Source organism: Telopea speciosissima, chromosome 4 (assembly GCF_018873765.1).
Source record: "Telopea speciosissima isolate NSW1024214 ecotype Mountain lineage chromosome 4, Tspe_v1, whole genome shotgun sequence".
Taxonomy (NCBI): Eukaryota; Viridiplantae; Streptophyta; class Magnoliopsida; order Proteales; family Proteaceae; genus Telopea; species Telopea speciosissima.
Window position 1 is genome coordinate 64337259 of NC_057919.1, and position 144179 is coordinate 64481437.

Consider the following 144179-nt stretch of genomic DNA (forward strand, 5'->3'; position numbering starts at 1 on the left):
AAAACTTTTTCAAATTTTCCGAGTTCAAGGTCTCGGTACTTCTTGCCCCGAGTCTGCAAGCGATATGTGCCAGGTCAATTTGCTTGGAGACTATATACGGCCTTCCCAATTTGGTGCTAATTTTCCTTGTTGCCTCGGCTGGGAGCTGAGTTTTCGAGAACAAGGTCCCTCGAAAATGCCGCTCTTTGACTCTTGAATCATAGTAGCTTGCCGTCTTCGTTGGTACGCGCTTTGAGTAGGGCATTTTCTCGGACTTCATCGAGGAAGTCCAGATTGGCTCTCAGCCCATCTTCATAGGTCTTCTCATCGAAGTTGAGCACTCGGTATGATGAAGCCATAACTTCAACCGGTGCGAGGGCTTCGGTCCCATAAGCGAGGCGAAATGGACTCTCCCCGGTTGGAGTTCTTACAGTCGTCCGATATGCCCATAGGACACTTGGGAGTTCTTCCACCCATCTCCCCTTGGCCTCATCCAACCTCCTCTTAATGCCGACAAGTAATGTTCGGTTGGACACTTCTACTTGTCCATTTGCTTGTGGATGAGCTACCGAGATGGGTCGGAAGTCAATGTGAAAGTGCTCGCAGAATTCTCGGAAGGCCGGGTTGTTGAATTGCGCGCCATTATCAGTGATGAGAACTTTCGGTAGCCCAAACCGGTAGATGACCTTATCTCGAAAAAATTTTTCCATGTTCTTCTCAGTGGTGGTGGCAAGGGGCTCGGCCTCGACCCACTTGGTGAAGTAATCGATCGCCACTACTACGTATTTTCTGTTTCCCGATGCCGGGGTGAAATCTCCGAGAATGTCCATTCCCCACATAGCGAATGGGATTGGGCTCAGCATTGAGGTTAATTTTGTTGCTGGTCAGCTTGGGATTGGCGCGAACAGTTGGCACTTCTCACACGTCTTCACGTATTTCATGGCCTCTTCTTGCATTCTTGGCCAATAGAATCCTTGCCGAAGTATCTTGTATGCAAGAGCTCGACCGCCCATGTGACTCCCGCATATTCCCTCATGTACCTCGGCTAATGCATACTCGGCCCCCTTCGGTCCCAGACATCAGAGAAGAGGGACCGAGATTGCCCTTTTGTAGAGTACTCCGTCGATCATCGAGTACTTGGAAGATCGGATCTTGACCTTCCTTGCTTCGTCTCGGTTCCCCGGGAGCAGGTCATTCTCCAAGTAGTTGACAATGGGGTCCAACCAGGTCGGCCCATCCTCTTCAATGTGCTTTATGCTTTCTTCTTGTAAGGATGGCTTCTCCAATATTTCTATGTATACTGATCGGCTCAGATATTGGAGGTCAGCCTCGGCCAATCTCGATAAGGAGTCCGCCGCGGCATTCTCTTTTCTCGGTATTCGAGTCATCTCAAAGTGTTCGAGCTCGGAGATCAGATCTCGGGCTCGACCCAGGTATGCTATCATCCTTTCGTCTTTTGCCTCGTAGTGTCCGTTGACCTGGTTGACCACGAGTTGGGAGTCTCCTCGCACCTTCAATCGTTTTATGCCCATAGCTTTGCTGACTCGAAGTCCAGCTAGAAGGGCTTCATACTCAGCCTCGTTGTTTGAGGCGGGAAACTTGAACCTTAGGGCATATTGGACCAGAAAGCCTTCGGGGCTTACAAGTATTAGGCCGGCCCCGCTTCCTCCGGAATTACTTGAGCCGTCAACATTCATAGTCCAAATCGGGTCGGCCGTAGCCCCGACCTCCTCGACTGTCTTTTCTTCTCCAACCTCATGTTCGGGCCCCGTGCATTCGGCGATGAAGTCGGCCAGGGCTTGTCCTTTTATTGCCGTCCTCGGTCGATAGCTTATATCGTATTCACTTAGCTCAACTGCCCAGGAAATCAGCCATCCCGAAACGTCGGGTTTGTGTAATATCTTTTTGAGTGGCTGGTCGGTCAGTACCACGATCGGATGAGCTTGGAAGTACGGCCTTAGTTTCCTTGCAGCCGTGATTAGAGCGAATGCTACTTTCTCGAACCCGGAGTACCTTGTCTCGGCATCAACAAGAACGTGGCTGATATAGTATATCGGCCTTTGAGTTCGACTCTCTTCCCTGATCAACACCGCACTGACCGCTACGGGAGTGGCGGCTAAGTAGACTTGAAGCTCCTCTTTTGGTTCAGGTCGGCTGAGAAGAGGCGGGTTCTCCAAATATTTCTTCAGCTCTTCAAAAGCTTCTTGGCATTCGGATGACCAGATAAAATCTTTTGGGTTCCGGATATTCTTTAGGGCCTTAAAGAACGGTAGGCACTTGTCGCCCGATCTCGACATGAATCGCGCCAACGCCGCCACACGTCCGTTTAGCCTTTGTACTTCTCGGATCGTCCTTGGGGGACTCATCTCTTGGATGGCTCTGATTTTTGCCGGATTGGCTTCGATGCCTCTGATAGAGACCATGAAGCCGAGGAACTTTCCTGAGGTTACGCCGAATGCACACTTGGCAGGATTCAACTTCATCTGGTTCTTCCTCAGTACGCCGAAGGCTTCTTCCAGGTCAGCCAAGTGGTGTTCGGCCTTCAAACTTTGCACCAACATGTCGTCCACGTAGACTTCCATGTTCTTTCCGATCTGCTCGTGGAATATATAGTTCACGAGGCGCTGGTATGTCGGTCCGGCGTTCTTCAATCCGAACGGCATGACCTTGTAGCAGAAATTCTCTTGGTCAGTTCGGAAGGCCGTGTACGACTCGTCCTCCTCATGCATCATGATTTGGTTGTAGCCGGAGTACGCGTCCATGAAACTCAGCATCTCGTGACCTGCCGTGGCGTCGATCCGAGGTAGTGGGTACTCATCTTTTGGGCAGGCCTTGTTGAGGTCGGTGTAGTCGACACACATTCTCCACTTTCCGTTCGGTTTAGGGACCATGACGACATTAGCCAACCAGGTCAGAAATTTCTCTTCTCGGATGAATCCTGATCGGCGAAGCCTCTCCACCTCTTCTTTGATTGCAGTTTGTCGATCAAGTGCGTAGTTCCTTCTCTTCTGCCGGATTGGTTTTCGACCCGGATCCACATGGAGTCGGTGCTCAGCTATATGTCTGGGTATGCCCGACATGTCCGCGGCCGACCAGGCGAAGACATCGGTGTTCACTTTTAAGAAAACTCCGAGCCGCCTCCTTTGATCTTCACTTAGTAGTGATCCGAGCTGGACCACCTTAGCTGGGTCATCTTCGCTGAGATGAAGTGGGGTCAGGTCTTCCACGGGTCGCCCTCTTCTCTCGATAAGCTCATCCCGCTGATCTTCGGGGAGATGTTCGACGCACATGGCCATTCCTCGAACATTACCCTTGTTTTGCTTGACGAAAGTAGCGTAGCACTCTCGTGCCTTCTTTTGGTCGCCTCGGACCTCGCCGACACCGTTCTCGGTGGGGAACTTCATCTTCAAGTGAGTCGGGGAGATGATGGCTTGGAGGGCGGTCAATGACGGACGGCCGAGTATGGCGTTGAAAGCCACTACCGACCGTACCACCATGAATTTGACTTGGATCGTCGCCTGGCATGGAGCTTGCCCAATTGTGACTAGTAGATCGATCGAGCCCTTGATGGTCGCGGCCGCTCCCGAGAACCCGTGAAGCGAGGTTCCTTCGGGCTTAAGCGCTTTGTCGTCGAAGCCAAATTGTCGGTACGCTTCCAGTGACATAAGGTCCACGGATGCGCCGGTATCGACCAATACACGGTGTACGGTCTGCTTCGCAATTTCTACCGCACCACTAAAGCATCGTCATGAGGTAAACTTATACCTTCGAGGTCGGCTTCCGTGAAGGAGATCGTCACCGCCGGCTTGAGTTTCTTGGCGGGCATCTCGGCTACTCCGACGAGCGAGCGCTTGCCTTAGCCTTTCGAGTACTCTCTTGCCGGGCCCCGAGGATAGTGTATATGGGGGCTCCCTTGTCATTGCTCGGCCCGATCCGTCCTCCTTCTTCTCGGCTCGGACCTTGTCATCATCTCTTTCAACTCGCCTATTTTCGGCCCTAGGCTCGGCTCTTCTTTGATCTCGGTCATCAGGCCGCCGACCTCCACGATCTTCTCGGCCTCCTTTGACATATCGCTTCAAGTGGCCCGCTTTTATCAGCTCTTCGATTTCTCTTTTCAGCTGATAACAATCTTCGGTGTCGTGACCGATGTCCTTGTGGAATTGGCAATATTTGTTGGGATTCCGAGATGACCCCGCTTGCATCGGTCGGGGTCGGCGGATGTACCCCCCATCTTGTATTTGCATCAGGATCTCCTTGCGAGATGCATTCAATGGCGTGTAGTCGGGGCTCCGAGCTCGATCCGACCTGTCAGCTCGGCGATCCGTCCTTGGCCTTTTGTCTTCTCTTCGGTCGTCTGTTGTCGGCCTTTTCTTGTCGGTACGACCTTCGTTGCCCTTCCGGGCTTGGAGGACCTCGGCCATATTTGCGAACTCGTTGCACCTCTCAAAGAGCTCGGCCAGGTTTCTTGTCGACTTCCGGGCCAAGTCCTTGATAAGGTCCATGTCGGCCAATCCGTTGCTCATAGCCGTATGGGCCGTGGCCTCATCCAAATCCTTGATATCTAAGGATTCCTTGTTGAAGCGGGAGACGAATGCTCGGATCGACTCGTCGGGCCTTTGTTTCACTCTGAGGAGGTTGACCGTGGTCTTCTTATGTTTCATACTACTCTGGAAGCGCGTGACAAAGGCTCGACAGAGTTGAGCGAAGCTTCTTATGGAATTCGGCGGCAACCAGGAAAACCATGAGGTCGCCGCGCCTTTGAGGGATGCAGGGAAGGCTCGGCAAGAAACGATCTCGGTTCCCCCGTACATGGTCATCATCGCATTAAAGTAGTTGATGTGATCTGTCGGGTCGGTCGTCCCGTCATACCGGTCGAACGGGGGAGGTTTGAAACCGTGTGGTAGCGGCGCGGTCATGATCTCGGGAGGATAAGGGTGACGCCCGACCAAAGAGTAGGCGTCCGGGGTCGCCTGTTTCTTCAACCCCTCCACCTGCTCGGCCAAGTCTCGTAGCCGCTTCTCCAGCTCGGTTTCAGGTGCTCGGCCAACCGGCTCCTCGGCCCGGGGCTGATAGGGTCGGTCATCCCGTTGTAGTCGGCCATTCTGGTCAGCTCGGTCCTCCCCACCCTCCCTTGTTCTTTTTTCTTCTTGGAAGTTGGACCCTCGGGGGCTCCCCTGTTGCTCTTCTCGGGGAGGTGAGCTCTGACCCCGGGGAGTATGACGCGATCCTTCTCCTTGTCTCGGCGCGCGCCTTTCAACCGGGTCTTTCTTTGTTCTCGGAATCTCCTCGGCGGTTCGTCCTCTCCGATCCGTCCAGAAAATACCGACCTCCTCGCTACCGAGCCGGTCGGTTCAATTTCCTGCCCTGTTCGCGGGCTTTGGCGATGTTCTTGTTCACCCCGCCGAGCGCCTCTACTGGGGCGCGGAGGTGGAGTCTTCTGACGAGACGGGTGCGAGGACGCAGCCCGACTCGGCTCGGCCCTACGCCGGCTGCCATTTTGCTGTAGGTTTCTTTCAGCGTGAACCGGAGCTGGAGGGGGCGCGGCCAGCGGCTGGCCCATCAGCCCGCCTCGGGCCATTTGGTTCATGAAGGCGCGCAGCATCTCGTTGGTGTGGAGCATCTGCAGCTGCAAATCCATAACCTGTCGATTATTTGCCGGGGCTTCTGGGTCCAAACTCTCCGGCAAGGGTGGTGGTGCAGGTAGGACATTCCCGTCCAAACTTGGCTCGGCCTGTACCCGGCTAGCCGCGGCCGTGGTTAGTGCACCTCCCCCATTCCCGCTCTCTGGAGGGGGAATGGTGCCCGTGATGGGCTGCGCACCACCTGCCCTAGGGGGTCTTCTGTTTATCCCCTGCCGAGAGGCTTCGGGGGGCGGTGATCGTCTCGTCGGCACAACGGGAAGTCGAGTCATGCTGCCCTGACCTCCTATGCACCATTATTATTGTTCTGGGAATTGGCAGAAACGACGATGCTTGCCGATGTCGTTCCCACAGACGACGCCAAATCTGTTGCGTGTGAAAACCTCCGGTACTTGGTTCGCCCGTGGATGAACCTGCAAAAACCAAGCAATGAGCGCAAGAGGGCCGGTGTGGCTCCGGCCTAGGACTCTCCGATGCTCAAGTCAGGTCTTCAACGAGACAGCGTAACTGTGTAGTAAAAAAGCCAGCTGAGGAATAGTGCTCCATACCTGGGTATTTATAGAGTAAGGAGGAGATGAGACGGTTGGAAGAGTCCTAGTATGGTAGGAGTCCTTCTTTCAGAAGGTTCTCTCGCGTGGAGCGGAGTGGAGAGTTATTTTCGGGGTCGGACTCTTATTAAGGTAAGAGTCCATGTAGAGTGTGATTCCGTGTTGCGCTGGGATCGTGGCTCGGTTCTTATCCCACGATTCTCGGGATGTGCTGACGTGGCCTGGAGATCCCCGGTGGGGTGCTATGAGAGCCTCAATGGAGGAGGGCTCGGCCTACGAGGTCGGCCCGTGGGGTCGGCAATGGAGGTCGGCCTGGGAGGAGGGCTCGGCCTGCGAGGTCGGCCCGTGGGGTCGGCAATGGAGGTCGGCCCGGGAGGAGGTCTCGGCCGCGAGTTTGGCTAGGAGTCTATGGCTGACCCGTATAATCTCGCCCAAACCAGGCTTTGTCAGGTGACTTATCGGAGATGGGGTCGGCCCAATTTCCTGCTCGGCCCAACTCGGTTCTCAGACTGAAGTCGGGTCGGCCACGTGGCAGCCTCTGATAGGTGGGGTGTTTTATGCCTCATCAGGTGGGTCTCTCCATGAACCATCTTGGTATAATAGGGAAATTACTTTCTGTTATCTGACTCTACCTGTTGCTTGAGTTAGAGGAATACCAATAGTTTCACTGAAAATAAAAGGGCCAAACCATGGATCTAACCAAAGGTAAGCATTGTTCCCGTTTCCTATCAAGAATTTGATGTGGTGAACAACTACCTCCCGGGTTTTTAATATGCCTAGCAGAGATGAAGAACAAGTATATGGAATCCGAATAGACCAAATAGCATCATGTTGAAAGTACCTTTGATATAACCAATCCACCCAAATGTTGCGCTTGTTTGAGCAAATATACCAGAATTGCTTCATTAAACCAGCAATATTCCATTCATGGATACGTCTCAACCCAAGGCCTCCCTCATTTTACGAAAGACAAACTATAGCCCATTTCACTTTGTGTTTCCCCTTGTCTGAACAACATTGCTAAAGAAATTTTGAAAATAGCCTTTCTATTGTTTTACAAACTGATTTTGGGAGAGAAATAACTCCAGCTCAAAAAATCACAACACCAGTCAAAACTGATTTTATCAAAAGAAGTCTACCAGCAAAAGATAAGGTGTGATTCCTCCAAGAGTTTATTCTAGAGTGAACAGCATGGATGAGAGGCTCACAAAGTTGTTTAGACATAGAAGCTGATGTAAGAGGAATTCCCAAGTATCTAATCGGCGGAAACTCAACACAAGATATGCCAAGAATATTAGATATATCGTTCTTGACCGGATCAGCCGAAACCAAGAAGAACGCTTGTGACTTAAGGTGATTCATGGAGAGCCCCGATAATGATTCAAAAGTGTCAAGACACCATTTGATAGAAGTGGTTGATTGAGTAGTAGCCTTAGAGAAAATAAAAATGTCGTCTGCAAAACAAATGTTAGTCATTAGCGAATTAGAGCAATTCTGATGAGGAGTTAGTCTGTTGACTTGGCCTTCAACATCCAATAAATCCGAAAGGAACTGCATAGTAATCATAAAAAGGTAAGGCGACATGGGGCATCCCTGTCTAAGGCATCGAGTACCTGCAATATAGCCAAATTGGACACCATTGATGATGAAAGAGAATCTAGTATTAGTAATGCCGGCAACCATCCAATTTATAACTTTTGCTGGGAAATGCATTTTGTTCAGAACTGAGAAGAGGAAACTCGATCCAACTGACTGTATCGTAAGCCTTTTGTATATCAATCTTGGCTGACCCCCTTTAAGGTTGTAATTGTGAACCAACTCTTGGCAAAGAAGAATATTCCAAGACTTTTAAAAAAATGTGCGTTAAATCCATCCGGCCCTGGAGCTTTGTCCCCCATCTGCACCAAACACCACATTTCTAATCTCAAAAGGAGTAATAGGAGGAATTAGAGATAGACCTTCTTTTTGGGTCAAAGCTCGGTGAATAGGGAGGTCGAAAGGAACACAAACATGTTGCCAAATAATAAACAATAGCTTCCTGTTCAATGGCTGTTTGTTGGGTCACCTGCTGCCTCTGAGAATTCAGAATGGAACTGATCCTGTTAGCACTCCTTCTAGCCTTAATACACCCATGGAAAAAACTGGAATTAGCATATCCATATTGAAGCCACTTAATTCGGGGCTCATGGCGAAGCTCTTTCTCTTCTCTAGCACTCAACAACTGAACCTTCGCAGACAAATCCTTTTCTTGATGTTGCAAGGTAGGATCAAGGGGGGGAGGTGATCAAACTGTCTTGGATTTGTGCAAGGGAATTCTTTGCTTGTTAGAGAAGGGGAGAAGTTTTCCCAAAGTGCAATTTACCCCATGCTTTGAGCCGCTGCTTAACCTCCTTGAGTTTAAAAGCAACAAGAAACTTACATCAGCGACACGAACCTTATTATGACCAGATAAAGGAAAATATTTGGAAAAAAAGGATGAGGAACATGTCATATGTTGGTTGCCCTTGAGTCAATTACCCAGGAATCGGGCATGACCGAGGTGCAGTTCCCACCAAATGAAATACCTGTGGAAGAGGGTATAACGGGATGGGTAGGCAGAGACAGAGCCAAGGCAGCCATGGAAGGAGAGACAGATGCCGAAGAAGATGTGTCCAAGCGATTCACCATATCTCGTAGATTTTGCAAATCAGCTTGAAGTTGGGAAATTGATTGATTAGGCTGTACTTCAATAGCTGCCTGATGAGCACGGGTGTTACTGGGCCAACTGGAACCACCCTTCCCTTGCCCGCGAGTATCAGCAGGGCGACCATGAAGCTTCCAATAGCGGTCCTTGGTATGCCATTCCTTCCCACAGTGATCACATTTAATGGGAGGGCGATCACCAGATGTTTGGATAGTGCTAGCTGAACGGGAAGAATTTCCACGGGAAGACTGGGAACCAGAAACAAGGGCCGATCGTTCCTGAGTAACAGGATGAACCAAGGCTGTACGCTGGCTGTCCTCAGTTGAAAGAATCTCATAGGTCTGTTCAAGAGTTGGGAGGGGAGCCCGATTCAAAATGTTGGCCCGTTTATGATCAAATTCAATATTCAGGCTGGCCAAGAAATCAAAGACTCTTAAACCATCCTGCCACTTGCAGTAGGCTGTGGCATCAATATCAGTGGTTGTAGTGAAGGTGCCCAGAAAATCTAACTGCTACCACATGGTACACATGGTATTGTAATACTGAGAAAGGGACAATTCCAACTGCTTGGTGAATGAATCTTCTGTCGCAATTCGTAACATTGGATGGCATTCCCAACCTAAGAATAAGTGTCCTTGGCGGTCTTCCAAATTTTTGCAGCCGAATCAAGAAGGAGATAACGCCCAGCAAGGTCTTGATTCATGGAATTAACCAAATAGGACATAACCAGGAAGTTGAAATTTGTCCATCGATTTTGTGCAGTACTAGCCTCAACAAGCCTAACCTAAGTTCTCATGATGTATCCAGAAAGACCACGGGAGCCAATCGCAAACAAGCAAGAGCGAGACCATAAAAGATAATTGCTGTCATTCAACTTGATAGGATTCAGCGGAAGCGGAATAAAGTCGTGTGGCGATGAACCATCAAAATCAGAGGAAGCAGAAGAGATCTCAGAAGGGTCAGGCATGGTGGCTGGTAGAGAAAAAAAAACTCGGAAATAAACCCCCAAAAAAAAATCAGAACAAATGGAGGATAGGTAAAAAACCCTCGGTGGGAGTCAACTCACCAACAAGGGGGTTTAGAAAAATGGCAGCAAGGTAGAAGGCTCTCGCGGGAGAGAAAAAGGAGGCGAGAGGCCTGTGGGACTGGTGGGAGGTGGCGGAAAAGGTAGAAGAGGGCTGTGGGGCCTGGTGGAGGTGGTGGAGAGGCTGTCGGAGCCTGGCGAAGGTGGCAGTAAGTGGTGGAGGGTCTGGCAGGACCTGGTGAAGGAGGCAGAAGGTGGTGGAGGCCTTGGCAGAGGCTGGCGGAGGTGGCGCTAGGTGGTGGAGGGGCTGGCGGTGCTCTTCCTTACGGCAGAATCTTTAACCGAGAAAGAAAGAAAGAAAAAAAGGAAAAATTAATTCCTATATTCCTAGAATATTTTTGACTCTGATACCATGTTGAATTCCGTGAATACTGGCTTGTCAATGAGACAATGGCCATGCAATTATTTATAATCTTATAATATTTCAGCTATGGAAGATTTTCTTAACACTCAACTAGCACATTTAACATGCGCATAATGAACCTAGACACTATAGGTACAAGGACGATATTACCCCTGAACCCATATTACAACATTAACATTATCATTCCCTCAGTTTAACAGATTCTACATTCAAATTCCCCCCAAACCCCATCCTAATATCTTGCACGCTTTATTTTCAATATAAACATGTACTGGACATTTCTATAAATACTTAGACTAGATTTACTTCAGTTATTCTTTGGTTGGACTGTACCAATAAGAGAAAAAGATGATAACAGAAATGTTCATCATGCACACCCCCCCCCCCTTCAGAAATTGTAGATAATTTTGAAAATAAGGAACCATAAATATGGGAGGTGCTGACACCAAAATATCCATTTCCATGATTAAGAGGTAAGAGGGACCTGAGAAAAGTATCCTTGAAATGCAGATCCGTATAAGGGAGTAAGGTCAACCCCATAATAATTTTGTTGTTGCCAAAACAGGGCCTAGCAAGAAACAGAAGTAGTGTTCACACTTGGGGCAAATTCAGCACAAATTGAACTGTGGCTAAATTTAAGAAATAAACTAAATTGTAACAAACTATCCATCACTGTTACAAAACAAGAGGGAAAAAGGCAATTGCATAAATAAAAAATATTCCAAAGCATGAAAGCCAAGGATAAGCATGGAAAAACTGCAACTTTCTGAGAACAGGCATGTGACCCAAAAAAAAAAAAAAAGATTTGGCATCCATTCTGCCAGTCTTGATCCAAAAATCACGTTAAATTCTTAAGCAAACATAAAGCGTTGCATCTTAATTAGGATATGGTCATTTTACCTTAATCAGGCTATGGATCTCAGTGACTGAAAGTTAGTCACAGTAGCTGCTGCTAGCCTGTGAATCTCAGTCTCTACAACTGTAACTGCAAACTGTAATTACATGTAACATACAGATTGTCCCTCTTTTCAATGTTGTCAGTGGAAAATCTAGAACAAACTACAGTAATATGTATTTTTAGAATATATGAACCTTAAAGCTTTCCTCACATGCTAAGACTGACAGGGAATAATTGTAAAGATAATTGGACACCAAAAAAAGGGCCCTATTGCCTTGTGAAGTTAAAGAGAGTTCCAATCATATTTCTAGAAAGAATATCTTATTGACAAGATGGGTGAAATTACTACCAAGATTAAATTTTGAAGGGGAACTGTTCTTGGAGTGAACAAAAGCATCAAAGTTTTTAATCAAATTATTGTGGAAGGAGACTCCGCTAATGTTATTCAGTGAGATGTGCTAACAATAATCCAATAAGACAATTGATGCAGGAGAATCCTGGACTGGGCCGACCCAACTGGTGCACTACTTGGACCAATCCAAACCCAGTTGCGTATCTAGACGGAGATGAACCAGGTCCAGTTTGAGTGTTTGGATCTAGTAGGATTTTAGGAATTTATGTTATTTGGGGAAATAATGTTTTTAGTTTATTTTATTCTTTCTTTATATTTAGAAGTTAGTTACTAGGATATTTAGTTTCCAATTGTTTTCAGCTTCCTCATTTGAATAAGTTTCCTAGTTAGATAGTGAGTCTTATTTTTAGGAGTCTTTTATTTCTCTTTATATATGATGTAATTCCCATCATTGGAGGATTATGAAGAATGAATTAAAGTTTGAGTTTGTCCATGTGCACTCCTCCTTCCCCTCCCCCCCCCCCCCTCCTTCTTATTCTATTATCCATGGTTTCTTCACCTGCAACTCTGATTTCTTCCAAGCTTCTCTCTTCTCTTTTCAAGTCCCCCATAAGCAATACTCTCATCTCATTAGATTTATTCCAACTCTTGCAGCCCAGCTAAATCGTCCATTCACTTGGATGCCAAGAATAGTGAATCACGAAGCTGATGACTTAGCCAAGCAAATGATAGTAAGACCTTTTATATTCTTTGGGGAAAGCCTTCCTTTGTAGATTGCTTCAGTCATAGTCTTATTGATTCTGTTGTAGGGGTGAATAAGTCAATCTTTCCCTCTTTGGAAGTTCTATTATTACTTTTTCTTATCAACAAAGCATTCATCAGTTAATATATATATATATATAAAGAAGCTTCATAATTTTTATTTGCCAAGACCTGATTTCTTTCAGTATGATTGCCCACTCTCCAATCACTGTAACACTGTTTCATCTGATAGTTTTCACACACTAAACTAATCCTTAATGATCTCAACCACTGCTAGCTTAACCCTGTGTTTTGTATGAGGATCAACATGCTGCCTGGCATTTGTTTGCCTTGTGTTGTGTCCTCCTCTGAGCACAATTGGAGTGCCACCAGTAACATTGAGCCTACCTCTAAAAATTGTCAATTATTACAACTGAGAACTAAATGAATCTACCACTCCCTATGTCCTTGTTTACTATGTTACCATGACAACTGCACATCTTTTCATTGTCACTTCCTTGAAATGGACATTTTTAGGAGGGTTTAAAAATCTACACCTGAACAAATTTTACAATACATGATTGTGCCCTATACTGCACATTTGGCTAAGCTTCTTGTGCCACTTCGGCTAGAGAAGCAGAGGGTCAGACATATACGTACCAGGTGTGAGGGGGAGAGACCTCCCAGAAGCTTGTGGAAAAGATTCTGAATGCCAACTTCTCATTGGATCTGCATTTAGCTGGCTTCTCAGAGTCTGATAAGCAGAAGCTCAGGAAGCTTAGTCAAACATGCACACCATTCTAATTATCCTTTTTCAATGCAGAAGAGTCAGCCAGTCAGGCAATTCTCTTTCCCCAGTCATTTAGAGCATGGATCAGTAAAATGCATCATACAACTTACGATCTGATTTCAGCTATAAAATGTTCCATCAACAGTTCAGATTTAGATTCGGATGCAAAATAATTTCTTAAATTAGTTGACCATTAACAACCATTACTACCAAAAACAATCTCAGCATTGAACGACGTGCATGTATGACAAATCATTTCAGAAAGTGCATAATCTCAAAGTATGTATTCAAAACATCTATACTACGATGGACTTAGCAATCATCCCTTGCAATACCTTATTTGCAACTTCAACATATAAATATTCATCGCTGAATGGTGCCATGTGTATCCTACAAAGAAAAAAATCAAGGTAAGTCACTATCAAGAAATCGAGAAAAGTACAAGTAGATATTTTACACATGGATATTATATATATATATATATAATTACATATGTGTGTGTGTGTGTGTGTCAAGCTGCAAAATAAAGCAACAAGACTATAACCACTGTAACAAATGCTGTGATTCAGAAGAATCCATGAGCGAGCCGGTACTGGGCCCACCTACAATTCTAAGCAGAATTATAAACAATTGAAGGAAAAAGATAAAGAGACACAGGAACAATCCACCATGAATAATAGTAGAGCCTCAAGAAAATTTGAATTTCGGTTTGGTGTCACTCATAGACCTTATTAGGGGTTTTGATTTGGGATTTAGGTTTTTTTACTCATGATTAACCCTCTGTTGGGCTGGGCCTATTTAAGATATAAGGATTATACATGGGCAATTGAGTCCACTTACCATGAACAGAAAATGGGCCAAATATGTAGGCTCGTATTTCCCTCTCAGTCGTGGGGCTTAATAATCGATTATTCAGTCTTGTGAAAAACTGATTAAGGACTGTTGAGAACCATAAGATTAGAATATGTTAGTACCTTACATTTTACATTAGGTTAAGTTAGGGTCTTGTATTATTTTCCCTTTTTACCTTTTTACCGCTCTTTGGGGTTTAACTCTATTATAAATAAAGAGGACTTCTGTCATTAATGACAAGTCACATCATTCTCATTCTCTGATTCCGAACTTGGTATCAGAGGCCAAAACCCAAGAAAATTTTCTCGTTCTTCGCACTTCTCTACCGCCACCGCCGCCGCCGCCGCCCATTGGAGGCAACTGCCTCCTCGTCTAGCAGAGTAGATGACTCCTGAACCATGCACCTCTAGTTCTACCTTCATTGTGCCTACCTCACCATGCGTCCTTCCACCACTGCGACCACCTTTTTATGTCGCCTCTAGCAGCACCACTCTCTCTTTATCGCGCCTCTCTCCGCCTTGATCTCTCTCTGTAGGGTCTCTCTCTTCGCCGTGATCTCTCGTAGTGCCCTTCCGCCTTGAGTCGTGACCTCCCTCATCGCCTCTCTCGGTGCTACCGCCGCGATCACCTGTCGGCACACCTCCTCCTCGTCACGCCGCCTATCCACTGGCTTTCTCACTGGTGCCACTGCGACCCACGTCGCCATGCCATACTCGCCAGCCTCCTTCGCTGGTGCAACCGCGACCCTAGTCGTCGTGACTCTTTGCCAATCTCCCTTGCCATGACTCTCATGGCTTGCTCCCCTTGCTTGCTCTTTCCGGTTGTAGAGTGATCCTCCCATCTTCTTGTTACCATAACTGATGAAACTGCAAGTGTTACCTCCACTGGCACCACTAAGGTGCACCCACTTGGACAATCAAGCAACTTCGGACATCACACTCTTCAATCTGGCCCTATCAAGCTCAACTGTTAGAATTATCTTACTTGATCCTGTGCATGTCTTCTCACACTCCAGGGACACAATTATTCTGGCCTCATTACGAGACACCCCCAAGCCGACGGATCCTACTACAGCCACCACATGATCATCTAATGATGTGTTGGTAATGTCCTTTCTACTCAACTCTATGGAGCCATCTGTCAGTCCCAACTTTGTTCTCTTTAATTCTGCTAAGGAACTATGGGATGCTCCTCGACAGACCTACTCGCAGGTAGGGAACTATGCTCAAATATATGAGATACGACGGCAGGTTTGTGGTACTACTCAGAAGGAGCTCTCTCTCACTGCCTTCTATTCTGCCTTGACTACTCTTTGGCAGCAATTCGAATTTTATCATCCCGTTCCCATGGTTCATCTCGTTCCCATGGTGCACCTCGAGGATGTTGGTACCTTTCAAAAGGAGAGGGAGATGGAACGTGTATGACTTTCTGACAGGCCTGAACCCTGAGTTTAACTAAGTTAGGGTCCAAATACTGGGACGTGATACACTCCCCATACTCCTTCAAGCATATAATTTGGTTCAGTCTGAAGAACACCGACAAACTGTCATGATGCCTACAACTGTTCCCATCCGATCTGCCTTGCTCACTACACCACCTGCATTGGTACCTACAGATCTCTCCATGACACCTACTTCTGCACGGGAATCCATGAAGTGTGATTATTGTGGTCGCCCTCATCAAACACGGGAAACTTGTTAGAAGCTCCATGGGTGTCCCAAGGGTGGGTGCAATTCTAAACAGGGCAGCAATCATTCCCAGGCTCATCTCTCAGAAGCTTCTGACACTGGCCCTGCTACTTCTACTATGGCACTCTTCTCCCAGGATCAGATGTCTGCCATCCAAAATTTGGTAACACAATCAACCACTAGTTCTACCTCTTCTCTTGTTTCCAACCTTACCCAGTCAAGTAATTTTCATGTCTCTTCTACCAGTTCCTTATGGTTAATTAACTCCAGTGCTACTAACCACATGACTAGTAACTCAGAGGTCTTCCATACCTATTCTCCTTGCTCTGGCTGGGATAAGATATTTCTTGCCGATGCGTCTATGTCCTCCATTTCGAGTAAAGGTTCATTTTCCTGTTCTTCCCATGTTTTTCTTTCCTCTGTTTTACATGTCCCAAAATAATGTGTAAATTTGTTATCCATTTACCGTTTAACCGATGAGTTGAAATGTTCTGTTCACTTTTTTTCCACTCATTGCTTGTTTCAAGATCTGGTGACGGGCGCAATGATTGGCCGATTGGGTATGGTCAGGTCTGTGATGGTCTCTACTACTTGGAATCTACACCAACCACTCCACTCCCATCTTCAGCTCACACTCTCTATTGCATTGACAAAGCTTCATAACTGGCACCGTCGTTTGGAAAACCCTTCTTTTCATATTATGTTCTATGTTTCCGGATTTAGTTAAAGTTTGTGGTTTGGAACAGTTGCATTGTGATGTGTGTGAATTTGCAAAACACACTAGAAACTCTTATCCTATTAGTGATGTTCCCTTTGTCATCATTCGTTCTGATATATGGGGTCCGTCTCGAACCGTTGATCGTAATGGTTTTTCGTTCGTTCATTACATTTATTGATAATTGCACACGTGTCACATGGGTTTACCTTCTCCACAATGAGTCCGATGTCTTCTCTTGCTTTCAATCTTTCCATGCTATGCTTAGTACTCAATTTAATGCTACTATTAGAGTCCTTCACAGTGATAATGGTACAAAATATATTGATAGTAGTTTCAGCAGTATCTTTCTTCCCATGGGATCCATTCTCCCAAACTTCGTGTGTTTGGACACCAGAACAAAAATGCATCCCTGAACCAAAAAATCCTCATCTCCTGGACATGACCCGTGACCCGTGCCCTGATGTTTACTACCGGTGTCTCTCCTATTGGAGAGATGTCGTCCTTACTTCTTCCTACCTTATTAATAGGGTTCCCTCTAGTGTCTTAAATTTTAAGACATCTCTTTCCTTTCTCACAGACCCCTTCCTCACAAAATATTTGGTTGTGTCTGCTTTGCTCATAATTCCTCTCGCACCCACTCTAAATTGGATCCCCGCACTCTTCAATGTATTTTCCTTGGTTACTCGGCTTCTCAAAAGGGTTACAAGTGTTATCACCCTCATTCTCGCCGCCTCTATGTTACCATGGGCATCACCTTCCATGAGTCAGAACCGTATTTTGCGACACCTCTTCAGGAAGAGAGTCTAGAGGAAGAGCTGTCCTTGCTTGTTATTCTTGTTATTCCTATGGTTGTTGATAATCTTCCAGCTCAGGAGCCTATGATTGACAATACCAGTGGTGAGGGGGAGACATTGGTTCACTCTGTTCCTGGTCAGGAAATGATAACCTACACTCGGAGTAGATTCAAGAACAAGGGAGCCACGAACGACCAACCATTACCCATTGTGGCACCTCCAACGGATTCACCCTCATAATTGGGTAATATTTCTCCTACTTCTGGTAATGTGCTTGATCCTACTGTACATAATGATAGTCTCATTGCTATTAGAAAAGGTGTCTGCTCCTACTCACATCATCTCATTTCCCACCATAGTTGTCACGACGTCTAGGCGACCTTAGGTGCTAGAGAGGGTCCAAAAAGCAAGGCGTCCAAGGCGCCCGCCAAGGCGACCAAGTCGACCAAGGCGGCTAGACGCCTAGGCAACGCCTTAACAACTATATTTCCCACTTTGTCTCTTATGAATCTTTATCACCCTCCTATTGGGCCTTTGTTTCTTCTTTGTCTTTTGTGTTTATTCCATAGTATTGGAAAGAAGCCATTAAAGATCCAAAATGGAAGGCTGCCAAGCTATAAGAAATCTAGTCCTTGGACAAAAATGATACCTGGGAACTTGTCCCTCGCCCTGAAGGGAAGAAGGTAGTTGGAAGCAAATGGGTGTCTACAATTAAGTAAAGGGCACATGGCACCACTGAGAGATACAAGGCACGCCTGGTTGCCAAGGGCTTTACCCAAACTTATGGGATAGATTACCAAGAAACCATTGCACTGGTTACAAAGATGAATTCGGTTAGGTCATTGTTGTAATGTGTTGCCAATCTGGGGTGGAACCTTCAGTAATTGGATGTTAAGAATGCTTTCTTGAATGGAGATCTTGAAGAAGAAGTGTACATGGACTTGCCTCCAGGTTTGGCCTTATATACTACTGGCCATGTTTGCAGATTGCGGAAGTCCCCCTACGGACTCAAACAATCAACTAGGACGTGGTTTGGTCACTTTCTGAAAGCTATGCAGAAGTTTGGATATCAACAAAGCCAAGCTGACCATACTTTGTTTGTGAAGAGGAGTGGACACCAAATTACAACCCTCATTGTGTATGTAGATGATATAGTGATCACTGGGAATGACGATACTGAAATCTCCCATCTGAAGTCTCTGATAGCAAAGAAATTTGACACGAAGGATCTAGAAACTCTCCGGTATTTTCTTGGGGTTAAAGTTGCACGATCAAAAAATAGCATTTTTATTTCCCAATGAAAGTACGTCTAGGACCTTCTTGGTGAAACAAGAATGTTTGGATGCAAGCCTACAGACTCCCCTATTGAGGTAAATCACCAGCTATGCAGTGCCATAGGTGATTCGGTTGACAGAGAAAAGTACTAGAGATTGGTAGGCCGGCTGATTTACTTGTCCCATACTAGACCTGATATTGCCTATGTTGAGGGCATTGTTAGTCGGTTTCTCCAAGATCCTAGAACATCTCAACTTGATGCAGTGTACCATAAATTGAGGTATTTGAAGTCTGCCCCCAGGAAAGGTATTCTCTTTTCTAACAATGGAAACCTAAGACTAGAAACGTTTACTAATGCTGATTGGATTGGGTCTTTGATGACCAGAGATCTACCTCTAGTTATTGTTCCTTCCATGGAGGTAACATTGTCACATGGCGGAGCAAGAAACAATCTATAGTATCTCGGTCTAGTGCTGAAGAAGAGTATCATGCCATGGCCCAAGGGATTTGTGAACTCATGTGGCTTAAGGGATTATTGAGTGATTTGGGGGCTACTTCTGAAGGTCCTATGCACCGCTACTACGACAATAAAGTTGCCATTAGCATTGCCCATAATCCAATTCAGCATGGCAGGAAGCCAGGAACATGGATTAGAACATCTGTTTTGATCAGACTATCAAATTGTTTGGGTTTGAACAGAACATGGATGAGCCATGTGTCTATATAAAGATGAGTGGGAGTGCAATTTGTTTTCTAGTCCTATATGTGGATGATATATTACTCATTGGAAATGATGTTGGTAAGTTGAGATCTGTAAGGATGTGGTTGTCTACTAATTTCTCGATGAAGCCAGTTACATCCTTGGGATAAAACTTGTGAGACATCGCAAGAATAGGATGTTAGGTTTGTCACAGTCCAACTACATTGATAAGATTCTGACCAAGTTTAACATGTAAGATTCCAAGCGAAGAAATGCTCCTTTTAGACATGGAGTAACATTATTTAAGTCTCAATGTCCTCAAATTACTGAAGATATTGAGGCTATGAGGAGAATTCCTTAAGCATCTACTGTAGGGAGTCTCCTGTACGCAATATTGTGTATCAGGTCAGCTATTTGTTATGTTGTAGGGATTGTGAGCCGATATTAGTCCAATCCTGGACAAGAATACTGGATAGCTATCAAAAATATCCTCAAATATTTGAAAAGAACTAAGGACAATTTTTTAGTCTATGGTTGTGACCAGTTGTCAGTTCTTGGTTATACAGACTCAAATTTTCAAACTGACAAAGATGACAAAAAATCCACATCAGGCATGGTTTTTATTTCGGGTAGTGAGGTAGTTACCTGGAAGAGTACCAAACAAAAGTCAACAGTTGATTCCACAACAGAAGCTGAGTACCTGGCAGCTTGTGAAGCAACCAAAGAGGGAGTTTTGTTGAGAAAATTATTGTAAAGCACCCCATACAGCTATACTGTGCTACTAGGGGAGCTATTACACAGGCAAAGAAACATAGAGCTTATCAACGCCACAAACATGTGGAGCGTAAGTATCATCTCATTAGAGAGATCATACAGCGTGGTGATGTAGCCATAGCTAAGGTTGACACTGTAAACAATTTATCAGATCCTATGACAAAGAGTTTGTCACAGAATGTATTTGAAAGGCATGTCGAAAACATGGGACTTAAATAATAGGTAGTTGAATTTGATGTCCAAGTGGGAGATTGTTGGAGATTTTAATTATGATTATGATTGCATGACGTCAACGGGTTGTGGTTGTCCATAGGTTTTCACCTTAAATATTTTCATGACTAGGGACAGAACTGGGCATTCTGTTCATATGGTCATCATATTGTGTGTGCTTATGAATGTTGATTCAAGGACACAAATGTGAGTGTGCATATTGTGTGTACATTTATTTTGATCACAAGAGAATCTTGAATGGAATACTATCAGTCGTTTGAGGAAAAGATTCTCATGGGTAGTTTCGATTGGTCTCTAGACCTAAGAGGTCCTTATCGTTGCAGCCAGACATTATGGGTTTTGGTGTACCAACGGTTGATGTCCCTCAGACTATATATCGGTGCACTGGATTCATGGTGCTTGATTGTGGACGAAAGAGATGCTCAACAAGGAATCCACTCCAATTTTGGGTGAATATCAAGAGAGAGTATCTGAACATGATTAGATGAAAATCCGGATCCGATGTTACATTTTGTAAAATGTTTACAAAGGTTTTCTAAATATTAATATTATCTTAATATTTATTTTACAATCTGTTTTAGAACATTTTAAGAAACCCAATCGGCAGTTCAAATTCTCTGTACGACATTCCGACAAACCTGGGTTGTGACAGTTATTATTTCTAAGCCTAGAGATTTGTCATGTGATATTGTTAAGTGGAGAGACCGAGTCGATACTTGACTACTACACCTTTAGGAGGAATAAGAGTTATATCTACACTTGATGTACAAATTGGTAAATGCTTTTAATTTAGAATTGTTGGCATTAGGCGATCGGCATCTGTAGTAGATTTCCCATTGGGATCATACTTTTCCCAATGCCTACGGCGTAAGATCGTACATACAACAAACGTATTAAATATAAAAGAGAGATTTAATAGCTAATAAATGTTATTAATTATTAAATTATAATTATATTAATTAATAGGATTAACTAATGATTATTTTATATATAATGAAAAGGAGATGAGAAGATAAGTTTTGAGAAACCATATATTTGCCTTATCTTTATCTCTTTTTCATATTATATATTATAATATATATTAAAGGATAATGATATAACAGTAAGAAAATCTAACTTCGATATATCCGTACGATACCGAGGACTTACTCGTTTTCTCTTATTGATGACTCAATTGCACGTGTCATCTAAAGAGTTTAAATTTTTTTTTAAAAATTGATAAAAGGAAGCACTAAGTACTTTCTTTTATATACTCTGGAAAGAGAAGTGTTGAACTATGGTTTGGCTTCAGCTTTACTTTTGGAAAACAGAAAATGAATTCTCTACTTCCTCTTTCTCTCTTTTGAGTTCAAGTATTGAACTAAAGTTTTTGGCAAGTGTTGTCATAGAAGTTGTCGTGTACCTTCGCCGCTGTGATAGAGAAAAGCTACAATTCCTAAGAGGTGTTGCACTTGTGACACTCAAGGTAATTGTTCTCCCATTTCATGTGATCAAAATTTTTAATTGAAATCTCTATCCCTGCAAATGGATTAAAACTTAATTTTCTAATCATATTAGAATTCAGGATCAATCCATTTGCAGGGATAGAGATTTCAATTAAATATTTTCATCACATGGAATGGGAGATCAGTTACCTTATGTATCACAAGTGCAATACCTACTTGGAATTCTAGCTTTTCTCCAACACAGCGGCGAAGATACACGACAACCACTAGTGACAACACTTACCAAAAGCCTAGTTCAACTCTTGAACTTAAAAGAGAGAAAATCAATTTCGTATCTAAGAGGCAAGAGAAGATTTTCATTCTAACTCTTAAAACACAAAACCGATACTGGATTAGTACATCCCTTTTACAGAGAGCCAAAAGCTTAAGCTTATATGGTTCTCAATCAATTGATATTTTTTTTTATTACTATAACTCTTAAGATGACACATGCAAGTGAGTCATCAAATGAGAAAACAATAAGTCCTTGGTTTCGGACGATTATATCAAAATGAGATTCTTTTACTCCATCATATATATAATATAAACAAGGGATAAAGATAAAACAAAAGTTTCTCAAACCTTTCGTCCTCATGTCTTTTTTCATAATATATAAATAAACAATCATTAGTTAATCTCATTAACTAATATAATAGTAATTTAATAATTAATAACATTTATTAACTACTAAATCTCTATTTTATAATTAATACGTCTGTTGTACGTACGATCCTTCGCCGCTAGCAATGGGAAAAGGTATGATTCTGTTGGGAAATCTACTACAGATGCCGATCGACTAATGCCAACAATTCTAAATTAAAATCATTTAACAATTAATACATCAAGTGTAGATATCACTTTTATTCCTCCCAAAGTTGCAGTAGTCAAGTATCGACTCAGTCTCTCCACTTAACAATATCACATGACAAATCTCTAGACATGGAAAAATAATTGTTACAACCCAAGTTTGTCAGAATGTCATACAGAGAATCTGAACTGCCGATTGGGTATCTCAAAATGTTCCAAAACATTATAATATTAATATTTTAGAAAACCTTTATAAATATTTTACAACATGTAACACCAGATCTGGATTTTCATCCAATCATGTTCAGTGAGCATCTCTTTCGTCCACAGTCAAACACCATAAAACCAATGCACCGATATATAGTCCGAGGGACACCAACCGTTGGTACACCAAAACCCATAATGTCTGGTTGCAACGATAAGGACCTCTCAGGTCTGGAGACCAATCGAAAAACTACCAATGAGAATCTTGTCCTCAAACAACTGATAGTATTCCATTCAAGATTCTCTTGTGATCAAAATCAATAAACACACAATATGCACCGACATTTGTGTCCTTAAACTAACATTCATGAGCATACACAATATGATGACCATATGAACAGAATGCCCAGTTCTGTCCTTAGTCATGAAAATATTTAAAGTGAAAATCTATGGACAACCACAACCCGTTAATGTCATGCAATCATAATCATAAATAAAATCTCCAACAATCTCCCACTTGGACATCAAATTCAACTACCTATGTTTTCGACATGCCTTTCAAATACATTTTGTGACAAACTCTTTGTCATAGGATCTGATAAATTGTTCACAGTGTCAACCTTAACTATGGCTACATCACCATGCTGTATGATCTCTCTAATGAGATGATACTTACGCTCCACATATTTGTTGCGTTGATGAGCTCTGGGTCCCTTTACCTGTGCAATAGCTCCCCTATTATCACAGTATAACTATATGGTGTGCTTCACAGTAACTTTCTCAACCAAACTCCCTCTTTGGCTGCTTCACAAGCTGCCAGGTACTCAGCTTCTGTTGTGGAATCAACTGTTGACTTCTGTTTGGCACTCTTCCAGGTAACCACCCCACCACCCGAAATAAAAACCATCCCTGATGTGGATTTTCTGTAATCTTTGTTAGCTTGAAAATCTGAGTCGGTATAACCATGAACTGACAACTGGTCACAACCATAGACTAAAAAATTGTCCTTGGTTCTTCTCAAATATTTGAGGATATTTTTTACAGTTATCCAGCGTTCCTGTCTAGGATTGGACTAATATCAGCTCACAATCCCTACAACATAACAAATATTTGGCCTGGAACACAACATTGCATACATGAGACTCCGTACAATAGATGCATAAGGAATTCTCCTCATAGCCTCAATATCTTCAGTAATTTGAGGAAATTTGGACTTAGATAATGTAACTCCAAGTCTGAAAGGAACATTTCCACTCTTAGAATCTTGCATGTTAAACCTGGCAAGAACCTTATCAATGTAGTTGGATTGTGACAAACCTAACATCCTATTGTTGCAATCTCTCACAAGTTTCATCCCGAGGATGTAACTAGCTTCACCAAAATCTTTCATCGAGAAATTAGTAGACAACCACATCCTTACAGATGTCAGCATACCAACATCATTTCCAACGAGTAATATTCTCTTTTGAAAAAATGTGAATGGATTTCTTTGGAGTATATCACCCACATAAAGGAGTAGAAAACAAACTGCACTCCCACTCATCTTCACATAGACACATGGCTCATCCATATTCTGTTCAAACCCAAACAATTTGATAGTCTGATCAAAACAGATGTTCCAACTCCTAGAGGCTTGTTTTAGACCATAAATAGATCTCATCAACTTACATTCTCTGGTTTCCTCTCCCTGAGAGACAAACCCTTTTGGCTGAACCATATATCTTCATTAAGATATCCATTTAAAAATGTAGTCTGCAAATCCATCTGCCAGATTTCATAATCATAGTATGCAGCTATAGACAATAAAATCCAAATAGATTTAATCATCGCTACTGGAGAAAATGTTTCATCATAATCAATACCCTCTTGTTGGGTATAACCTTTTGCTACCAGTCTTGCTTTGAAACGCTCTACTTTCCCATCCACACCTCTCTTTCTCTTAAAAATCCACTTACATCCAACGGGCTTTATGCCTTGTGGTGGATCAATAAGAGTCCAGACATGGTTGGAATACATAGAGTCCATTTCTGAGTACATAGCCTCTAAGCATTTAACTACATCCACATCCCTAAGAGCTTTAGTATATGTAACTAAATCCAATTCAGAAGATTCAGACACCATGTAGAACTCTTCTACTTTACCTTCCTCCTCAGTAAGAAGGGTATATCTAGCATGAGGTTTTATAATCCTCCCACTACATCTTGGCTCCTGGGGTTGTGGTATGGCACTAGGAGTTGCAGTCACAGGGTCTGCTGGTACAAATGATACAGATGGAACATGGTCATTAGATAACTCTTCTATGACCACAGGATCAGATCGTCTAACGATAAAATCCTCCTCAAGAAAAGTGGCATGCTTACTTACAATAACTTTTTGTTCCACAGGGTTATAAAAATAATTCTCCAAGTTGGGCATGTATGATACATTTGCACCAACTTGAGGGGGAGTGTTGAGAACTGTGGGATTATAATATGTTAGTACCTTGCATTTTACATTAGGTAAGTTACGGTTTTGTGTTATTTTCCCTTTTTACGTTTTTACCCCTCTTTGGGTTGTAAAACTATTATAAATAAAGAGGACCCCTATCATTAATGACAAGTCACATCATTCGCATTCTCTGATTCCGAACTAGGACCAATTCCCAAAACCCTTTTACGACTGAACCGGACCAACTGATTGGGATTTCAGTTTCAGTCCTGCCCGATTATGTTGCATCTCTAATGGAACCGAACCAAAATCGACCGGTTGACACTCCCTGGTAGCAGGGTTTGACAGTCAAACCTTAGGAAGGGAACCATTCCCTTATTAGTGAACAACACCATAACATAAACTGAAGCAAAAGTATAGATTACATGGACATTATAGACCATAACTACGCTGCCTTATACCAATTCCAAGCCAAACTTCAAATTGGATAATTAGCGGCACATCTTAATCCAACTTGAGGGTGGGGATGCAGAGGAGGAAACAATACTAGTAAGACACAAAATCCAATACAACACCTTCAAATAAACTTACTAAAATTAGGGAATAACTATACTCATCATAAATATTAATTTCTCCATTTACCATCAATGATGATAAGATGTTACGAATAGATAGCAAATCCCAGGTTACTGAATACTGATGACAGAATTTCAGTACTACTAAAAGTAATAAATTCAAAACATTACAACAAAGACACTCATGTGCTATATTGACGTAGGACAGCCAAGGGGCAAGCCAAATCTTCAATCAGACAAGAAGAAAACTGAGTGGAATTTTAGAATTAGGGAGTCTTTTAGTTCGTTTACAAGTCCTATTTTATGGTTTTTACTATTTGCCAAGTCTCTTCTAACTGATAGCCTATTTTCCCATTTCTTTGTTGCTGCCGTAGGCTTTGAAATAATGCTATTTTGTTGCTGGTTTTCTCTGAAACAGCAAATACATCCCTACTTGATTTGCCTCAATCACTTGTGCTCACCACCAGCAGAACCTGCCATTCATTCTGCATTATTTGGTATTAGAGCTGAATCTTAAAAAGCTTTTTAACATGGAGGTTGATCCTTATATTTATGACCTATTACATACATTCCAAAAAAGTATGGAAGATTATGTTAAAAAGGAGCTAATCCGCTCAACTCTTTTGAGATCGAACATGTGGAAATTGTTCTTCTGCAACAAATCTTTAACATCGGCACTGATTTTGTTCGTGAGAGGCAACAAATCGTCAAAATCAAGGCAACTAGTCATGGATGCCGATCAAGTGGTGTTGATTCTCCCGAACTAAAACTCGAGGACGAGTTTTTTCCAACAATGGGGGAATTGATGCAATTAAGGGTGTCTAATTGAGCCAATCGGACCAGACCTCAAAATGCTTTATTTTGGCCCATGGTTGGGTTCTATGGGCCTTGGACTTGTTATTTGTGGGTTTAATTAATGTAATGGGCCTCTTTTATAAGTCCAAAAATTGGGATTTAAGGGGTACACGGGATTAAGTAGATGGATAAGATTACGTGGGCTCCATTAGTAGATTTTTTTAGATAAGGAAGTCTTTTAGTTCTTTATAGAAGTCCTAATTCATGGTTTTTTTCACTTTGTGAAATCTATCTTGACTACATAGTTGTCACGGCGTCCCGGCGACCCAAGTCGGTGGAGAGGGTCCAAATTTCAGGCGACACCAAGTAGGCGACCAAGGCGCCCAAGTCAACTGGACGCCTAGGCGTTGCCTAGTCGACGCCTTAAAGCTTGTAACCCCCCCCCCCAATGATTAGAATGGAATGAAATCAGGATTTCTGTTTTACAAAATTGAGTGGAATCTCTACTCTTCCTCCCCCACAATGTCCTCTCTTTTTTTCTATGATACGATCTGTCCTCCTTCTCTTCTTTTTTCTCACTATTATCCTCCCTCTCTCTTCTACCGATAGCCTATTTACCAATTTCTTTTTTGTTTCCGTAGACTTTGAAATAGTGATATTCTGCTGCTGATTTTCTCTGTAACAGCAAAAATACATCTCTATGTGATCTGCATCACACTGGTGCTCACCACCAGTAGAACCAACCATTCGTTCTGCGTTATAGTGTCGGTAAACAAAACTAATAATCTGATAGAACAAACTTGGGATTTAAGCATCTCTTTTTTCCCACCAAGAAATCCTGGAGTAATTTCAACCTCAACCCCCACCACCACCCCCCCCAAAAAAAACGAGAAACAGTTTAATTGATGCCTATTTCTTAAAGTTTTACATGGCTACACAATTCAATGCATTTCAATTTATTTGAACATTGGTATCCCGGTCATCATTAGGGCATTGAATCCAACTATCATTAAATCCACTTCAATCGAACTCCATTTACCAACTCATCAAACTTAAACTCATGGCTTAGCTCAAAGAATAAAATCTCAATAAACTGAGCAGATACCGGAGTCACCGGACATATCAAGAAAACAAGATTAGAAAACCATGGGTCTCTGCCTTGCTGAAAGAACCACAACCTCACATCAACAAGATACCATTGTGCATATAAGAACGATGGATATTTAATATCCATAAAACTAATTCTAAGTTAGGGTACAAGTCTTAACTGCAAAACATTACTGCCACAGTGCCACCCATGAATAAAAGAGCACAATTATAAATGACTACAACCATGTCACAAATGGGCATCATTGAGAAGCATGCTGTATAGAAAAAGAATGGAAAGACAATAAAGAGAGGCAGAGAGCCCAATCCTCTTCTTCCTTTTTTTCCCACAGGAGGGGCAAAGAGATGACAAGACACTGTAATGACGACACTAACCTTCCAATTGTAGGGAACATTTTTCCATTAGGAAGAAGGAAACGATCTCTGGCAATCACGTATGACTCCAGCATCCTTTCATTAACCAACAAGGTGCCTAAGAAGACAAATAGTAGATTTCATTTCAACCAGTAGCAAATTATTCCATCTAAAAATATAGTTAACATCTACAAAACATTATGTTGGAAATAAATCATTAACAAAAAAAAAAAAAAAAAGCTATTATAAAAATGGAAAAGACAACAAGCCAGAGATAAAGACATTTAGAAGAACTAACTGATCTCTCCAACTACCCATTCAATTCTAAGGAATTAGTACCAAAAGGAGGGGGGGAAAGTGATGCACTGATCAAGGCAGTAAACTATGAATTACCTAACATCATTTTTATCATATAAACAGACAAATAAGGAAGAATGCAAAATCTGCGAGAGAATGACTCTTATACGCTCTTTCCCTTCTTCAAAGGGATGGCATGGAAACTTCTTGTGAGGAAGAGGTGATGGATGGTCAAAATCATCGTAAATGGAAAAGTGAGTGGTAACCAACCCCCCCCCCCACCTATGTTGAAAAAATGGATCATGAAACTGGCTTGAGATTCAAAGAAGATGAGGATGCCATATGGTCTCTAACGCATGGAAACGTTGTTTTCAGATCTAGTAGGCTTTATCTAGAGAAAATTAAAGAGTAGATTAGCCATCCCTCATGGACTAGATCAAGACACACGGGGACCAGTTCCACTCCCTTAAAATATGTGTGGAAGGGGATTATGAGATATTTGATTACTTTAGCTCCAGATCAAACTTCAGGGTAATTTAAACCCCCCCCCCAACCAAAAGAAAAAGAAAATAAAAAAAAATAACTTCAGTGTAGGAAATGGAGAGTGGGTCAGATTTTGAGAGGACAAGGAACTTAGTATTAGGAATTTATGTGAATCCCGTCCAATTTGTGGAGATTCAGAATAAGGTGGGGCTGTGTAGTGCCCAAACCATCTGGAGGATCGGATTGAGCATCTCCTTCACAGAATTATTGTGATGTGGTCCTGCCTCAGACACCTTGTAAGCTACTTCAGTTGAAACCCTATAGCCCCTTTGGTAACAGAAGCAAATTTGATGATACACAGAAATCTACCCAGGAGTATCTAATTATATGAAGATATTGTCGTCCACTTAAGATGGAATGATCCCTTAACCTAAAAGGAAACTATAGAAAGTAGTCATCTTTGTTTTTAGGGCAACTAGAGTTTTATTCTACGGGAGGAAGAACAGGATGTGTAACCTTGTAACTTTTTCGTTGTTGTTTCCTTCTAGGGATTGCTCATCACTACTTTTCGATATACATCTTTTACTGTGGATTAAAATGCAAGCAACCACTGAACAAGGATTTCTGTTGAAGCACTCTAGTGTTGAACAAAGCTGATCCAGTGCCAAACAGTAGGAAAGTTTGAAATTTGACAGGTCAGCCTGAACACAAAATACAAGAGGCTTTAAGTACACAGCACGGCACATTCAGATTGGAAATGTTAGCCCACCCTCTCCCCAGATGTAGGCAGACAACCAGGTAATAGATGCATTTAAAGGCTATAGATGGACGCCATACTGTGATGCACACACAAGAAGTAGAATAATGCACATCTATATATAATATAAGTATCACATAAAATACCCCAATACAAATGGAGACCATAGAATAGATAAAATCCAGATAATAAACAAGAAACCTTTTTGCCAGTTTGGCTGAATTTTAACCATATTTTCACAAAATTATTAAACAAAACCCAGAGTCATGACCTTGCACCTGGGAGTCATCAGAGCAAAAGAATTCATGAAGATGTCAAGCACAAATGGAAACTCTTCTAGCAATGAGACATGTAGCAAGAAATAGTTTAATGTCATAGTAGTATAGTACACAGTTGAACTTAAGTGGTCATTAATCTTGATAGTTTGGTTTTCTGCATTTATCTAAATGTTGGGGTGCAAGGGTAATTTCATAACTGCCACTCTGGGTCCAAGTAAAAGCAGAATTGATGTAGTTAAAAAAGGGAAAATTACTTGGACACCCCCTGTACTTTGGCCATTTTACTTACGATCACTAACGTTTCAAACAATTACTTGACACCCCCCAAAACTTGACAGTGTTAGTCCGCTGTTAATGTTTAAATGGAAATGTCTATTTTACCCTTATAATCATATCTATTGAAACTTGTTAAGTGTAAATTACACACTTGCGCTTTACATTGAAAAACCCTAAAAAACCCAAATCGGGGAGGTTGCAGTCGCCGGAGAAGAAGCTTGGCAGGTGGTGGGTTGCCGTAGGCGCACCGGCTCCGTCTAGCCACGTCTCCTCAGTTTGTTTCACACGTGGCACTTTTCTTGCCTTCACAATCCATACCCTTCTTCCCCATGTTAGTCTAATTACTGCCAGCAAGAAACGGTTCTTCCTATTCTATTCTTATGCATTCGTGTTCTCCGATCCAATCGACGGAACAGTAGTTCTTAATTTCGGCTTTAATTGAGGGGAAGCAGTGAGAAATTGAGGAAGCGATCGATCCACTGAAAGAGCGATGCTGAGGTGGAAAGTGAGGTGAAATGGAAGCAGTAACACCGTCACTGGCGAAGAATGGGTTATCTGGGTGTCGATTTTAGGAAATCAGAGGGAAATGGACTTTTGGGAGTGAGGAATAGAATGGGTTTTGGGTGAGTAGAATCCAGAGAAGTGGGATTTCTTTTGTGGTTTCAGAAACGAAAGGTGGGTTATGGATTTCAAGAAGAAAGAAAGAAAAGTGTAAGGGGGAAGAGGGACGATGGTTTCAGACGCCTAAATGAAAGGAACAGAAGTAGGAGGTCACAGCTACTGGTTTCAAAATGAAGAGAATCGAAAGAGAAGGAGATTCAGAGAGAAAGAAGAAGATGGAAATGTAAGATGGGCAGTGCGCCTGCACTTCTTCTTCTCCCGGCTCAGGGAAGCTCCGACATCATCGTCTCAGAACTATTTTCAATTTTTCCAAAAAAAACATAGAACCTTCCATTCTTTCTTGCTTTCTTCTCTCCCTTTTCCCCTTCTTTTTTTTTTTTTCCTTCTCTCCTTTTCCCTCTCTTTTCCTAGAAATTCCGGTTGTGTTTCAAGGCGGTGTCGGCTCCATTTCGGGTGACGGTTCCAATGGTTTTCTCAACGAAGCTTTGCATTGGCCTTTCTGGCTTGACAGTGAAGAGGAGACGCAGGTCAACGAAGCGCCAATTCGACCTTTCGGGCTTAATCTTCTTTCTAGTCTGCTGGGTTTTTTTTTTTTCGTTTTTTTTTTGGGTTGCAGGAAGAAGAAGAAAAAGGAGGAAAAGAGGTGTAAATCTGTCATTTCACTACACCTTAAGGGTAGTTTAGGCATGTAAAAAATATTTAACTCATTGTAACGGTGACTGACTAACGGACATGGTTACTTGAAAGAAATGGTAAACTGCAAGGGGTGTTTAAGTAATTATTTGAAAAATGGAGGTGAATAAGCAAAATGGCCAAAGTACAGGGAGTAATTTTCCGTTAAAAAAAAAACTAGAATGCTACTAGCAAACCAGGCCATCAAACTGGACTAAGAATGGACTAATATGTTTAATTTTGAGTGCCCAAAAGGTTTCATAAATTTGGGTTAACTATTGTAATGGGCCAATTCTATAAGCCCATATATTAGAGATTCAAGTCTTATACCGGATTAAGTAGTTAGTTTCTATTTTGTAATGTTCTGGAATAGCTAGAGCTTGTGAGTTCTGTGAGAGATGGAGCATAGATTAATATCTATTTTGTAATGTTCTAGAATAGCTTGAGCTTGTGAGTTCTATGAGAGACGGAGCATAGTTTTGTGGGATTCAAAACTGCTCTACTGTGGGATGCAGTAGGGAAGCAATGATGTAGATCACAAGCCCATGTGTAACCACAGGAACAAGCCCCAAAACCAGCCCAATGAAGTGGTGGGATTCAACTGCTGTGAGAGACAGCCTGGTCTGATGATGTGGTGGGTTTTTGTTGGTTCGATGGAGCATCTCTATCAAACTCGTGGACAAGTTTTTTTTAAGCAGGGGAGAATTGATACAAATAAGTCATCTAAAGGGCTTATTTTATTGAACATAAGCTTTAGGTTGAGTTATGTAGGTGTTGGGCTTTTGATCCCATGGGTTTACTTTGTAATTGGCCAATATAATGAGCCTAAAATATGTGTAAAAAGTAGGAAAACGGGATTTACTTCATTAGTTTAGTTAAAGTCCTTTTTTGAGTCTGTTTCTTTCATTATTTTAGTTTCCTAGCCAGTTTACGTTACCTTATTAGTTAAGGTTTGTGTTAGGTCTTTCCTTTTTAGTGTTTGAATCTGTTTTTGAGTCTTCTATGTAAGTTTACTCGGGGCTACAGTCTTACACACGAATTTGATTGATGAGATTGAGGGGAAAAAAACCATAGCCTTATGCTTTGCTTAATGAGAGAGTATGGTGAGATACCATTGGTGAGAGGCCGTGGGTGAGACACCCGGGAGAGAGTGGGATACTCGATCTAATCCTATCCTTCTTTTCTATTCTCTATTTTCATAATGTGATCTGATGTAGATCAAAACATGAAGAAGAAAGACCAAAACAATGTTCATGTGAACAGTGTCACAGCCCCATCAAACCAAGTTATTGGGCTAGCATTGGACCAGGTCAAGCCAGATCAAACCAGCCCAACTGGCCTTCTAGAAGATCCAATTTGCAGCCCCACGATTTTGACAAGGATGCTGGTCTTTGACCAGTCAAATCCTAGCTATTTAGTTATTAAGTTTGTTAGTTTCTATTTTGATTATTCTTGCATGTGGCTGGATTATAAAGACTTTGTAGTTTCTATTTTCAATAAGTTGTCATTGTCCGTAGTTGCTAGGTTTTAGTAGTTTCTATTTCCTACATTCTATTTTCAGTTAGATTCTATTTTAGAAAGTTTCTATTTTCCACCTTCTATTTTGTTAGAGACTGCCTAAGCTATAAATAGGCCCCTTATTGTAAGGAAGGAACAACAACAACAACAAACTCAGCCTTATACCAAGTTAATGGGGTCGGCTACATGGATCCAACCAAACAAAGTATGGAAAACACAGTTTTAACCAAAAAAAAAAAGATGGTAGAGGAGAGATGGGGAAAGAGATGAGGGGTGAAAAAGGAAAAAGGAGCAAAGAAAGATGGGAAATAAATAGAAAAATGAACGATGAAAAATGAAAGATAGTAAGAGGAAAGAGGCACTGCCCACCCATAAGAGAATCTCAGCTAAATGGGGTCTACGACACGGATCCTTGACCTCCAGTATGCTCTGTCCAAGGTCATACTTGGAACAAGCCCTAGCCTATGCATGTCCTTCCTCCCAACTTCTCCTATGGTTATTTTAGGTCTGCCCCTAGCTCTTTTAGCCCCTTCAATCGGAATTATATCACTCCTCCTTACTGGGGCGTCACTAGGCCTCCGTTGAATATGCCCATACCACCTTAAATTACTCTCTCGTAGTTTGTCATTGCTCGGGGCTACTCCCAAGTCCGATCTAATAAGTTCATTCCATACTTTATCCTTTCTTGTTTTTCCACGCATCCATCTTAACATCCTCATCTCTACTACACAAAGCTTATCAATATGACGCTTCTTAACTGCCCAACATTCTGCCCCATCCATCATTGTCGGTCGAACAACAGTCCTATAGAATTTTCCTTTAAGCTTTAAAGGAATATGCCGGTCACACAACACTACGAACGCACCTCTCCACTTCATCCATCCCACTGTAATTCTCTGGGAAATATCATCCTCTATGTTACCTTCTTTATTTATGATAGACCCCAAATATCTAAAATAATCACTTTGAGGAATCTCTCTTTCCTCAATTTGCACCATATTAGTATCCGTCGTAGTGTGGCTAAAATTACACATCATATACTCCGTCTTCGTTCTACTAATCTTAAGGCCTCTTGTTTCCAAGGTAGATCTCCAAAGCTCTAACTTAGCGTTAATCCCTTCTTTTATCTCATCTACTAACACGACGATATCATCGGCGAAGAGCATACACCACGGGACCTCGTCTTGAATGCTCTTAGTTAGTTCATCCATGATAAGTGCAAAAAGATACGGGCTTAAGGCGGATCCCTGATGTAACCCAATTGTAATTGGGAATTCCTTGCCTTGCCCTCCCACTGATCTTACACTAGTTACCACACCTTCATACATATCTTTAATAACTTGCACATATCTACTCGACACTCCTCGCTTCACCAGAGTATGTTGGATTAAATCTCTAGAGACTCGGTCATAGGCTTTTTCTAGGTCAATGAAGACCATATGAAGATCCTTCTTGCTACCTCTATACCTTTCCATGAGCCTCCTCAATAAGTAGATAGCCTCTGTTGTAAATCTACCTGGCATGAAGCCAAACTGGTTCACCGAGATAAGACTCTCCCTTCTCAAACGGGCTTCAATAACCTTCTCCCAAAGTTTCATAGTGTGACTCATTAGTTTTATACTTCTATAGTTATTGCAGCTCTGGATATCACCTTTATTCTTGTAAACTGGGACTACAATGCTTCTCCTCCAATCATCTGGCATCCTCTTTGTGTTCATAATTCTGTTAAAAAACTTGGTTAACCAATAAACCCCACAACCCCCTAGGGCTTTCCACACTTCTATTGGAATCTCATCAAGGCCCGGAGTCTTGCCAGCTTTCATCTTTCTTAATGCTTCTTTAACTTTCGCCACACGGCCCACACTAACCTTCCTAACATAGCTATGAAGTGTGGTATCCTTTTGACTAGAGTACTCGTTTGGGTCGTTACTACTCGGCCCATCTCCATTAAGTAGGTTATAGATATACTCGTCCCATCTCTTCACAATGTCGTCATCCCTAACCAACACTCTTCCATCCTTGCTCTTGATACACCTCACTTGATCAAAATCTTTACTTTTCCTTTCTCTCATCTTTGCTATCTTATATATAGCTTTTTCTCCTTCTTTTGTGTTTAGGTTGATATAGAGATCCTCAAATTTCTTCGCCCTAGCCATTCCCACAATCTTCCTAGTTTCGTTTCTGGCCTCAAAATACCTCTTTTTATCCTCCGTCTCTTTAGTCCTTTGCCATGTTTTAAAACAAACTTTCTGGGTCTTAATGGCTGCTTGGACCTCATCGTTCCACCACCAAGTTTCCCTAGGGGCCTGACGATTCCCCTTTGCTTCCCCTAGCACATCTTTGGCCACCTTCTTAATACAAGTCATCATCTCGTTCCACATCGCATTGGTGTCTCCCTCACATTCCCAATTTCCTTGTTTTACTACATTATCAGTAAAATTCATGAGGGACACCCCTTTTAAATTCCACCACCTTATCTTAGGATGCAAAGGTTTCCTCCTTCTACACTTTTGTGCTCTAAGGAAGGAACACAATTGAATAATAGATTTTCAAACCATGCTTACCATTGATTATGGGAGAACACTCTCTGTTCAACAGCTGAGATAGCTGCGGGTGAGAAACCCAAGGCTGAGAAAGCCCAACCTATCCTTCTATCCTCTTCTTCTACCTTTTCTTTCTTTATTTTTCAATCATTCAAGTGTTTGGTGTTATGCTGCAACTTATAATCGATCCAACTGTAGAGTGATTCTTACTAGAACCTCTCCGACATTATGATCTGCTACAAGTTCTTCAATTGTTGCCTAGTAATTTGAAGATCAAATCAGCATTAAACTTTATTCAATAAGATCCTGCCTGGGGCTAGGTCCTTCGTGATCCACCCTCCTTACATTAAGCCTTGGTGGGATTCCTTCTCTGCAGTAGGTGAGAATGTGAGATACCTACATATCTTCATATCATTTTTTATTTTTTTTTTTAATCTCTTTCCTTCTTCCCTCTATTCTGTTTGTTCTTCTTTGTTCTTCTGTCCACTAACTCTTGCACCTCTTTTCAAGTTACAGGTCACATTGTAGTGCAGGAACCTCGTTGAAACTAGCCATCGATTCTCCTTTTCAGAACAGCATTCTAATCACCCTAGAAGGTTCTTCTAGGGTGACTAAAAAGTTTTGTTTGTTCTTCTTTGTTTTTCTGTCTGCTGGGACTTCGACAGAAGGAGGATGACTCGCGGCAGGAACTTGAGACCCCTTTTTTGGTTTTTTGCCATCTCTCGTTCTCTCTTCTCTCGCTCTTCTTTTTCTTTATTCTTTTTTTTTTGGATGTTGCTGGCGGAACTCTAAAGAATGGGGGAGAATCGAAGTCCTAGGGAAGGGGGTGAGGGATTTTGCTAAGGGAATCGGTAGGAAAGGAATTAGGGTTTGAGTGGGGGCAGTGCGTTGGGGAAGAAAGAGGGGAAAGGAAACAGAGACGACGTAGGGTTTGTTTTTTCAATTCAACTTCTCTGTCTTGCAATAGAGACTTTTTTTGGGCAACAGGTGAGGAAACAACACAGTAAAGGTACTGCTGGTACCTTTGGGCAGACAGTAACAGAAAGAGGAAAGAAATAAAAAGAATGAATAACAGAGACAAGAAGGAACAGTGGAGAAAAAAGACGAAGAAAGAGAACGATTGACGGGGAAGGAAGATGGATTTCTTCAGCTCTGATACCAAATTGGTGAAGGGCCGGTAGGAAGAAGGGAAAACCCTGAGAAGAAATCAGAGTTGCAGGGTAGAAAGGAGATCGCAATAGAAAGAGGGGGAGAGAAGAAAATCGCACACGCACACAGCCACGCAGGCTCTTTACAAACACTTTATTATTACATTCTTCAAATCTGTGATTTCATCCTAATACAAGCTATTTAAAAGAAGAAAACCCAACTAGCAAACGAAACTTTGTAAACTTGGAAACAAACTTTAACAAGGAAACAACATCGTAAGATTCCTAACCAACTCTACCTCTTGCAAACATATCCCACTTTCTAAAATTGGCTGAATAAAATATTATCTACCTAAATAAAATAAATTTCTAATATCCTACAAGACCCAAGACTCAAACTGGACCCGGTTCACCTTGGTCTGGGTTCTCAAACTGGTTCGGGTCAACAATCCATGGGAGTGCACCTGCATCAAATACATTTAAAGCAAATCCAATAAAAGTCCTAATCTATCTAGGAAATTAAATCTAACTAACCTTCTAATTTCAGAGTACATATAATAAGCTAACTAATAAAACAAACCCCAATAGAAACCTATCTAATAAAACTAATTATAACAGCTGTAGGAGTCCTCCACGTATTGGCAATTGAGTCTTCAATTTGCATTCAATCTCTACCAGCAGTCATGGGCCCACTAAAACCTGGAATTAATCTTCTCTTTAATCTTTACCGCAAGGAATTTATCTTCAAGGGTAATCTTCTCACTGCTGGCCATGGGGCCCACACGAAGTGGAGTTACTTCTGGAAAATATCCCACTACAAATCAGCAATCTTGATTGCAATTAAATCTTCCAAATATAACTGATCGACTCCTACTTTAGTTCTGAAAATAAATCCCTTTTTATGCTGCTGGACGATATTGTCTTCAAATCTGGAAATATGCTAACTCAAAATCTATTTAAATCTGAAGATAATCTTCCACAAAATATGCTGGACGATAAGGGGGATGAACCTGGACAGGCTCTTGCTCATTCTTTATGATATGCTCCTAAAAATTAGAAAACTGATCTGCTGGAACATGCTCCATCGAACCAACCAAGAACCAGGCCACATCAGACCTTGGACTGACCCACAGCAGCTGAATCTGATGCAGATACACTACCTTGGACTGACCCAAACCCATTTGAGAACCCAGATGGAGATGAACCGGGTCCAGTTTGAGTTTTGGTTCAGTAGGATATTTTATTTATTTATTAGGATTTTTATTAGTTGGGTTTCTCTTGTAATTTCCTGTTTTAGTTTTAATAGGCTAAGTATTGTAAGAGTTTAGAGTCCAAGTTAGAGTCATGTTTTGTTTTAGTTAATGGCTAAGAGTCTTTTAAATTTCATCTTTAAGTACAAGTTTGTAACCTTCGTTTTATTCAGATTTGATTAATGGAATAGTGAAGTGTTTGTCAGTGCCCGCATGGCCAAAGTGATTGCGCGATCTTCTTCTTCCCTCCCCCCTCTTGTGCGATTTCCCCTCTCCCTTGACCCTTGCAACTCTGATATTCCCTTTTTCCCTATCGGCCCTCCACCAGAATCCCAGTGATTCTGGACTGGTTTTTGGGCCTTGTTCCGGCGGCTACACCTGTGCTGGAACATGTGATCTACATCACATCTACATTCCCAAAGCCCCAGACCAATGTTCAAAATTCATCCAACTGGCAAAATCATCAGTTGCACTACCATATCCTTAAAGCTCTTATGCAAAATAACATCCTCAGTAATTTTGCTGCTTCATTTGCAAAAATTCAACAATTGGAGTAAATAAAAAATACAAAATCCAAATCTCAAAACTGCAGTAAATACAAAAGGAATAAAATCAAAACTCAACACCTACAGAACTTATAATAAAACAGAAGTGTGTAACATAAATGTTCAAGCCTTACACCCTCAGAAGAATATGGCATTTTTGCGAAAGATAATAAGCAAAGTATAAGGCAAGAAGCTAACCCATTGGCTCAGAGATCAGAATATCTGCTTTCTCCGGCAACTCAACCTCCTCCACTTTACCTTTGATGACCTATAATGTAGATAACCAAAAATCCCCCCAAGAAAATGAGACTAAGGCAAATAAAATATTAACAGAACACTAGGACACACCTTTTCTAGTAAACAACGAAACTAAATCTCACCGTAATCCGCTGTCCCAGGGATGGATTCCCAGCAATCAATCTGCGTGCATATTCTGCCATTTCAGATGCTTCCACAGCATAAACATGCTTTGCACCAACCTAATGGGTGTGAAAGTGTAAATACATAAACCCATTTCACCATGATACATATGTGCACACAAAACAGGAAGGAAATGCATATCGCACAGGGTATCATAAAACTATGGGTTAAAAAGCTATGTATACCTGAGCAGCAAATAATGACAGTATACCACTACCAGCACCTACATCAACTACCACACGACCAATAAAATCTGTACGGTTCTCAACAACAGCAGCATAATAGGTTCCTGAAGCATAACAAATTCGTCACATTGATGACAGGCTTACTATGCTACATATAGACACTACAACTGTCCTCATAGGAATACAAGCAGTTGAATCCAATTTCCACTGAAAGAGATAAATTTGATGCAGAAAGATGGTAGATTAATCCTACCAGAAAAGAAATTTCAAATGCCCAAACCTTTTTCTTTTTTTTTTTTTTTTTGGGGGGGGGGGGTGTGGTTTTATATGTACCTACTCTATAGAAGGTAACAACCAAGAGGTTCAAACTCCAGACCTCCTGGTGAGCGTGGGCTTAGCACACCACAGCTTCACCAACTGCGAGGGGGGGGTTTGTTAATGTTATACGAGTTAGGGATGGAGCAAAAAATTACAGTGTGATAATATAACCTGTCCTCACATAATCCTGTAGCATATTTTGTTGATGCAGTAGCTGTCCATAGTAATGGAAGTACATTTTAGCAGAAGACGCCTCTATTTTATCGTCAAACTTGCTTTTACAAGCCAAAATTTGTCCATTTTCCAACCCTTCCCCTGAGAAGAAAAACAATGTGTATAACTAAAATCATTTGCAATGAGCAAGATTCAATTGCAATTTGAATAATAAGAATGCTTTTAGTTCAACGACTAGAAGATTAGTTGAGGGGGAGGGGGGGGGGAGAAGATCAATTTCAAGAAGAAAAAGAAGAAGAATTAAAATAGAATATCGATCAAGCTTCTAATGGAGTTGTAGTTTCAGTTGGGATAGAAAATTGTAAAGGAGCAAAGATGAATTCACATGGTCTGCTGGCTTGATGTAATTGAATAAAGCAGTGATCTTAAATTGAATAACAGGCTAAAAAATAGAAGACGGTTTTTTTTTTCAAGAGAATAAATGGAAGAGACTACAAATATGTAGTTTGATATGGTCACAAATTTTAACTAACAGAATCAATGATATATACATACCAGAACACACTTGAACTGCTTCAGTATTCCAATGTTCAAACGCCTGATGGAATGCCCTGCTTTCATCCTCTACTTTAAATCGAATGGTGATTCCCCTTGAATAAGATTTCTGATTCAACAGGATAACTATTAAAATGGTGTACATATGAAAAGATAATCATTGAAATTTCCAAACCAAATTATCAACATAAAAGCGCAGCAGCCATTTGGTAGTGAAGATGTATTTGAAACACTAGAAACTGCGTCATTTGACACCATTTTCAGTACCTCTGAATAGCAAGAGAAAAAACATAAAACGCACGTACCTCCTCCTCCTCCTCACTGGATGTAGAACCTTCCTCAACGCAGACTGATTCGACAGGACCCAACTTGAATAGCTGAAATACCAAAATAGGAAAGAAAAAAATTATATTCATTAACAACGTCAACCAACGAGCATTTCCACCATTAGTTGACATTTCGTAGTGAAGGAAAAGGAAAAGCAAAGAAGTGGTACTACAAAATCCAATCAAAATTTAAAATTCAGACTCTACAGTCGCAAACTAACGTCAAAGGAAGCCTGGGCACACATAAATATTCACCTGAGCAGTTCGAAGATCAACTAAGATATCATCGCTTGGTTCCGATTCTTGGTGGAACCGAAGCTGTGCACCTTGAGGTTTGATGCTGAAACGAGCCAATGCTGATGAACACGAAGCAGCAGGAGAAGATGCGGAAAGCTGAGAGATGGAGACTGTGAACTCCTGCTGTTTATCTTTCTGCCCTAGATAAGCCTCCATTATTGTCTCCTTGAAGCCGAGAGCAAATCTCTGCGATGAAAAATAAATAAACTAGGGTTCGAGCCTTGGGAGATGTTGTACAACAAGAACGCGAATGAGAGAATCTAGCCGCCAACGATGGTGGAGCAAGTACAGTCGCTTTCGAGCTGTGAGGTTTATATAGTAGTAATGGTGTCCATGGTATGTTGGGCCGTGAGCGACTGTAGAACACGGAGGTGGGTACTATTTACACGCTTTGCCTCTCATTCTTCTTTTCTTTGTGATAACTTCTTCACTTTTTTTCGTCTTTTTCCTCATTTGGGGAGGCAATGCCGCCTGGGTGATTTCAGGAAAGCACGTGTCAGTGACTCTTAATGTTTAACTGGAGTCAAATTTGACAAGCACCTAATTTGATCTCCTAACTATCGCCATCAGCGGCTCAGCCCCTTCCCGATAATTAGGGGTGTACCGTGCACCTGGGCTGGGTTTAGGAGTGAGGGTATCAATCATTGTTTTAGTGTATGATATCGGAACGGGTGTCGGTCAAATCGGAAACCGATATAATATTGGATCGGTATCAGCAAGGATTGGTCGTACCAGACAAATTTGCCCCTTATCATTAAAAATAGGTTTTTTGACTGATTTATCCCTTGTTTGTACCATGTCACTGATACGGTATTGGCACGGTATCGGGATCAACAAGTTGCAAAACTGGTATGAATCGCCCGATACCTGCGATCCGATACCAATACTTAGAATCATAGTATCAATCCATTCGGTTTTGGTTCGGTTCAAGATAGAATATGCAAAAAAAAAAAAACTGAATGGAACAGAGCCGAGAATAGAAACACATTTCAAAACCAAAAGTTTCGATTTTGTATTCAGTTCTTATTCGGTTTTCATTTGGTTTAGGTCCTGTGTTAGGTGTTTGGGTCAATATTTTATATTTTCATAAATCAAAAAATATCTTTATTTATTAGGATCTCAAGTCACCGAACTTTTTTTTCCGACCACTAAAAATGAATAGAATTTATCATCCACGTTGATTGAAATATTAAAAAAGAATCTATTTTTACCCTGGTTCCTTATTTGGTTCGAGTCAATTGTTTAAGTATCGAAACCAAGACCAACCAAACCGGAAAAAACCGAACTGTTTTACTTCATTTTAAATGACCAATTTTGGTTTCAGTTTTCAATTCGGCTCTAAATTGACGCCCTTGGTTTAGGTTATTATGAATTATCACCCTATTAACATTTGAGAGATGGTTCTAAGCATCGGTATCGTATCAGTCAATATGTAATGTTATCATCGAAAATTTTAGTTAAAAAAGTAAATATTTTCTGAATTTACGTATGATATAGTTGATACAGTCTTATCCATATCATTATCGGTATTGGCAATGACCGATACGATCATCAATAACAACACTGTAACCTTGACCTGTTTTATAAATTAAAAAAAAAAAACATGGTTTATTGTTTAAAACAATAGAAAACAATTTTTTGTTACGAATAAAATGTATTTGATAATATATTTGTTTTAAGATATATGTCTTATAATTTTTTAATGGAACAAAAGTTTTCAATATTATACTTATTACATTATACTCTCTTTTAACCAAAGTAGTGAACTGGAAATTGTTGCCTTCTTTTGATTGCCTCTTTGTTTTATTCCCAACAAAAAATTTATATGTATAAATTTAAGTGATTTAAAAGTGACTTATCATTATATTATTCGCAATATTCATTGTCATGCCCACTTTTTGAGCATACATGTGAAATGACAAGCTTTTGCTTTGCGTTGAAAGAAATATGTTATCTTATCAAAAAAATAATAAGAATATTGATACATCCAATATTCACCGGGCCAATCAACGATCGCCATGTGTCACAGACGACCCGCTCCATAGCCAAGGGGAACGAACCGGGGTCCCAGCACCCGGGCGCGGCCAGCACCCAGGCGCGGCCACCACTCGGGCGCGGCCTCACCTAGGCGCGGCCTCACCCAGGCGCAGCCATCACTCGGGCGCGGCTACACAGCAGGGCGCGGCCTCACCAGGCGCGGCCACACATCCGGGGCGAGGCCTCACCCAGGCGCGGCCTGCACCCAGGCACAGCATCGTGGGCACGTGAGGAGGGGGCTACCCACTTATGACCCGATCGTATCGCTAAGACTCATGTCACCACCAGGACTCTAGACCGCCGCTTAGAGGTCACGTCACCCAGACGGATTCAAGCACCAAGGACGTTATCACCACACGCGGGTATCTATCCACCAAGGATCTTGATACCACTAGGACACTCCCTCCCGCGGGGAGATGATCAATCAGGATAGAGCCCCGTTACCCAGGGCCTCTATCCACTCAACGGGACAATCGCCATCAAACTGGGACTCTCCACACCGCCATACGCTACTATAAAAGGCAAGGTACACAACCCCATCAGGGGACATCAAAACTCATACTGAATAATCACTATTCATCTGTTTGCGCCAGGAGATCTAACTTTGGCATCGGAGAGCCCTAGGCCGGAACCACACCGGTTCTCTCTGTTGACCCCTTGGTCCACTTGCAGGTGACGGCACTCGCAGGACCGCTCGACGATTTCTTGACGCAACAGATTGGCGCCGTCTGTGGGAACGACGCTAGCCATTACAGCTACTAGCTCGCTTCCATATTCATTCAATGGCACGAAGGAAGACTACCACCACCAACAACGGAGCAAGGAATGGATCACCACCCCCAGAGTGCTCTCGTAGAGCCAACGACCCGGACCATGTCCCTCTGGAGGAAGAGATCCCCCTTAATGACCAGTTCGTGGTCGACGAGCCCAACAATGACGAGGCCGACAATGCGGGGGTAGAGGTGACACCTGACCCCAATGCTCCAGCCACTGTGGGTCAGATCAATGACCTGCAACGATAGATCCTCGATGAACAACGACTCTTTCGATAATACTTGACGCAGCGTGCGACGTCTCATCGTCGAAGGACTTCACCATCAGCAAGGGTGGAGTCCGTACCTCGACAAGAGCCGAACCCTAGGAGATCATCTCCCAGGGGCGTGAGATCAGAGAGACTAGCGCGACAGGCAACCCCCACTCCGCAGCGGGGGGAGCCTTCCCAGCATCCCAGGAGAACAAGAGACCTCTCGCCATGGTCAGAACGTGGGAGGACGCCAACACCCAGGGCGAGGGTGTCTAGCCTACAGAGATCGGTCCGGAGGTCTGTGTTCGACGGATGACTAGAAGAAGGTCACATACCACGACAAAGCCAGACCTACAGAGAAGAAAGCCCCTCACCTTCACGACAGGGTTCATCACGGCGTGACCATTCCCCATCCCGCCAACACACAAGGCGGGAGGGGACATCCAGGAGAGAGCGTGAACGAGGTCGCAGCGAACGTCCGACCAGGCGTGGGGGGCAAACACGGGACGAGGAGCTCGATCAAAGACTCCGCGACCTGGATGAGAAGCTGGAAGGGTTGAAGAAGCAGACCAAAGGCGAGACGCATTCCATACCTGGACAACACCCATTCTCAGCAGAGATTATGTCAGCCACACTACCTTCCAGGTTTCGACTACCCACCTTTGAACTCTACAGTGGTACCACTGACCCCAATGACCACATCAACTACTTTAATGGCATGATGACGCTGTATGGGGGGTCGGGCGTGGTCTCCTATCGGGCATTCCTGGCATCCCTCAAGGGAGCAGCCACATCATGGTTCTCCAGGCTACGACCGAGATCTATAGGCTCGTTCGCAGACCTATGCGAACAGTTCGTCACCCGCTTCCAAAGCAGCGTCAAGCAGAAGAAGACCACCGCCAATCTACTGAACGTGGTACAGAATCCTGGGGAATCTCTCAGGGAATACGTTACCAGGTTCACCAAAGAGTCCCTAGAGGTTCGAGACTTGGATGACCAGACACAGCATGCAGCCCTAGCGGGAGGTATTAGGGACCTGGACCTGATCAAGGACCTGGCATGTCATGAGACCAGGACTATGAAAGAGCTCTTGGAGCGGTGCAACGAGTTTGCAAATATGGCCAAGGTACTACAAGCTAGAACGAAAATAATCGAGGCCAAGCCACAAGACAACAAGAGGTCAGCACCTGATGACCGCAAAGAGGGTAAGAGGTCAAGGACAGAGCGCCGACAAGAGAAGAGCGACCGCCCATCTAGGAGGACAGACCGTCGCCCAGAGAGGAGTGAGAGGGCAAGCACCCCCGAGTTCACACCACCAGGTCCCAGATACTCATGCAGATCCAGGACCGTGACATACTCCATTGGCCACGACCCATGCTAGGAGGACCAGAGAAGCGGAACCCTAACAAATATTGTCTCTTCCACAAAGAGAATGGGCACGACACAGAGGAGTGCTATCAATTGAAGAGAGAGATAGAACAACTGGTAAGAGCAGGAAGCTTGAACAAGTATGTGAAGGGGAGACGTGACAACCGCTCAGGCCAAGGAGATAGAGGTCGTGACGGAGACAGAGTGGAACTGAGACGAGAAGAAAGAAGAACAGATCGAGAGAGAGACCGCCCAAAAGAGCGGAGAGATGCAACAGAACCTAGTGGCACCAAGGGACCTCCTATCCTCACCATACTTGGAGGACCGGGGCAAGAGTCCACCAGAAAAGCTAAAGCTCATGCCAGGTTCATGGGAGTGGCAGAGAAGCCCAGCAAGATAGCCAGGACTGAGGTGGTGATCTCCTTCTCGTATGAAGACCTGGAAGGACTAAACTTCCCGCATGAAGATGCCCTGGTAGTACGGTGGAGGTAGCCAATCGACGTACACAGTGCTGATAGACACGGGCGTCTATTGACGTACTCTCCTTGGACGCCTATCGACAGTTCGGGTTCGGGGATGACCAGCTCAAACCAGAGCCCACTTATCTCCATGGATTCTCAGGTGCCACCGCCACCATCAGAGGTACCATAGAACTACCCGTCACCTTCGGGGTACACCCTCAACAAGTAACCATCATGGTGAATTTCATGGTAGTCAAGTCCGTGGTGTCCTTCAACGGCCTCTTAGGGCGACCATCACTGATAGCCCTTAAAGGAGTCATATCGCCACTTCACCTAAAGATGAAGTTCCCCACCGAGAATGGGGTAGGCGAAGTCTGAGGAGATCAGAAGAAAGCAAGGGAGTGCTATGCCACCTTCATGAAAAAGAACAATGGCAACACCAGTGGAATGGCACTCTGCCTAGAGAGCATGGTCAATGATCAGAGAGATGAACTGACAGAGAGAAGGGGAAGGCCAGTGGAAGACCTCATCCCATGGCCCCTAAGCCAGGACGACCCCTCCAAGGTCGTTCAGGTTGGCTCGCTGCTAAATAAGGAACAGAAAGAAGGGCTTGGACACCTCCTCCAAGCGAACATGGATGTCTTCGCATGGTCGACCTCCGACATGCCAGGAATACCACGTTCCATAGCGGAACACCGACTACATGTCGACCCAACCAGGAAGCCCGTTCAACAAAAGCGGCGTAACTTCGCCCTCGACCGACAAGCAGCAATTAAGGAGGAGGTCAAGAAGTTAAGCCGATCAGGTTTCATCAGAAAGGAGAAGTTCCCAACCTGGCTCGCCAACGTGGTCATGGTACCAAAGCCAAATGGGAAGTGGAGGATGTGTGTCGACTATACCGACTTGAACAAGGCATGCCCAAAAGATGAGTACCCACTGCCCAGGATCGACCTACTGATCGACGCCACCGCCGGCCATGAGATGCTGAGTTTCATGGACGCCTACTCCGGATACAACCAGATCCTCATGTATAAGGATGATGAGTCTTACACCGCATTCTGGACGGACAAAGAGAACTACTGCTACCACGTCATGCCGTTCGGGTTAAAGAATGCAGGGGCCACCTATCAGAGGATGGTCAACAAAATGTTTGAGGAGCAGATCGGGCGCAACATGGAGGTATATGTGGATGACATGCTCGTGAAAAGCATCCACACCAGCCAACACCTAACCGACCTAGAGGAGGCATTTGCAGTACTGAGGAGGAACCAGACGAAGCTAAACCCTACAAAGTGCGCCTTCGGTGTAACGTCAGGAAAATTCCTGGGGTTCATGGTTTCAGTCCATGGAATAGAAGCCAACCCATCCAAGATCAAGGCCATCCAAGAAATGACACCTCCTCGAACAGTCAGGGAAGTGCAGAGGTTGAATGGAAGGGTCGCCGCCCTTTCTAGGTTCGTGTCACGATCAGGTGATAAGTGCTTACCATTCTTCAAAACATTGAAGAACCTCCGAAGCCCTAAAGATTTCAAATGGACGGAAGAGTGCCAGAAGGCATTCGAAGAATTGAAGGAGTACCTAGAGAGCCCACCACTGCTTGGGCGATCAGAACCTAACGAAGAGTTACAGCTCTACCTGGCCGCCACCCCTGTCGCGGTCAGCGCAGTACTGTTGAAGGAAGAAGACAAAGTCCAGAGGCCCATCTATTACGTCAGCCATGTCCTGATCGATGCAGAGACCAGGTACACTGGGATCGAGAAGGTAGCCTATGCATTGGTAACGGCAGCCAGGAAGCTACGACCATACTTCCAAGCCCATACCATCATAGTCCTCACAGACCTACCCCTGAAGAAGATACTGCACAAGCCGGACGTCTCTGGGCGATTGATAGCATGGGCGGTGGAGCTAAGTGAGCATGACATCAGGTTCCAACCAAGGACAGCCATCAAAGGCCAGGCTCTTGCAGATTTCATTGCAGAGTGTACCCTATCTGAGATCGAGTCAGAAACAGGGGAGCCGAAAGAGAAGGATCACGGATCGTGGGACATGTTCGTGGATGGGTCGAGCAATGCGACAGGAAGCGGCGCGGGTCTCATATTAACCAGCCCCGAGGGATTTCGTATCCAATATGCTCTTCGAATCACCTTCCAAGCATCCAATAATGAAGCAGAGTACGAGGCATTGCTAGCTGGACTCCGGGTGGCTAAAGCCATCCAAGTCACACACCTATCCACCCGGAGTGACTCCCAGCTCGTGGTGAATCAGGTGAATGGAGAGTATGAGGCAAAAGATGAGAGGATGGCATCATACCTAGCACGTGCTTAAGCATTGATCGAGGGTTTCATGAAGTTTGAGATGGTTCGAGTTCGCAGGGATGAGAACGCCGCCGCTGACGCCCTATCCAGGCTAGCTAATGAAGAACTCCGAAATTTGGCCAGCGCAGTCCATGTTGAGATCCTACATGAGCCAACGTATAAGGAAAAGCAGGTTAACGAGATCATGGAGGGACCTAGCTGGATGGACCCTCTACTCAACTACCTCCAGAACGATCTCTTACCAGAAGACAAGGCCGAGGCAAGGAAGATCAGGATGAGAGCTGCAAAGCACACCGTCCCAGACGGGTCTGCATAAGCGAGGGGCAACAAAGACCACTACTCCAGTGCCTAGGACCCAAGGGGGCAGAGTACGCCCTACCCGAAGTCCATGAGGGGATATGTGGAAGCCACATGGGGGGATGAGCCCTAGCCTACAAAATCCTCCGCCAGGGACTATACTGGCTACGAATGCAAGAGGAGGCCATCCAATATGCCAAGAAGTGCGAGCAATGTCAGTTGTTCGCCCCAGTACCCCATCTACCCACCACCAAGCTGACATCAATCCTCAACCCCATACCTTTTGCCATGTGGGGACTAGACATCTTAGGCAACTTCACCGCAACACCGGGAAATCGAAAGTACCTGGTCGTCGCGATCGACTACTTCACCAAGTGGGTTGAAGCTAAACCCTTGGCCAAGATAACAGAGACAGAGATGGAGAACTTCATCCGCGACGACGTCATCTACAGGTTCGGGTACCACGGATCCTCGTCTCGGACAATGGAAAACAATTCAACAACCCCAAATTCCAAGCATTACATCACGCGGCTACAACATCAACTATCGGCTGTGTCGGTAGCATACCACACAGCCAATGGTCGGTGGAGGTCACCAATGTAACGTTACTAGAAGGAGTCAAGAAAAGGCTAGAAGGAGCCAAAGGCAAGTGGGTAGAAGAGCTACCAAGCGTCCTGTGGGCATACCGAACTACAGTACGGACGCCCACAGGAGAGAGCCCATTCCGCCTAGCATATGGCATGAAGCATTGGCGCCAGGAGAGGTCTGCGCCATGTCCCATAGGGTTCTGCACTTCAATGAACGTACCTATGTCGACGGACTACGGGCGAACCTAGACTTTATTGATGAGGTCCGTGAGAGAGCACTACTAAGGAACGTCGCCTACTAGCAACGAACTGCCAGGTACTATAATGCCAGGGTCAAGGAAAGGCTATTCTACCAGGGAGATTTAGTACTATGAAGGGTAAGTGCATCACAGCCACAGAAGGCAGGGAAGCTGTCACCCAACTGAGAAGGACTCTACATAGTCTCCAAGCAGATACGCCCAGGGACTTACCGCTTGATGACTCCAGGGGGCAAGAAGGTAGACCGTACCTGGAACTCAGAACATCTGAAGAAGTACTACCAGTAGAAGCATAGCAGTAGTGGTAGTGATAACAGAAGCAGTAGCAGTAGAAGTAGCAGTAGACGACATCACTATTTCAAGGTCAATGTGAATTTCATTCAAAATAAAGAGATGTTATAAGAATACTTGTCTTCTTCTACCACTTAATCGAATTACTGTCACTACATTAAGGCGACATGCCAACACTGAGGCTTCATGCCTAAGGCGACATGCCAACACTGAGGCTTCATGCCTAAGGCGACATGCCAACATCGAGGCTTTATGCCTAAGGCAACATGCCAACATCGAGGCTTCATGTCTAAGGCGATATGCCAACACTGAGGCTTTATGCCTAAGGCAACATGCCAACATCGAGGCTTCATGCCTAAGGCGATATGCCAACACTGAGGCTTTATGCCTAAGGCAACATACCAACATCGAGGCTTTATGCCTAAGGCAACATGCCAACATTGAGGCTACATGCCTAAGACGACACGCCAACACTGAGGCTTTATGCCTAAGGCAATATGCCGACACGGAGGCTTCATGCCTAAGGCGTCATGCCACCACTGAGGCTCTACAGGATCGGTACGACCGTAGGATCAAGGGATCACAGAGTGGTGGGTCACCTCCGACCCAGCAGGAGACATCATGTCCACCTCAAGAGGACGCGTAGCAGCACCCCCCTTAGGCAGGACAACCTCCACCTCTGACACCGGAACGCTCTCCACCACAGCTACACCAGGAAGCGCCGCAGCAAACTCAGAGAACCCCAAAACAGAGAAGTCATAATCTGGGGTCACCTCCAGGACACAAGCGGTTAAGTCCTGGACCCCCTCCCTTATAGCGGAAGGCTGCAAGTCGCTACGACACAAAGATCGAACGTAGGGGATGCCTGGAACTCAGCCACGGCTCGCTCACCTGCAGATGCCAGCTCCGCCTCATGCCTTCCCCTCAATGAATGAAGCTCCTCCTCCAAGGCAAGAACCCTAGCCGAGCTCTCGGCCGCACCAGCAGAGGTCGCACGCAGCTCCTCAGACACCTCCAGGAGCTTCCCGAAGGCCATCGTAAGCTCCCCCGACACCCTCTGTGCGTCGGCCTTGGCTCTCTCATGGGCATCAATCTATCCTGAAGCTCCCTCTCCATGTCACGCAGGGTGCGCTGTATCTGCACCTCATGAGAAGCATAACCCTCCAATCGAAGCACCGCCTCAGCAATACGGTGATGGACCTACAATCAACATGGCAGGCGGTAAAACAATCTAAAAATAAAGGGAGCAATGAACATGACGAGACAAAAAAGGGATAACTCACCGAGGCCATATCATGGTAGAGGGTCTGAGCCAGACAAGCATCGCTAAGCCTCTGCAAGGCCATCCTCGCGGTAGGGAGCCTCGCCCCTATCCACCCACTCCCCTCGACACGCCGGCCGGCCAAGGTCGAGCCCTCCCAAGACGCCCAAGGTGATCACCAGGGACTCACCCAGCGTGGGAAGATCAGTGGCAGTACCGCCAGAGGAACTCACACCTTTCCCCTTGGAAAGGGGCAATACAGAAGATCCGGAAGGAGCGACAGAGGGAGGTAGAGGCACAGAGCCAAAAATGCCATCATCATTAGGAGAAGTACGGGGAAGGAGGACACGCACACCAGAGCTCGTCACGCAGGCATGTCCTGGTCCACCCTTCCGCTTCGCTCCAACAACCACAGGCTCAGAAGCACCACTAACATCGGTCGCTCCAGCAGATGGACCACCCTGAGAAGCGGCCTTCCTCCGCAAATTGCCACGGAGCAAACTGAAGTCCGAACGCGTATCCACTGCATAGACCGCCCAACCAATCAGATGACATATATATTCAAATACCAACATGCCAATCAAGTACAAAAGACAATGCTCTTACCAGGACTCAGCTTCTAGAGAGACAGGAAGGCCTCCGAGTCCAACTCCTGGACGTGGAACGGATCGCGACCTAGGCACAGCTTGAGGGAGTCACCCTCAAAATCACTTAGCTCAAGCCCCTGATTGACCCTCTTGAGGTCAATAACTTCCCTAACAGTCCGTAATGGGCATCGGGGGACCGTGGCAAAAAAGAAGCGATCCCTCCAATACTTCACGTGGCTAGTGATCCCCGTGAGAAGCTCCACAGAGGCATAGGGCCCCTTGAGCACGCGGTGAGCAAAGTGATAGCATCCATGGTTCCCCTTCTTCAACAGATAAAAGTGGGAGAAAAGGGGAACAGTGGCGGCACGCCCCAGGCTGGCGAAGAAGACATAGAAACCCAAGATCACCCTCCAAGAGTTGGGCAACACCTGCCCAGGGGTGAGGTGCCAATGCTCTAACACTAACTCGACAAAGCGAGGGATAGGAAGGCGGAGACCCTGGAGAAAAAATGAACGATAGAGACAGATCTCACCCGCACGGTGAGAGAAGGTATACTCGCTAGGCCCAGGAGCACGCAACAGGACCTCGGTGGGAATATGGAACTCCTCAAGGAGGGAGACCAAGTCAGAAGGTGACAAGATGCTAGCAACAGGGCCTAACCTATCAGCCAGGACCGGCGGGCCGAGGATGCCGCCCCAGAGGGTCGACGATCCCTACTCGGGACCGGAGACACTAGAAGGTCCCACACCTCCATCAGTATCACTAGGGGAGGGTATAGAGGAGGGAGTACCCACAGAAGAAGGCGATCCGGGGGAACGCTCCTCTGAAGATCCAACCCCGACTGAAGTAGGGCCAAGGTCACCCGGGAACGACATGAAGGACAAGAGGGGAATGAACTACTTACTCGAGAAAGCGATCTCCCCGAAGCTGGAAAGAAAGAATGAAAGGAATGCCACCTGCAAAATATAAACAGCAGATCCATCACATACAAGAGGAAGAAAAGGAAAGAAGAGCGAGGGTCCATCACACCCGCAAGGCGCGGCCACCCAGGTGTGGCCAGCTAGGCACGGCCATCCAGGCACGGTCAGCCAGGCGCGGCCACACTCGCAAGGCGCGACCACACCCAGGCGTGGCCACCCCAAGCGTGACCGCCCCAGCGCGGCCACCCCAAGAGTGACCTCCCCAGCGTGGCCACCCCAGGAGCGGCCACCCCTGCGCGGCTACACCCACAAGCACGGCCACCCAGGAGCGGCTACACCCATAGGCGCGGCCTCACCGAGGCGCCGCCCTACAAAAAAAAAAAAAAGAGAAATGAGAAGTGAAAGAAGAGAAAGTGAGAGAAAGGAACATATACCTACAAAAAACAAAAGAAGAAAAAGTGTAGGAGGAGAGGTTTGAACCCCCAACCTCTCCTACCTCATTAGTGGATTTACAGGCAAAGCCCACAAGGAAAGTCTATTTACAGCGGACCCCTCACTATGTAAAAGCATCTACTCTCTTAGACATCCTATCCTAAGAGAGTGGGGGCAAATGATACATCCAATATTCACCGGGCCAATCAACGATCGCCACGTGTCACAGACGACCCGCTCCATAGCCAAGGGGAACGAACCGGGGTCCCAGCACCCAAGCTCGGCCTCACCCAGGCGTGGCCACCACTCGGGCGCGGCCTCACCTAGGCGCGGCCACACATCAGGGCGCGGCCTCACCCAGGCGCGGCCTCACTCAAGCGCCGTGGCCTCACCTGGGCACGGCCACACATCAGGGTGCGGCCTCACCCAGGAGCGGCCTCACTCAGGCGCCGCGGCCTCACCCAGGCACGGCCTCACCTAGGCGCGGCCACACAGCAGGGGGCGGCCTCACCCTGGCACGGCCACACATCCTGGGTGCGGCCTCACCCAAGCGCGGCCACTACTCGGGCGCGGCCTCACCCAGGCGCGGCCTGCACCCAGGCACAGCATCGTGGGCACGTGAGGAGGGGGGCTACCCACTTATGACCGGATCGTATCGCTAAGACTCATGTCACCACCAAGACTCTAGACCGCCACTTAGAGGTCATGTCACCCAGGCGGATTCAAGCACCAAGGACGTTATCACCACACGCGGGTATCTATCCACCAAGGATCTTGATACCACTAGGACACTCCCTCCCGCGGGGAGATGATCAATCAAGATAGAGCCCCGTTACCCAGGGCCTCTATCCACTCAACGGGACAATCGCCATCAAACTGGGACTCTCCACACCGCCATACGCTACTATAAAAGGCAAGGTACACAACCCCATCAGGGGACATCAAAACTCATACTGAATAATCACTATTCATCTATTTGCGCCAGGAGATCTAACTTTGGCATCGGAGAGCCCTAGGCCGGAACCACACCGGTTCTCTCTGTTGACCCCTTGGTCCACTTGCAGGTGACGGCACTCGCAGGACCGCTCGACAATTTCTTGACGCAACAAATATATATATATATATATATACACATATTATATTATATTTAACAGACAAAAATTAAGGTTTGTCTCACCAACTTTGGATTCAACAAGATTTTCCTAACTTTAAGTTACACGTGAAAAAATAGAAGAACAATTACATCATTTCATATTAGAATAAAGATTACTTCTATATTTCCATTTATCTTTCTCTCCCCAATAGGCCAAAGTTTGGGCCAACCTATGTCAAATGTTGATTCTGTATGGTCAAATCTAGGCTTTGAGATCCCAAACTAAAATTAGGCTAAGGTTTGCGCCAGCCTATGCCAATGTGTTGATTCCATAGGGGTCAAGTTTTGGCTTTAAGATCCTAAATAAATATCAGGCCAAGGTGGCATAAATTGAAGACGAAAACACACACACACACTAGTTGGTTTTTTTTGGTAAATAAAATTCCATTCAAATAGAAGGCATGAGATACACAAGGTATGAGAACGAAATATCCAAAACCAATTAAGGAGTGGAATATGATCATTCTGTCATAAATGTAGTTAACATGGTCTTCCAGACTAGGGTATAAACAAGCCCAATAGTTTCCCTTGAGAAAAATGTGTAGACACAACTTACAATACAATTGGATACATGATGTTGATCCTTATGAGCACAAGTAACAAGAGGAATGGGTATGACAGACAAAACCATGTGATTTTCCATAATAATGATTGACAGACTATTTTCCATAATAATGATTGACAGACTATCTTGTCCCAATGTTCCTAGCTGATCGACTAGCCAACAAAGCCAAATTTTTTTGAAGATTCTGACGCCATCACCCTATCGGTTGTGCCGTGCACTGTCAAGAACATCACCTTCACCCTGGAGAAATTACTTTGTATGTACCCGCACACCCTGGGCTTCCTTGTGTACATTCGTGGATTGGATGCAATGATTTTAAGCCTCTCAGGATCCTTGATGGCCTTACCAACCATCTTGTTGTCAGGCAGGGAGGCCCACGTGACAACCATACCAAAAAGGAGTCCATACAGGAAGAGTTGTAATTTAGAGGGCTTCATGGGTTCCGGCATCACAAAGAGAGGGACCGGGAATATTAAGCCAACCCATGAGTTGTGTGGGGACTACAAGTACAAGAACATAGTAGTGTAACCACCTCCAATATATAATGACTCATGATAATCTTTAAATGGAGTAAATGCATCCCACGTAGCTGGAGATAATGCATTCCCACATTGTATTGGATTTGTGGAAAAATCCGCTTGTTGTAATCGATATAACTTCCACATTAGAAACAAGGACGACATGGAAGTGTAACCCCTAACCGAATTAGAGATATAATGATAACTACCCTGAGGAAACGTTTGAAATTGATGAGTAGTAACTGCATGACCTATTTGTGAAACCCCATAAACGAAATAGATAGCATTCATGGTACCAACAGGGGGTGACAGAGATAACGCTACACTTGTAACAGTGGCTAAAGTGCTAGAAGACGGCGGTGCACCACCCATTGCGATGGCTCGAACTCTCAAATGCTCAAACGAAAGGCTTGTGGCAGTTTCCAAGCTCTATGGGTCAAAGACGAAGAAAAAGAAGGAGAAGGAAGTGGCAGCAACCTTCTCCATATCGCCGAGGTAGCATTGGAGGCTGTCATAATGGTTTTGGCCGAGAAGATTGACGGTGAAGACGGTGTAGCCCCATATGGCAAAGTTGATGTAGATCTTTTGGAAAAGCCAGACAATGTCGGACCCATAGTCGTGGGTCATGAAGATGGTAGCCTTGATGGGGAGATCCGAGGGCAAGCAGGACTGGGTAAAGATCATGTCATTGGTGAAATTTTTTTGCCAAGATTTGAACAAATCTGAGAGGAGATCAGGAGGCCCAGCTTCAGTTTGTACGAGATTTGAGATGAGGTTTGTGAGAGGAGAAAGAAAAGAAAGGAAAGGGAAAAACACACCATTGGGGCGAAGGAGATCACACCACTGTGGCGGAGAAGGTTCACTCCATAGGGGTGGAGAGGCTACATCTTGAGTTGGAGATCATTCAACCGTCGGCTCTGCTACTTCACATTAGTTGTTTCTTAAGTATAATAGTACAATGGGTCCCATCAATTTGATGCTATGATATAATTACACTACTAGTTGAGATTTCAAGATGGTTGTAGCATTTGATATTTTGATATTCAAAAACTTGCTGTAAGATGTCAAGCCTATAATTAATTATGACGACAACAATTAGGTGTCCGATGTTATGAACCAATTAACAATTTTATGATATAAGTGGCAGAAAAAAGTTTTCCTTCATCCACGGTGAAGGGTTCACTCACGAATCTAAGTTTATATATTGGAGGTCTGAAACGCCTTCATTGTTCCTTGACACGCATTGATACCCATTGATGAAGGGATTCCTCCTTCATTTTGACTTGAAAAAAACTTAGCTATGACTCCATTTATAAATTATTCATTTTGATTATTTATTATATTTTATTACAGATTGTACATATCCCAAAATATTGTTGGGACATATTGTTTTGATGGATTAGCAGTTGGCATTGCTAACTACTAAAATCCTTGGCAACTAAGAGCGTGAAACTTATGGTTCAGATCACCCACTATAAAGTCCAATTTGATCATGATCATGCGTAGAAGAAAGTCCTAAATCAAATTGATTTACACATTGTGCAAACCCAAAATATCACAGTTAACACGTGTTCTATTTGATAAACAAATAAGACCTATAACAAAAAGAACTTTTTTTTTTTTTGTGAAAATAACAAAAGAAATTGATAGCACTAAACAACTAGTCTCTGTATGCAATAACACACATAATCTATTGTTCTATATGTTATTGGTTCCCTACATAATAATAGATTTCAAAATCATCAAAATGATTTATAGAACTCTGGGACCAGTAAGAACAACAACTCCACCAAAAGCAAAGATGTCTTGCATTGACATGTTCATTGCTATTAACTGTTCATTAAAGCATAAGATTACAACCACCGTTGTAATCTTCTACTTTAATGATTCCATATGGTATCAATAAATGTCTAATTCAAGGTAATGATACCATATGGTATCATAAAAAAAAACCACGTGGTATCAATACCACAACAAATTCAGTTGTTGTCCTATATGAGTGAATTATACCATTGGTTACAATGAAATCATATGATATCATTGACCTACATAATTGAATTTGAGTCATGTTATATTTCTATTCCAAAAATGACTTTTTGCATTTATGTTACTGGGCCAAATTTCTGGACAAAAAAACGCATTTGGCAACATATGGTAATTTCTATTTTTGTGTCAGAAAAAAAAAAAAAAACAAAAACACGTTTGTTATCACAATAAATTCAATTTATTGAACTTCTATAAATTTAAAAAAATGCAATTGAATACCTAAAAATTTGGTGGAGATGGTGATGGTGGTGGTTGAAGTTACAATGGAGGTGGTGTTTTATTTTGAACTTGAAATTACTGCTTTGCCCATCAAATCAATCATGTGCTCGTTAAAGAACAACTCCCCCCCTCCTTATTTCTTCTTTTTATTTATGGGACAGAGAAGCTTCAAATTGATTTTTTTTTTTTGGTCTTGGTTTATTACGAGAAACAAAAAAATGAACCGATGTTAACAAATAGATTTCTATTATATTTTTGTTCCCAGAGAAAAAAAAAAAAAAAAAAAGAAGAATAGAGAAACATAATTATTATCATGTAGCATGGTGGTTATTGGCCTACATGACACACAATTTTATCCAAGCGAGGATAATAGTGCCATTTCTATGCATACTCGAAAACTATGCATATGACAATGACATCTTTTGCTAATGACATAATATGTCACTTTCAACTTGTTTTTTTATTTATTTTTGATGAAAACAAGTAAAAAAACATACTATTAAACAGCAAAGGGTACAGATGTTAGAGTACAAACATTGTTAGCCAGATTTTTGGCTATAGCCATACACAAACTATCAGTGGTAAACCTAAACTGTACATTTTGAGTTCTATCCGATATAGAAAGAAAACTGTGAAACAAGGTCCAAGGCCACTAGCATTTGGTAGGAGATGGAAGGGATTGGGTGAATCGTTCATTATCACACCAAACTTCTTTAATCTCCAACCCAATACAGGCAGCATGGTCCAATCCCTTACGGAGAGCAAAACAGTAATTAGCCAAGTCAGCAGTAAGTTGTATTTTTCTTGCATCAAAAAACCTAAACGTGCCATGCACCAAAATTATATAGGACCAGCCGGCCTCAATTAGTCCAGAATCACAGAATCTTGCACAAATTAAGATAGGGAAATCATAAAATGGTAAAGCAAAGGTGGTAGATTGAATAGATATTTCTATATCCTGAGTTGGAGCACCCTGTGAGGTAATAGGGACAGGTGATAACTGTTGATCCACAATCCATTTCGAAACAACCTTTAGAATCCATAGAGGGTTAGGTTTTTTCAGAACCCAGTACTGCTTTGTTGCTACTCATCCAAATGTAATAACAAGTAATTATAAAAACACTAAAAAACCAAATTAACAAAGTTTTGTTTGACCGAAAAATGAAGATAAAAGAACCGACAAACGATATTGAAGTCCTCAAACTCCAAAGAATCAGGCCTTAGTCCCAATGGTCCCGCCGCCCAGACATGTTTGACCCAATCACAAGAAAGGAAAATGTGCCATAGAGATTCAACACCATTTCCACAAAGAGCACAGGTAGAGTCAAGCTGGATCCATTTTGATAGAATATCATTGAGAGAGAGTCTTGTATTGAGCAAACGCCAGAAAAAAAGCTTAAATTTTGGATGAATTTGAAGTTTCCAACAGAATTTCCACCAACCAAAGAAATTTGCAGAAGTATTCGTAGACAAAGATTGTAATTCTTTAGCTGCAATTCTTGTGGGAAATTTACCAGTTTTGGTTTTGATACACCACCATCGGTCCTCAGAAGAAGAAAAATTAGTGGCTTGTGTAAGAGGTAAAATAGTTGGTGGAATAAATTGTTTAAGGAGATCAACATTCCAACCTGTATCAGATTTGAAGTAACTAATCGGCAGAAGTTTGAGGATTTTGTTTATTTGCACTGTAGTCAGGTTAGAAAGGTTACCTGAGAGCGAAGGCACCCATTGATCATACCAGAACAAAGTATTGGTGCCCGTTCCTATTTTTCAGAAGACCAATTATTTCTCCAAATCAGGAATAACATAAGAAATGCTATTCCAAATCCAAGAACCTCTCTTAGTCCTGGAGCATGGGTCAAACAGGCTATACTTGGGAAAAATTTTAGCTTTTAAAGTTCTGGCCCACAAAGAAGTCGGTTCATTTAGCAAAAGCCAACCCAGTTTTAGGAGTAGTGCTTTACTATGGTTCTCAGCTTTCCTAAAGCCCAAGCCACCACAGGTCTTCGGTCGGCACATCCTATTCCAAGAAATAAGGCTGTGTTTCTTTTTAGAGCTATCACAATTTCCAAGCCAAAAATTGAGACATAAAGAGTCAATCTTATGGCAAACTTTCAGAGGGAACTTGAAACAGCCCATCAGGAAAGCCGGAGTAGAAGCCAAAACATATTTTATAAGGACACTACGTCCAGCAAAAGAGAGGAATTTGGTTTTCCATAAAGCGAGCCGGCGTTCCATTCGCGAAACCACCCCCTCCAAGTTTCGAACTTTAGATCTGCCAAGAAACATATTAGTCCCTAGATACACAGAATCCTTAGCCATTTCTTTAATCCCTAGATAGGACGAGAGTGAGATTCTAAGGTCACGAGCCGCATTTCTACTAAAGTAAGTACCACTTTTAGAATAATTGATTTGCTGTCTGGAAATATTAGAGAAAAGATCTAAGACAGCCTTGATAGTAAAAAGATCCTCATGATTAGCACGATAGAAGAAAAGTATATCATCAGCGAAGAACAGGGTAATATCATCAACTTGTTTTAAAAATCCTTTTATAACCCTATCATAAAAACCTTTTGAGAATAAGACAAGAAACAATGAAAACAAGGTGTCAAATTCTAAATTATAGGGGTGTCCCTCAGACACTTCTTACCACTAATAAGATTGTCTCAAATGAGGGAGGGCGGAAAAAAAGACCCTGCAATAGATTGATCGAAAGTGGTGATCCAACTCGGATCAAACATGTACCGATTTGATTTTGGGTTTTATATAACCTGATCGAAGCCAAACGAACCGAAACAAACAAAAGCCCCAGCCAAAACAAAAAACTAGACCGAACTCAATAAAAAATGGAGACCCTAGTAACCCGATAATTAACCCCCCCCCCCCCCAAAGAAAAAAACGAGAGAAAGAAAACACCCTTGGGTCCAATAACAAATCAATCCGACTAAACTCAACCAAACCGATCTAACCGACCGATTGACACCCTTGGGTCTACTACCACACGGATCACGAGGACACTATGGGTGTAACCGCATAATTTTTTGTTTTTTTTTTGGGTAAAGATGTAACCGTATAATCGTATACTCGTAAGACTGGCAGCTGAGGGCCTGAGGCGCTGTGCCGATCTAAGTATCCGAAACCAAAAGACAGGGTGTAAGTACAGAGGCGTATGCGAAGTCGCGAACTGCGAAGCAGAGGCAAGGCTTGTCTAAAATCTGAATACTACAAAGGAACTTCTATTGCCTCTGCCAATTGAGAAGGAGAACCATATGGAGGAGCAGAAGCAGCTCCTGGAACACGTATTTGGCGAGTCATCAGAAAGCGAAGAAGATGAACAGAGATGTTTCGGAGATTCAATGGATTGTGTGCGTACGGAGGAACTTCTCTTGCCTCTGCCAATGGAGAAGGAGAACCATATGGAGGAGCAGAAGCAGATCCTGAAACACGTATTTGGCGAGTCATCAGAAAGCGAAGAAGATGAACAGAGATGTTTCGGAGATTCAATGGATTGTGTGCGTACGGAGGAAATTCTCTTGCCTATGCCAATGGAGAAGGAGAACCATATGGAGGAGCAGAAGCAGATCCTGAAACACGTATTTGGCGAGTCATCAGAAAGCGAAGAAGATGAACAGCGATGTTTCGGAGATTCAATGGATTGTGTGGGTACGGAGGAACGTCTCTTGCCTCTGCCAATGGAGATGGAGAACCATAAGGAAGAGCAGAAGCAGATCCTGAAACACGTATTCGGCGAGTCATCAGAAAGCGAAGAAGATGAACAGCGATGTTTCCGAGATTCAATGGACTGTGTGGGTACGGAGGAGCAGAAACAGATTCTTATTGAGGTGTTTGGCGAATTATCAGACAGCCAAGAAGATAACCATAGGCATTTGCAGCCAGAGGCACCGAACAATAGAGTCCCTATTTGGCATCGGATTGAAGAGGTCAACGGGCTATGGTTGTGCAGAGAATTCCTTTCCCCGGAGCAACAATCTTCGTTGCTATCTGCTATTGAAAACGGTACATTTAAGCTATTATAACCATCAACCTTTTGTTTTCCTTGTCATTTTGTCCCTTTTAATTTACTGTAATCATCGATTGGTCTTAAAGTTCATTACGCGGTGAATCGTATAACCAGCTTCCCGTTTAATGTCAAAGAACCATTTGCTTCCAATTGCGCTCATCCTTTGTGAGGGATTAGGAGAACTCACTGTTTCTTACTCTACGCATAGAGCCATTAAAACATGACAGCTCTCATGGAGATGACTTATTAGGCAGTGTGATTGTTTATGCAACTCCACTAAACGGTTGATAGTAAGAATAGCATTTCTGGAACAAGTCACGGCACATGGATTAGCGGGCTGGGTTGCATCAGCGAAAAGAGAGATCTGTGTGGGAGAACACAGCTGCTTCATTAACTCTGTAGGGCTAGACTCCATAGAGGGTGAGGGAGCAGCAATTGGCATGTTGGAGGGTTGGCAATAGAAATCTGGCGAGTCTCCAAAGTGGTAAACAAGAGAGTAGGCTGAACATCTATGTAATTTGGCTATGTGAAAGGAGCAACTACTGGTATGGAGCATGGTGATCTCATGGTTGTGGAACTAATGTTCTTCAAGGATGCCATGATGGGAGATACTGGCATGAATTATGAAATAAAGTGGGAAAGCCCACACAATACCGCTTGGGGTCCAACCCAAAACCTTAAGGCATTGGGTGGAGATTGCCCGAGGATATATTAAGACATCCAAGGTCCTAGATAACCGATGAGGGTTTATACCTGTTTACTCCTCATTTTTCAAATGGTGCGAGTCCCGGTTTGGTTTGGTTTGGTTTCTTCAGCTCGGGAGCGTGATTGGGTCAGTTAGCTTTGGATTGACAATGGCGGTTAAGGGAGTTTGGCATGCCTACTATTCCAGGATTCCAGGAGGTTGTAACTGCCTTCGTCCTAGTATTAAAGGAAGGCTGGCAAAGTAGTAGTGATCCAACAAATGATCAAACTCTGCAAATTCTATCTTTCTAGGAGTAGGAGTAATTTAACTTAACTTAGGACTTTCTTTTGTTTACGCGAAGCAGCCTCTCGTGAGGACTGATGTGTATCACTTTTCATTTCGACGAAGTAAAGAAGATTTTGCCTCATTTTAGTTTGTGTCAATTACTTTCTTTGCTGCGTTTGTGTGTGTTTGAAGTCCTTGGAGAACCAAGGCCAGAGGGAACTCCTCGTCACCTGATACTTTGCTTCCCAACGATTGAACGTTGACCGGAGTAAAAACAGGGAAACATTTTTGGCACACTCGGTGGGACACTCCTCAATGACGAATAGAGTGAGTACAAGAGCGCAATCGAGGAATGAAGATGGCGCTGCGGATTCGAATTCGGTAGGAAGCGAGGGACAACAGGCTGCAGTGGTGCCAGGGGATAGGCCAGAGCAGGATGTTGCTCGGTAGTTGGTGGTTGCCCTGCAGGGTTGTTTGCGTCCGATGGCTGAAGAGATGTGCCAGATTGCGGTTGAAATGACTTGATCTTACAATGGGCAGCAAGCCCGTATTGAGCAACTCGTCACCCTTGTGGCAAATCAACAGCAATCGCAAGTTTTCGGTCACAACCAGGCCATCCAAGGGCCTGTCGCGCTTGGCGGCAGCAACGGCCAGTCAGTTGAGCAGGCCGTACCAGCTGTTGTTGTGACACAGCCTGGAGGGGCTAATGTTCACTCAGGCCCAGCAACTCCTGTCGCGCACCTTGTTGTAGGAGGGCCGAATGCTGTGCCAGGGGTCAGAGGAAATTTTGGGGCACCTTTGTCCGGATATGGGAATCTCGGATTCAATCAAAGGCCGTAAGCTCAGCGGCCAAATCTTCTGGATCAGGATTGGCTGTATGTAGGCCAGAATCTTCCTCAGGTCGGTTAGCCGGAGGCGCACGAGAGACATCCGGTGCCAGGACCGGTTAACCCGATGAATCAGGTACTTTTAGATCAGGGGGAGTTATTTTGCCTAATTCAAGACCAGATTAACCCACTGTTTAGACCGGTCACATGTCCGGTCTACCGCAAACCATACCCTGAATACTTGGACCAAATAGATTTGGGGCGCACCTTTAAAATCCCGGAGTTTGCAAAGTTCTCGGGGGAAGACAACATGTCAACTGTTGAGCACATTGCGAGGTTTACTGTCCAATGTGGATCGCAGGGGGCAAATGAAGTAGTTAAGATGAGGCTTTTCCCTAATTCTTTGACTGGTTCAGCCTTCACATGGTACATTAATTTACTAGCGAATTCGGTACAAAACTGGAGGGAGATGGAAGATCGTTTCCATGCCCAGTTTTACCGATAATAAGATCGTGAGCTTTGCTCACCGCGACTCTGATGATGAAGAAGAGTTTGAGGCCGAAGTGAGCGTGGCGGAAATCGTGTCAGGAAAACCTTACACGTGTAAAGTCTTGGCCCGCTTTGATGAACGGCCAAAACTTAGCACACCGCCGAGGTCTGTGTAGGCCAAAGGTTATGAGTCAAGGAATAGGTATTCTTATGACATAACTAAGGCAGAGCTTATCTTTGACCAGTTGCTGAGAGACAAGCAGATTAAGCTTTCTGAGGGACATAGGATCCCGTCTTCAGAAGAGATTAAAGACAAAAGGTATTGCGAATGGCATAACTCCTATACCCACTATACTAATAGTTGCATTGTTCTGCGTATGGCTTTGCAGCGGGTGATTAACGATGGCTGGCTAAAGTTCCCAGAAAGGGACAAAGGGGCCATGTTGGTAGATAAGGACCCGTTTCTGGCGGTAGTAAACATGGTGGACTTGGAATTGCTAGGGGCACGACATCGTGGAAGAGACAGCCCTGTGAATATCTCGCAGCACTCACATCGGTCAGCTTTAGGGAGTAAAGCCGTCAGGGTTGACGATCCTGGGAAGGAAAGCAGTTTTCAATGGGGAGTTTGTACCCAATGTAGGCGACTATTCGATGATCAAGACAAACAGAAGGAGGAACCACGAGACCGGGGTAGGCGAGGCCGGTCTGCCTTCACAACACCTGAGCACAGTCCGTGCAAGAAGGATCAGGGATATAAGTGGTCCCGTGACCGGTATGAGAAGTCACAGAGGTTGTTCTTTGGCCGAAAGAAACAGAGCGAGCCACCAAGTGTGTGTCGGTGGCGATCGAGGTAGTCCCGCTCACCACGGCCAAGAGATGGGTACAGGTTGGCGTGAAGCCGTTCAAGGGATAGGCTAGACCGAGTTTCAATCAAGGACCGCATCTCGAGACCCCCAATTCTGGGATCTGGACGGATCGAATCAATCGTGACCAGGCCTTCGACGGGAAGTGTTCGAGAAGGCGAAATTCGCCGCTCGGTGAAGCCTAAGACCGAGGAGTGAAGGGGTGGGCGTTGGCATTTTGTTAGGCACCCGAAATTTCCCTTTGACGGCAGGTCTGGTATGACCAGGACCCAAACGAGGCGTTGGCAGAGTAATGTAGTCCTAGAATAGGTGATAATCCTACTAGGAGCCAATTGGAATCAAGCTTTGGTCAAGCCTGCTGTTTAGGGCTGATTAGGGGCTGTTTTAGGGCAAAATTAGGGTTTAGGATGGGAATTTGGGAATGGGGTTTATAGGGTTTTAATCTGCAGGTTTAGAGGGTCATTATGGTATAAAAATATCTGGATTTGGTTAGGTTTCAAAATTCTGCAGATTTAGGGTTAGGGTTCCGGGTTTTTAAAATTAGGAAAATAGCCAAAACTGGGGTTTCTGATGGGATTCAGGGGCAGGGCTTAAGGTCGAGTGTTAGAGGGACTAGGGGAAGGTTCGGCTGCAGCAGGGAGGTTTTCTGATGGCTGAATATGTCCCAGCAGAAAATTAGGGTTTTTTTAGGGTTTAAAGGATAAGAGGGATTTTAGGGTTTGGCTGGATAGAATGGGCAGCAAGTCTGGTCGAGTGGGGGAGATGGTATGGGAAGGCTGTGCTCTGATTTTGGTGTAAAACAGAGGTAGGATGATGGCTGGATAATGCCTAGATGATCTAGGGTTTTGGAAATTCAAATAGAAAAACAAGAGGGATCGAATGGGGGAGGTAAGTAAACTAAAAACAGAAATTTAAATCTCAACTTACTATAGGATTCCACCGGCAGCAAGTTAAGGGATGAAGGATGAAATCACCTTCGAAGAGAGACCCTCCCAGCCATCACGGCGTAAGGAGTCGCAGGATTCCACCCACCCTTCCACCTTGATGTACCCACAAGGATGCAAACACTTCAAGAGCAAGGAGCAAGCAGCGGCACCAAAGCGAGAAAACAGTCTTTTAATTCAAATTTCAATTGTGGGGGAGCCTCCCACGATCTCTTATATTTATAATAAGGCCATAGGCCAATTCCTACTACAAATTAAATGCCTCTCCTTCACAAAAACGTGGAAGGGAGAGGTTTAAGTCTAATTAATTACTTAAAATAGTATAATGACTTAACTACCCCTACTAACTTAAAAATAAAAGAATCTAACTTAGAACAATTAACTTAAGTGAAGATTCCATACTAGCCAATAGGATATAAGAACCTATTAGCCAATAGGAACATTTCACTTAAATTAGACCAATTGAACCAATTGGATGCAACCAATTTAAGCCGGTTCAATCTAAAAAACAGAAAAATAACCAAGTATGGAAAAATAGAAATCCTAGCCTACGGCTCCCTATTTAAACCCTAAGTTTAGGGTTTCTTCTTCTTCTTCTTCCTTCTTGGAGATGCATCACAGAGGCAGCAGGCTGCCACGCGTCGTTGAAGTTAGGAGCAAAGGTGTCATTTAAAAGAAACCACACCAGCTCCACGACCAGGACAAGGTTTCGCAAGAGGACAAATCACCACAGTCAAGCGTCAGGCTCCTTCAGAGGGAGGTTAGCAAAGGCTAGCCCTTTGGTTGAAGGGGCAGGACAAGGAAAAGCCCTTGGCCGGGACACAAGTTGTGAGGTCGAACAAGAGATAGGAGAAGGGGAAAAGTTAGTAGGGGAAGATTCTAATGATTCTGAGTTCTCATCTCTTAAGGGGACCTCCAATTATTCTCAACAAGAGTATACTGACGATACGGAGTTCCATGAGTACGTCAAGCTTCTGATTGGGGATGTTCCTGTTGACGTGCCGGTGAATATGGTGTATGTTTTGTCGGTCATTTTCCGGTCAAGCCTAGGACAGGACTTTCCTTTAGATGAGGAAGTAGTCGAAGAGAAGGGCAGACCAGAGATTATCGATCACAAGGTCAATAGTTTTTCTAATGACCGACCGATGGTTGAGGAGGTTCAAGCGGTTGATAGTAGTTTCCAAGTTGAGACCGAACGGTCAGTGAAACAACATGTGAGCTCTAGAGGCGGATTGGCCCCAAGTGTTCTCTTTGAGAAACCAACAAAAGAAATGACCCAACATTTAAAACCTTTGTATGTCAGTTCTCAAATGGACGGTAAGCATGTGACAAGGGTGCTTATTGACAATGGAGCCGCGGTGAACATCCTTCCGGTACGTATGCTGAAGAAGTTGAACAAGGGCAAAAATGATTTGGTCAAGGCGGACGTCGCGGTTACGAATTTCTTGGGAGCTGCTACCAGACCGAAAGGAATCCTCCCCGTGGAGTTAAGAATTGGGGACCGTGTGTTAGTGACAGCCTTCTTTGTCATGGATGCTATGGCTAACTACAATGCCCTCCTTGGCCGAGATTGGATCCACGCAAATAGTTGCGTTCCATCATCACTTCATCAGGTTTTGGTGTTTTGGGCGGATAAAGGAGAAGTAGAGAGGGTAGCGGCTGACAATAGACCTTTTCTGGTCACTGCTAATCATAGAGAAGCTCGGTTCTATGAGGGTAATGTCCGCCCAATTAAGTTCGTCGGAGAGGACGAGTTTGGGAAGCCCATTGCTATGAGTACCTCCTCCGTAGCCCTGGAGGTCAAGGGACAGTTGTGCCCTACTTTGAGCGATCTGTTTAGGCTGTCTTGCTTTGACGGGCCGGATAAAGTGCTCAATGATGTTAATGGTTGATCAGCACTAGAGACTCAGGGCCGTAGAGGATGTTAGGACGCGGCTCTTACTCTTTGACTTAGAGTAGCGAGCGGTGGAGAGTTCGGTCTGCACGACTGAGCCCATTTATGAGAGCCTGCAATTAAAGGATCTTAAGCCAGCTGCGGTCAAGTTGGAGGATACTTTGGCTGAAGTACAGGATCCTTTGGTAGAAATAAATTTAGGAACTGAGGAAGACAGATAAACCAATTTTGTAAGCGGTTTGCTGGAGCCTGAATTCCACGCAAAACTTGTAGACGTTCTGTTTGAATATAAGGATTGCTTTGCTTGGGATTATCCTGAGTTGCCTGACTTAGACCGAAAACTGGTCGAACATTGTTTGCCTATTAAGGACGGTTTTAAACCAGTTAAACAGTTACCTAGGCGAATGGCCCCTGAAGTAATCACAAAGGTTAAAGAAGAAATTGAGCGTCTTCTTAAGGTAGGGTTTATTCGCCCTACCCGCTACGTAGAATGGTTGGCTAATATTGTCCCGGTCATGAAGAAAAATGGTAAACTCAGAGTTTGCATTGATTTTCGTGATCTAAACTCTGTTACCCCGAAAGATGAGTATCCAATGCCGATTGCCGATATGTTGGTGGATTCGGCTTCTAAACACCGGATTTTGTCCTTCATGGATGGTCACTCCGGATATAATCAGATTTTCATTGCAAAAGAGGATGTGTTGAAAACGGCGTTTAGGTGCCCTGGGGACGTATGAGTGAGTCGTGATGCCATTTGGTCTCAAAAACGCTGGTGCCACGTATCAGCGGGGGATGAATACAATTTTTCATGACATGATTGGCGTTTTCTTGGAAGTATACATCGATGACATCGTGGTCAAATCTGAAGAGGAGACACATCTCGTCCATTTGCGTAGATCCTTTGAGCGCATGAGGCAACATGGCTTGAAAATGAACCCTTTAAAGTGTGCCTTCGGCGTTTTGGCCGGAAACTTTTTGGGGTTTTTGGTTCATCGTAAGGGGATCGAAGTTGATTCCAATAAAACCAAGGCCATCCTGCAAGCCGCGCCTCCCAGAAATAAAAAGGAGCTGCAGCGAATCTTGGGGTAGGTGAACTTCCTTCGTCGATTCATCTCTAACTCGGCCGGCAGAGTTCGGGCTTTCTCGCCTCTTTTGAAACTCCGGTCAGAAGATGAATTTTGTTGGGGTGAAGTTCACCAAAGAGCGTTCGAGGAGATAAAGCGGTATTTGGTGAATCCGCCAGTTTTAACACCACCGCGAAGGGGCATACCCTTGAAGATTTACATTTCGGCCGCCGAGGAGTCCGTCGGCAGCCTTCTGGTGCAGGACAACGAGTCGGGGTTTGAACAGGCGATATATTATTTAAGTAGAGCTTTGACCGAAGAACGAAGTTTCGGGCCTTAAATTATGTAGTCTTGGGAGACGAGCTGTTCAAGAGGGGTTTTGATGACCTATTGAAGTGCGTGGGCCTAAACGAGTCAATGCTCATTATGGCTGAGAGTCATGAAGGCATTTGCGGGTCGCACCAGGCCGGACAGAAGATGAGGTGGTTGATTAGACGATATGGCTTTTATTGGCCCACAATTTTGGAAGATTGCGTCAGGTATGCCAAGGGGTGCCAGGCGTGCCAGAGGCATGGTCCAGTCCAGTGGGTGCCCGCGACTCAGTTCAACCCGGTTGTCAAACCATGTACATTCAGAGGATGGGCTATGGACTTGATTGGGAAGATTAGTCCGCCCGCTACCAAGGGTTTCTGCTTTGTTGTAGTGGCTACGGATTATTTTACTAAGTGGGTGGAGGCAGTCTCAATGAAGTCGGTCAGCCAGGCCGACATTATTCAGTTTTTGAAATAACACATTATCCATCGTTTTGGTCTCCCTGAGACTATCACTTGTGATAATGGAGGGGTTTTCTCAGGAGGAGATGTTGACCGTTTCGCCTCTGAGTACGGGATAACTATCACTTTCTCGATGCCTTACTATGCGCAGGGTAACGGTCAGGCAGAGTCGAGTAATAAAGTTTTGAAGGGAATTTTATCCAAGGTTATCGACCAAAATTCTAAGAGCTGGGCAGACTTATTGTCTGAAGTCCTTTGGGCTTTCCGGACGTCAAAACGATCGACTACCGGGACTACACCGTACGCTTTAACATACAGTCATGATGCGGTTTTGCCTTTAGAGGTCACTGTCAAGTCAGCAAGGGTGGCTCAGCAACATAGGTTGACCCCTGAGGGTTATGCAGAGGCCATGCTCTCAGAACTGGAAAGTGTGGACGAAGAACGCTTGCGAGCCTTGGATTGTTTGCTTGCTTAAAAGGCAAAAGTAGCCAAGGCATACAATAAGAGGGTGAAGTTGAAGACCTTTCAGGAAGGGGATTTGGTCCTTAAGACTATTTTGCCTGTGGGTACCAAAGACCGAGTTTATGGCAAATGGTCACCTACTTGGGAAGGGCCTTTCGTTGTTTTTCAGGCCTTACCAGGTGGGGTTTATAGGTTGAAAAGCTTGAATGGTGATGTGCATTTGAGGCCGATTAATGGTAGGTTTCTAAATACCTATCACCCAACCATGTGGGAGTGCATAGTAAAAGAGAAGTCAAATTAGAGGATGAAGAACAGTTTGTCAAAAGGCCATCTCTCTGGCCAAACAAAAGATGTCACCAGAAAAAAAAAAGAAAAAAAGAAAAAAGAAAGTAAAGCACTAGTAGCTGGTCAAAGGGAGTTCAGAAACGAAGCCAAACTTCTTGCAAGTTGTTGTCAATCTTGCTCAGGATTTTCTTTGCCCTCTTACGCTGGGGTATCAAGACAGTCTCCAGGTTGATTGACTCTTTCAAGGATTGATTAATCCTTCGGCCTTCCACGGCTAGCTTTCGGCCTTCACTTTTCTTGGCCGTTAGTTCTTCCAGCACGGAGTCCTTGTCTTTCTGGAGGCAGTCAATCTCGTCTTGCAACTGTTGGCTCTTATCTTTTAGGATGCCTTCCTCTGCCTTGATCTTCTTCAGGGCCTCGTGTATCTTGCTTATGGCTTTGGTTGAATCAACTTTGTGTTGGGACTCCTTCTTTGCATCTGCTATCGCTTCGATCGCAGTAGGGGCTTCCTTTTCGATAAAGTTGAGCAGGCTCTGGAAGGTTTTGTAGAATTCGGCCCGGTTTGGGGTGTTGGATGGATCAGCAATGAGCACCTCCAGAGCAGTTTGCAGCTCAGGAGTCTTCTTCTCTTCAACCATCCTCACCATGGTCCAGTCTTTGACAGATTCAACCAGTTTGGTTGCTTGTTCCAGGGCGGATTCATTAGGAGTCACTGTGGCAGGGCTTGCAGAAAGGGCAGCCGACTTACGGGACCCCGTGGACACGATTGTTTCTTCAAAGAAGGCTAAGTAATGCATGTCTTCATCAACCTGTGTTTTATGAATGAATCAGTCTTTTTCTTCAAGAAAGGGGCTAATTTTGGAAGTGTTAAGCGCCTTACCGGGGTCAGTTTAGATGTGGTCTCCTCGAGGTTTTCCACGTCTGCCACCATTTTGGTTGGATTGGCCAGTGGGAGGTGGACGGACTTAGATGGGCTGGCGCCAATTTCTTTTTTGGACTTGGATGGACTGACCCCAATTTCCCGGTTGGATTGGAGAGGAGCATGATCGGTCACTGGCGAAGAATGGGTCCTCTCGGATGATCCAAAGGTCGATAACTTGAAGAGTTTGGCTTCATCGGCCTTTGGATTTTCTTTCTTCTTGATTGCCCTTGACCTGGTGCGTCCAGCCGGGGTCCCGACCGCACTTTTCTTTGGACATTTCCGGAGAGGTTCTGAGTCAGATTCTTCATTAACTTCGATTGCTGCTTTCTCTCTTTTGTCTGTTGCCTTCTGTTGGGCTTGAGCAGGATGGGGAGGTAGCGCATCTGTGTGTTGATCAGGAGGTAAAAGATTAGTTGTTTTTGGTCTAAAATGCAGAAAAAAGATACCTAGGGAACCATATGTTCTATTGTGGGGGTGTACGTTAAGCTCCCGTGGCGCAGGGTAGGGTTTTTGGAGTTTTGCGGCGTGCCTGGCCATGGCTGGTCCTCCTTCTCGGGAGGAGTACCCACCTGATCTCTCCCCTGGTGGGGTCCCTACGGGTGGCCCTGCTTCTTCTTTTGCCGATGTGGTTACTCGATTGTTATGCCCTGCTGGCTCTTCAAGGCCTCGCGCAAATATTCCCGTGAGAAAGCCTTCGTCATTCTTTGGTGGCCTTGCGGTGTTCTTCTCCAAAGAGGAAATCGAGTTATCGGAGAAGGCTTTCTCGACCTCGCTGATTGCTAAATGCAGTCACGGTAGGCCCTCCCTGCACTCGATCAAGGCTTATCTCCAGAAGTCTCTCTTCGTGCAAGGCGATGTGGTCGTCTTTGTTCTGGACCGGAGGCATGTCCTGTTGAGGTTCTCAGCGTCGTTGTCCTCGTCAAAGTCTGGCTGAAAGAACAGGTATACGTTCAGGGCTTCCTGCTAAGATTTCTTTAGTGGTTCTCAGACTTCGTTTCTGGGTGGGAATCCCCCTTCGCCTCGGTGTAGGTCTCCCTGCTAGGTCTGCCGTCAACTTTTATTAGGGGAATTTTCTGGTTTCAATCGCTGGAGCGATAGGCAGGTTCTTGAAGGTGGATGGGGCTACAACTGCAGCTACACGCACTGTTGAAGCCAGGTTCTACGTGGAGGTCGATCTCAGAAGGGATTTACCAGCAAAGGTTTGGATAGGATGTGGGACGACGGGCTTTTACCAGAAAATTGTCTACGAAAAACTCCCACTGTATTGCACAAGCTGTTCGAAACTGGGCCACGCAAAGGAGTTTTGCAGAAAGGGGAGAAACGTAGGCGCAGCCAAGCCGAGGGAGCAACCTGAAGGGGAAGCTGTGCAGCCAGCTCGAAACGCGGACAGAGATGGGAATGGTGTTTACATTCCAAACGGGGAGGGGCCTTCGCGTGATGAAGCTGGAAGATTTTTCGTTATTGAAGCAGAGACAGCTTCTCCCCCGCCGGAGTGGGCGTTGGAGACTAGCTGGGCAGAGGGCAAGGATTCCGGCTTTGGAGGGGCATGATGAAGTCGCAGGGGAGGAGGTTGCAAGTCGTGAGCATCGTGGTCCAGTGGAGGTGCCTGGCTGCAACGAGCAGCGGGTGGATGATGGTGTAGGTCCGCCAGAGGTAGAGAGGGGTCTGGAATTGCAGGTTTTAGAAGATGGAGAATTCCCGTGTGCTGTTGCTGCAATTGACGAAGGAGAGGAGGCCGTGAACCGAGACTTGGCGCTGGTGGCGCAGCCTCAGGAGGGGCTGGAGTTGCGTAATGATGCTGTAGCAGGGGTTTTTCGGTCTAGCGGCACTAGCGTGGACCGTGCGCAGTCATTGAAGGAGAGCTCGGCACCTTTTTCCAGCATAGGGACCATACCAAGCGCACAAGGGATGATTCCCAGGTTGATGAAGTGGCTGCACCCATAGTGGACCGCGAGGCTCTCTTGAAGAGCTTTAGAAGATTTAATGCCACGCTCGAGTGAAGGGTTTTGAGAACTGTGGAAAGGCTGGGGGAGGAGGAAAGGGAGCCAGTGCCCGTGGGGGCGCGTCCGGGAAGACGACTCAGGCAGGTAGCAGCTCGTGCTTCCTTGCTTAGCGCAGAGAAGTTTTACAAGAGGACGAAGCTCAAAAAGCCCAGACGGGGGCGGCCGGCCAGGGAGGGCCCCAGCCAGCGCATCACCAGATCCATGGGATCGATTGAGACTTCCCTAATTGTTCCGCGATGAATTGTTTATTTTGGAACGTAAGGGGAATTGGCAACAAGCCTACTTTTAGGCATTTGAAAACCTTGGTAAATCTACACAGGGTTGACATAGTTGCAATTGCTGAGCCTAAGGCTCAGGTCACAAAGGGTAGGAGGATTTTGCGAAGGATTGGTATGGACTCGCTGCATATCCAGGACAGATTGTGGATTTTTTGGAGGGACTTGGTGCAGATAACGGTTGTGGAGGAGCATCTTTAGTTTGTCACCTTAAGGTGTGTGGTTGCAGAGCTGGGGAATTTTTTTATTACCTTTGTGCATGGTCTATGCTCGGTCTTGGAGAGGAGGGAGTTGTGGGCAAAGCTAGTGGCGTTTTCCAGAACAGTTGACTGGCCGTGGGCGGTGGGGGGAGATTTTAATGTGGTGGCTGCTCCAATGGAAAAGGCGGGGGGCCGCCCTGCTTGTTCTCACTCGTTAGAGGAGTTTGGAGACTTTGTGAATGGGGCGGGCCTGTTAGATGCAGGGTACACGGGCAGTGTCTTTACCTGGTCAAATAATCAGGAAGGTGCGAGGCGGGTCCTGGGCAGGCTGGACCGGTTCTTGGTTAATGCAGACTAGGCTGGTGCTTTCTTGAAGTCTGACGTCACCCACTTAAGCTGGACGTGTTCGGATCATGCTCCCTCTGGATGTCCTTTGCTGCCAGCCGTATACCATATGTTTCGGCCTTTAGATTCCAACAAATGTAGCTGCTCCATCCGGAGTTTATGGACTTTGTTAAGAGCCAGTGGGGTAAGCCAGTTGTGGGCTCGCCTCTTCACATGTTATTCCTTAAACTGAAAGCTCTTCGTGGTGCGCTAAAGCTGTGGAACAAGGAAGTGTTTGGTAACATCCATCAGAATGTGAAAGAAGCGGAGGACTCTGTCAGTAGGGTAGAAGCGGAATCAGACCGTTGTAACAGTAGGGATTCAAGGGAGGCACTTGCTGTGGCAAAGGATGTCCTACAGAGGGTCCTCCTGCAGGAGGAGATCTTTTGGAAACAGAAATCAAGGGTAACTTGGTTGAAGGAAGGGGATTGTAACAAAAAGTTCTTCCACTCCATGGTGAAGGCCAGGCGTAGGACAGCAGGCATCAACAGAATCAAGGGTGCAGATGGGGAGTGGACTGCTGACAGTGATGCAATTCAGGCTGAGGCAGTGCAGCATTTCTCAGGGATTTTTGCCACTCAGGGTTGTGCGATGGATGAGGAGTTGTTGTCGATGATTCCGAATGTGGTTTCTGACTCTGATAACTCCGCCCTCCTAGCTGTCCCTACTTTGGAGGAGGTGAGGATGGCTGTTTTTGACCTGTCTGGGGATAGTGCCCGTGGCCCAGACGGATTCTCAGGGATTTTCCTCACGGCTTGCTGGGAGGTGGTGGGCCATGATGTATGGGCGGCTGTGCAAGATTTCTTCACAGGATGGGAGCTCCTAAGAAGCTATACGTCAGCCAACCTGGTGCTCATTCCAAAGAAGTATAACCCGGAGGTAATGGCAGATTTTCGGCCTATTAGTTTATGTAACTTCTCATATAAGATCCTTGCAAAAATTATTACTATGAGATTGGCAGGACTTCTTCCAGTCGTAGTGGCGGAAGAACAAGGGGCTTTTGTGCAGGGCCGGTGCATTCATGACAACATTGCCATCGCCCAGGAGATGGTATAAGATTTGAACCGGAAAACAAGGGGTGGCAATGTAATTCTTAAGCTGGACATGGCCAAGGCCTATGACCGTTTGGAATGGGAGTTCCTCTGGTTAGTTCTGGCCAGGTTTGGTTTTGGCGAGGCGTGGATTTCCTTGATCAAGAAGACGGTGGAGAACTGTTGGTTTTCTATTATGATGGGGGCAGGCAGTCAGGATTCTTTAAATCCTCTAGGGGAGTGCTTCAGGGGGACCCACTTTCTCCAACCCTATTTATTTTGGCTGAGGAGGTGCTGAGCAGGGGATTGAAAAGGCTATTCGTTGAAGGGCATGCAACCTTCTACAGACTTCCGAGAGGCTGCCCAGGAGTCTCACATTGTCTGTTTGCAGACGACACCATTGTTTTTTTCAGAGGATTGAAGAACTCTCTCAAGCAAATTATGGGTTTCATTGCCAGATATGAAGGCTTCTCAGGGCAGCTTGTCAACAGGCAGAAAAGTTGCTTTGTGCTAGGGGATAAAGCCACGATGGCGACAGCACGCATGGTGGGGGTGGTCACAGGCTTTCCCAAGAAGGCCCTCCCTATTACTTACCTGGGAGCTCCCCTACACTCGGGTAGGATGAAGATTTGTTATTTTGACGGGGCTAGTGGGAAAGATTCGAAGTAAGGTGGCAGGATGGAAAGGAAGGCTGCTGTCTTCTGGAGGGCGTTTGACGCTTCTAAAGGATGTGCTTTCCTCCATTCCGATCCATGTCTTGGCTACGCTGGATCCACCAAAGGCAGTCCTTCGCAGTTTGTATAGGATCTTTGCTGATTTCCTTTGGGGCAGCTCAGAATGGGGCAACCGCAGGCACTGGGTGAGCTGGCAGAAGATTTGTAGACCCCTAGAGGAAGGGGGGCTAGGCGTCAGGCTTCTAGAAGATGTTGGAATCTCCCTCAGGCTGAAAGGGTTCTGGAAAGTTTTAGATGAGCGCTCTTTGTGGGGCGATTTTTTCAGGATCAAGTACTTGAAAAACATGCATGTGGCTCTGTTTGGTTCGGTTGGGGCTGGCTCTAAAACTTGGCGCACCACATTAGCGTTCAAGGGGTTTGTGTTGGAGAGATCAAGATGGTTGCTTGGGGCTGGAAACATATCCTTCTGGCTCGATAATTGGGTGGGGGTTGGCCCATTGATTGACTATGTGGATAATGAGCTTATGCTGGATCTGAGTCTGCGTGTCAAGGATGTGGTTTAGGAGAATGGACAATGGAGGGAGGACATCTTAGAGCTCATTGATTCCGAGGCAGTTAAGAACAGCATCTCCTTCGGGAATTTTGTGCTCTCAAACAGAGCGGATGTGTTGGTTTGGACTCCGGCGAGTGATGGCCATTTCTCTACTAGATCAGCGTGGAATGAGATTCGGAATAGGGCCCCTGAAAAGACCTTTGCGAAATGGGTTTGGAATCAAACGGTGCCCGTGAAAATAGCTTTCTTCTCGTGGCAGTTGTTGATGGGCAGCATCCCCACGGATGAGTCTTTGATGGCCCTTGGCATCCCCTTAGCCTCTAGATGCAACTGTTGTGGGCAGCCACGGAGGGAAACCACTGATCACTGCTTGGGCTCTGGTGGAACGGCTTCAAAGGTTTGGGAATATTTTTCACAGCTTCTGGACATCCCCTGTTTACCCTCTCAAGATGTCAGAAGCCGGATGTTGCTATGGCAAGAGTCAGGGAGCTACAAGAGCCTTAGTGATTATATTATTGGAATCATACCTTGTTTGATTGTTTGGGAGCTCTTGAAGGAGAGGAATAACAGAAGGCATGGGGAAAGGTGTCGGAGTGCTTCTACCATTATCGAGCGAATCAAAGGGTGGATTTGTGAGTTTCATTGGCCCACCAAACTTGGCAGGCATGGGTCCCATAGGAATTCTTTAATCCTACAGTGCTTTGGAATGGTGTCTCCAGCTGCGAAGTCGAAAATACATCTCCCTATTTATTGGTGTCCCCCTTTCCACTCTTTCAAGCTGAACATGGATGGGGCCAGCAAGGGGAACCCCGGACTAGGTGGTGGGGGAGGGGTCATAAGGAATCAGAATGGAGAGGTGCTGGCAGCCTTTGCAAACTTTTATGGGGAATGCACTAACTCCATTGCTGAACTCAGAGCGCTCAGGGATGGATTGAGGCTATGCCAGGAGCTTGGTCTGGTGGAGGTGGTGGTAAATTCTGATTCAGCTACCACGGTGAGTATGGTCAACCTTAAGAGATGCAACTTATGGAAAGGATGGTACTGGTTCCAAGAGGTTTTGGGCCTTGTCTCACTGGTGCGGGCAGGTATAATCGCATTTCGGGAAAGCAACAGGGCAGCGGACTGGCTGGCCAACTACGCTTGTGACACGAGGTCTTCAGTTACTTTCCACCAGGGCAGTCTGCCTGGGGGAGGCTTTTCAGGAATTATTAGAGTGGACAAGGCAGGAATGACGGTCTTCAGGGCTTAGCAAGGTTTTGCTTGTAAGGGGAGTTCCCAAAGAGAGAGTCCTTGAGTGATAATATGTACGGATTGGGGTAAGGCGGCATGTCCCCCCCTTGTATTCTTTGATTATTTGATTCTTTGGATATTAATAAAACTCTAGGGGCTGACCCGGGTCCCAGGTAATATTTGGGCTGGAAAAAAAAAAAAAGAAAAAGAAAAAGAAAAAGAAAAAGAAAAGAAAAGATACCTAGGTACGGCCTGTATTCGATTGAAGAAATGCATCTTTGGGCCCATAAGAGCCGATAGTCCAGGTCGTAAAAGCTTGTAAAGGTTACATCGTGCAAGGCCGAATAAGTTTCCAGACGAACTACGTCTGCAACTGCAAAGGAAACTTTCGGCCTCGTCACCTCGTGGGCTGCTTGCTCAGAAATGCTTCGTACTCTCGATCGAAGTCATGCATGCTAAGGAGTCCAAAAGAAGCCTTGGCAGTGTTTTCTGGCCGAGTGAGAATCTTTTCGATGCATTTCTCTCAATCGAATCAGAGCCCGTTGATGGCTTTTTTCTGCTTGGTCTGGGTCAGGCAGGTACTTGGTTTTGAAAAACCTTTCGTATTCAACGATTGCCCAGTAAGAGAAGGTTTTGCTACCTGTAGAGGCTTCTGGCTTTGCTTTCTTCTTCTTCTGCGCCAATGGAGAAACGATGTCAGAAACAGAATTTGGATTGTGACCCGAGGTAGTTGATTGACAATCATCAGGTACTGGGATCAAAACAGCTTTCTTGTAGTAATACTCAGACCACCATGTTTTGAAGCCATCAGAGATGGATGGCTGAGGCCGGAATGGATGCGTGTGAATCTGGACAGTGCCAATTGGCCTAAAAGGGAAACCTTTTCAATTTCGTTCTTCTTCTTGATGGTTGTCCTTTCGGTCAAGCCTTTGGGGTAAGAGAAGTATCAGGGGTAGGGGATTTCCTGCTGGAGGCCGAATTGACGAGCCTAGAACTGAGGGTTGTATGGTTCAACATTGCACATGTTGTTCTTGGAGGATTCTAAGTATACGCCGTAATGAAGATCTCTACAAACCAAGAAGGACGCCCAAAGTTCTGAGTGGGCTAATGGGTCATGGATGGCGGCGGTTAGCCAGACCGGAATGCTGGTGAGCCTATGAAAGGGAGTAAAGAGCTCTTCGGGGCGATTTGCAGGGAGTTGGAAGAAGAAGAGAAAGCACTCAATTAGTGGCCGAAGGATCGGATGCCTGAGAAACTTGAGGCTTGCAATGGAGTAGTCTTTGTCACAAGGTGGGGGGCTGAACTCGGGAAAGTACGCCTGAAGCCATATTTGGAGAAGCCACAGGGGGCTGGCTCCGTTGGTATACCCAGACCGAACAAGGTCATTGCAGCCCCTGTAGAGGGTCGAGAGAACGAAGGCTGCTAGGTTAATCGGCCGGTCGTCTGTAAGTGCATTAACCAAACCAAGGTACGCCTTGGTGATTTTGTCAGCACGAGTGCATATTAAGGAGCGACAGACCCAGGTTAATAGGAGGGCTACGTATTCTGGCTTGTGAATTGGTCCTTTGGTTTGGCGGTATTGGCGCATGTACAGAGAGTAGCTGGAGCCTTTGGTGAAGGTGAGGTTCCACTCTCCGCGGTTTTCGTTTCCAATGGACGCTCCGTTAAATTCTTCTCCTAGGGGTTTCAGGCCGGTAAGAGCGGCCACATCAAACAAAGTGGGACTCATCATCCCGCAGTTGAAGTGAAAGGAATTGGTCGATCGAGACCAAAAACTGAGAGCTCCTAGCAGGAGGTTCTCATTACAAGGGATATGGATGGTGGACATTTGTATCAGGTTGTAAATCCCTAATTCTTTCCAGGTTTTGGCCTTGACTTCAGCCATTCTGTTGACCCAGGCTTCCCATTCATCGAATCGGGAGGGCCAATGTCGGGAAAATGGATCAACCCTGACTTTTGGAGAAGGCAGATATCCATTGCGGAAGAAGAGTGTTTCCTTGGAGTTTACCGGGAATTCAGGAACAGAGGTCGATGGTTTCTTAAGATTGGGGCCTAAGGAAAAGTGAGAAAGATGAGGAACAAGTACCTCGACGTTGACGGTGGCTTGAAGAGCATCTCGCTTCTCTTGTTCTTCCTCCATTGTCGCCTGCGCCGTGTTGGTTGTTTGGGTTTTGCTCATGATCGAAAGTAGGGTTTCTGTTGGGGACGAAGTGCAGGGGTTAGCAAAGCGAGAGTGACGTTTGGTTGTGAAGTGGCTGGATTTCACGAAGGGTTTTTAAAGAAGAATTCAAAAAGGAATCGACCTTTGATGTGACTCTTCGCTGGGTTCTGATTGATGTGGAAACCACTCGCGCCAAACACTTGTGGCCAAGTGGGTCTCGGGACGGTAAGAAGTCTTTTTTGAAGTCAGAAGGTTTGGGGGCTTAGGATGGTAGCCCGTTCGTTCTCCTTGTCCATGTGTTACAAACCCATTCGAACTAAGGACCCCCAGTCTCGTTCAAATGTATTTGTGAGGGGCATTGTTTACTCCTCATTTTTCAAATGGTGCGAGTCCCAGTTCGGTTTGGTTTCTTCGGCTCGGGAGCGTGATTGGGTCAGTTAGCTTTGGATTGACGGTGGCGGTTAAGGGAGTTTGGCATGCCCACTATTCTAGGATTCCAGGAGGTTGTAACTGCCTTCGACCTAGTGTAAAAGGAAGGCTGGCGAAGTAGTAGTGATCCAACAAATGATCAAACTCTGCAAATTCTATCTTTCTAGGAGTAGGAGTAATTTAACTTAACTTAGGACTTTCTTTTGTTTACGCGAAGCAGCCTCTCGTGAGGACTGATGTGTATCACTTTTCATTTCGATGAAGTAAAGAAGGTTTTGCCTCATTTCAGTTTGTGTCAATTACTTTCTCTGCTGCGTTTGTGTGTGTTTGAAGTCCTTGGAGAACCAAGGCCGGAGGGAACTTCTCGTCGCCTGATACTTTGCTTCCCAACGATTGAACGTTGACCGGAGTAAAAACAGGGAAACAATACCTATATTGTAGCTTCGACATACAAACGGATATACATTTTAAGGAGGACAACAAACCAAACGGACCTAGTTCTTATACCATGTTAAAATTGGAGTGAAAATTATATCATATTTCATTAATGTGTGAATTATACTTATATATACACACATAGCCTTTGAGCATGTAACCAAAATCATGGGTTTGTACAATGAGAAGAAAATAAGGAAAGAAGAATACAAGTAAAGAAAAAATACAGCATATGTTCGCTTGATCCCATAATTGATGGAGATGATTGAAGCTATTGATGGTATTAAGACATGTATACATTCATAGTTAATGGCAAGTCAAGGCAGTTCACTGTAATTGAAGGGGGGGGGGGACATTGTCATCAAACTGGTGCATAAAGTCGGATTTGCATATACAATGATAAAACAACATTCATTCATGGGCCCCAAAGCCAACACTAACTCATTGAGCATGTAAAATTAAAAGACACGAGATCACCATAATAATTATGTCAACAACAAAATACAACTCAAGGTAGAATTAGGTTTATCTTGATTATTAAACATTTTAGTTTTACATAAAGTTTCTCTCTTTATCTATTTTTATTTTTCTTTTTATGGTTTTGGTGACTTCCTCTCACCATCTGGCTTAGTTAGGGACACAATGAGATGAACAGTTCATTATCCTTCTCATCCCTTTTTGAGGGGACTTTATTGTTTAAACTGATTGTCCTGTGAGCAACATTTTCACTTATTATTCTTTGTATCACTCAAATGTTCATAGACTGCTCCTCACAGTTGTTTTCAAATACACTTGCTATTCAGGTCATCAGGCATTTATTTTACCTTTCAATTCTTTAGGCTATCATTTATTCACTTATTTAAAAAAGTGCATTCCAGTATTGATTGATCATTCTTTATGTTGTTTTAGTCTACTGTAGCCTGTAGGACATGATTTTGGAATAATCAGCATTTTTTGGTTTTTTTCGTTTGCCAAATTCAAACATTCTTTTATTTGCTCTTGCAGAAGGGTGGTTCACCCAGTCCTCTCATAATCAGGTACTATATTACATTTTTGCATTTGAAGTGCTACCCTTTTCTGGAAATGAAGGACTTCGGGTTATTGTGAATTGCCATCTATTTTCTTTGACAAGGAATTTGGCAGTGGCCCCAATAGTTGATTGTAAAGCATAAGTATGCAAGGGTCCCAATAATTTAATGCTGTCGAGGGGGATTACTCCACCAGTTGGGATTTCAATTTGATTCTAGTGTTTAATCATTTGATGTTCAAATAATGAATTGATTTATGCACTCAAATCTCTTTAATTGTTTATTTATGACAACACTAGTTAGGTGTCCAAGATTGTAAACTAACAATGTATGATATAGGTGGTATGAGTTTCTTACCTTATTCAATGTGGTTATGGATTATAGAACTTTCCATTTACAAATTCTTCATCTGGATTGTTATTTTTTTTTTGCATATTGTGCCTACCCATAAAGGTTGCTCCATTGTGACCAAGTGGTCACGGGTTCGAGTCTGGAAACAGCCTCTCTGCGAAAGCAGGGGTAAGGCTGCCTACATTATGACTCTCTCCAGACCCCGCAGTGGAGTGAGCCTCGTGCACTGGGTACGCCCTTTTTGTGCCTATCCATAATTGATTATATCATTGGGATCTTACGTCTTGATGGATTAGGAGGCAGTGGAACACTGAAGAGGGGATGTGCTTAGATGGGGGTAATTAGTTCGCAAAGTATCCCTCATATCGATATTGAATCATTCATGACAACCAATTGCAAATTTGATTCACAAATAGCCCTTCATTTGGATTATTACTCTCCCATGTACCTAGTTTGGATAGTGTTGCTTGTGGAGCTAGTTTTTGCAGAATACATCTCCTTTGTTGATCGGACTGTTAAAAGTTTGATGTTGCATGGATTACAATTTTGCAGAACATGGAGGGAGGTCAGGGTAAGGGTGTGGGTTCATTTCCTTTAGCTATAGAACAGCCAAAACTCATCTAAAATGTTTCCAAAAATTCTGGGAACAATAAGCGTATGGAATTAAATTATTCTGTCCCACTAAATAATGTTGTCCGCCAGTGTTTGCTGCCGGTCCAAGCCTGGATAAAGGAGGAGGGTTGGTGCTTCAGGTTGGTAGTTGGCACCGGAAAAAAACCCCTAGCCAAACCCTTTTACATGGATTCGACAACCTTATATTATAAACGTTATGCTAGGGCGTTCCCCGACAGAATAAGCGACGTGCTACACTATGACCCGGGTGTAGTGAAAAGTGAGCAAGGGTTAGCTAGGGCATCCCCTCTTAAGTGATGCGCCATGTCTGCGCTCGGATTCAGCGACAAGTAGGCGAGGGTTCTCGCCATAGTTGTCACAGCGTCTAGGCGACCCAAGGGGGTGGAGAGGGTCAAAAAAGCAAGTCAACACCAATTAGGTGGACAAGCCGTCCAAGGCGTCCGCCTAGGCGATGCCTTGACAACTATGGTACTTCTCGCACTATGGACGAGTGTGGGTAAAGAAACTAGTCTAAAAGGATAGAATTATATTTGCATTTTGGAACCATGGATCTTTAACAAGTAAGAGTCTAGAATTGATAGATGTTGTGAGGAGAAGAAGGATTAGCCTGTATTCAAGAGACTAGATGGAAGGGTATAAAAGTTAAGGAGTTGGACGACTTTTAACTTTGGTATATGGGGGATAAAAGTAATAGAAGTGGAGTGGGCATAGTAGTGCATAAAGATTTAAAGAATGATGTGGTGGATGTTAAAAGATTCGGAGATAAGATTATATCCATCAAGTTTGTGTTGTAGAAAGAGGTTGTCAATATAATTAGTGCTTACGCACCTCAAGTAGGAAGATGAAAGTAGTAAGTTACAATTTTGGGAACACATGGATGATGGATGTATTAGTGCAAGGTTTTAGTCAAGAAGAAAAGATTAATATAGGGGTGATCTAAATGGGCATGTTGGGAAAGATCGTAGGGCTATGAAGATGTACATAGAGGATATGATTTTGGAGAGAGGAATGAGGGGATCTCAGTCTTCGATTTTTCTGTGGCTTATGATTTATCCATTGTAAACAATTACTTTGAAAGGAGAGAAGAGCATTTAGTTATCTTCAAAAGTAGGCATCATAGTAGCCAAATAGATTTCTTCATATCTAGAAGGTCTGATAGACTGTTATGTAAGGATTGTAAGGTTATACCAGGGGAGAGCCTAACAATACAACATAGATTAGTAGTTATGGATATGTGCCTCACTACACAGAATCGTAAGAAAGGTGAGCTTATTTGGCCTAGGATATGGTGGTGGAGCTTAAAAGGAGATATTTGAAATCATTTATTGATAAAGTGGCCAAACAAGGAAAGTGGGACTTTGAGGGAGACACTAATACGATGTGGAATGAGATCACTATTTGTATTAAGAAGGTTGCTAAAGATGTCCTAGGCGAATCCAAAGGAAAAAGTCATTCTTTTAGAAAGACTTGGTGGTGGAATGATGAGGTTTAAACACCCATTAAGACTAAGAAAGTTAGGCACCATTTGATAACGTTATGCGTGTTTCTGTTCCGTTTCTCATAAAAAACGTATTTTGGTGTTTTTGTTTACAGAATAACGTTTCTGGGTTGCAAAATGGTGTTTGATAAACTTGTTCCAGAAACGTATCTAGAACACTTTTAATACTGTAAAGTGTTTGATAAAACCTGTTTTTGCAACAGTTTTGTAATGGTTACTACAAATTACAGAAATGCCATTAATGCTATAATCCATATAAAGTTAATGATGCTAGGACATTAAAAATTATTAAAAATCCATATAAAGTGTACATTAAAAAAAGAGAGACAGAGATGCACTATTAGGTTACTATAACTTACAGAAATGTCATTATCACTATAATCCATATAAAGTCAACGATGTTAGGACATTAAAAGTTATTACAAATCCATATAAAGTAAGCAATTGGAAAAGATGTTTAATCAAGATTAAACTAGTGAATATCAATAACAAGAACAAACACCATTTACTACTTTTCTAGTGGATAACACATAATCTCTAAATTCTAATGATGTATAGAGACACAGGGGTGATCCTTGGCTGCACCTACTACAAAAGCAATCAATTTGCTATAAGACCTCAACCAAAGGCTGAGAGTTGTCATTCTCAAATTACCTTAACTAATTATGCTTTGAACGGTTGAATAAAAAGGGTCTTAGTGGATTTGAACCACTATCCCTTGGAACATGCTTATGTTCCAAGTGCTCTACCAACTTGAGCTAAAGACCCATCAAGTAGAGTTTTGGAACTTCAAGTTCAATTACAACCCCAACACCCCCCCCCCCCCAAGGTAAAAAAAAAAAAAATTGGTAAAAAATTTCAAACATGTCACATTAACTATACACAAATCAACACTACAAAACCCAAAAAAACAAAGACCAGAACTGCCTCAATACCCCCTCCACAAGGTCCTCTTTGATCCAGCTCAGTTACAACCCCAACACCCCCCCCCCCCCCAAGGTTTAAAAAAAAACACAGACCAGAACTGCCCCCTATCCTATTTAGATCTGTATTTTTTTTTTATAACTGCATATCTAAAGCTTGAAATCCAATCTCTCTCTGAACTAGACAACGACCATATGGTCCAATCACATTTCCCATACTGCTTTGTGCTTCCTTTTATCACAGAGCCTCAGCCAAGAAGGATTATAAAAGAAAAATGAACAGAGTCGCAGGAAAGATAATAGTTTAGTGCCAACATTCAGATAAAAAGGAACAGACAAGTGCAAAGAAGCCCAAGACCATAGTTATTTTAATCCAAATTAATTAACTACACTATGCTATAGAATAGTCATTTGAACACAATTTTTTCCTACTATTTTTCTTTCTTTCTTATTTGGGGGGGGGGGGGAGTGATGGGGAGGAGGAAGGGGCTGATAGACATCAGTTCAGAACCATAATGCTGCCCCTTTATTACTAAACTAATACTTGAGGCCCTCAATCCCAGCTCTATGAATAGAGATTATTTCATTACATTAACTTAGATCATTAGTAAACTGGATACAGCAGGTCTAATATTGCATGAGCATGGAAATGGTGAGGGGAAAGTTACTTCAATGCACATGGTGAACCCCATTTCAGAGCTGTATTTCACAAAGGGTGGGCATTCTAAGAGCACTTAGAATATAGATTCACCTCATTATAGTAATTCATGTTCAGATTCTGATATAATGTTTTATCAACTTCCACAAAATTGAATTGCAGTATTTTCTTCCATAATAGGATTTGGAACAAAATACTAAGAAGAATAGGAAGCAAGTCTCGAACGTCAAACCTTGGGCCATGAAGAGTGGCTTTGACTGACTCTTGTTCTTCTCAGGTCAGACCTACTGCTCGGTTCACAACTTTTAGGTCGATCTTTGGCCACCCTGATCTTAGAGGATTCTCCAGGATGACCACATAAAAGAACCGACCCTTCCAGAACTTGTTCGAGCTTGGTACCTCATCGTAAAATTTGAACTTTTCCCAAGTCTCACCGAGGTCATGACGAGTGAAATAAAGCCAACCCTCCTTGTATTTCTTTAATGAATAAAAATGAGCAAACAACGGTAGGGTCGGTTCACACCCGTAGACAGATAATTAGATGAAAAAACTGAAGATGGCCTTCCAGGCATTCGGCATGACCTGACAAGGTGCCAGTCCCCATTGATCAAGCACATCGAGTACGAACCAGTGAACGGGAAAGCGAAAGCCAGCCTTGAAAGCATCCAAGTGGATACATACTTCGGGGCTGCGTGTCAATGATGCCCTCTCAAGCCGATTTGGTCGACGGATCATCACATCTGAAAGAATAAAATATTTCTTTCTAATCTTATCTAGGTCGGAATCCTTCAAGGTACATGGGCAGTCTTCCACGTTGACAAGGGCTCGTTCTCGACTTCCTCATCTGTGTCGTTTGACTCGTCATCTTCCTCTTTATAATCTACCGACCCCTGACCTTAGATGACATCAGCCTGACCCGAAACCGTGGCTGCCGCTTGATCTGGGCAGACCACGAATTGATCTTTTTCCCCTTCCCAACCCGACCTAGACACTACTTCTCCATTCTTGCTAGAGCTATCACTAGAACTACCACTCAAAGATCCCGAACCAGATTTTTTGCTCTCGGGATCGCTATCTTCATTAGAGCCTTCTACTCCGCCCTTCATGGGGACGGGTTTGAATTCGCTATCAGAAAACATGAGTAAATAAGTAAAAGAGAGACTTACTTATTGCTGCAATCGTTGACTAAGTTGGTGATAGGAACGGATCCTGAGGAGCGAGCCGACTAGACGAACCGAGCACGAAACGCCGAACTGAGCAGAAGAGCAGACAGAGCTGAAGAACGAACTCTCTCGAGGAAGCAATGTGAAGAATGAAGCTGTTATTTATAGGATTGGAGAGCGGGTCGGCGAAACGTTTCAACGGTCCAGATTAGCCGAGATCAACGGTGAAGATCGTGTAACGATTCCTCTACCCGAGGAGTAATGATGACGAGCGCCACGCGTCAGAAGCGTGTAAACCACCCGGCCACCATCTTTTTATCTTCCCGAGGCTTTGTACGGATCCACAATAAATGCTAGCGACGTGTTGCTGACGCCAGCAGGACGAACACGACTCAAACCCAAGCGATAAAGGTACGACCCGATTACCCAGAATAGTAAAGCAACATGGCCCATGTATCGAGTACCAAACCGAACTTACTCTCATCAGCCAATCATGCCTCACGAGAGTGGGGGGCCCATGATGAACCATAATTGGCATCAACCAATCAACAAATGACACGTTGCGGACCGGCTCATGGCCGAACCGACCAGTTCGGCCAAATCAAACCCTGAGGGACGAAAAGAGCGAGTCACGTACAAGGACCAATTTAACAATTTAGCTTCGGACGAACGAACCCGAAGTGACGAATCAGTCGTTTAGTCAACTCGGACTCGGAACCTTGACTGACTAAACCTACAAAGTTAACTGACCTAAACCATGTGTCTAGACTAGTTAAGGTCATGCTTTCTCTATAATTCCTAACCCGACAAGTATCAAGTTCTGAGAATGACACCTAGGATCATATGAGACTCAAACTATTGTCCACAAGCAGATAATTCCCATACCGATCTAGTAACTCAAACCTATAAATAGTAGCACCTATTCCAGGTAAAGGGGACTCTCTCTCACTTTCAAACTCTTTGGATTTGAGAATTTATCTGTTGCGGAGATTTGACTTAGACATCGGAGTGTACTAACCGGCTCGGGCCGGCACCTTTTTGTTTTGTGTTGTTTACCTGTGCAGATCAGTTTGGCTAGGTGGCTAGCAGCTCGGATTTAACCACAACACATCCCATGTGAGAATTGGTGGAGTATTGATGCAATTGGGACAACCTATAGCCTTCTATAGTGAGAAGTTGAATGATATGCTAAGAGAAGGTATTCTACTTATGATTTGGAACTCTATGCCGTTATTCAAATTCTCAAGCATTGGCAACACTATCTTATTGGCAAGGAGTTTATCCTCTATTCTGACCATGAGGCCCATAAATATTTGCACTCACAAAGGTCCATTAGCCATCGCCATGCCAAGTGGAGATCCTATCTTCAAGAGTTTGTGTTTGCTCTCAAATACAAGGCTGGAAAGGAGAACCAAGGAGCCGATGCATTAAGCCAGAAAGTGCTTATGATAAACACCTTCACTGCACAAAGCACGGGACTTGAACACATTAAGGGTGAGTACATATATGATGCTGACTTTGCTAAAATATATGCAAATTTACAGCAAGGGGGTCGAGATGACAAGTATTCTGTCCATGATGGGTATTTATTTATGGGGACACGACTTTGCATCCCAAATACATCTATGAGGCAGCATTTTGTTTGAGAATTGCATGGTGGAGGAATGGGTGGACATTTTGGCAAGGATAAGATGCATGCCATGGTTGCTGATTTGTAATACTAGCCACGTCTACAACATGATATTCAGCACTTTATACAGTGTTGTCGCCCATGTCAGCTTGCCAAAGGGGACAAACAAAATACGGGTCTCTATACTCCATTGCTTGTACCTCACGCACCTTGGCTAGACATCAGCATGGACTTTGTCCTAGGCTTACCACCAACTCGAGAACGTTATGTTTCAATATTAGTTGTTGTGGACAGATTTTCTAAGATGGCTCATTTCATTCTGTGTCGAAAGACCTTTGATGCAAGCCACATAGCCAAGCTGTTCTTCAAGGAGATACTGCGTATACATGGATTGCCGGAGTCTATAATCTTTGATCTAGATGTGAAATTCGTTAGTTACTTTTGGAAAACTCTATGGATGAAGACTAACACGAAGTTGAAATTCTCTACGACATTCCATCTCCAAACGGATGGGCAGACTGAAGTGGAAAACAGGAGCCTAGGGAATCTTCTCAGATGTCTTGTTCGCGACCATGAGAAGACTTGGCTCTCTATTTGAAACATAGTTGAGTTTGCATATAACAGCTCTGTTAACAGTACCACTGGACGTGCGCCGTTTGAGATTGTTCTTGGTCTACAACCGCGTCGACCTGTGGACTAGATGCCCCTACCTCCTCATGCTAGAGTTAGTATTGAGGTGGATGAGTTCTTACAGCATATCACAGAGGTACACATTGAAGTTAGTTGTCGGATTGCTCTTAGAAATGATGTTTATCAAGCTACAGCCAACCGACATCGACGATATGGGGGGTTTCAGCCTGGTGACATGGTTATGGTTCGAATTACTCTGGAACGTTTTCCTCTAGGCACCAACCACAAGCTGCATCCTCGAAAAATGGGACCATACAAGGTGTTGAAACGTATTGGCCCAAATGTTTATATGCTTGAGTTGCCGCCGGACATAAAAATTAGTAACGTCTTCAATGTGGCTGATCTCACTCTTTATGTGGGACATCATACTGATGAGCAAGGTTTAAAATCTCGTCTCGTCTCGCCATTTCAGGCTGGTCAAGATTTCCGAAATATACTGAAATTTCACCGAAATATGGTATTTTTTCTGCCATATTTTGGCACTCCATCTCGGTGGGTTTTTGGCCATATTAAGGCCTAATACTTCATGTACATCCTTATTTAAGCTAAATAAACACATTTAAACTTCATATTGCAAAAAAATGAACTCAAAGTGGTGTTTTGAGTTTGCACCCTTGACTGACAGTATACGGTCGGACCCTGATGTATAAATAGTTAAATACACATTGCTTAACGAAATATACCAAAATTTCATGAAATTTCGACGAAATATACCGAAATATTCCGAAATTTGAACATTTTTCATTTTGGAAGCCCATCTTGTCTCGGTAGTGTCGAAATTACCGAAATATACCAAAATTTCGGCGATTTATCGTGAATTTTTGAACCATGCTGATGAGGGTGATACGGAACTGCATTGTGGCTTCCTCAGTTTGCGATTCCAATGGATGATATTATTGAGGATGTCCTTGACAACAAGTTTACTACCATGCGTGGTGTTAAGGGGTATTATTCGTTCTCATCAAATGGAAAGGGCAACCAGCCAAGGATAGCACTTGGATCCTGCCGATGATTTCCCGTGACTTGATCTGGACCTCTACTAGCGCTATATGTCGTTCATCCATTCGTTGGAGACAAATGATTTTAAGAGGGAGCTGATTTAGATCCCATGACTGGCCTATACTACCAGGTCAAGCTAGCCATTGAGCCAGCACAGCAGTTCTTGTAGTAGACCCAAAATCTGCTGCACCGATTTTGGCACAGCTGGCCTTTGACAAGTCAAACTATTGTTGCTGCTTGGTTAGTTTCTAATTTGTGTTTCCTTCTTTTTTTAGTATCCTTGCATGTTTAGAAGGCTGGATTCTATAAAGCCTTTAGTAGTTTCTATTTCCAGTTAGTTTCTATTTTCAATTGGTTACTATTTTCCATTAGTTGCTATTTCTTACTTTCTATTTTTTGTAAGCTTGCCTAAGCTATTAATTGGAAACCATTGTAAGGAAGGAGGACAATTTTGATGAATACAATTTTCAAGCCATGCTTGCAATCGATTTTGGGAGAGAATCCCCTGTTCAACAGCTGAGATACCTGTGGGTGAGAGACCCAGGGTTGAGAAAGCCCAACTCTTACCCACTGTTATCTCGAGCTCTCTTCTTTCTTGTGTGTTATTTTCTGTCGCTGTTATTTGAGGTTGTTTTCTTCATCAACTAAACTGCTGTCAAGCCCTGCTAATGAGTGAAGAAGGCCCCCCATCTGTGCTTCTCAAGATCAGACTCCAAAGCCCAGTTTCTGTCCACTCGAGTTCTGCTACAACCTGGGTTTCTCCTACAGAAATCGATCCCTCTATTGGTGCCTCTTTTAAGCTGTTCTTTCTGCCTGATTTTAGTGTTTTATTCAATCCTCAATGAGGGCTGCTCGCACCCAGTTTGACACCCTATTACCTGCTGCAGCTGCTATTTTTGTAACCTCTCTGTGAGTACCTAAAGTTCTCTTCATCAATCCTAATTCTCTGGTTATAAGTTGATTACTTCTACTTAAATCTGAGTTTGTTTGCTTGAGTTCCTTGGAGTATGAGAACTGTTTTGGGACTATTACCCTCAGTAGATAGTGTGACATTAGATTCGTTTCAGATTGAAGGAACTACAAGAGCCAAGGGCAGACCTAAAATGACCTTAAGAGAAGTGCTGAGGAAAGACATGCGTGGTTTAGGCCTTGTATCAAGTATGACCTCGAATAGAGCTGATTGGAGGGCAAGGATCCATGTAGCCGACCCCATTTAGTTGGTATAAGGCTGAGTTGTTGTATGATAGCTTACTGTACATCCTTTTTGAGTTAATTTCTCCCTTCCTTCGATTTGCAATCTGGGCTTGAGTAAATTGTATAAGAGAAGTCAGGAAGCAGTCTCATATTATGACAGATTCTTACCTATGAATATCAATTGATCAGATTCTATTAAACATCAAAAGTAGGGAACCTTCAGATGAAACCACTGTTATCAGCCTAGTAACTGTAGAAGCCTGTATCTACATTTATGATGAACTAAAATGTGAACATATCTACTGGACAAGCACTCCAATTATAACTGTTTACCTAAGAAATGGGTTTGTCTTTTCAGCATATTGCATTCAAATAGGCTTATTACTTAAATCTTTTTCCCCTTTTATTTTTTCTTTTAATTTGCTTCGCTTTCCTTCTTGCTAGGCCATGGGCTTTGGAGATCTTCCATCGTGGGCAACTGAACTTTCTGCACATATTCGCAAAGTGGTTTGGTTAAGCAAGTACGTCTTTGAGTGTGAGGATGGTGAAAAATATTGTCCTTTGCCGTCAGACTTATTATGGCGAGAGCCGCTTTTTGATCAATTAATTGTAAATGTATACCAACCAGGTGAGGTATGTATGGTGAGGGTTGGCATATCTATCTGTCTAGTTAGCACAGTTTGTGCTTGCAAGTTTGACAATTGTAGTTGTGTTCTAGAAATGTCTTGCCTCTTATTTCATTCTGTATCAAGAGGTGCTTTTCTGAACAACTTTTACTCAACTAGATCTAGCAATATCATACCTTTGAATGCATATTTGGGTTATCATTTCATTAGAGCATTATCCCAAGAATGGATTCCTTTTTTTTTTCTTCTTTATTATCCCACAAATTTCCCAGGGTCCTGGGTAAGTTATTGAAGTTAATTATGTATAATAGGAGTGGGTTAAACCCAAGTCCTGAGACTCATACATCAAACCCATATCAAACCCAAGAGAAGAAATAAGAAAGCTTTACCGAGTAGTCCACAAAAAGTATGGAAAACTCTTCGTGACCTCAAAGCAAGCAACCTTGGTACTAGAAGGGAGCTCAGTCCAAATTGTAAAATGTCTTTGAAGGGAATGCAATGAAGCCTTATTTGTCAAGTTGTCTGCAACCCACCATCTAGTCAGACTACTAGTGCTTGTATCTCAAGCCAGATGTAAGGTAAAGTTCAAGGAGGAACATAATTCACTTTTAAACAAGTAGACTAGGAGTCATGGTTGACATGAACGAGCCTGAAACCAAATTCTTTCCACAACTTTAAACCATTACAAACAGAAAAGCTTCTGCCAGAGTGGTAGAAAATTTCTGAGAATACCATGCCAAAAAGGGAGGAAGATGCCTTTGTAATTTCTCACCAGCGCTCCACCTTTTGATTTGTCAGTTTAAGCGACCTTTACAAAATATCATTCTAAGAAGTAATCAAAAGCTTTACAAAATATCATTCAAACCTTTACTTCTTGAGATCTCATAGTTGTACCAGTGATGCTGCCTTGAATTTGTTCAGATCTCAGACTTGCAGTAATGATTCGTACTGATCCATTTGGTGTACTAATTACTGTTGACATTACTTATGTCAATTCTTGTAAACATTCCCCTCTATAATATGAAAGAGACCCTGTACAGGTGATTTATACACACCAAAACCCGAGGTCTCATGCATGCTGGAGCGTAAATTTTCAAAGAGGTGGGATTGTTTATTGCTCTGTTTTATGTTCAGCAATTTTTTTTGGGGGGTTTATTTGCAGTCTTTGCTTTCCTGACAGACTGCGTCTTTTTCTTTTGCTCCAAATATGTGGCTAGTGCATGTCTTCCTATCATTTGTTTTTCTTTAGTTTTAATGACTAGAGACAGAAATAGAGTTGATTAGTTTCTGAGAAGGGGCCACTAAGATGATCAAGCTGTTCCTATGAAATTAAATATTCAAAAGTTATATTGAGGTGATGTTGCATTCATTTTGCCCTTAGGCTTTGACTTGGCCTTTCAAAAATGATTGCTTAATACTTAGCTCCTTTGAACTTATACAGGGAATATGTGGTCATGTGGACCTCATGCGCTTCGATGATGGAATTGCTATCACTTCCCTGGAATCTGCATGTGTGGTGCACTTCACACAAGTCAAAACAGATGAATGTGAAGAGAGAAGAGATGCTCCTATAAAGAAGATCCCTGTTTATTTGAACCCAGGTTCTCTAGTTCTCATGTGGGGAGAAGCTCGCTACATTTGGAAACATGAGATAAACCGCCAGCTGGGGTTTCAAGTGTGGGAAGGGCAGGAAATATGTCAAAAGAAAAGAACCTCCATTACATTGAGGAAGCTTTGCCCAACAGGTTAGGATCTTTAAGTCATAAATACAAGGCAGTTAACATGAATTGGGTGAATTGGTGTCTCTCACTGTTCTTTAGTTGGGATAAGGCTGAGTTGTTGTTGGTGTTTCTCACCGCTCTCTGGCTTCTTTGGATATGGGGTAAGAAATGGTGTGGCCCACTTGAGAGCAAAGCAAATGCACATGGTTTAGTTGGTCTTATATGGAGGCAGCAAGATTTTACTTTGAGATTTAGGTGAATTTAGGTAGATCTCTATGAGAAGTGAGTCAGCTGTACTGTTTTAGGGTGCCTCCTGTTTCCCATTGTATTTCCTCTTACATAGTTGTTACTCTACCCGACAAGAGAGAGGTAGGTCGTTCATCCATCTTCACCTGAGCCGAGGAGACCCCTTACATTTCACATTTTCGTTATTTTGTTATTTTGTTGGTTCTATTGGGAGGTATACATTTTCATTGTCCCTTTCTTTTTTGCGTAATGTAGGTCATTAAAGTGTCTAACATTAGTGTACATAGTGATTTTTACCCATTAAATAGCATATTCTAGTCTTTTCAAGCATGCTCAATTTATTTTAATTTTTCATACTGCAGTAGATCATTTTAGAATGCATATTAATATTTACACTTGTAAGTGGCATGAGTAGTTTCTTCTTGCATACACAATGCATACCAAATTAGCTTTATATGTTGGTATATAATATATTATTATGAGAGAATATTCGAAAACAAACATCTAGTAGAAAGACCGGTTTAACCGGACGAGATGAGGTGCTAATACTTTCCCATTCTCGTAATCTGGTCACGTACCTAGAATTTCTAATCAACCCATGTGGAATCATGTAGCTCTTTCCACCCATTCTGGACGGGGCTACACCCATTGGGTTTTAGGCCCGAATGCTAGGTGGCTATTCTATTTATTTAAGGGAAATTAATAGCGCCGTCCCTTGAGTTACACCCTTATTTTAATGCAACCCTACTCAGTACCCAAATATCAAAATGAACCCAAAATCTAACGGAGTTAAGTCTGTGAAATGCAATTGACTAAAATACCATAAAAGGTAAATTACACTTGAGGTGCCCATTAATTAAGGTACCTTGTGAACTATTTTTCTTCACAAATCAAACAAAATTCTAATTTTTCCCTCTCCATCTCATCCTCTAACTCCATCTCCACCTCAACTTTCGCTCCCACCTCATTTTCTGCTACCGCGGCCTTGTTGTGCAACCTCCGCTCCCACCGCCCGTCCTTGCCACTTGCTCCCATCCCTTTCACAATTCCGTCCTCGACATCCCCACCCCTCTGCTCCACAAGCCATTTTAGATCACCCAAATCAGACTTTAGAGGGAAGATAGACCCCTGGGGTTCCGGAATTCTATCGAAAGATCAATATAAAACAATTGCAGAATTCCCTACTCCACTCCTTACTGTGTAAAGCTTAAAGCCTCATCAATGAAGGTTGTGTCTTCTTCTGCTAAAGAATTTATATATATATATATATATATATATATATATATAGAGAGAGAGAGAGAGAGAGAGAGAGAGAGAGAGAGAGAGAGAGAGAGAGAGAGAGAGTTGTAAATCAATCATATGTAATCCACAACTTGAATACACAGGTTTTCTAGCTCCTTTAGGTTCCTTCATCCTTGTAATACCTAAATTAAAAAATGTTATAGAATTATGTTGGCATTGGAATTTCATTTCTTCTAGATGATCTTGTATACCATTGCTTCTCCATGGTGAAACTGTTTTTAAATCTCTGCCCTTGCCGAAACACTTGAAATAAAAAGCAGTTTCACAGTCCACTTAGTGAGTTTGGCTTCTCGAACTCAAAAGTCTAAACCAAAAAAATGCAGAATGAGATTATTCACACCAATTCTTGGAATAGAAAGGATATGATTGAACATTGTTGAGCTCCATGTGAATATACAGGTCTACCTCCCGTCACTCATACTGAGACCTTGATTGCTTCTACTATAATGCATTTATAGAATCTTTTCCTAAAGAATTTACAAATATATATATATATATATATATATATATATATATAGAGAGAGAGAGAGAGAGAGAGAGAGAGAGAGAGGATAAGGCCATCATCTCATAAAGGGAGGAAGAAGGAGCAGAAGATGGCTTCAACGAGCAGCATCACGAATGCCCTCGTGCCCTCGAATTTCGTGGCTACTCTACTCCATTTCTCCCCCAAAAACACCAGACCATACTTACCCCCATCTTCTTGTTCTAGTAAAAGAAAGCTTTTAATCACTCGAAGCTTCCATCAAGGGAAACCCAATTCCAAGAATCTTAACAACATACCCTCCCAAGCCACTTTGGCTGTCGTAATTTTCACATCAATTTCACAAAGCATTCCTCCATCCTCTTCTTCTTCGTCTCCTCCATAGGTAATTGAAGTTGAAGGAGAAGCTAGGGTTCCATTCTTCTCTTGTGCGGCATTGGAGTTCGTGGAGCTATTTGTGGGTGTTGGGGTGTCGAGGATTCAGGATCTGTTCGAGAAGACAAAGTCGAAGGCGCCCTACATTGTGTTTATCAATGAGATTGACACAATGGGGAGGCAACGGGCGGTGGGCTCGGTGGTGGGAACGATGAGAGGGAGCATACCATTAACCAGCTGTTGACAAAGATGGACGGCTTCTTCGGCAACAGAGGTGTAATCGTGCTTGCTGTTACCAACAGACCTGATGTTCTTGATGCAGCTTTTCTAAGGCCTTGTAGAGGGTGAGGAGGAGGAGGTGGAGGTGGAGGGGGTAAAATAGGGTAAGGTACAGAAAAGGGGCGCATGTGGGAGAGGGGTGGGAGGAAGAAGAAGGGATGTGTGTTGGTTTTTTTATTTGAGAGCGTAGAATAGGTAATTCATACACTAATAAGGGTAAAATTGTCTTTAAAAAAAACTAACCTGCTGACATCACTACTTAACAGTAAAAAAGTTAACCTCGTTAAATTTTGGATTCATTTTGATATTTAGGTGCTTAGTGAGGTGACATTAAAATAAGGGTGTAACTCAGGGGGTGGAGTTAATAATTTTTTTTTATTTAATGAATATATAGCATGATCCCAAACCCTTCTGTCGCCAAGGGACCACGAAAACCAAATGGAATATCACCCGAAGGACAGAGAAACCTACACCCCGGAGGTCACGGTACCCACATACGTTCTGGAGTAAAAGTAATAGGATTTAATGCCTTTAGACTGTGTTGACTATTGTTGTCTGTCATTGTGTATGACTCAAAAAGAATCGAGCTTTAGTCTCCCCACTGAGTTCAATTTTCTATTATAGCATATTCGCACTCCACACGGTGAAGACTAGATCCTCTTCCCTGGGAATCCAATTAGTACGACCAAGTGGTTTCATTAGACAAATTGGAGGCGGGATGTCCTACGAAACACCATGGTAAGTTGTTAATGCCTTGAACAATTCAACAATGGACGTTTTGGAGTGAAAGTAACATAATATAATGTGTCGACACTATGTTGATTATTTTTGTCAATCATTGTGTATGACTCGGAGTGAATGTACCTTCGATCCTCTTCCATGGGAATCCAATTAATATGAGCAAGTGGTTCCATTGGACAAATTGGGGGGGGGGGGGGATGTCCTACATAACAGCATTGTAAGTTGTTAATGCCTTGAATAATTCAACAATGGACGTTCTGGATTGAAAGTTATAGGATATAATGTGTCTACACTATGTTGACTATTGCTGTCAGTCATTGTGTACGACTCAGAGTGAATCGACCTTCATCCCCCCACCGAGTTCAAATTTCTATTTAAATCATATCCCCACTCCACACGGTGATGACTGGTCCTCTTCCTGGGAATCCAATTAATATGAGCAAGTGGTTCCATTGGACACATGGGGGGTGTCCTATGCAACACCATTATAAGTTGTTAATGCCTTGAACAATTTAACAATGAATGTTCTGGAGTGAAAGTAACAAGATATAATGCGTTGACACTGTGTTGACTATTGTCCTCAGTCATTGTCTACGGCTCAGAGTGAATAGACCTTCAACCCCCACTGAGTGCGATTTTCTATTTAAAACATATCCCCACTCCACACGTTGAAGACTAGATCCTCTTCCCTGGGAATCCAACTAATATGAGCCATTGGTTCCATTGGACAAATGGGGGGGTGTCCTATGCAACACCATGGTAAGTTGTTAATGCTTTGAACAATTCAACAATGGACGTTCTGGAGTGAAAGTACCAGGATATAATGCATTGACACTGTGTTGACTATTGTTGTCAGTCATTATGTACGATTTAGAGTGAATCGACCTTCAACCCCCACCGAATTCGATTTTCTATTTAAAGCATATTCTCACTCCACACGGTGAAGACTAGATCCTTTTCCTTGGGAATCCAATTAATATGAGCAAGTGGTTCCATTGGACAAATGGGGGGGGGGTGTCCTATGCAACAACATGGTAAGTTGTTAATGCCTTGAACAATTCAACAATAGACGTTCTGGAGTGAAAGTACCAGGATATAATGCGTTGACACTGTGTTGACTATTGTTGTCAGTCATTATGTACGATTCAGAGTGAATCGACCTTCAACCCCCACCGAATTCGATTTTCTATTTAAAGCATATTCTCACTCCACACGGTGAAGACTAGATCCTTTTCCTTAGGAATCCAATTAATATGAGCAAACGATTCCATTATACAAATGCGAAGGGGGGGGGGTGTCCTACAAATCACCATGGCAAGTTGTTAATGCATTGAACAATTCAACAATGGACGTTCTAGAGTGAAAGTAACATGATATAATGCATCGATACTGTGTTAATGATTTGGCTCCTGTCCTACCGTGGCGGGAGATGGAGCGTCCAACACCACCCTAGGATGAAGGCACGTGGCATATTATTAATCCAACGGTCAAATGAAAATGGGCAATCTTGTAATCCATTTTCCATCTTTCATATTCTCGTTCTGCCAAAATCTGACCCGAAAATACAAAAACCTCCTCTCGTTTTTGGGTATCTCTCGGACTCTTCCCCCTTCATTTCCGATAGTCTCCGAGGAACGAAGCTCCCCTAGGTCATGAAAATGAAAAGATTACAAGCCCTTATCGTATTGTAATACACCTAAATGATTCCTATTCTCTCCTGGGATTATTTTCTTTTCTGTGCAGTATTAACTAAGACATGAAAATGGAAGTTCTCTGAATTCCTAATGCTGCTGATTTCAATTCTCCCAAGTTCCTACATACTTAGTGGGTTTCTACATACTTGTAAATCATTATCTCTTAACAAAACTCCACTGCTTTTTCAGTTATAGTGGGTTTATACTTCAAAACTCCACTGCTTTATGGGAAGCAATGGTTTTGATAATGGGATTTAAACATGGGAAAAGGATGTTCAATGAAAGTAGGAGGAGGATTTAGAGAATTAAAGGGAAAGGGTTTCGGTGGATTGGGTGGTGTTGGTTGGAGAATCAATGGGGATTTGGGATTTAATTAGAAATGGAGAGATAGAGGTAAGTTACTGGTGGTAATGAGATTGGGATTTCGGTTAGGGTTTCTAAATCAGAGAAAAACTCAAATGAAGATGGGGGGAAACGATAGAGAATAAGGTATGGATTGCGGTTACTAGGACTAAGCAAGATAAATCAGAAATCAAGATAAATCAAGAAAAAAGTGGAAAAGAAGGAGAAGAAGAAAGAGATTAGGAAGAAGAAGTCGATTTGATACGGCCTGCAATTGTTCTTCCCCATAGCAGGTGAGTTCCGACGGCTCCGTGTCTCTAAAGCCCATTACACGTTATTCTTTCTACCGTATTTGTCCATTGAGGAAAAAGAAATAGTTCAGAGTAACTGAATGTGTTGGTTATCATCAATTCAAACACAACCTGATTCTCCAGTCAGGAAAATCAGAGAATGGGAAAACGAAAGTGAAAATCAGATGGGTTTTAATCTAGGATGGGTTTTTGATTTTTTCGGGTCGGGTTTGGGTAGAAAGAGAGAATGACAGATGGAAAGTTCCCATTTGACCGTTGGATTAATAGCATGGCAGGTGCCTCCATTCTAAGTGGTGTTGGACGCTTCAACTCCCGCCACTACAGGATAGAAGTCAAATTCTTGTGTTGACTATTTGTGTCAATTATTGTGTACGACTCAGAGTGAATCGACCTTCTGTCCCCACCAAGTTTGATTTCTATTTAAAGCATACTCCCACTCCACACGGTGAAGTCTAGATCCTCTTCCACGAGAATCCAATTAATTTGTGATATGTTGCTAATGCCTTGAACAATTCAACAATGAACGTTCTAGAGTGAAAGCAACAAGATATAATGTATTGCTTGCAGTCATAGAGTACGATTCAAAGTGAATCGACCTTCAATACCCCCACCAAGTTCAATTTTCTATGTAAAGCATATTCCCACCCTACACGGTAATCTCATATAAATACGCTTTCCGGTTGCAGTTCTATTGCTTTGCTAATATATATAATACAATACCTTGGTGGCTAGCTAGGTTTCTTCTACGAAATGATATCCAAAAATGGTTTACTAACATATATTTTTTCTTTGATAGAAGGTGTAATAATATCATTATATCTAATAAGCTAAAGAATGGAAAAGAAAAATTCTTTTGTCTTGTAATATTCTATATTTATCCGCTATGGTTTTGTACCTTGAAGGTGAAGCACGGTTCAATTAATCGATATGGGATCTCCTAAATTGGGTGATTTGTATCAAAATTGACAAGCGGCGATACCAATTCCGGGGTGATCCCATATTAATGAATAAATACAGACCAATGGTAAAAATGTAAAACAAATCTAATTTTTAACAAAAATCAAAGATAAATTCATCCAATCCATACCGAGATGGATCCCGATACCAATCTCAGTACCGATTACGAAATCCTTGAGGAAATCGATTTGGGATGATGTAGATGTTAATTGTGTTTGTTTTTGTTCTTCTTAAGTTTAATATTTATGGTTTTGTGTTTCTCCTAAGCCGCGGTGGTTAAGTGAGGAAATGTCCTAGATTTTGGGTACCTTTTTGGGAAAAGGAACATCACCTGGTGGCATAGCACAGCAAGTTCCTGTGCCCAGACACAGCCGCCCACGAAATGATCGGTGCACCTTAGGTCCTTTTTCGCCTTTTCAGGGGGATGTGCCCGTCATTTTACGTAGGACTGTGTCTGACGTAAGGTAAACGTCGTATGCTTGAGGCGCTGCGTGGCCGATTAGCATTCTTTCTCCCTACTATTTTTTGGTGAAAAAATAATTAGGGTAATTTACACATACCACCTCTGAGGTTTAACCAAAGTATAATTTTACCCCCCAGTTTTAGATAATTCTACATACCCCCCTGAGGTTCACAAACGTTAACAAATACACCAATTCCGTCAGTTTATGACTAACATTGTTAAAAATATGAGGTGAACTGACATAATTGCCCTTGCAAAGAAAAAAAAAACCCTACAACTCATCTTCCCTAAATCGTTTAGGGTTTGAAAAAAAGGGAAGCTAAGTTGCAGGTTAGATTGAGCTAAGATGAAAATCTCTGGTTCAATCTGGAAGGAAGAACATCCATGACAACCTTGTACAGGTATTAACGTCGTCGGATTGGTAAATGGGAAAGAAGAGAGAGTCTCGGCCTTCTCTTTTTCTCATCTCCTCTTCATATCCATGTCGTCGCTGCTATTCTTGGATATCTCTTGTAGAGATGTAAACAGATCGAATTGGGTCAGATAGTGACATTATCATATTCGTATCCGATTATATTCGGACGGATTCAGATAATATCCTATCGATTTTTGGACGGATTTGGATAGTTTCTGGATAGTGATTTTTTTAATACAGATTCTCTTAAATGGATATGAACACAGATCGAATACGAATTTTCAACTCTCTGTTGACATCTTTACCATTTTTATGATGAGGGTTAGGGTTGAGACTTGAGGGTTTAGCAAGTACCCTTTCTTCTATTTTTCTTAGTCTTTGATTGTCTTATCTTTTCTACTTTTGATTTTATCTTGTATTTATTTTAATAGATATGTGATTCCATGTATCACATTGTATAAAATAATATATATAAACTAACAAAAAATCTAGAAAAAGAATGACATTATCTTAACTTATAAATTTATAAAAATAAGATAACAAAATTCAATAAGATAACTTAAAAGGATAGACCAATACAAAAAATTTTAAATATTTTGTTACCATCCGATTGCTAAACGAATAGAATAATAATCGATTGGATAGGAAGATTATCATATTCGTATTCAATTAGTTTCGGACGAATTCAAATATTCCTAAACAAATACGAATACGAATCAAATACAAATTTTCAAATATCTATTTACATACCGTGGAATAACATCCCCTATGCCAAACGGTGAGTTTACCATATTTTTCTCATGTCAAGTGTTGATATTAGTTCATGACTAATAGAAGTCACGGTATAAGACGTAAAGACCGAGAGAGAGAGAGAGATTGTCCTTATTCTTAAAGGATATTAGCATCAAATTAATGCTGGTCGCGGTTTTGTCTTCTTCAAAATTGCAATTTTCTTTTGGTTAAAAAAAGGAAAAAAAATTGCAATTGTTGGGACTTTTATATACTCCTAACTCCTAAGTTCATAAACCCAACGTACTCTAGCTTCCAGAGTTCTAACTCTGCCTCCTCCTCCTTTGACATTGATGGGTTTTTCCTTGGTGCGTCTGTCCATTTGCATTATTAATGTCAATCTTCTTCTTCTTCTCCTCTGGTGTAGCTGCTGCATGAGCTTGGCAAATGGAACAGATCGGGAAGCCTTGCTAGCCTTCAAGGCTTGCATAAGCAATGATCCTTTTCATGTTGTGAGCTCCTGGAATGACTCCATACCCTATTGCGAGTGGTCAGGCGTTATATGTGGCGGTCGCCGGCATCCAAACAGGGTTAGAGCCTTGCGTTTACCGTCCAATGGATTGGTGGGGTCCGTGGCTCCAGAAATAGGAAACCTCAGTTTCCTTAGAGAGATTTTGCTCCAAAATAACAGTTTCCATGGTGAAATCCCTCATGAAGTAAGCTTTCTATTCAGACTTCGTTATTTATTCCTACACAATAATTCGTTTGAAGGGGAAATCCCACCCAACATATCACGATGCTCCAACCTTATAATGCTCAATTTAGCTTACAACAATATTGTGGGGAAAATTCCTGTAGAACTTGGCACCTTGTCAAAGCTTCAAGTCATTTCATTCGCTTTCAACAGTTTGATGGGACAAATCCCACCTTCCTTTGGGAATCTTTCATCTCTTGAAACCATTTCCGGAGCATACAATGATTTAAGTGGAAGTATTCCAGATGCCCTTGGCCAACTGACAAGATTAATGAATCTCGGGCTTGGTAGAAATAAGTTTTCCGGTACTATCCCTCTCACTCTATATAATCTTTCCTCACTTGCTGTTTTTGATGTCGGATTTAATCAACTTCAAGAGAAACTTCCACCAAATTTAGGCTTCAGTCTTCCAAATCTATGGCGGCTTTCAGTTTATCAAAACCAGTTTCATGGACCAATTCCAATTTCTGTGTCTAATTTGTCGAAACTCGAAAAACTTTTACTTGGCAAAAATAGTTTTACTGGGAAAGTGGCTATTAATTTTGGAGGCCAATCAAAACTCTATTGGCTTTCATTGTTCTCCAATAATTTGGGAAGTGGAGGGGCCGATGACTTGAATTTTATCAACGCATTGACCAACTGTACTAGTTTATCACGTTTGGACCTTGGTGAAAATCAGTTTGGTGGCGTGTTCCCCAACTCCATAGCAAATTTATCCACCAAATTGACAAAGCTCTTTCTGTCCAAAAATCAATTATCTGGAGACATCCCAGTGGGGATTGGGAACCTTGTAAGCTTACAGTTCTTGGGCCTATCTCGTAACTTACTAGAAGGAAGTATTCCGGCTTCAATTGGGAGACTTTCAATGCTAGGTGTACTCTATTTGTACGAGAACAGATTCACAGGGCGAATCCCTTCTTCTCTTGGAAACTTGACATTATTGAGTGACCTCTATTTAGGAGATAATCATTTGCAAGGAAAAATACCTTCAAGTCTTGGAAAATACAAACATTTGTTACATTTGGTCCTTTGCGGTAATTGTTTCAATGGTAACATCCCCAGAGAGATATTTGATATTTCCACGTTAATAGAGCTAAACTTGAGTAGAAATTCTTTCTTTGGGTCTCTACCTTTGGAAGTGGGTCGACTGACCAATCTTGGAATCCTAGATGTTTCTGAGAACATGTTGTCTGGGGAAATCCCTAGCACCCTTGGTGCTTGTACAAGCCTAGAGTACCTTTTTATGGAGGGTAACTTATTTCAAGGATCTATACCATTTTCTCTGAGTTTTCTAAGAGGTCTCCAAGATTTAGATCTTTCACACAACAACTTCTCTGGTATTATCCCAAAATATTTGGGTACATTTAAGTTTTTACAAAAGTTAAATGTATCATTTAATCATTTGGAGGGTGAGGTACCAACAGATGGAGTCTTTGGAAATTTGAGTGCAATTTCAGTCATTAGAAACAATAACCTTTGTGGAGGTATACTAGAACTTCATTTGCCATCATGCCAAACTCAAAAGTCAAAAGAAAATGGTAAGCCTAATGTTTTCAAGCTGATAGGCATCATATGTGGTTGTGGGGGGTCTTTATGTTTAATATTTATGACATATTTTTTCATTATCAACTGGAGAAGAAAAGAAAGGAAAGAATCCACTTTATTTTTGATAGATGATCATCATTTTAAGATCTCCTATGCCCAACTCTTTAAAGCAACCGATGGATTTTCTTCTGTAAATTTGATTGGATTGGGGAGTTTTGGTTCTGTGTACAAAGGAGTACTCAATCATGGGAAAACTATTGTTGCAGTAAAGGTCTTCAACATTAGACAAAGAAGTGCTTCCAAGAGTTTCATGGTTGAATGTGAATCCCTTAGAAACATACGACATCGTAATCTTGTAAAAATTTTAACCTCTTGCTCAAGTGTAGATTTTGAAGGCAATGATTTTAAGGCTTTAGTATATGAGTTCATGCCAGGTGGGAATTTGGAGAGTTGGTTACATCCACATGTAAATGGCATACAAGATGAACAAAGGCATTTAAATCTTATTCAAAGATTGAATATTGTCATTGATATGGCAACTGCATTGGATCATCTTCACCACCATTGCCATACACAAATTATTCACTGTGATCTAAAGCCAAGCAATATTCTTCTCGATAGTGATTTGACTGCACATTTGGGTGATTTCGGGATATCAAAATTTTTTTCAAAAGCTACAAGTAGATCTCAAACTCACACGAGCTCAATCGGAATAAAGGGAACTATTGGATATATTGCGCCAGGTAATGTACCTCTTTTATTGATCTAGTATAATTTTTCTTCTTCTTTCAAAAGTTGTGACTAAGTTTACCTTATTACAATGGATCTACTATTTTTCTTCCCTATTCCACCGCAATACCTTAAGGTGTAATTACAATTTTCATAAATTGTGTGACATCTTTAGCCTCTTCCTACAAAAAAGTAATTTAATATCTCAAACAATTGTATAAAAATACAAAAAATGTAGATATGCTTAGATGATATTTTGAGTCTCTTTATTTCTACACTGCAGTTTTGGCTACACATTCCCTTACTAAAACCAAACCATACCTTGAATGCAATAGGCTACAAATTATGATTTTCTAAAGAATTATGCTTTTGTCTAGGGTATTGATAGTCTTTCCTATATGTAGATTAATGTGACCACATGCCACATTAAATTCGTGCAATCATTTAGGTCCACAATTATAGATGTTAGAGGAACCTATGTTCCTTATATAAACACTATAAGAATGAATTCAAAAGGTACCCTTACCTCTCTTGAGATGCATGTCATGTTATGTTATTCTTTCAGTTGAAACCAATAGACTTTGCTCCTCTTTCAGTTGAAACCAATAGACTTTGCTCCTATTCTCATTATAAAAGTACTAACAGAAGATGCATAAATCACAGAATATGGTGTTGGTGGTGATGTCTCAACACATGGTGATGTCTATAGTTATGGGATTCTCTTGTTAGAGATGTTCACAGGGAAGCGGCCTACTCATAAAATGTTTAAAGATAACTTTAATCTTCACTGTTGGGCTGAGATGGCTATGCATGGTGGAGTGATGGTTGTCGTCGACCCATCACTTCTCCCTATGGAAGAATACAAAGGAGAGGTAGCAACAACTGTAACCAACATTACTGGAAGTCGAAGATGCATGAAGGTTAGAGTGCAAGAGTGCCTTAATTCAGTTATTAGAATTGGAGTTGCCTGCTCAGCTGAATCACCATGGGATCGAATGGACATAAGTGATGTGGTCAAAGAGCTACATATGATCAGGGACATATATCTTGGAGCTGACACTCACTGAGGAAGATAACTATGATAAAGGCTATGAACAATGGTAAGTCATCATTTCCTTAAAAAATTTAGTTTGTTGTACTTTTTTATGAAGCTGAAACTTTTTTTTTCTTTTGTTTAAGTTAATTATATTTTTAATGTTAGTAATTTGGATAAAAGGAGCATGTTTTTTTGTGTGGGGGAAGGGGGCTAAATTACTTTGGTTGATATGTTGTTCCTTAATTCATTTTATGGTTGAAACTTTTGTAACTTTAGTGGGCCTAGTTTTCATTTTGACTAATGTTATCCTCATTGGCCTTCAACAAAGTGAAATGACAAAGCAGATTCAAGTAACCAACTGCAATTAAATGAGATATTAGTGAATCATTGGAGTTCTTTTTAGGTTCTTGAGGTGTTAATATTATATTCCTTAGCTTTTCAACTAAGGCCTAGGTCAGAAATCAAAATGTTTCATATTGTTTTCAATATGAAGACCTAAGTTTTAGCTAGTTATCAATGGTAGTTTTGGCTACATATTTCCTTATCCTCTTGTTTTTTTGTCCCTTGTCATTATTGCTTTCTTTCTTGTTCCTCTTGTTCTAAGGCATATGATAAAATTGAGTGGACGTTTCTTGTTTCTATTTTCAAATTCCTAGGCTTTGGACAGCGTTGGTGTGACTTTATTCTGAATCTTATGTCATCTTCGTCCTTTTCTATCAAATTTGAGGGTAGTCCCTTTGGGTTCTTTAAGGGCTCTAGAGGGATTCGACAAGGTTGCCCGCTTAGCCCCTACCTCTTCATTACGGGTATGGAGTTTTTGTCCTGCCTCCTTTCGGCCTATAGAGACTTTGACATGTTTCGGCGTGTGAGGGTGACACATGATGCCCCTGAAATTACCCATTTACTTTTCCCTGATGATCTTTTCATTTTTTGCAGAGCTAACTCTGAAGATTTGCTTACTATTAAGGTTATTTTGGACTTATTCTCTGACTTGTCCGATCAGGAGATTAATCTCTCCCAAAATGGTTTGCACTTCAGTAAAAATGTCCCTGAGGCTAAAAAGTCCCGTTTGAGCTCCCTGTTGGGTATCTCTGAAATGCGTAGTGATGCTTCTTACTTAGGCACTAAATTGTTTTATTCTAAATCAAAGTCTAAACATCTGACGCCCCTTGTTAATAGAATGAATCACCGGCTCTCTTCTTGGAAAGCTAACCTTCTTTCTTTTGCAGGGTGGAGTATCCTCATTAAATCGGTATTAAGTTCCTTGCCGGCTTATCTGATGAGTTGTTTTTATTTTCCAACTTCTGTGTGCAGGCAAATTGATTCTATTTCTTATAACTTTTGGTGTGGTGGTTCTGAGAACAATAAGAAAAAATCTTTAATCTCTTGGAAACTTATGTGTATGCCCACTGCTCTTGGGGGTCTTGGATTCCGACCCTCCCGTGTCCAAAATAATGCCCTTCTTCTTTAGTTGGGGTGGAGGCTTTTGGTTGACACAAATTCTTTGTGGACTAAGGTTCTAAAAGCCAAATACTTTCCCAATTCCTCTCTTTTTGACCCCAGCACGAGATTGAAGAGAGGATCATGGTGTTGGAACAGTATCACTAAGATTATCCCTTCTCTTCAATCTTTTTGCCTTAGAAAAATTGGCAATGGTCTTGACACTTATTTCTGGACTGATCTGTGGATCCCGTCCATCCCTTCCTTTACTATCAAACCTGGGGAATCCCAGAGAACTTACCCTGAAAGAGTTAGTCTGTTTTTTTCCAATGGTTGCTGGAATCAGGAAACTCTTAGGAGCTCTGTTCCCTCTTATCTCCCTCATATTATTACTATCCCGTGCTCTAATTTTCCTGATTCTTAGTGGTGCACTCTTACTAGAGATGGGCAATTTAACACTAAAAAGGCGGCTAATTTCCTTTCTTATTTCTCTTGTTATGATGTTTCTTTAACCGCTTGGTGGAAATTTTTTGAAAACTCAATCTTCATCCTAAACTTAAATTTTTTTTCTGGCGTGTATTTAATGCAGGAATTCCAGTTAAGGATACTATTTCGAAATGGACTCAGATCGACCCCACTTGTGCTTTCTGTGGCACTTATAATGAGACCCTCTGGCATTTATTCCTATCTTGTGACTGGGTTAAACATATCTGGGCAGCTGGTCCTTTGGGTCTGAGGACAGAGGTCATTTCATTCCCATCTCTGAGACAATTCTGCATTTCTACTTTTCTAAGTCGCAAGATTGATAAGCCCTCTCATGTCTGGTTTTTTTCTATTTTTATTATCGCTTGTTATTTTATTTGGAATTCTAAAAACAATTATGTGTTTTGTTCTGTTAAACCCCATCCTCTCAATGTGTTAAAGAGGTTTGAACTTTGGATGAAGGACCTCCATATTACACCCCCACCTGTTACGTCGAATATTGTGCTATCTAATAATAAGGTTATGCAGGTTCTTCCTAGGTTTCATTTACCTACTTTAGATTTTCCTGTTTTGTTATGCGCATGGCTTGATTCCACAAACATAGGCTATTCTGGATGGACTTTTGGCATTTTGTTAGATGGCAAATTCATTTTGTTGAATGCAAGTTAGATTCGGCTAAATCGAGAGGTTTGAAGCTGAAAGAAGTTTCGTGCTCCAACACGGCGCTACCTGGACTTCTTCCAACTCCATCCCGTTCTCCTTGGCCCTTTGAAGTGTTGAAATATTTTTTGGAGATTTTGGATTGTTCCAAAGACGTGTTGTTCAAATCTTTGACGGATCCCCTTCTCTTAACTTGGTTTAGATCTTTACCTCAACATACTACTGCTACTAATGTACCCTGTGTTTCCGAACTCTGTACTAATGTGCCATCTTATTAATATATGCTTTTTCTTATTCTCATAAATAAATAAATAAAAACTCTAAATGGACATAAAATCCTTTGGAAAATCCGTATAGAAATAACCATTACATGTTGTTGAGTGAGTAAAAAGAATCAAAGGGCATTTTGATCAATGTGACTATTCTTAATTATTTTTTTTTAAAGGCTAGGCATGTCTCCCATGGACGATGAGAAGCTAGACAAATAGAAAGATAGATTGCCAGCAGCTAGTAGGTTGTAGGTATGTTGAACGGAGGGTGTCCATGTGGTACCCCAGGGGTAAAAAGGAATTAATAGACTTGCTAATTTGGTACCTTGTAGTGTTGCCCTCTCTCATGTCACATGAGAGTACGCCAAGTAAAAGGGAAAATGGAGTCGTCACCTAGATTGCGGTCTAGGACCCACAGATGGTGCTCCTCATTCGTAGGAGTGTTAAATTAACTCCAAGACTCAATGGCTAGTTTGCCCAGATCTCCGAGTAAATGTCAAGTTATAAGTTGGGAAGGTGTTAGGCGCCCAACAACTATTCACTGGTGGTTGTTCTCCCTAGACCAAACACCTTGCTATAGACCTATTGTTTATACATGTTCTGCACCTAGTGAAACTAATCTTGAAAGATTTAACATGTCTTGGTTAAGATTTATAGGTCTAGTCAAGCTAATCATGATTAATGTTCTAATCCTAATTACTAAGTTTAAATTAAGTGATTAAGTACATTATAGATCCTAATTGATCTAATTAATGTATTTTCTAAGTTAGTATTCCTATAATTCTATGATCAAACCTAGGGTCAACTGTATAAGTTAATCAAAAACCTAAACTGGATTTAGCATTAGATGTACAATTTGTATTGGGCTGCCTTTTTCCTCCCCCAACCCCCACCCCCCACCCCCCCAAAAAAAAAAAAAAAAAAAAATCACAATTGGATGTAACCCTATACTTCGAAGGAGCTCCTCTTGCCTCTACCCATGGAGAAGGAGAACCATATGGAGAAGTAGAAGCAGATCCTGGAACACGTATTTGGCAAGTCATCAGAAAGCGAAGAGGATGAACAGTGATGTTTCGGAGATTCAATGGATTGTGTGCGTAGAGAGGAGCAGAAACAGATTCTTATTGAGGTGTTTGGTGAATTATCAGACAGCCAAGAAGATAACCATAGGCATTTATAGCCAGGGGCACCGAACAATTGACTCCCTATTTGGCATCCGATTGAATAGGTCAACGGGCTGTGGTTGTGCAGAGAATTCCTTTCCCCGGAGCAACAATCTTCGTTGCTATCTGCTATGATTGCACTCGACCATACTTTTGCAAGGGATTAGAAGAACTCTGTTTCTTACAGCTTCATAGAGCCATTAAAACATGGCAGCTTTTATAAAAGTGACTTCCTAGCCAGTGTGATTGTTTATGGAACTCCACTAACGGGTGATAGTAGGAATAACAGTTTTGGAACAAATCACAGTACATGATGGGAGCATCTGTGTAATTTGGCTATGTGAAAGGAGCAACTACTGGTATGGGGCAAGGTGGTTGTGGAACTAATGTTCTTCAGCCATGCCATGACCATTTGTGATCCAACCCAAAAACTTAATGCATTAGGTGGAGATTGCCCAAGGGTATATTAAAACATCCAAGGTCCTAAACAATCGATGTGAAATTATACCTTTATAACTCTGAGCATCTTAATACTCCTCTTCACGTGTAACTTCGACGTACACATGGATATACATTTAAGGAGGACAACAAACCAAACAGATCTGGTTCTCATACCATGTTATAATTGGAGTGAAAATTATATCATATTTCATTGATGTGTGAATTATACTTATGGGAAAAAGAACTCTGTCCGGGAGTGTGGCCTACGCCAGTACTCCCATGAATCTATCTCTCTCCTCCTCATATGAAAAGACATCTCTGCCCCCTTGTTTTAAGGAGGAGAGAGACAGACACATGGGAGTACTGGCGTAGGCCATACTCCCGGGACAGAAAACTACTTCCCTATATATACACACATAGCCTTTGTGCATGTAACCCGAATCATAGGTTTGTAAAATGAGAAGAAAATTAGGTAAGAAAAATACAATGAAAGAAAAAAAATACAGCATATGTTCACTGGATCCCATAATTGATGGAGACGATTGAAACAATCGATGGTATTAGGACTTGTATGGCTAATACTCCCCCTCAAATTGGCCTGTGAAGATCCCCATCACTTAACTTGGGAACCAATTGCAACGACATTGGAGCACTCTTTAACAAGCTGTTTTTGAATATTTATAAATTGCTTTCAAGTGACACAGAAAGGAAAGCAATCAATGAGATTAACTACAGTGACAAAATCAAATTTATTTGATGGTTTATTTATGACAACACTAGTTAGGTGTCCAAGATTGTAAACTAACGGTGCTTGATTTAGGTGGTAAGAGTTTCTTAATTTATCCAATGTGGGTATAGGTTATAGAAGTTTCCATTTACAAATTCTTCATCTGGATTATTTCTTGATTTTTTTTTTTCCACATATTGTGCCTACCCATAATTAATCATATTTTTGGGATCTTATCGTCCTGCTGGCCTTATATGGAGACAGCAAGATTTTATCATTTTTAGGAGGCTTTTGAAATTTATTTTTTTTTGGGGTCAATTTCAAAACACATTTCAGGTAAGATAACAAAATGAAAAATGGTTGAGAATTCCTTCTCTGGAAAGCCTCATTTTGTACTAAACCTTAAAGGAGCAGGTGGGAGAACTAAAGAGGGTAAACTATCTTCCACCAAAAAAAAGAGGGTAAACTATCTTGTGTTACGGTCATGTCTTGCTACTTTCTATGCACTGAAACTAGCTGTTGCTGGACTCTTCTTGAGAGAGAGTGGCCCAATACAAGAATCCAATTTTTGCTGGTTATACACCAACTCTGGTGAGTGTTTATCAATTTTCTGTTATCATTATTACTATTGCTATTAAGAATTCCTTGCAAAATATACATGTAAAGAAATTATCTTTATGCAAGGTTTATCTCCTCTTTCCCCCACCCCGCCTTTTTTTAAGTAATCAGGTAAAGGCTCAATGTTGAATTTTTTTGCTTCATCAAAATTGAATCTGGACCTAAATAATGAAATTCTTCCAAATTTTCTCAAGATCCAACTCAAACAAAAAGAAAATTTCACGAAAAAAAGTCATTGAAAAGGAAATGATAACTTGAAGGTTTGACTCCATAGTTAAAACAAAAAAGGATGTACCAGTGCACAAAGCTCCCACCACTGCGGGGTCTGAGAGGATCATGATATACGCAACCTTACCTCTGTTTCCGCAGACAAACTGTTTCCAATTCACAGTTATAACATGATTTCAAAGTTTTACGAGTGCCATTTTGACTATAAATCTGCATTATGCGCCTGCAATTTTTTCACGACAGTCAGGAAACGAGTCTAATCGCACAGCCAACCCAGCCATCGAATGCTCATTGGGCGCCTCCCTCATTGGAGAGTATCCGGACTCTAGATCAGTTGATTCCGTCAATTTAGACCTGATTTTTAAAGCTTCTCATCGTTCATCTTCAAACTCAATTTCTACTTTTTAAGCACTGCTCATCATTTATCTTCAAACTCAATTTCTTCTTTTCTCTCTTTCCAGATTCTTATTTTGTAAATTTTGAAATATTTTCCAAGAAGGTTCTTCATTTTCACTGAGATACCGACAAACATATTGAAAATCGTTTTCCATCTCAATCTGACAAGCTCACATCATCCTTATTTGCAGTGAAACTTTGAAACACGTTTATCTTGTTTAGTGCCCTTCGCTTTCCCACTGAAATTTTACTCCCCTTCATTTCACTTCCAAGTTCTATCCAAATCCAAAGTGCGATTTGAAATATTGAAGCTCAAGATCTGATTCTTGGGGCGAACGTTTCAATCTGCGTATGCGATGATAATGTGTTCATGACCTTGCAAAGTTCATCATTCACTCTGCTTTCTCGGGGTTATACAACTAAGCACGAAACCCAGGTATGTGCTTTCACCTTCAACTACATCTTAACAGTATTTCAGTTGCATCAAACCAACGAGGTTCAATTGAGGTGTTACAAAAAGCAAATTGCAGGATTAGAAAACACGAAATCGGCTGTTTCATTTTTATATCATTCTACATTTTGACACTGATTAGAGATGGAAAAATTTGTTAAAAATAAAATCAATCTCAAAGAACTACCAGCAAAGATAACTAAACAACAGAGTACAAAATATGAATGAACGTATAAAACGAGGTTCATGACCTTTCTCTTCTGTTTTCCCCCTCTAAACAACGAACAAAATGGGCTTGGAAGGAAATGCAATATGGAATTGGTAATCTTGAGTTCGAAGTGGGTTGGTGTTCACTGGTGATCAGGACAAAAACACTCAAGACGAAGCGGGTACCTTGACAGCTTTGAACGAGGGATGAAGCAAACCAAGTTCATCCTTGACCTCGAGAGGATTGCTCGTGTCGTTCCGAATCCTCTTCACTCTACGGCTAGCCAGCGATTTGTGGGTGAACCCATAAATCTGCAGAATCTGATTGTCACCAAAATTGAACGCTCGATCCATCTGCTTCAGGCACCTCTCCACAGAGTAATCCCCAAATTTCCCACACGGCTTGCAACCCACAAAGTGAGTAACCAAGGGCCATCGATGATCGCCCAGTCCTGGGTGATAGTTCTCTATCATCTCCTCGTATTTATCGACCAAAATCCCCCAATATCCATGCAAGTAATAAGCATTCTCGAGATATACCTTGTCGCCCCACTTGTCCCTCTGCGTGATGAGGAGGTAAACCATGGCGGACTGATCGTCAGCCTCGAAAACAGGCCGGCCCTTGAGCTCTCTAGTGAGGATCTTTCCAGCATCGTCTCTGATCTTCCCTTTCGGACCCATGGGAGACCAAGCGTCAAGCATGTCGAGAGACCACTGACAGTTCCTAAGCAGGAAACTTCCCGTGTTCAGCCCAATCCAGTTCTTTTCGTCGTAGATCATCTCCTTCCAACCGTGCATCACAAAATTGTGATCTTTGTATCGTTCCCAGGGAACCTCGAATGCCATATCGGTAAACATTGCGTCACTATCCATCCACCACAGAAATTCAATCTCCGGATGAGACAGCAAGAGCTTACGAATCAAAGGAAGCTTCGCCCAGAAACCCGCCATCTCGGCATCAAGAAGCGCCATGTTGTAAAATATCTCGATTGCGTGGAGACGGCAGTAATCGATCTTGTTCTTGATCGACTTCAAGAGGTAATGATCACCGATTGGATTCTCACATGGTTTAGGCGAAGACCCTGTAACGAGCAGAACCCTAGGCTTGTTGGGAGCAATGAAATTGGGGAAATTAGGGTTATCCGCAAGCCATTTCGTTCGCTGCTCGTCCCAATCAGAGATCTTGGGGCCAAGACTGTAGGGCTTGTTGGGATCAGGCTTCTCGTCGTCTCCTTCCTCATCGACCGCTATCTTGGTCGGATCAAAGGTACCGTAGTTGTTGTTGTTGTTGTTGTTCTCCGTCGTTTCCGTAGTTGTAGTCTGGGCTTCTTCAAGAACACGGTGAGGCTCAGCACGCTTGCGGAAGTGAAGATGATCCTTTATCTCCTTAAAATCCTGTTCCGGAGTGCCGAATTTGCCAGCGCCTAAGTAGCCGCGAAGAACAAGAACAGTTAGGAACAGGCAAAGAATGGTGATCTTACCATGCCGAAAAGTTCGCTGGATCTGTCGAATACGACGAGCTCCAAAGCAGCGATCCAGCATTGTGTTTGTTTCTTTTTTCCCGATCAAGATCTTCTTCTTAGCCTTCAGCGCCTATCTCTCTCAAAATCAGATCGAAAACCCTAACCTCAAGAAGAAACAGATTAAGAGTTGACCTCTACCATACTCTTTCCCCTCGATTGGCTTTGAATCTCTAATCGAAAACTATTGCTGCATCAACGAGGAACTGAATCTGCAAGCCAGCAATGCTTTGTTTGAGCAAAACTCATGATTTCTAATCCTCAAGCTCTGTGCGACTCCCCCTTTGGGCCTGTGGAAGAAGAAGGTCGGTGCAGAAAGATTTTTTAGTTTTGGAGAGAGAGAGAGAGAAAGCTGTCGCGAGGGACACTTCTGTGTCCTTTCCTTGCTTGCCATATGTGCGAGCCTTGATTGGAATTTGGAAGTTCCACTGGGACCTACCACGTGGCACTTAAATGAAGATACGGCATTTTGGGCCCACGGCTCTGTCCTAATTTTTAATTTAAAAAAAAAATTTTGATTGCTTCCACCGACTAGTCCGACCTGGATTAGGATCAGGATCGGCTTAGAAGATCCGGCTTGGTTGATCTCTTTCCAAAAACTAGGATTAAGGCATGTCTCGGCCGATTCGAATCGTAGTTCATGATTGATTATGATCCATAGTACATTTTAAAGTCCAAAATATCGAATGATCACTGATTCAAGAGTAGAATATTAAAAGAAAATTTGAGTAGTTGAAGCTGAAGCAGCTATTTTGAAGTAACAAATTTGTCTTCAGATCCAGCTCCTCTCTAGGGAGCTCAGCACCTAGGGATTGCCCAAGGGGCGTTGTACTCATACATATCTTGACACATATCTAGGAATGTGTGCGATACAGCCCAACAGTTGGATGTTCCTTAGACGTGCTTGGCTCCCAAGAGAGGAGCTCAATCCTCAATTTTCTCTAGGCATCATTTCCTTTTGAGGAGGGATGAGTAAATAGATCAATGAACATATTTGTAGAAATTATCGGACGAGGCGATCGATATAACCTTATCAAGCAGTAGTCAAGCCCTTCTCTCATTTTTGTCTCACTTGACATCCCACTTAAGGGGTAATGGAAAGAACATGTTCGAAATCACGTTCAGTTTCTTTTTCAAATCTTATTGCAGTCGTATGGGCCTTTCCTACCTGTCACAAATGACCTACAAGAAAAGAATCCTTGAACAAAATGAAAGGTAAATAACCAACTTCTAGGAGAGATTAAATCCTAATCAAATGAGGCCACTTCTTGGGTTGTCTTAAACCGAACAAACCACATTGCACTTGGGTTGTTAATCACTTGATGTTGCACAAAGTTATAATGTTTTTTTTTTTCTTCCGGTAATAATGTTCTTTTGTGAATTAGCATAAAAATGAGAATAGAACCTGATTTTGTCTCACTGATTTTGACAACCACCCTAAGAGGATTGCGATTTGGCATGTTTCATCTTCGCCTTAGCGCGTGTTTCATCTCTGCAGTTTTGTGCATGTAGTTCTCTCCACCATTTGTTCGTGTAATCCATTCTCCTCCTTCCTTCTATGCACCTTCCATCATGATCCTCGGCACCGTCACCGGTAATGATGCCGACGAACATTTTATCTTTTTGAATCCGCACCCCTTCCGCCCTACTCCCACCATGGTTGTCACCACCATTACATTCTGCCTGACCCCTTCCCATCCCCCTCCCCTGAAGCTCCCCATTCTGTGGTTGATTATGGCTTTTAGCAATAGTCAGCAAAACAAGGTTTTTTTGTTTTCTTTGTTTATGTGTTTGCAGGTGTTACTATCTGTAGTGCTGGTGGTACCACGGTTATGGTCAGCTTCGTTGCTCCAATTGCCGTTCAATCCCTAACCCTCTCCTGTCACCAGATGAAACTCCATCCGCCGATTCAGTAGATCATTGTAGATCTGTTCGAAAGTAAGCTGTGGCAACGTTTCTGGTAGTCTTCTTACCGTCAATTGAAGCTCCACTCGTCAATCCAACAGACCTTTTGCCAACTCGACAAGTCTGTTTGAAAGTAGACTGTGGTAGTGTGTCAACACGCATGGGCAATGTGGCGTTAGATTGTTCAACACGTATGGGGCCCTCTCTATTGGCACGTATATGCATGCGCTTCATTTTGATTGTGTCTACAGGCCTTTATCCAGAGAAGTGGTTATGACCCAACCTTAGTTTGGATGACCCAGTCAATGACATGTGAGATCGGATCAATTTCCTCCCCTTGGTTTTGGATACCGTATATCCATACCTTGCGTTTGTCATGTCTTCTATCTATTTTATGTATCTTGTTTTCCTTTAGACGTTGGATGCACATGAATGAATCGCCTTTCTTCTTACCAAAATAAAAAAAATGTCTTTTAAATCAGTTCAAATTTAGTTAATCTACAAAGTTGCATCTCCATCTTTTAATGAATCAACAGAGGTTTTTGAAAAACTCGGGATCGGATAGGAGATTGGTATATATTGATTTCGATTCGATTTTCATTAAGACTATAGGACTCAACCCTCAATCAAACTTGGTACACGTATAATTGGAGTTGCTCAAAATCAGTCCTGATCGATTCAAAGCTGATTCCTTCGATTTATCTAATTTTTGTAAAGATGGGGATAATCAGGTTTGCCCCTTTGAGTTGAAACAAGTCATATATTTCTGTATCTGGAACATTGGACATAAATACGCATATCCCTAAAATGCACCTAATATTCCTCATGTCCCCTAAGATTCTGACAATTCTACACACACCCCCTGAAAATTCCACGTACCACACCTACTTATCAACCTAAAACCATTTAAATCTACATCGTTAATTTCAGGCGTTAAATGCTAACAGATCTGAAATTCAAGAATATAATGTACAATTATACCCTTGTTAGGGACATAATTACCAAAATACCCTCATCTTTCCCAAATCTTTTCCCAAAATCCATCTATCATTTTTAAATGGAGAAGAAGTGGAGGAACCATAGCTACTACCACCATAGCTGACTGCTCTAGCAGATGAATAAAAAACCCAAAATAACCCTAGAGTTGCAGAACAAAAACATCTAATAATCACCATGTAGAATCAATGCTAGTATGAATTATGATGTATTCCACTAATCATATCAAGATTCCTTATTTTAATTGTAAAACAAAGGATTAGCAATGGGATTGACATTGTTCTTTAAGTATAACTACATGATCATAATATGAATATTAATCTAATGACATTTTAGATCAACTAATTTGATGCGTAAGAATATATCTGTAAGAGTATATTCTACAAAATTTTATTAACCTCTACCTAACATGAAAGAAATCTTTTCTAGATTTTCAAATGGGAGGATAAAAACAATTGCACAGATCTACTCAAATGCATACTCAATTGATGTTTTTTTCCAATTATTGATGATCCCATCATGTCTAACACAAGATCTAAAAGTCTACCACTTCTATCAAACAACAAAAAGAAGACAGAACCGGGTTCAATCTCGAAACCCTTGGATGGATTAATCTTATGCCTGTTCCAATCTACTATTAAACTGGAAATGATAGTAATATTTATTTGGGCAAAATTAGGAATGTAAACGGATTGGGACTCGGATAGTGCTATATTCACATCCGCATCCGATTAGCTTTCAGACGAATTCAGATAGTGCCAAACGGATATAGACACGGATACAGGATGGATATTTTATCCATTTACATGCACATAAAACTTTTCGGATAGCTATAGCCTATCCGTATTCACATCTGTTTAGTTTTCCGACAGATTCGAATAATGCTAAACATATACGAATACAAATACGGAAATGAATTTCGACTATTCATTTACACCCCTGGCAAATCACAGATTATAGTAATATTGGTTTCCTACAAAAACTTTTTTTTTTATTATTTATGAAAATATAATCACACAAACCACACACCGATGGCTAAGGCTAAGCAACACAAACCACACACCGATGGCTAAGGCTAAGCAACAACAACAACCAAAGTACCAACCAGGCAATTTCAAAGGTAAAGAAGGCTAAAATTTACAATGGTCATGAAGGCCACCCACCCCATACAAGGCATAACCAGATCACCGGCGATTGGGTTCACCTTCCGAAAGCTCTGAGAACAACCAACGAGAGCCCCCAAGAGAACTACGGACACGATCAACCCAATCATTATATCTACCAAAGCAAACGTGATGGGGGCCCAAGCGAGGCCCAATACTAGTTGGGCCAAATAGAAACCCAACGATATGGCTTGGTTATGAAAACCACCCTCGACCCAAACGAGCCAACCGGAAAGGCCCATGAGAAAGGAGGAAGTCATAGAAGCCAACTGAAGTGCCCAGAGAGGTGGATACCAGTAAGGCTTATTCGGTATCGCAGCATAGGTTGCACTGAAACCAGAGTAGGAGGAGATTGTGGCGAAGGTTAATGAAAGAGGGAACGCAACGGCGATGATTAAGGATCGAAGGCCGCGCTTCGCCTTCACCATCTTCGCTTTTCTGTTTTTCATGTTCTTGTCGTCGTTGTCGATGTCAGTAGTAGTAGTAGTAGTAGTAGTAGTGTTGTCGCTGATGGTGGATTCATCCCTAGTTCGTTGCTTGAGGTTCTGAGAGTCCATGAGAACTGCTGCTGCTGCAGAGATGGATCGATCTGAGGATGAGAAAGCAAAACGAAGGAGATAGTGAGTGAGTGAGAGATCGGGTTGGAGGAATTTCAGGTGAGAGAGTTCTTATAGATGAGCTTGTGTTTCTCTCTTGTTGATCCGTTTGGTGACAAGGTGACACGTGGTTGAAGGAAGCGCTAGAAAATGGATGAAGCTATTACACGTGGAAGGAAGGAGTTCGGAGTGTCACTGACGGATAGTCAAGGGATTAGGTCTAAGATGTAAACGTACACAGAAGCTGGCACGTGTGCATGGTTTTGGCCCAAAGCTGGCACTTGCCGAAGCACCAAGCAGCTAGTAGAAGAGAAGTCCGACTGGTTATCCAACATATTTCCATGAGCTTATAAAATTTCACTACTATATGGAAAAATGTTCTCTGTGCTTGGGGCGTAGGCTGTTCAGACATATAGGAGTGAACAAAATAACCACTTCACCTCTCTAAATGGTGAAAATACCGTCCCCATGTGTTTGGATGCACTTTGTACTATAGCAGGGAAAAACATATATAAAACCAAAATATATATGAAAGAAAATTTTACATAGATAAAAATTTTCATTTAATATCAATTGCAATGAAATTTTTACAACAAAACAAATATGAAAAAACATCTGATGTATTTATCATCTAGAAAAAAACTCCATCTAAGGTATCTCACATTTGAAAGGTTATACATATGGTATTCATCACACTAAATATTATGTTTGGGACAAATAAATATTATGTTATGTTTGGAGTATCTTTCTTTTTTGGATAAACTACTTGTACACCCTTGAGGTTTGTCCCATTGACTTGTACATCCCCTATTTTTTATTACTTTTCTTTCAAACCCTCTGGGAGTTACACTATTGGTTAGATGTTAGTTTTACAATGTAAAAGACCAAAATAACCTTTGTACATCTTCTTTTAAAATAGTCATAAGTAAAATGACCATTGTACCCTTATACCATCTCCAACCTAGAAATAACAATTTAGGTATCGAAATTACAAAGGAACGTTGGAAAGAAGAACATTGCAACTCAATGGCGATGAAGCTCCTGCACCTCAGTGGCGATTGAAACTCCAGCAACCTTTCGAGAATGTACTTCCACTCTTCGGCGATTGAAATTCCTACAACCTTACCAAACAGAGCTGTCTGAATTTGATCTCTCCTAAATCATCTTCAGATGGCCTCCAAGATTGTCACTTGGTAAGGTAATATAGCAATGTTGAAACCATACAAAGACTCAAGATCTCAAAGAAAACCATTACTTAGAACACACTTCGGGCCTTAATCTTCGAATAACATATATAGGGTTGATCTTTTCAAATCAAAATAAAACATGAAATTTGAGAATTCGGGAGATTCAAGAGAGCGATTGAGGATATAAAGAACAAATACCTGAAATTTTGTTCAAATCCTAGTGCAAATAGCAATGACTACCTTCGATTGAAGTTGGATAGTGATTTAGGGGAAGCGACAATGGCTACCTTCAATTGAAGCTAGATAGTGATTTAGGGCAAGCGACAATGGCTACATTTGGCAGAATTTCAGAACGTTGTTAGCCTTATCGTTGAGATTGATTGAATGAGGGAAAGAAAGAGGAACAAAACTCCAAACTCACAATTTTCCTGTTCATAGATTCTCCAGAGATTAGATTACTTCCTTACTGTAGTCGAATGAAATAGGAACGAAACTCTCAAACTCAATTTTTTCACCATAAGGGTATTTTGGCCTTTTACAAATTTATGGCTTACTAACATCATCATTTAACAAGTTCACCCTAACAAAATGGGTAAGTCCAAGAGAAATAGGGGGTATAAAAGTCAATGGGACAAACTCAGGGGATGTACAAGTAATTTACTCTTCTTTTTTATATTTTCAATTTTGCCTATAGAAGTTCCCCAAATAAAAATTCAATTTTGCCCCTAGATACGTTTGGTGAGACTTGTTTTTTTCTCCGGCACGTTGCACATTGGCAGAATATATAAAGAAAAAAAAAAAAAAAGTGAGTGAATAGCCAGCCCCATGCAAGTTTGTCAATCGATTTCTGTTATCCTGTTGCATATTCTGCAACTCAAGAAAAGAAAGCGCTGGGATCCCAATCTCGTACGAGAACGTACAAGAATGGGTTTGAGGAGACCAGATTGCATCCACCATGTGGGATCCACTCATGGTGGATGAGTGACTGAGTGACTGAGAGATCGGGTTGGAGGAATTTCAGGTGAGAGACTTCTTATAGATGAGCTCGTGTTTCTCTCTTGTTGATCCGTTTGGTGAAAAGTTGACACGTGGTTGAAGGAATCGCTAGAAAACGGATGAAGTTATTACACATGGAAGGAAGGAAGGAGTTCGGAGTGTCACTGACGCATAGTCAAGGGATTAGGTCTAAGATGTTAACGTACACAGAAGCTGGCACGTGGGCATGGTTTTGGCACAAAGCTGGCACTGGCCGAAGCGCCGAGCGGTTAGTAGAAGAAAAGTCTAACAATTTGGATGTTCTACTGTCGAGCTGTCTGGCTAGACCGTGCTATCTAGACACGATGAGGCATGCAATGATCGTCTTACCCCTGCCCGAGTGCGGGTAAGGCGATCATTGCGCGCTTTACCATATCTGATAGCACGGTCCTGCCGGACAGCTCGACAGTAGATAATCTGAATCGAATTGTTTTACTGGTTATCCAACATATTTCCATGAGCTTATCAAATTTCACTACTAAGGCTCCATTTGTTTTTATATAGGGTGATAAACAATTTATGTTTTAATATAAAATATATGGGAAAATGTTCTTTGTGCTTGGGGTGTAGACTGCTCAGATATATGGGGGTGAATGAAATGACCACCCCACCCCTCTGAATGATGGAAATGCTGCCCCCATGTGTCTGGATGCAACCTGTACTATGGCATAGAGAACATGAACCCAAAAAATATATAAAAAAAACGTATGAAAAAAAATTTTACATGGACACAAATTTTCATTTAATATCATTTACAATGAAATTTTTACAACAAAACAAGTATGAAATAATTAAATTTATTTGGATAAATTACATGTGATGTACCTATCATCTGGAAAAAACTTCATCTAAAGTATCTCACATTTGAAAGGTTATATATATGGCATTGATCACATTATATATTATGTTTGGGACAAATAAATATTATGTTATGTTTGAAGTATCTTTTTTTTTTGGGTAAATTATTTGTACACCCTTGAGGTTTGTCCCATTGAGTTGTACATCCCCTACTTTTTATAATTTTTCTTTCAAACCCCCTGGGACTTATAGTGTTGGTTAGATGTTAGTTTTACAATGTAAAAGACCAAAATAACATTTGTACTTCTTCTTCCAAAATAGTCAAAAGTAAAATGACCATTGTATCCTTATACCATCTCCAACCTTGAAATAACAATTTAGGGATCGAAATTACAAACGAATGTTGGAAAGAAGAACGCTACAACTCAATGGCGATGAAGCTCCTGCACCTCAGTGGCGATTGAAACTCCAGCAACCCTTCGAGAATGTTCTTCTACTCTCCGATGACTGAAACTCCTGCAACCTTACTAGACAGAGCAGTCTGAATTTAATCTCTCCTAAATCATCTTTAGATGGGCTCCAAGAATGTCAATTGGTAAGGTAATATAGCAATGTTGAAACCATACAAAGACTCAAGATCTCGAAGAAAGCCATTACTTAGAACACACTTCGGGCCCTAATCTTCGAATAACATATACAGGGTTGATCTCTTCAAATCAAAATAAAACACGAAATTTGAGAATTTGAGAGATTCAAGAGAGAGATTTGAGTATATATAGAGCAAATATTTGAAAATTTGTTCAAATCATAGTGCAAACAATAGTGGCTACCTTCGATTGAAGCTGGATAGTGATTTAGGGCAAGCGGCAATAGTTACCTTCAATTGAAGCTAGATAGTGATTTAAGGCAAGCAACAATGGCTACATTTGGCAGAATTTTAGGAACGTTGAGATTGATTGAATGAGGGAAAGAAAGATGAACAAAACTCCAAATTCAATTTTTTTCCTGCTCACAGATTCTCCAGAGATCAAGTTACTTCCTTACTATAGTTGAATGAAATAGGAACGAAACTCTCAAATTCAATTTTTTTCACCATAAAGGTATTTTGGCTTTTTACGAATTTATGGCTTGTTGACATCATCATTTAACAGGTTCACCCTAATAGAATGAGTATTTCGTAAGTCCAGGGTGTGAAAATAAGGTTTTAAAAAATAAGGGGTGTACAACACTACAAGTAGTTTACTCTTCTTTTTTATAAATCAGAACTGATATGGAAACTTTTGTAATCAGTACCTAATGATGATTGTGTAACTAACTCTAATTCATTTCAATTCTGGTTGTTAAATTTTATTTTATTTTGCAATCAATTCCTTTGAAATAATGAAAATAAAGATTACATTTGGAAATATTACAAATGGAGATGGAGATCCTCTCCCCATGTAGTAATGATACTTTTTTGATGTAATTTTTATTTTGCTTTTCAAATCCAAGGGATTTAGTTGCAAAGAAAAGTGAAATTTAATAACTAAATTTGGTGGAATGATTTAGAGTTAATGACATAACTATGTGGGGTAATGATTACAGAAGTTTCTTTATTAGGTCTGAAAATTTCACTTCCCATCCCTTCAATTTTCCTAGCAACTAACCGGAGCCAAAGCGTAAACGAGAGCTATTTCTATTCGGTGCATTCTTGACTGCATCTTGGATAGAAATGTGTAATTTGTTCTCAAATATTGTGTAAAACCAAAAAGAATTGATTTTGGTCTGCTTGGTTTCAGTATTCCCATCTGTCTTTTGCATCTGAAATATGGGACTTGATGTGCTCACTTTATCTTGGCTTCTTTAACTGTGATGTACTTGATGAGATGGGCCAGAGGATAGATGAGTTGGAGCAGAGTATCAACGAACTCAGAAACAAGATGGGAACCGAGGGCTCACCTTCTCCATTGACCCCAACCAGAGTGAATCAAGAAGACTCAAAACCAGCGGATAGTTCACCATGATATTAGTTGTTGTATGGTATGGTGTGCTGTGTAGTTTGTGAATGAAAGGGCTGGGCCTGTTATACTGCTACCTTTCTTTGTTTGCACTTCGCAGGCTTGAGAACTACAGCTCTTTCTGTTATACTGAGATAAATGTCTTCCTGCTAGTCTTGTTTTGTCATTTTCTTATAGGTTGAAGGAAAAAGGTACTTGTGGTTAGTTCTATTCATGTTATCTTGGATGTTCTACTGTAGGGTGTAGTGGGGTTCATGTATAACGTTTGTTTCATGTGATATGTGTCGGATTAGTGTGGGATTTGCTGCTTCAAATACATGTTATTATTACTCTTTGAGCATCACAGATGCAATATCCCTCGGATGGTTATGTACAGCTCTGTTTTACTGAAATCAAGGTTTGAAATCATAGAAGCAGGTGTGGGACATGCCTCCATTGATTCTTATTCCACACAAACATACCACTGAATTCTTTTTCCCTTTTGAACAGATTGAACATCACTTGCCTAATCTTTGCTTATGAAGACACTGCAGAACCCTTCTGTTATTCCATCATCCTAATGAACTTCCTGTGCAAAGTGAGGAGGATACTGAAAAGAGAATAAGAATTGAATTTGCCAACAGGTGCACTACTGAGGTTTCTAGATTTGATTTAAGGCCACGTGCTGTTTAGAGGGGATTTAGGTGGAGTGGGAAAAAGCTGGTATGACACTCCAAAATCCAACCCCAACCTTGTTTGGTTAATTTGGGGTGGTGAACTTACAAAAGCTCAGGGACATCATTAATTGCTTTATCTATTGATGTGGTATTTCAAAATCCCATCTTTTTGCTATCCAAATCTCATGAATTTGGTGAGACTTTGGTTATTGTTCATGGGAAAAGTAATTTTATCTCAACATTTTCACTAGTTGGTGGGATTTTGATTACTGTTAATGGGAAAAGTAATTTTACCTCAATATTTTCACCCCAACAAAAACCCCTACCAACATGTGGGTTCCATCTTCCCAACAATCCTCCCACCTTCTTAACAAACGGAGCCTAAAGGAAAAGTAAAAGGGGTTTTTTCCGTCTCCTAGTACAGAGAGAATCTCTTCATCCGTTATGATGTGACCTATGATTGAAATTTTGGGTTTGGGTTTGAGGTTGGGGTGGGGGTGGGGGTGGAGGAGATTAAAGTTTTTGCTGATATTTGAAATATCGGTAAAAGTGCTGGGCCATAATCTTTTGCGAATGGCAAAGATCAAATGTCGTGATTTAAGATGTTCAAGTAAAATTGAAGTTTTGCGTCGACAATTGGATCTCCATCTACAACAACAGTGACAGGTTCAGCCTAAACCTTCCTTACAAACACAAAGATGAGTTTGAAAGATGGATGGAGAGCAAGTTTGAGAGAGAATGGGAAATGTGATGCAGCTCCCAGGAGGTTACGGGTTTAATTCTCATCTTCATTTTTTATCATTAAAAAAAATTCATTTCTCCCTTGTTTTGTAGTTGTAGTTAAAATCCCATTGAGCATAAACCAACTGAATTATGGAATTGATGCAAGGGTCTGATGGAGACCGGGGCAGTAATAGATGGCTGCACATGACCCAATTATCGCCCAAGTGGACAATCATTATCTGCCACGTCATCTTCCCAAGTGGCAGACGGTCCACCTGTTAAACTTTTTGCCCACAGAAAACGTATGGTCTTTAAGAATTCAGTAATAAGAAGACCACATGATGAAGTTAAAGGTATTGTGCAATAATTGGGATTGAAGAAGGAAAGAAACAGGAGGCCACATCAAGCATTTTGCTTCCACAATAAAACAGGTGTGTTTAGTGAATGTATATGATGGCACCATTAAAGTACCCCACACCCATAGCTCACACAACGCCATGTTTTTTTTTTTTAATGAAAATGTAATCACACAAATCAAACACCAATCCTAAAAGGATAACCGACTTTTAGGATTCTGGAATGATGGATATATACCACACACACCCGATGTGGGATTAAACCCATGCACCCAACGTATACAACATGATTTTTTATTTTTATTTTTTATGAAAGTGTAATCACACAAACCACACACCAATCCCAAAAGGTTAACCGACCTTTAGGACCGTGGAATGGTTGATATACACACCACACACCACATGCACACGCCCGATGTAGGATTGAACCCACACACATAACGTGATTTTTTTTTTATGAAAGTGTAATCACACAAACCACACCCTATTCCCAAAAGGTTAACCGACTTTTAGGACCATGGAATGACTGATATACACAACACACAACACATGCACACACCCGATGTGGGACTAGCGTGTGGTGTGTGTTGTGTATATCAGCCATTCCACGCTTCTAAAAATCGGTTAACCTTTTGGGATTGGTGTGTGCTTTGTGTGATTACATTTTCATAAAAAAATAAAAAAAAATACTCCACACCACCAAAACAGAATTAAAGAAGAGGGAACACAAAATGTGGGAACAATATCTCACTGAGGTTCATGCTTTTGCCAAGTGAGTTTGAGCGAGTCAGTCCGAGTCAGACCGATTCTGGGATGATATTCTGAGTCTTTAAACCTTGTTTGTTATTGCTTTGATCACCCACCATCATGTGATGGGTGTGAAAGTGATTATACATTCTACAATATTTTCTCTGGAAAGATGTAAAGAATACAACTTGGTCAGTTGTTGTTGCATGATGTATCAATAAACACAAATGATAAGGATGTTCAGGTCGCCCACAGCCATTGATTTTTTATTCTCCATTCCCCTTGGCCGACAAAGTCATCAAAGAATTACCATGATTTCAAGAATCGATATCGGATTGATCGAATCGGTAGATTCACATCAGTATCAGTCATGACCGATATCAATACCTGATTGATGTAGTTCGATAGATTTGGTATGGATATGATTTTTTTTTTTTTGGGGTAATGAAAAATGTGATTTGATTTGGAATCAGGCCAATATGATCCAATAACAATTGGTATTAGTATTGGCATCGACGGGGTCAATACCATCATTAATACCGTGAACTAAACCATGAGCATACAAGAAGGTTCAGAAGGAGGTATTGGGAGGGTATTTTTGAGAACATACTAAAATCCTATAGGAGAGGGCAGGCCTTGGTGCAGCAGTAAGGTTGCTCCATTGTGATCAAGTGGTCAGTGGTTCGAGTCTGGAAACAGCTTCTCTTTGAAAGTAGGTGTAAACCTACATACATTATGACCTTGCCCAGACCCCGCAGTGACGGGAGCCACTGTAGAACCCTTTTAGGGTTTGTGAACCCTAGGATGGTGATTGAATGTTCACCATGGAGAAAACACTTTTTTTTGATGAGAAACCATGGAGGAAAACTTTGTCCCAAGGCAAATGTAATCTTAAAAGTCGAAAAAGGAAAATTTTATAGAATAACCCAAAGCCTAATGATAAAACTAGAACAAATAAAATAATAAAAAAAAAATGAATAAATTAAAGGTAGTTTACGGATGACACCATAGGTGACAAGTTGGAGGAGAGTTGTTTAAAGGTGACTAAAGCATGCAGCACTGACGCCATTGATTGAATGTCACAGTAAAAGGAAGAGTGATGGTTTTACAAATTAGCGAAGAAAAAATAACTAAAAAAACTGTTGAATTAGGTGGATTTTTCGGCTTTGCAGTTTGCATGGAAGAGACAGGTCCTAAAATTACTGTTGAAATTCTTGGTGTGTTCTTGAAAGAATCTCTAGTTTCTGGCCAAAAGACTCAAAAAGTTTTTTTTTTTTCCTTTCAAAAATTTCCCTTTATTGTATTTACCATTTTCGAGAAGGATTCATTTACAAGTTACAACTCTGTTTACCTGTCATGATTTCACCCTTTTTCTCTTTCTTCTTATTATTTTCATACCTCAACCTTTTCTTCAGGGATCATTTCAAAATTGAGAAACAGAGCTTCAAGGATGGAATTCGAACTTTCCAGCATACAAAGAACAAAGTCACTCAAAAGTTTTAATTTTCAAGCCTTCCTTGCTATAATCCTTTTTCTTTCTTCTTATTCTATTCCTCACCTAATCCATTACCATTTATACCAAAATTTAGAAGAAACCATTAAAGCTGAGTGGATGGAATAAGGGGTCCATTGATATCTCAACAAACAGGGACAGATGAAACTCTTAGAAGAGCAATAAAGTGGTAGTTATTCAGAAAAACCACTGAAACTCCATGAATTCCACTGAACAACAGAGACCCACAATCTCAACTATTACAACATAATCAAGAGATCATCTGCTAAAAAAAAATTGTTCTTTTTTTTTTTTTTTTTTAAGAAAAAATAAAAGCAAACAGAGAAGAACACACTGCCTCTGCATAACCATAGAAGGATAAAATCATAAAGAAGAAAATCAGAAACAAAATTTATATAAAAAAAATGAAAAATAATAACATGAATGAGAGAAAAAAGAATCGTTTTACACAAAGAAGCCAGAGTATTATTATGACAAGAGAAATATAACCATATCCCCAATTCCTTCCTTACAGAGAGCAACACCAACCTTTTTCTTTTCCTCCTTTCCCAATGTAAAACAAACGAACCCAGTTCACCCACAGGCCACAACCCTCTTTACCAGAGAAAAAAAAAAGAAAAAAAGAAAAAAAGAAGAAGAAGGGGAAAGGAAAGGAAATTGGAGAAAAAAAAGGAAGAAAACTAACTCCGACATCGAGTAATGCGACTGCAACCGCGGCTATAAGGGTTAGCTTGAGCTCCTCTCCTGCAATTGTAGTAAGAGGCACCTCGTCTGGAGCAAGGGACGCTGTTACGCTGCAGTGCCCCATAGCTTATGTAACGAGCGGCAGCTAGAATGCGACGATTGATCTCTGTGTCCATTTCGAACTCTTCACCCTCGAGACATTCTCCGATCGATCCATCGCAGGTGGATCTCTCCGGAATCCAACCTAATTGATAATCGCTACTGGCATCGACTTTTGAAGATGAGATTACTAAGGTCGCTATGAAGATAGCTACCAAAAACAAAAGGCTGGCGTACTTCGCCATTGTTGTTGTTGCTCTTCTTCTTCCTCTTGTTCAGAAGAAGCTCACGTTCAAGCTTTTTTTCCTTTTTTCCCCTTTTCGCTTTCCTCTCTACTGCTACTCTTTCTCTTCTCCAAGCTGTCTCTGCACAGAGAGGGAAGAGAGGGTTATTTTATAAGATAAAATTGTGCCTAAGAATTAGACATTGGTTTAGTCGTTATTTACGGAAAGACCACTTGACTTTTATTTTTATGTTTTTGGACACCCACTAACTATTATTTTGTACCAAAAAATGGGGAAAAAAAAAAAAAAAACAAAAACAAAAACAAAAAACTATTATTTTTCCCCTATGCCATTCTCCCATATCTCTCTTCCACATGTGAAAAGACATATCTATCCCTTGCTTTGTGGAGGAGAAAGATAGACATAGGAAGTGTTCATGCAGACTATAGGGAATACAAATATTATTTTTTTGTTAAAAAAAAAGGGAAAAAGTTTTCTGAGTCACCGAGGCAGAATAGGACGCAGTTCCTCTCCAGTGTGGGACAGTGTCAAGCGTACATCCAACAGATGGGGTGGCACGATCCACACGCCAACACACATTCCAATTTGGATCATGCCAGCTCATCCATTGGATGTGTACTGGACACTATCTAGCGTTGGAGAGGATCCAAATCCAGACAGGATATGATAGCACCTTTGTTTTTATCTCCCTCGTCCCTCATGTAAAATGACTTTACTGTCCTCTATTTTACGCTACCATTTTGTTGCATCTCATTCTGAATTCATCTGTGCCACTTGCTCATAGAACCCTCTTCCTAAAAATAATTATGTTGTATGAAAAATAATATTTTCACAGGTTCTATGACAACACATTCTTATAACATGTAAAATAAATATCATTTATTTTTTTGTACCTTATTTTATGGAAGGTAAGGCTTTTATTGTAAGCGTGTTGTATCAATAAGCCAGCAAAGCCATCCAAAACTTCTCTTAATAGAAGGAAATGTGTAACCATAAACATAGTTCAAGGTATTGGTATCGCATTAGTCTATACATATCGATATCGTTGGTACCTGATACTGATACTGATACCGATACCGGTGGTATATAAAATTGTCCAAAAAAACGTATTGGTCCATTCTAATAGTCAGAACAATCCAAAAAAAAAAAAAAAAAATTACACTTTTTGTCAAAATCAATATTGATGGCTCTTCTTTAGGTAACCTAGATCCAATTGGAATGAGAATTGTGTTGAGACTAACTAGGAAGTTTGTGTTTGTTTCATCTACTTAGATTGATACTCATGTTACAGTTGATGATGATGATGATGATGGTGAAGCTTTAACTTCAAGAAAATGCATTATTGAATCCATTAATTGAAGTTCTTATTAGTTATGCTTGCTATGTGAATAACAGGTCACTATTGAACTGTTACTTCATCATTTTAAGCAAGCATGGGCCATTACAGACTGTGGATGACTACTACATCAGCGCATATATAAGACAGCTTATATATATGTTTTGCTTTTGAACATTTGAGTAATTATGGAAAAGAAATTGCCACGACGATGCCAGATAATCAGAGTACTATTTTCTTCTCACATGAGATTTTTTATTATTTTCTCTTTATTGCTCTGACCATGTGGGTTCCAGATGAATGATATCTACGAGTAGATTTCCCTCACATTGGCATTATGAGGAAGCCTTTCCCTTAGGTTTAGAGAGTATCAAACACTAGAAACTTAAAACTCTGTCTCTCTCTCTCAAAAATCAGAATCATATCAATGCTTTCAGATCATAATCAATCGTGACTGATCTTGATCCAAGACATTTTGAAGTGATTGATTCTAGGGTTTTTGGGACCATTTCCAATTGATTCTGAACAATTCAACCCCAATTCTAAAGCTTAAAATCCTTGATATTAACCCTAAAATTTTTTACTTTCACTAGAAAAAGAATTCTACAAGGGAACGTACATGCTACGTCTAGATAAAGAGGAGGTGAAATGACTGCTTTGACCCCATGAAAGGCAAGAATGTTCATCCCCACTGCATGTATAGGACCATGCTCCCCCCCACAGAGAACTCTCTCCCAAAAATAATTTTAAATATTAATGAAACCAATTTGACACTAGGTTAGGGTTAGGGTTAGGGTTAGGGTTAGGATTAGGGTTACGGGAGAAAACTGAAAAGCACTTTGGAGATTGACAAAAAGCTTCTACACAGCGATGATATCGTGGGTACCGTAATTATGTAACCCCAAAAAAAAAAGAGAAAAAAAAATAGAAATAAACTAAGGGTAGCTTTGTAATTCTGAAGAAAATGAAGGCGTAATAGTGAATTGAAGATAAGAAGTTTTTAGTTGACTCGGGGTGTGTGTAAGGAAGTATTAAATTAGAAGAACTTTTTTAATAAATAAAAAATAAGAAAACGAAAGAATGACGGCATCCTCATCATCTATCTCTATTCTAGGGTTTCCAGTTTGCACCTCAAAAGTCCCAATTCCCATGTCCGTCCAAATCCAATGCTAACTAACTCAAACGCGTTTTTCTTTCTCTCTCTGTCTCTCTCTCTCTCTCTCCTCCGTTATCACGTTTTCCGTTACATTTTTTAATAACGTAACGTATCGTAACTTTCGGTTTTTTGTTTTCTTCCCCCCCCCCTCAGTTCTCTTGTTTCTCAATTATTTCTCTCATTTTACCCCAAAAAAAAAAAATAAAAAACTTTCTCTCTAAGAGTCTCTTCTCTCTTATCCTGTGCTGCGTTGCAACATGGACTTCCATGCTCCTTAATTTGAGTAATAGACGCCGAGCCTTCCGGTGCAAATATGGAATTAAATATTGGTATCGAATCAGCATTAGGGTTTTAATAATCAGTATTGGTATCTAGGGATGTAAATGAATAGCCAAAATCTGTTTTCGTATCTATATTCATATTTGTTTAGCATCATCCGAATTCGTCTAAAAGCTAAACGGATGCGGATACGGATAGGCTATAGCTATCCGAAAAGTTATATTTACATGTAAACGGATAAATATCCGTTCCGTATCTGTGTCTGTATCTGTTTAGCACTATTCGAATCCATCCGAAGTTAATCGGATGCGGATATAGCACTATCCGAGCCGAATCCGATCCGTTTACAACCCTATTGGTATCCGATCTGGATCGATCCTTATTAGTCTGAATCAATCATGTTTTTCGAAAACCAAAAAAATTAAAGTGATTTTTTTTTACATTTTTACCCTTATTCGAATCGATCCTTTGATATGGGATCGATTTAAGAATCGGTATTGATCTTCACTGATATTGATACGAATCGACCAATCCAGTACCAATTCTTCAAACCGTGATCGACATATCAAAATTGACCAAGCTGATATGGATTGACCAATATAGTATGGATTTAATTTTTTTTTTTTTTAACAAAAACCTGATCGTTTGATCAGGAATCGGAGTGATATCTTGATTACTATTGGTATCAATATTGGTATTGGCATGTCCGATACAATACTCAATACCGTGATTTAAATTGATGGGTGAAAAGGTTCAAGTAAACAGAATTTGACAATGGGATTGGCTTCCATCGATTTTTTTATTCCAATTAAGTTGGAATTGTCAAGATCAATCGGGAAACAAGTAGAATCAGTCTAAACCCTAAAAATTCAGTACAAATTGATTTGAATTTGGAACTGGTTTTGATCCGATTCGATTGGAATTACATATGAATAACACACGATGAGCCTTCCTATGCAAGGTCAAGTAAGCAGAAATTGACAATAGAATCAGCCTCCATCGATTTCTATTTTCGATTCAATCTAGAATTGATCAAGAATCAAACAGAATCAACCGAACCCTAAAAAAAAATCAATACAAATCATTCGAATCTAATGGAATCAGAATTGAAGCCACATCCGAACCAATTAGACCGGAATCAACGATCCGCTCCCTCAAACCATGTTCTTGTGAGAGAGCTACTCGTATCCCAATCAGATGGTCAATAACAATAGGTGATATGATCCAATGTAGGTTTGGGCCATACAAGTTCTAATATTCATAAGCTAAGATGTCAACGGATATTTGAAAATCCTTATTCGATCCACATTCGTATATGTTCAAAAACTAATTGGGTACGAATATGATAATCTCCCTAGCCGACTAATTATTATCCGATTAGTTTAGCAATCCAATGGTAATAAAATGTCTGAAATATATTTTTGTGTCCGTCTATTCAATTAAGTTACCTTATTGGATTTTATTTTTTATTTTTTTTAATTTTATTAGTTAAGATAATGCGATTATTTTTTTAGATTTTTATTGGTTTATATATATTATTTTATGCACTGTGATACATTGAATCACATATCTATTAAAATAATTATAAGATAAAATCAAAAGAAAAAAACGTAAGAAAATCAAAGACTAAGAAGAATAGAAGAAAGAGTAGTTGAATTCTCAAGTCTCAACCTTAACCTTAGTCAATAAAATGGTAAAGATGTCAATGGATTGTCGAAAATTCGTATTCAATTCACGTTCATATACATTTATGAGAGAATCCGTATTAAAAATATATATACATTCAAAAATTATTTGAATCCATTGAAAATTAATAGGATATTATTCAATCCAGCACATTGTCATTTATGATCGAAATAAAAGTCAAAGTCCCACATGATGGAAATCGAACGGTGTAGTTTTGATAGTCCAGAGTCTCCAGACTCCAGACACGAGAGAGAGAGAGAGAGAGAGAGAGAGAGAAAAGAAAAGAAAAGAAAAGAAAGGATTCTTCTTTTACCATGGTTAAAGTAAAAAACAATAAAAATAAAAACGTCCACCAAACGCGGCCTTAGAAAACATAACGTCCGTTGTTTTCCTAAGGTTAGTAGTGAGCAACGGCGTGGTCCACACGTAGACCAGATTGGCTGTAATCGAACTTTAATTTTCCGCTATGGGGGAGTGGGCCCCGCTGAAAGATCACCAGGCCGGCAAGGTAAGGCAGTGTTCTCGTCAAGCCAGTTGTCAGGTTCTCATTTTCTCTTTATTTTATGTCTTATGCGACGTTTATTAATTATCCTTAAATTCTCTATTTTTTCTATTTATAAAAAAATGTCTCAAATTTTTTTAAGAGAAAAGTTTTCCACGTGGCCAACCATGATGGGAAGAATCTCCCGTACCTCCACCAATCATGGTATGGAAATCAGTTTCTATGCAAACAAGAGGGTTCACATGGTTAGAGAGGAATCTAGATCATCTATTCATTCGAGAAGTTTTCACATATGATTAGGTGATGACATGTGTTTTTTTTTCTCCTCTATCCTGATTGGAGAAGTTGAGGCTATTCGAATAGGACTTCTTTATGCCCTTCAGGAAGATTTTTTGAATATCATGGTGGAGTCAAATAACCAAGACATTATCACCTGCATCAGTAACCAGTGGAACCAGGATTGGAAGTCCTTCTCATTAAAAGAGACATCTTATATCTAGCATATGTACTTGAAATCTGTAGTTTCTCTCATATTCCAAGAGTTTGCAATGTAGTTTTTGATACTCTTGCCCGGAAAGCCATGTTGGTGACGAGCACGATAGTGTGGCCATTATCCTCTCCTTGGCTTGTAGAGTTATGTAACTCTGAAGCCTTGGCTTCTTCTCGTATTCCTCAATGAATTTACTTTTTACCAAAAAAAAAAAAAAAAGGATGACATGTGTCATTTTTTATTTTTTTTTTAAATTTTTATAAAGACATTTTCATGCATTTTTAATCAAATCTGGCTCCTCTCCAGCACACTTGTGCACTTCACAATGTGTAGCGCACATCGTGCGACTGGGGAGCTCCGATCCACACGATGACACATCCCAGTGTACTGGCATGTGGATCGAGGCCTCCTCAAACGCACGATGTGAGCTGTACACCGTGTCGCACGGGAGAGGAGCTCAATCCTTTTTAATCGTAGCAGATGAGATATACGTAAGCATCGAACCGTACTTGAAGGGTATAACCACAAATAGGTGATATGGGCTCGAGATTGATTATTAGTGTAGGTTCCATATGGTCAAGATGTGAAAGGACGTGGGAAAGAATCCTTATATTGTTGACATCTCTTTCCCCGGATAGGGTTCTTTTACCAAGCGGAATAGAGAAGCACACCAATGAGGTGTATGTGTGTGTGTGTGAGAGAGAGGGAGAGAGAGACGGCTAGTGTCAAGTTTTAGTTTACGGTATCGTGACAGGTATCAATTTTCGTCAATACAATACTGATACGGATCAGCCATATTGTGCCAAATCGAACACTTTTCCCCCAATATTCTAATACCTTAAAATTATTTTTTTTGCCCCCTATGTTTTGTACCAATGATCTTGATACAGCCAATCGATTCTGATACCTTAATCTATGGCTAGTGTACCCTTCCCAGGCAGCTTGGAGAACTTTTTCACTCTTTTATAATATAATTTTAAAAGGGACAAAAGAACAATCCATAGTTGTGTGATCATAAAAAACGCAGAGCCAATGAGAGCATGCGTAGGGGCATCAATATGGATGAGATTTTTTATTTCACAGAGACAGATACAGGGTGACATTTTCATACTGTTCTGTCTAAACGTAAGAGCGCGGTCAAGCAACATTCTTTTTTCCTTTTAAAAATTAAATTATTGGTATTTCACCTATGATTCCCTGGCTGATCTCATTATAAATATTTTTTCTAACCTAATCAAAGTTGGTTAGAGTTGGAGCTTTTGAGGAGACATTCCCTGGAGACATTAATGAGAATAATGCCCTTCACACCCCCCCCCCCCTCTCTGTCCTTCACATTGGTTTTTTTATGTTTTCCTTAGCTTATTGTTTCTACAAGTTCAAAACAGCTACAATGGCTACAAAGAAAGAACCAATTCCAATGAATGAGTCACACTGACCTTTCCAATGCCTATCAACCATACAAACATTTATTTTATTTAGACAGATAATAGGAAAGATTAGGGTTAGTGATCATAATCCTTTCCTGGCATGTGTTGTAATCTTCGATTAAGACATTGTTTTTCTAAAATTAGTTATTGAGAAAGATTCAAACGATATCATAATGAGAATTTAATCAAAAGTAGCTCCTCCACCAACTTCTTAAAGCCTAAGACATCTTACTGGTGTCCCACTCAGAGTATCTAAAGTCAAAAAGTTAAACCGATTAGAATGATATTAACAATCCTTTTCAACTAAAAGGTAAGCGATAAATATTAAAAAAAAGAAGAAAAAAAGTACATGAATAGACGACAAGGTACGCTTCAGATGTAAAAATACATGAGCAAAACTAACAAGAATTAATCACTTTTAACACTACTATCTACTATCAACGGTTAATCTTAGACATAATGGTAAGGTTGTTTCATTGCGACCTAGTGACTGTGGGTTCAAGTCGGAAAACAACCTCTCCGTGAAATGGCGGTAAGGCTGCGTACATTATGACTCTCCCTGAACCTGTGGTGGCGGAAGCCTCTTGTACTAAGTATGCCCTTTTCTCATCTCCCAGTTTAAAGAAAAATTCACCAACCCAGAGAAGAGAAGGGGGAGAGGGGGAATGTGGCTTTGAGTTTGGATTTCTGTGTGCATGGTTTTAGTGCACGGTATCAGAACGAGTATCGGCAATATGCAAAATCGATATGATACTGATACGATATCGGCCTGGATCGATTGTATTAGACAAAATTATCCCTGAATTTCCTTTAAAAATAAGGTTTTTTTAACAATTTTACCCTTTGTCCATACTGTGCTACCGATATGGTATCGACACAATATCGGTATCGATGACTAGTAAAACCGGAATGTATCACTTGTATCGGACGATACGATGCCAATACTTAGAACCATGTCACAGAGAGAGAGAGAGATTGACAAAGATATAGAAAATTCCCTAAATGATAGGGCAGAGTTGGATCATTGGTCCAACAATCTTCTAGTCTGTGTCATTGGGACCATGAAAATTGACAAGTGTTTGATTCTGGTGGGTTCCGAAGTTCCGAAGTCAGATATTTTATTTCCAGTTTAGATATTACAGCTGGAGTTTGGCAGGATTACAGAATAATGGGGTGGGCTAACAAACTCATCCTTGATGTTTAACTTCTAATTGAATTTGCTGGCACTAGATATGTATTACATTGATTCACACCCAACCTGGAAACTGTGCCAGAAAGCTCACTTTGAGCTTGAAGAGATCTGATATAAGATTATCAAGTGCAACTCAAAGACTGGGACTTCCTTGTGAGGGTTTTGTCAAACCAAACTGCGCCCACGTATTAGATTGAGTCGAAAGCCTACCAATGCATAAAGGCTCCGATTTGAGTGAGAATCTGATCGGTGGAGGCGAGAACATGAAGATCGAAAACTCTACTGTTCTGAATAGTGAGAAAGACTTTTCAAAATTCCTCTCATCATTTGTTAGGTAGGCCAACTGACCGACCGAGTTGTGTTGGGCTGCCCGACCATGTCACAGAAACTTTCTTTACAGAGTTGGACTCTCTGAAAGAAAGATTTGAAAAAATGGATAAAAATTACCTTACATCCATCAGCCTATCAAATTCTCGTAGCAAATGCCTATCACACCCATCTCGTGTCAATGGAAAAAAAAAAAATTCATCATCTCTGTCTTTCCCATTACGCCACTGAAACATGAACCAAATCTTTTAGAACCTTAAAACATCTCACTGTGAACCTATAAAATTCTCTCCTAGTCAACATATGTTCTCAGTGGTAATATTTATTTTATGGAAGAAGGTTTTCTGAGCAAGCGGTATTACGAGAGCAGAAATGAAGAGTGACAAAACAGTTTTCATACATAAAGAGGATAGAGGTCATTTCATGTGAGGAGGAGAGAGATAGAGAGAGGGTGCTACTGTATGTCTGTATCCTCTGTGCTACTGTATTCTAACTCATATGCCATATATATATTTTTTATGATACAAAGAAAAAACTTGATTACTTAAATAGAGCAGTTTCTACATTCTTAAAAATTGACGTCGAGAGTTTACACAGCCTTGACTTCACTGCCCAGTTATGGGCAATAGATACCTCTTGACAATCCGTTTAAACTACTTCATGCGACCACCCCTGCTCTTTTGCTCCTTGTAATCCTTGATACATTGCTTGAAGTTATGATTCTTGCAAATTCCCTCCCAGCTTTTCACCTGGGTATAAAACCTGATTAAAATCACCGACAACCATGATAGGTATTGTAATATTTCTCACATAATCAGATAGATCAGTTCAAAATTTTCTACTTTCAGCCAATGGTGGTGGGGCATAAATGCAAAGTAAACACCATAGGCTATCATTACGGGGAACCAGTCAAAATGATAGAAATGAATTTGCAGCCCAGGAAGACTGAATGAATAGATCAAACATTGAAAGGTTTTTCCTATTGATCTTGGGGACCTGTAATAGATCAATCTAATTAATCAGCGAGCCAGACGGGTCCAGATATCATAATATTGATGATATCAGCAACATGGATAGATAACCTTGACAAGAAAAAGGAAACACAGAATGAAAAAATAAAAGAAAATTGCAGTTACAACGGTACAGGTATCACAATGAAAGAAATGGTCACACATAATAGGAGAGAAAATGAAGACAATTTCATTCCATTATTTGGAAGAACTAAAAAAGGCTACAGATAACTAATTACTTGTCGTAGTATGAAGGTGTCGACTGAACACTCACCCCATCATCATGCACCTACCCAATTAGTATAGTGATGTTGTGACCAACTTAGTCTGTTCATATCAACTCTATCTGCAAAGAGGGAAATGGAAGAATGTGACTTAAAACATAATTAAGTAATATTTCATCTCTGTGACATTCACCATCCATCGTAGTATTTCCACTAACCTTGTGGTTCTTCCACATGATCTATTTCCATGCGATGCAGACTACTGTATCTAGTCAAGATAAACATTATGATACTAAGGGAATTGACCAATATTCACAAACAAAACATGAAACCATATGTGCATGTTAATGAAATACTTGGAATACTCCGCTGTGCCTTTCAACACAAAAGGGGGAAATTGTAACTTTATTAAGCTAAGTACTTAATTTGTGTGATGGACAAAGAATTTGTGACAACCGAAAATGGAAAGCACTGTCATTGCAAGATGGAGGGAGATCATAAATAAATCTACATATATATATACATAGGATTTTTTAAGTACACCCTACACTCATTGTAACAGTAAGGCAGAACCGTAAGCAGATGAAAATATGACTTTGCAAACACATATTCCTGTATTGGCATTATGTAGTTTTTCTGTTACAAGATAAAATACAATGGAGCAAAACCCCAAATGTGTACAAAGATACCCTATTTCCATTTCTGCAGCAAAGGATAGAACTAAATAAATTGAACAGAATTAATTTGTATTCTGACCTATTTAGAAAACTAATCCAAACTTAGTATAGTTGTAGCTTCAAGATCCAAGGATGACTACACGGCTTTCTGCTTCTGCAAATTCACTAAGAGGTGTAAATAGAAGTCAGCATCTCATTCCTTGTGTCTGGCTCTTCAGCAAAATGTCAACGAGGGCATTTTCACTCAATGCTGTGGAGTTGTGACTGTTGTGTTTTGATCTTTATATGCATTTACTGAGCCCTCATTATTCATATTTCCTAGTGCTCATGACTCAGCTATGGATAATAACTGCTATTACAAAACTCTCATCTCTAGTAGGAATCCTCCTAAAGAAATATCTTCATTTAGCATGCTATCTCTACTCCTGTACCCTGGTACTCATGGTCCTCATTTATGACTAATGGAAAGTGTTTAAAAACTTCCAAGAAGTAGGCTTATAAATTAGGTCCATTACAATAAAAAGCCTAACCGATAATATAACTACCCAAAGGTCAATTTCAGCCATTGGAGCTTGAGCATATGCCTCCATACGAGATTTATGTCTAATGCAACTGCATTAATTCCCCTGGTGTTGAGAAAAACACGACCTCGAGTTTTGTAGAACAGTAGGAACAAGAATACTTTAATGGGTGCTTGCAGTTCCTTGTCTGCAACCCGAACAAAATCCAAGATATGAAGCTTCGATGTTGCATCTGAGTCTTGAAATATATGGGGAATAACAAACTCAATATGAAGAACATCCATTGTTGCATTAGAGTCTGTTGTTGCTTCACCCATGATCATGTCTCCCATTGCCATGTCTTATTGTCCCATATCAGAGTGGTCTTCCTCTTGCATTGACCTTTCGGCTCTTCCTGTGGTTGCATTGTTGGTGTCGCTTTGACCAAATTTAAGGAGTTATCACTTCGCAACCCTTTCAAAACAAAATTGCACTGTAGATGAGAGGACTTTAACATATATACATTTGATTTCAGGATCGAGAATACCCTATCAATCTTCCAACCATTATTGACCAACTCTAATGATGTGTTTCGAAGAATCTACACCTCACAATTAGCACCATCATATGGACAAATTGAAAATTCAATGATTACATCATCTTCAGATTCAAAGATAATTTCATTGGTTTTTGATAACATGTCCACCATAGACTTTAAGACAAAGTTGTTACTTTTCCCTTCATCAATGAAAAAAATAGCAAGTTTTAAGTTGGCAAGAGAACTCTAGCCTTGAACACAATGGAATCCATGGGCGAGTTTGCTCTGATACCAAATAATAAAATCTGAAAAATCCAGATTATAGATCTTAGATGCAAGCAGGCCCAATGATCAAATCCGTGATCAGATCTGAGATAAAGGAAGCAACAGTGTTGTTAAGGGAAGAAATCGGATCGATAGAAAGAGAGAAAAAAGAGATGAGATCAATCTTCTTGAGAGGAAGAAGAGAGAAGAAGAGAAGATAAGAGGAGAAGAAATCAAGTTTGGAATACCAATCCTGTATGGACTGCTCAACAGCACCAAAACTCTTAAAACTCGCATTCTTTACTCAAATCATCTTTAATGATGGGGGTGTACAACATATATAAAGTACTAAAATTCCTAATTTGATTCATAAAAGAACTCTAATCACTCTAACATAATAAAGTAAATAAACTTAAAACAGAACTCTATCTAGCTATTAAGTATTCTAATCTAACTCAAATACTCAACTTAACTACTAATCCCGTGTACTGGTTTTATCCCCACTTTTTGGGCTTATAAATTAGGTCCATTATAATTAAACCCACAAAAATAAAAGGCTTAACCGATTACATAACTACCCAAAGGTCAATTTCAGCCGATTGGACTGCAATAAGCACCGTATGGGCCTCTCTAGCTTGAGAATATGCCTCCATACGAGATTAATGTTTAATCCCATTGCATTCGGGTGGACTCGCAAAATCATATTCCTTCCCTCCTTTTTTCCTTTTGTTTTCGAGCATCAGCTCCAACAAAGAGAGCAACTTTTATAAATTCCAAGCTACTATCAAAAGGCAAAATGTATGTTCTTCCAAAACCCTAGAAACTCAGCAAGGATGCTTTCTCTTTCTTCCCATCAATATTTTATAGCTTCTATATGAATTCCCTAACACAACTAATATGGGATGGGAATTCTCAATCAATCTAATAATGGGTTAGATAAAATTAAAGACATTGTTTCAACATATGATCCGAAACAAAATCTACCGTTATGTTTGCTTAAGAGCTTCCCGATTGAGACTCAAAAACCCTTAGTCATGCCGTTAATTGAACTAGGGTCATTGTGATTCATAGAAATTAGGGGTGTCAAATGTGGGCCGCACCAGTAGGCCCGACCGGTTAAAGCTCGATACCGGACTGACTGGTTAGTAAATGGCCTGGTGCTGCGCCTAGCCTGATTATGTACTGGTTGTTCTCAATGGTTGGTTGTCGCCATACAGGTGCCCAACTGAGACCAACTAACACCATTACGGATTTCTTTCCTCTAAGGTTCCCTCACCATACGGTTCGTGAGGTTCTCCTTAGGGATGCTCAACACTTGTCAAAGCTATATCCAACAGTTGGCTTTTGAAATACAACCGGAGTGTTGGTTCCCCATGAACCAGTGACTCTCTCTCTCCACTCTTTCCTCAAAACCACTCTCTTCTCTCTCCTCTCTCCACGTTTGCAACATCCCAATGAAAAAGCAAAGTGCAAAGACGTCTCCTCTCTCTATACTATTTCCAAAGAAAAAACGAAGAGAGCTTGGAGAAACTCCGGTGGTCACTTCTGCAAACTCCAGCGAATGCGTTGCAACCTTCACTCTCGGCCCTCCATAAACCGATCTTCACTCTTTCAATTCTCCACTCCGACGAAGGCATTGCAACCTTGTGAGCCAGGCGTCTGCAACCGTTCACTCTTGGCCCTCCATAAACCTCCCGAGAAAGGATCAACCCCGACGTCACCGCTGTGCACTTTGGTCAGTTCTCTCTCTTCATTCAAAATCCTAAGACTTGTTTGTCTAGTTTTAGCTTCTGAGTTTTCTATATATAATGTCCATGTTCTACAGACATCATCATATCATCGAATTTCAAAAGACAAGAAAAAAAATCTGTTTTCTTTTAACTTAGTGTAATATGTGTAAGAAGAAGAAATTACATACAAGATATATGAGATGATGATACAAAGTGAGAGGACTTACAGAATCTGGTCCTAGCATGACTAAAGAGAGATTATTGGAAGTCCTGAACCAAAGAGAGAATGATACACACCCATGTGAAATTCAAATCCATACTACATTCTAAGTCAATGTTCTGTTTTTAAGTCATAGTTTGAGAAGGAATGTCAAATACTAGTATAGTTGACTATTCCAAGTGGAGTTTAAGAACTGTTAGAGCGCCAGTTTATAAAATCTATATATAGATAAGTGTCCTAGGGCCTTAGACACCAATTTATGAAATATATTCAGTTTGGTTTTATGAAGTTTTGCTGCTGTGAATTCTGTAGCGTGCGTAGTAGATTCCAAGTGGGGCTTAGGTGGTTTCATAGTCGTGTTGTCTCTTCTATCTATCTATCAAGATCTACAGATCAAATCCTTTCAACCTCTATACCTTGCAGATCTTATATTTCTTCATTCAGTTCAGTTTTGTTGTTGCTATACTACATGGATTGTACTCAAATTTCATATAGTTATTTTTGATAATTCTCAGAGATTCTGTTATCGATTTTTGAACTTTTAGATTGATTCTTAGAGTTCTAGACCTACTACCTGAAATCCTAGTAGCATCAACACTAAGAACAATGGGAAAATCAGTTTATAGCAAAACAGAAACGAATGGCTAACCTTAGGTACATGAAGATAATTTGGTTTCACCTTGAAGGTATTCCTACAGTATCTGGGGATGATACTCTAAAATCTTTACTTTTACAAGAAACTCCATTGTAAGCAATATTTTGAGGATCTAGGGATGACACTCCCTGACACAGCCCTTTGTCAATTTTCAAAATGGGTTGTGTTGATGGTTCACGATCCACATTTGCTAAACCATGAAAATAAGGATCTGTTAAAGCATGCAAAAACAAGCAACAGGGAGTTTTTTTTTTAGAGAGGATTCAGGAAAAGTCTGCAACTGAGAACCAGGAAAATTATATATATATTTTTTGATAAATAATACTGTTGTTTCTTGTTTCATTAATCCATGGTTTTTATATTCTTACTCTTAGTTATATTGTTTATTTCTTAGGGTTTATGTGTGTTTATGAATCTCGAATTTTAAGCATTATCATTGTTGTTTTTCTATACTTTGCTACTCTTTAGGTGGGTTATGGATAATCCAATAGATACACCGGATAAGCCTTTCATCGGCATGCAGTTTGATTATGACAATGAAGCATATGAGTTCTATAACAGTTACAGAGGAAGATTGGGTTTTAGTGTCAGAAAAGACCATGTAAATAAGAGCAAGAAGGATAAAAATGTGATAACTTCGAGGAGATTTGTTTGTAGTCAACAATGTATTCGGCCAAAAGACAAGCGTGTTGATGATGCAAGGAACTCTCGAGTAGAGACGAGAACTAATTGTGTTGCTCGTATGGGAATAATTCTTTTGCAAACTGGAAAATACGAATGCCAAGATTTTGTTGAGGAGCATAATCATGAGCTTCATGTAGCATCTAGCACCCACATGATGCGGTTACAACTGATCATTTCAGATGTATATGCCTCTGAAATTGAGTTGGCTGATAATTCTGGAATTAGACCTAAGCCCTTTTTTGAGTTCATGGGCAACCAGGCAGGTGGGAAACAGAGTCTTGGTCATACCCGAGTCGATCATTACAATTATCTCCGTACTAAACGTCAGCGTGACTTAAAGTATGGTGAACCGGGGATTTGTTACGATATTTTGTGAAACAAACCATGCTCAATCCCTCTTTTACTTACAGCTTGCAGTTGGATACAGAAGAGCAGATAACTAATATTTTTTTGGCCGATCCGAGAATGATAATAGATTATGCGCTTTTTGGTGATGTTGTGACGTTTGATACAATATTTTGTACAAACAAGGAGAATAGGCCTTTTGGTATACCTGAGATGCAACCATTTTTTTTTATTTCTTTCTCTTTTTTGGTTTTTCTATACAACTTTTAATTCTTTTACTTGGGTAGGAGCCCGGCTTCTTCTTCCTCTCTTTCTTCTTCAGCCCTTTCGCTATATCTAGATTTAAATCCTCAATTGATTCTTCTTCA

At 41.9% G+C, this 144179-nt stretch overlaps 6 protein-coding genes, 1 long non-coding RNA gene and 1 pseudogene across 10 annotated transcripts; 3 read left to right on the forward strand and 5 right to left on the reverse strand.

Moving 5' to 3' along the window:
• Window positions 1-10573: 10573 nt before the first annotated feature.
• LOC122658717 (probable histone-arginine methyltransferase 1.3) lies at window positions 10574-40737 on the reverse strand. Of its 4 annotated transcripts, none has more exons than XM_043853806.1 (10): window positions 40485-40734; window positions 40209-40280; window positions 39904-40012; window positions 39346-39489; window positions 38857-38960; window positions 38632-38730; window positions 38450-38519; window positions 27885-27981; window positions 13414-13468; window positions 10714-10865 (listed from the first exon to the last, which is right to left on the reverse strand). In XM_043853806.1, the coding sequence occupies exons 1-10, from the start codon at window positions 40680-40682 to the stop codon at window positions 10764-10766; spliced, it is 1050 nt and encodes a 349-aa protein (XP_043709741.1). In that variant the 5' UTR covers window positions 40683-40734; the 3' UTR covers window positions 10714-10763. The 4 variants fall into 4 exon arrangements, with proteins under 4 accessions (XP_043709739.1, XP_043709738.1, XP_043709741.1 ...); XM_043853805.1 differs by having other exon boundaries at window positions 39904-40017; window positions 40208-40280; XM_043853804.1 differs by lacking the exon at window positions 27885-27981 and having other exon boundaries at window positions 10574-10865; window positions 39904-40017; window positions 40220-40280; window positions 40485-40737.
• Window positions 40738-54233: 13496 nt separating this feature from the next.
• LOC122659536 lies at window positions 54234-55283 on the reverse strand (annotated as a pseudogene).
• Window positions 55284-60128: 4845 nt separating this feature from the next.
• On the forward strand, window positions 60129-93192 carry LOC122658718 (alkylated DNA repair protein alkB homolog 8). The gene is made up of 7 exons (XM_043853807.1): window positions 60129-60241; window positions 60287-60391; window positions 60679-60881; window positions 80759-80790; window positions 90965-91153; window positions 92588-92976; window positions 93035-93192. Exons 2-6 carry the CDS (start codon window positions 60342-60344, stop codon window positions 92894-92896), a joined length of 783 nt encoding a protein of 260 aa, XP_043709742.1. The 5' UTR covers window positions 60129-60241; window positions 60287-60341; the 3' UTR covers window positions 92897-92976; window positions 93035-93192.
• Window positions 77099-95253, reverse strand: LOC122658720. Its single transcript, XR_006332483.1, has 3 exons — window positions 95169-95253; window positions 95070-95076; window positions 77099-77113 (listed from the first exon to the last, which is right to left on the reverse strand). It is a non-coding gene; the product is annotated as an uncharacterized LOC122658720 (long non-coding RNA).
• Window positions 95254-101555: 6302 nt separating this feature from the next.
• On the forward strand, window positions 101556-105349 carry LOC122657544 (probable LRR receptor-like serine/threonine-protein kinase At3g47570). The gene is made up of 2 exons (XM_043852278.1): window positions 101556-104244; window positions 104894-105349. The coding sequence occupies exons 1-2, from the start codon at window positions 101556-101558 to the stop codon at window positions 105295-105297; spliced, it is 3093 nt and encodes a 1030-aa protein (XP_043708213.1). The 3' UTR covers window positions 105298-105349.
• A 5904-nt stretch (window positions 105350-111253) lies between these two features.
• Window positions 111254-114014, reverse strand: LOC122659394 (xyloglucan 6-xylosyltransferase 2-like). The gene is made up of 2 exons (XM_043854506.1): window positions 112516-114014; window positions 111254-111267 (listed from the first exon to the last, which is right to left on the reverse strand). The coding sequence occupies exon 1, from the start codon at window positions 113889-113891 to the stop codon at window positions 112518-112520; it is 1374 nt and encodes a 457-aa protein (XP_043710441.1). The 5' UTR covers window positions 113892-114014; the 3' UTR covers window positions 111254-111267; window positions 112516-112517.
• A 13968-nt stretch (window positions 114015-127982) lies between these two features.
• LOC122657612 (protein RALF-like 33) lies at window positions 127983-128673 on the reverse strand. Its single transcript, XM_043852364.1, has one exon. It carries the CDS (start codon window positions 128567-128569, stop codon window positions 128222-128224), a length of 348 nt encoding a protein of 115 aa, XP_043708299.1. The 5' UTR covers window positions 128570-128673; the 3' UTR covers window positions 127983-128221.
• A 14094-nt stretch (window positions 128674-142767) lies between these two features.
• LOC122659537 (protein FAR1-RELATED SEQUENCE 5-like) lies at window positions 142768-143842 on the forward strand. The gene is made up of 2 exons (XM_043854640.1): window positions 142768-142874; window positions 143251-143842. The coding sequence occupies exons 1-2, from the start codon at window positions 142768-142770 to the stop codon at window positions 143840-143842; spliced, it is 699 nt and encodes a 232-aa protein (XP_043710575.1).
• Window positions 143843-144179: the final 337 nt, after the last annotated feature.

Bases quoted from the DNA above. Each gene is read 5' to 3' on its own strand.
- LOC122658717 (XM_043853803.1), bottom strand. From the start codon at position 40,682: ATGGAGGCTTATCTAGGGCAGAAAGATAAACAGCAGGAGTTCACAGTC. The intron at 40,013-40,208 runs GTACGTGCGTTT...CTGTTGAATCAG, and splicing joins CCAGTGAGGAGGAGGAGGAG to AAATCTTATTCAAGGGGAAT. The intron at 38,961-39,345 runs GTTATATTATCA...GTTATGCTTCAG, and splicing joins ACAGGATTATGTGAGGACAG to GAACCTATTATGCTGCTGTT.
- LOC122659394 (XM_043854506.1), bottom strand. From the start codon at position 113,891: ATGCTGGATCGCTGCTTTGGAGCTCGTCGTATTCGACAGATCCAGCGA.
- LOC122659537 (XM_043854640.1), top strand. From the start codon at position 142,768: ATGGCTAACCTTAGGTACATGAAGATAATTTGGTTTCACCTTGAAGGT. The intron at 142,875-143,250 runs GTAAGCAATATT...GCTACTCTTTAG, and splicing joins CTTTTACAAGAAACTCCATT to GTGGGTTATGGATAATCCAA.
- LOC122658718 (XM_043853807.1), top strand. From the start codon at position 60,342: ATGAACAGAGATGTTTCGGAGATTCAATGGATTGTGTGCGTACGGAGG. The intron at 60,882-80,758 runs GTACATTTAAGC...TTGCTCTTGCAG, and splicing joins GCTATCTGCTATTGAAAACG to AAGGGTGGTTCACCCAGTCC. The intron at 91,154-92,587 runs GTATGTATGGTG...GAACTTATACAG, and splicing joins ATGTATACCAACCAGGTGAG to GGAATATGTGGTCATGTGGA.
- LOC122657612 (XM_043852364.1), bottom strand. From the start codon at position 128,569: ATGGCGAAGTACGCCAGCCTTTTGTTTTTGGTAGCTATCTTCATAGCG.
- LOC122657544 (XM_043852278.1), top strand. From the start codon at position 101,556: ATGGGTTTTTCCTTGGTGCGTCTGTCCATTTGCATTATTAATGTCAAT. The intron at 104,245-104,893 runs GTAATGTACCTC...CATAAATCACAG, and splicing joins TATTGGATATATTGCGCCAG to AATATGGTGTTGGTGGTGAT.